The 144,179-nt window shown below is 37.6% G+C and overlaps 1 protein-coding gene across 1 annotated transcript; it reads left to right on the top strand.

Annotated features, from left to right (window-relative positions):
- The first annotated feature begins 131,732 nt into the window (after positions 1 to 131,732).
- On the top strand, positions 131,733 to 132,243 carry LOC110542766 (small ribosomal subunit protein uS17-like). Its single transcript, XM_021629280.2, has one exon. The coding sequence runs from the start codon at positions 131,752 to 131,754 to the stop codon at positions 132,226 to 132,228; it is 477 nt and encodes a 158-aa protein (XP_021484955.1). The 5' UTR covers positions 131,733 to 131,751; the 3' UTR covers positions 132,229 to 132,243.
- Positions 132,244 to 144,179: the final 11,936 nt, after the last annotated feature.

The following is a 144,179-nucleotide window of genomic DNA, read 5'->3' as shown; positions in this document are numbered from 1 at the left end:
GATAGACAAGTGTACTAAGGTAGACTCAAACATGACTGTCAAACCAAAACAAAACAAAATTAAACTAATCTAAACAAAAACTAACCAACCAAACAAAATCAATGAAATGATTCCTAATGATAGTCTATTTTACTCATAGATTGGAGCCTTCTCCAGGCATTATCAAAGAGGCTTGCTCTGTCATCAGATAAAAGTGGTGGAGAGACCCACAGGAAGAGATTATGGAGAAAGAAACTCTAAAATGGAGATCTCCATTTGGCTCTTCCCATCAGAGATGAGAGAACCATGTGGAGTATGGAGACGAAAGACTATAGGGGATGAAGGATACCAACAGAATATGGCCCACTGAACCAACTAAGAAGAGCTCACAAAGACGGAAATGGCAAACATTTAGCCTGCATGGTCTGCACCAGGTGCTCTGCATAGATGTTACAGCTGTTAGCTTGGTACTACTGGGGGACTCGTATCAGTGGGAGAGGGTATATATCTGAGTCTTTTGTCTGTTCTTGAGAGCCTTTTCCTCCCATTGGGTTACTTTGTCCAGCCTCTGCATGAGGGCTTTTGCTTTGTCTTATTTGTATCTTGTTTTGTCTTGTCTGGCTGTCATCTTTTGGAGACCTGCTCTTTTCTGAAGAAGAAATGGAAGAGGAGTGGAACTGGAGGGGAGGGGAGGCCAAGGGACTTAGGAGTGAAGGAAGGGGAAACTGTGGTTGAGATGTATTGTATGAGAGAAAAACCTATTTTCAGTAAAAGTAGTTATTTGTAAAATAAGTAAATAAAAAGCTTCTGTATGGAATAAATAAATATGAAGGGTAAGTATGTTTATTGTTTCTGCAAGTGTGTGTGGCTATTGACAGTCAAGAGAGGCCAGACTCTGTCAGAGTGAGAACTTTCTTCAAACATAGATAAAAGGCAATGCCCCTAGCACAGAAGCCAGATTTAAGAACTCTTCGCCACTTACACCACTGACATGGAAGGACAGGGAACCGAACAGCACGTATGTTCTTGTTTTCTTTTGGACCTTCATTTCTAAAAAGTTAAAGGTGGGCTATGTCAGTCCAATATATGTATTATACAACATTGATCTATCAAGAAGAAAAATACATCCAGTTGGGTTAGCTCCATGAGCTGCATTCATTGCTCTGGCAAGAAAGAAACAAACTGTAGGCCAGCTAAGAAATACACATATGTGATTGTACTCATTCTTTGTTTTAGTTAAATGTTCTCCATTTACTTGTTATGTTGTCATTTCATGGCATAGAAATGATTGGCCAACCTGCATTATGTTTACTTGCAAAACAGTCACTAGAAATTCACAAGGTAAGAATGAGATTTCCAAAAGAGACACACTATCTGCTTTTTGCTTTGTTTTGTTTAGTTTTTTGTTGTTGTTGTTGTTGTTGTTTTGTTTTGTTTTGGCTTTTTTTTTGTATGTTTCTTTTAACATTTTGGGTGAGTACTGCTGAATTTTGCTTAGGGCCTGGCAATTCATATAGCCAGCCAAGAATGCTTTAATTGTAATTATATCATAATCGGAGATTTCAGGTCCCCCTCCTCTCTGTTCTGTAATCTTAATTATTTGATCACTTTCTACTTTTGCTTTTCTCAGATGGGAAATCTGGCTCAGGAGGACTTTAGAAGAGAAGCATCCGGGTGCTTACACATTGTACTCAGAGAAGTGTCACTGCTGCTACAATGTTCATTCTTTCTCATTTTTTTCTGCTCTACCCAAGCATCTGAAACCATGCTGGGTGCACATTCAACCAAGGGAAGATTTTCAAACAACAAATGTTCAGATTCATTTATATCACAACACTACAGGAACCAGAAGAATACAAATATGATTCAGGAACCCTATTAAATGTATACCTATGTTGTTTATTAGTTGTGTGACATTTAAAAGAAATCACTGGCAATTTCTTTTTTAAAGATTTATTTTTAATTACATATGTATACACACACACATATATGTTTATGGCTCTGCTTGTATGTATGCACATGTGTGATGTCCCAGCAGAAGATAGAAGGCATCAGATTCCCTGGAGATGGAGTTACAGGTAGTTTTGAGCCAGAAGACAAGGGTATGTGAACTGATGAATTCAGGTCCTCTGTAGAAGCAGTATACATTCTTAATCTCTGAGCCATCTCTGTAACCTTTGACAGGAATCTTGCCTTAACCATAAAACATGTTCATGGAAGAGAAATGACAGGTGGGCAAATGGGGAGTTGCCTAATTTTGCCAAAATGTTGACATTTAGAATACATATTACAAAAGAAGGCTAGAAAGTAGATATAAGATTAAAATATTATTGGAGAAAATAATAGTTTCTCATCATTTTTTGTTTTATATCAAGAACATTTAACACCTTCATTACACAAGCAGGTTTTTATAACTATATAAAGTTTTAATCTTAATATCATAAGTATATTAAGGGGAATCCTTTTTCTGTTATCATGTACTAACCTTTATGACATCTGCAGAACATATCAAAAGTAATACTGCAGGGCTTCATGGGAATAAGCCTTTAAGCTTCCATGAGAACCCTAGTTTACTTAAGGTGTCATTCCCAACAGGAGTATTATTTGAGGTGAGAGTAAGTTATTTGGAAGTCTTCCCATTCATTGTAGATTGGAGAGATGCAAGAGCTCCAAGCATTGCCAGGAAAACACTGTTGATGCCTTACTGAACAACCAAGATAGGAAAAGAACTGCGGACTCAGTATTTCCCTGACACAACTGAACTTGACCCGGGCTTACTACAGATTTACCACTATAAATTTGACCATTGATGTTTTGTTCTTATGCACAGCCCTAATGGATTTATTTATTTTCCACATCTACGTAACATTTCTGTTTTTTTTTTTTTTCTGACTGCTTTCAGACATACTTGAGATGATTCACATACAACGGTAGAAAATAGCATAAATGGCACAGTGCTGCTTCCCAAGTGTACAGGAAGTTGTATTGGCAGAGAGAAGAGTGGTCCAAGGGACTACTTTTCTCTTGAACAAATGTCACTATTACTTAAATAGACCATGACCAGCACAGTACAATCAGGCAGACATAGTTTCCTGGTGACTGAGCCTTGTAATAAGGAGCAAAGTCCCTGCAGTCTTGTCCAAATTAACTAAACAAAGAAAGATTTCATCGACACTTTCTAATACAAGACCAAACGGACTTCCTGTAGCCCTTAGGGAGGGCTCTTACAGGCATAGCCCTGGCAGAAGCAAGTATCTTCCAATTGGAAACATGGGACCTCAGACCAAGCATTGGAATATGAATGCACCGAAGCTCAAAATAAACACTGTCTAGTGAATTCAGAGAGCTCACACCTCACTGCCTCTGCTCTCATCCTGTCCCACAACTTACTTTGTAACTTACACTTACATTTATGTATTATTTTCTGAAGAGGAATGGATTTGGAAATATGTGCCAAAGAAACATGTCAAATTTTCTGCCATGCTGACGTTAGATAAACCGTAGGATGCTTTAGTGTTTCACCTCTCTTAGCAAAAAAATTCGTATTAAAAAAATCTCACCTTGCTGTGATTTCAGACTTGTAACAATTAAATGATGTTCTCCACATGGAAATCTGGAGAGGACATAAGCTGTTCTAAAACACAAGGTCAGTCAATCAGCTGACTATAAGGAGTGTGCTTGCAAGTTTTAGGTTTAATTACCCCGATGCCTGATCTTCAAGAACTGAAAGTATTTGGTCAGCAATATGCTAACAGTTTTGTCACAGACATTTTGCAGAATGGTTTCATGATGCGTTCGCAGTTAATGGTCCTGTTGTTTCATTCGGAACTGTTGAAGAGTTCCCTGTGGCTCAAAGTCAACTTGCCTGATCTGAAACCTCTGCTTTTTCATTTGGCTGTGCCCAGTTCAACGCCCAATAAATGCACCAAAGTTGTCAAGAATGCTTTTTATGGGTTTAGCAAGTCCCTGCGTATTATTTTAGTTAAAAAAAAGAAGATAGATTTGCATCAAGAAGCAAGCATTTGACATGGAAAAAACCTCAAGTGTTGTCCTCTTGCATTGAACTGCTAGATTAAGCTGCAGAAACTGGAGATAAATAATGAATCGAATAAAGGTCAGGGGGCTTATGACAGTAGTTTGGTAATGACTAAATTTAGAGACTTTTTCTTTTACAGGAACATATGAGGTGGTAGTTGTTAGCTTTGTTAAACCTGGTTGCTTAGAAACCAGACTGATTAGAAGATAGCTGCTATCTACGTCTATAATTATTGTGATTACTATTACTGCCACAGCCCTTGATGGGAACTTGAAAATGGTATTATGGTGAAGTACTCCACAAACACACACCTATAAAAACTTATTACATATCCCTGTATAAAAGATTTATAATGTCCCTACCCTGCCCTTGGAAAAATGGGCTCATTTAAAGAATAATGCAATTATTCTCTTTCAGCTTACATTGTGGTTTTTCTTTCATGCCCATTATGAAATAGAATCAGAGGTTATTAACAAAAATGAGAAGAAGAAAACAAAAACCTTCTGAGTAGAGAATATCAGAAATCGATCCTCCTCAGGTCTCTCTCTTAATTGAGAATGTAGCAACTTTCAAAATCTCAATGTGAGAAATGCCAAGGCCATTTATTTTGCTTGTGATTGTATTAGTAAGTAATAAATGGCATGAAAATAGATTACATTTTTATTTATTTATGCTGAAGCTTAGGACAAATTCACTGAAATTGGCTCTGTGGGGATACAGTCTAGGTTGGTTTGAAGCAGGAGTTTAATCATTTCTGTTTTGTCCCTTAAACAAATGAAATCACAGCAAACAAAAAGAGTCCACCTGCACCATTTTGTTACGTGCACATTTGTGTGGAGATAATCCTTGCAACCAGGAGCCACAGGTATTGGTGGGCTCCTTACAATGGGACAGAAAGAAATCTATATTCACTGTGGAGAAAATGGAATGCAAAGCAGGTGCCTCCCTTCCCAGCTATTACAGCACGTGATGATGGCAGGGTGCCCCTCTAGCCCACTTGAGGTGCATGCCGGGGCTTCTCTAAGGCATTTGTCGAGAAGCTAGAGTAGCTTTTTTTCTGATGTTGATAAATCAGGTGAGTATAAACACACTAGCTCATCTCTACTGCCTTTGAAAAACTACCTGCGGTAATTCTGTGTGTGTGTGTGTGTGTGTGTGTTCATCTCTGCTTGTACCTGTGGAAACCAGGGGTTGACCTCAGGTTGATTTCTCAACCATTCTCCGCCTTTTCTTTTATACACATTGATACACATTGTCTTGAAGCTCACTCACTTGGGTAGGCTGGCTGGCAAGCAAACTGAGGATCCATTTGTCTCTGTCTCCACAGTGCTGGGACTGTAAGTGTGCACCACTAGGTCCAACTTGTTCTTTTAAACACTGATCCTGGGGAGTGAATGGGAATCTTCATGTTCTCAAGGCAAGGTCCTAACTGACCGAGTCATCCCCCTAGTCCTACCTTTTTCTTTTCTTTTTTTAGTTAAATAGAATTATTTTTATTAAAAATTAAAAAATAAAAAAGATTTATTTTATTGTTTTTAATTCTTTGTATGTGTGTGTCTGTCTTTTTTTTTTGTTTTTATTTTTTATGTTAATTACCTGACAACATGGGGCAGATTCCCTGAAAGTTACAAGGCCTTGTGTAGAGCTTTAGAGAAAGAATTATCTTATTTAATAGATGCCTATTGACTAATTAAGAATTACCTCATTTTTTTTTAATTTCATGGTCACACGTGATGGCAATTATATTTTACCTATACAATGGGATTTTAAGAAAAATCAATTAAAATATTTTGATGGACTCTGAAAATTTCCATAATTAAATGTTGTGTTTATTGTACTTGTGTAAAAACCATTAGTAAATATATCTGAGACAATCCTACCGATAGAGGGGGATTTGTGTGAAAATATTTTCGGCCTGATTCTATGCCTGTAGAAGGAGGCTGCCCTCTCCAGGTACAAGGTCAGCAGGTAACCTGTCATATTTTGCAGCTACATATTGGATTTCTCTGCTTTCCCATAGATCCTAGATATTTCCCTGCTGTCTCTCTCAAAACTTCTTGCCCTGATCATATAAAAGAGAATCTTTATTTTGCTTTTCTGAGGCATATTTGATTTTTTTCTTGATTATGAGCTGTAGTTGCTCTATGAAAACCTGGCAATAAAATTGAAGATTCCCAATATCTCTCCCTACTGTGGATTATGAAAATACAATTCCACCTAGATATACTTCAGTTCTCAGGAAAAAGGAATTGACCTCTCATTTTGGCCATTCTACTTTATGGTTAATTTACAACAGCAAGACTGCTGGCTGGAGTGCCTGAGCAGATAATGAAGAAAACGGGCATAGGAGCATATATAAAATGATTACAATTAAAATAATATGAAGTGAGTATGGGCATAGGAGCACAGCTCGGCACAAAGAAGTGTATGTTACCTTTGTAAGAATAAGTTTAGGAAGAAATATTCTTCTCCTCTGCTTCCGAAACAATAATGCTAAAGAAGGGTGTGCTGAAACAAACTGCAAACCTCAGAGGAATTTTCAGATTTCCTTGGTAAAAATGAAGAATTGTTTCTTTTTATTACATATACTTGTTTTGTGTGTGCTTGTGTGCGTGCATGCACGTGTATGTGCGTGTGTGTGTGTTTACCAATGACTGACAAGCCAGAGTAAAGGGTGTTAGAGACCTGGGAGGAAGCTTCCCAGCATGGATCTGGGAACTGAATTTGAATATTCTCAGAGAAGAATAGTCAAGCAGTCCTAACTGCTGGATCACTTTTAAATAGTTTCTTACAGTAAATCTTTATATTTAATTTCTAAGTTATGATAAGGTTTGAGCAGTAGAGAAAAATGTTACTTGCCACAAAGGAGTAAAGAACATGAAATGATCCTGATACCCCTGCAAAGATGGCCATCGGTGAGATACCCCTGCAAAGATGACCATCGGTGAGATACCCCTGCAAAGATGACCATCGGTGAGATACCCCTGCAAAGGTGACCATCGGTGAGATACCCCTGCAAAGGTGACCATCGGTGAGATACCCCTGCAAAGGTGACCATCGGTGAGCCATCTGAATTACTCCTTAATTTTTATGTTTATTTACCCAAATATCTGGAGAGATTCTGAAGAAAGTCTTCTTAAGCTAGTAGAAGAAAATTGGCAATAGAGATTGATTTATCATACCAAATTTACATTCTTAAAATATCATTTATTTCCTCCTTTTTAATATGCTTCTCAGTTTATGATTGATTTAGGTTCTCAGGCTGTAGTTTGTAAACTGTGTTGATTGTTTCAATATTAAGTTATTAGCATGAGTTAATTGGAATTCTAATTGCCAGAAAGGTGAACAATGAATTAATCACAAATTCCAGAAGTGACTTTAATTTGATATTGCCAATGATACCAACATGACAATGCCGCTTTCTTTTAGGTATTGTGTGTCTGTATAATTTCACTTTCCCTAAGGAATTTCAGATTATGATATGAAGTATTAATATGTCTCTGAATAACAGAGTTTATAATGGTGTTAATATATAGGGAACAGTCCCTGTTGGATCTGTCAATGTTGATAATCACATTTTCATTGCACAGAGCTTATTTTTCTAATTGTGGGAAAGTCTTTTTTGGTATTCCCTTCTGTAATGGGCCTCTTTATTATGCAAAACGTTTTATAGTGATTAGAAAAAATGTAATTTCTATATTTTTCACTTGTCTTAAAAATATCAAGTAAATTGTATCTACCTGTACAAATTTAAATTGTTAAAGATAACTGAACTGGGGACAGGGACTTGTCTCTGACCGGAACTGATTGGCCTGCTCTTTGATTACCTCCCCCTGAAGGGGGAGCAGCCTTACCAGGCCATAAAAGAAGACATTGCAGCCACTCCTGATGAGACCTGATAGATTAGGATCAGAGCAAAGGGGAGGAGGACCTCCCTTTTCAGTGGACTGGGAGAGGGACACAGGTGGGGAAGAGGGAGGGTGAGACTGAGAGGGAAGGAGGGACAGAGGTACAGGGGGGTACAAAGTGAATAAACTATAATTAACAAAAATAAAAAAATAAACATTTAATTTAAAAAAGATACCTGAACTGGAAATTTTTAATGAATAAAATGCTTGTAAAACTATTTTAAATAAATTATGAGATTTAGTGACAATATAGCTAATTTAGAGAGAAAATACAAGAAAAATAATAAAACTAAGAAAGATTGTAATTGTTGAAGTAGCTAATTTTGAAGACATTGCTTATTGTAGATATAAATGTACCTTATATTTATTAAATATGACATTGGACATCTCTATCTTTTGCTACCTTCGCTAAAGTAGGAAGCTACTTTAAAAATTAAAACTGTACCAATTCGCAAAGATTCCATCTTCAGTTTTAGTTGTTTCTGGAAAGTTCTAGGAAACAAAATAATAACCTAATCACTTTGTTTCTTTATTGAAATGTCACCTATTTCGATACTGAAGGCATTAGATCAATTTACTACATAAAATGTAAAAACTACCATGTTAATTACTTAACTTTTTACTTTTACTTTTATAAAAGATAAACTATTTTATTTTTGCTTTAAGGGAAAGGGAATAGATCTCAAAATGTTGAGCCAAATATAATCTGTGAGTTTTCTTTTTCTTTTTCTTTTTCCTGAGCATTTGCTCCTGTACCATGCAAATTTAAAGTAGCATATTTTCTACTTCTCTGGCACCAGTCTGATGATGTGATATTGATTCTACGAGTAACATAATGGCCACTACTCTGTGTTCTCTTCAACTTATATAGTATACAGTAAAATGATCACCCATAAGCTGACCTTGTGTGTATATAGGAAAAAGGATTAAATCTAAATTATAGTCACATGTCCCTAAGCAGAGCATTGACATAAATTTATATTTACTTATTCACTAAATCTTCACTAATTAAATGTTTTAATTTACCTTTCTTTTCTTAGTATCAAGAGAACCAGTAGAAATATTAAGGTGAGGATTATTCTTAATGGATAAAGAAGCAGCCAAATTATGAGCATCAAGCCGTTCTTGGGGGATCATGGACAGTCTGTGAGAATGGAGGTGAACCTCATATTGCAGGGTCCCTAGATTGATGTCAGTCACCCAGCTTAGAAAAAAGAATGCAGGGGAGGTGTGGTACACCAGTGGGTTGGTCCTAGCACGTGGGATTATAAGATCAGCCTCAGCACACACCAAATTTGGGCCAGCGTTAGCTGTGTGATGCTGTGTCACCATAATCACACTAAACCAACTCATCAAACAAACAAGATGTTCAGACTGGTAAAGGAGTAGTTTTTGTTAAGTGTTGAAAGAAGTCTTCTTAAATACTTATGATTGGAAAATCCTTTGAAGATTCTTGTCATCCTTTGAAGAATCAGTACATTTCAGATGTGAAATAGTGTACTCCACATTGAAAGCCCAAAGAAAATGGGTAAAAGCAAAGGACCATGGAATCAGAAACAGCAACAATCAGACAGACCCATACATCAACAAGCAATAAAGGTGTATAAGCCATAGCAGGACTCCTTTCCCTTTGAACCACATTATCTTTGAGCTGCCTCTGGACCTCATCTTCTATTCTAGAGGACAGCATTCTTTCCTTGGTAATTCTTGTAGTAAAGGCCCTCCCAGATCCACTCAGAATGCCATACATTAATTGTTTCCAGAGCCGACCATGGTACACTTCGCATGTGCTTTCAATCTCAGTACTTTCCCTAGGTCATTCTGCTATCCAGTGAACCATGGAGGGTAAAATTTCAGCATTTTTGATATCCAGTTTCTTGTTGACAGCATGAGATCCTACCACAAAGTGTCTGTGAAAATGCAACAGATAAAAACTATATGCACAATATGGATATTATTTTAAAAAAGAAAGGGCAGCATCAAAATTGCTTTAATTTTTGTTCATGAAGGGTAGATGTTTTTCTGTTTCCTGGGCATAAACGCTTTTCACACAGTATAAGCATTAGTCTGGTGTATAAATTAAAATATAATGCTAGTTAATATTATTGGTTCACAATACTAAGCATATACTTCACTCTGCCATATATTATACCTGCAAAGAGCAATGAGATTAGATTCATGTTTATAAAAAAATGTCATTGAGATGCAGAATATAGATTGTAGATTAAATTGAGATGAGTGAGGATAAACAAGAGTGAGGATAAACAGCTGAGACAATAGGGACATAGCTCCGTGAGTGGTAATTTGGAAACTATAAGGAGCCACAAGCTTTTGGAAGTTTAGATTGGTCAAAAGGTCTCAGATAAAGATGGTTGCCAGAGATTGCAATTGACCCCAAGCAATAGTCTTGGTGCAGCAACCACCGTGACTGAAGGAGCTTCTTGGGGATCATGGGTCGTTGGGCTCTTCTGTTAATTAAAAATGTCATTCTGTTTCAAGATGTGTTTTCAAGAAGTGAAAAATCTCTGCTTTCCTCCTTGATGGTTCACAACAATAATTAAAGCATCATGAGGAAACTTAGCGGAGTTTGACAACATGTTCTTGGGGAAGAACTTGAAAAGGACTTCAACATAATTATCTGAAGACTATTACAACAACATTATGATGCAGAAAACAGATCAAGAAGATTAGAAATGAAAGTATGTCCAGTGGCATGTTTTATTTTAAATAAAAAGGTATATTTTCACTTAAAAATTAGAGGGGAGGTGGGCTCCCCTTTTCTGAGAAATAGCAGAGGGGAAGAGGGGGGAAGAGAGAGGAAGGGTCCAACCTGGATGAAATGAGGGAGTGGGCTACAATTGAGATGTAAAGTGAATAAATTATAAAAAAAATAAAAAGAAAAGATTTAAAAATACATAAAAATTGCCATCAAATTTTAAAGTAAACAGAATGGGCTTCATTATAGCATTTTCACATGCACATAGCAGTATATCTCGTTCCAATTTGTCCCCCTCCCTGACCTCCTTCCGCTGTGCCCTTGCACCTCCTGACACTTCCTTTTCTGCCCCCAGTAGTTTCTATTCTTGCTTTCTTGTTGTTCCATTTCTCTCGTTATCCTGTTTCTTCCAATCTCTTCATTTCTCATGATTCCTCTTTCAAGTTACACAGCCCCCACACACATAAACACACACATGCTCATAAATTTAAATCTAAGTTCCATATGAGAGAAAACATACAAACTTCGTTTTTTTCTTATCCAACATTCTTAGCTTACAATATCAATTTTCATTACCATTAATTTTTTTGCAAATATTACTATTTCATTTTTCTTTATGACTCAATGAAATTCTGTTATGTTCATTTACATTGTATTTATCCATGTTTTACTTGATGGACACATGTCCTGGTTCAATTTTCAAGCTATTACAAATAGTACACCCATAAAAATGGATTTGCAAGTCTCTGTGGTTTGTCAGTTTTGTAGTTTGTAGCTATACTCAGGAATGCCATAGCTAGATTATATTTGTAAGCCTGGTCTTCGTTTCCAGTTTACACCCTCCCCTTCAGTGGGTAAGAATTCTGTTTTCTGTGCTTCCTCCCTAGTATTTCTGTTTTTTGTCTTCTTGACAAGAGCAGTTATTTGAAGTTTATAGTGGGATTTCTCTGGAACCCTCTCCCCAGGTGTTAAATAAAGACATGGAGACTTATTAATATTTATAAAATCTTAGGCTTATAGCTAGGCAGACTCTCAGGTAGCTCATATTAATTATAAACTAACCTGATTAGTACTCATCTATGTCTTGCTACATGGCCAGGTCTTTCTCTTTCTCTCTCTCTTTTGCTTGCTCACTCATTCCCTCTCTCTCTCTCTCTGCCTCAAATACATTTGTTTCTTTCTTCCCTGTGTCACTACTGACAATCCTCTTATATTTGATTCTTTTCCCAGATATCCATTTTCTGTATGGAAGTTCTACTTTGCCCTTTCTGTCTCAGCTATTGGTTTGTCAGATTTTTATTAAACGAATCAGCAAGTGAGGGAGGAGAGTGTTTAGAAAACGCAAGGCCATACAGAAGCTCCACAAGGAGAGCAATAGAACCAAAAACATCTGGGCACAGGGGTCTTTTCTGAGACTGATACTCCAACCAAGGAACATTCATGGAGATAATCTAGAACCCCTGCTCAGGTGTAGCCCATGGCAGTTCAGTGTCCAAGTGGGTTCCATAGTAATGGAACAGGGACTGTCTCTAACATGAACTCAGTGGCTGGCTCTTTCATTACCTGTCCTTGAGGTGGGAGCAGCCTTGCCAGACCACAGAGGAAGATAATGCAGTCAGTCCTGATGAGATCTGATAGGCAAGGGTCAGAGGGAAGGTAAGGAAGACCTCCCTATCAGTGGATTTGGAGAGGGGCATAGGAGGAAATGAGAGAAGGAGGTTGGGTTTGGGAGGGGATGAAGGATGGGCCTACAGCTGGGATACAAAGTGAATAAACTCTAATTAATAGAAAAATAATAATTTAATTTAAAAAGATATCAAAAAATAAAAAATAAAGAATAACAGTACAAATATATGGCTGGTCCTCAGCCTTCTGCTAGTATAGAATTAGCAGAGACACACCTCCCATAGTGTACAAACGATTACCCCAAGAGAGTTGGACAGAATCTGAAAGCAATTTTAATTTTAATTTTCCTGAAGACCAAAAATATTTGAAGAAACATCAGGTATTTACGGGCCATATGCGCTTCTTCCTGTCTATTTAGGTCATTAGTCCACTTATTGATTGGATGTTTTTTTAGATGTTTAATCCCTGGAGTTCTTTAAACATCCTAGAAATTCTTATTAACAAAGAGTTATAGTCACATTATTAACTGTTATAGCTCACAAAAGACTTGTCTGTAATTGGTGATTATTTACCAAACAACACAGCATGAAAAAAAAAGACAAAGATTAGCAACAAAAACAAAATGTTGTAGCAGTACAATTAGGGAAGTTCGGGACACATCTCTTAGAGCCTGTCAAATCCAACAGAATGCCAATGACTAATGCAACGTGGAGTACAGCTTAGACAGAGGGTTCTTATAAACACAGTGTTGTCAGAGCACAGTAAGTCTGGAGGGGAGGCAGGCGTTCTCTACAGCCATCCTGCTGCATGCAGACATGCCCGAACTGTCTCAAGAACACAGGTGACAGCGAATGTTTCTAAAACAATTCAAATAGGTACTTTTGAATAATCATTAATTTCCTCATAATTTATTTAATTATAACTTGATATAATTCTGCTTTGAATACTGTATCTAAACAGAAGGCTAGAAAACTACTGAAAATTGAATAATTAGTTATCCAGAAGGAACTGGCTTCAGAAACCAACTTTCTTTGTGACTCTGACTGTGAGAACACCACTGTTCTGTAGAAACCCAGTGGACGCTTCAGAATGAAGATAATTCGAACTATTTCCCTTTCTCCAACAGGATCAAAGCTTTTATGTCTCCTAAGTGAGACTTTCATGAGATCAAAGTAAACAGTATTAAAGCTTGTGATTTAGTGTAATTAATGTTAGCATATCAGGGCTTCCGTTATTCTCTATCTACCTGTCTGGGAATTAGCAGGGCAGAATGGAAGCCATGTCTACAGGACATGCATTCATGCACTTTGCAAATGGAAGGATAAAATCAGATCTTTTTTTCTGACAGAAAAAAATTATGGAATGAATGTCAGTTTTTCCAACTTTGGGATCCTATACTGCATTCATCTTCACAGATAAGATAATGTTTTCACAATGCCTCTGTATGATTCATATTTCAAAAGGTTTCAGAATTTTTCTGTTTGTTTTCTTTTTATTCCTTAACTGATGCATGCTCAGATCATTTTCATTGTCTGAAAACAAAGCAAATATGGTTCTATATTGCTTTGTTCTTAGCCAGTTTTGTACTTATTAACTGACGATTTGTCATTTACAGCTCATTCTTCAAGAAGTATAAAACTTCTCTACTTTTTTACTTCTTTGAAAAAGCTCTGCTTTGCTTTAACACTTCAAAGAAGTTTTCTTTTGGATGTTGAATTCTTGGTTTGCCACTGTTTGCTCTTAGTTTGGGAAAGGCATCTGGCTTCCATGGCTGCTTTTTGAGAAGGCATCAGGCAGGCTTGCTCATCCTTGTACTACATTGCTCTCCTTATGAGGCTAATAGATAACTTTATTTGCTGTTCTGTGCTGCTTCCTTGTGAAATCTTAACACTGCAACGTTTTAAGGAATTTTAAAGGTAAGTATCTTTCATTATTTCTAGAACAATTTCCTGTCCTGAAACTTTGATTGGCCATGTCAGACTGATTATGATGCTCACTCAGATATTTTGTAACACACTCAATATTTTATATCTTTTCTTTTCAAGTTAGTTTACTGTTTGAAAACCATTACTATCTCTTACACTCCCTGTTCACAGATGCAAAAAAAAATTAGATGATGAAAACATCCTGAAACCCATTCAACCACTGGACACACTCTATTCTAAATTTTAAATGTAGACAAGCATTGTACAGAATCTATACTAAGGTGTATAAAGAACTCTAAACTAATAATGGATATTATTAGTATTTCACAAACAGACACTCATAAACACAACAGGGATATGACATACTCCTGCTACAGAATGAGGATGTCCACTGTTTCTACTAAACTTGAACTTGGAAACACTGATGTAGAAAAATAAGCGAAAGGCATTCAGACTGTTCACACTGTATTTAATAGGATTGTTTATCTGAGTCCCTTGCTTTCTCCCTAAAGTAAATCGATGGCAAAGCTACTATAAATAAGCCTTCTGTGTTACCACCACCTTAGGAAATTTCTACCAAATTATGTTACATTCTCTTGCCATATTTTTGCATAGATTCTAAAGTATTGTTAATCATATCCAAAATATTCATACTCAAACATTGTGAAATTATGTATTTTCTAAAGTGTCCTTACTCCTTTGAGACAAGTTGACCATAATCTCATGTGTAAATTTTGTTATATTTGACTAACCGATGCTTAGTTTTGAATCGTGTGATTGTATTTATAAGAGATTGTGTTGTATCTTTTTCCCTTTTCTTGGAGACTTAACATCATTATGATGATAAAATAAGTATGAATTTTAGTGTTATTGGCATTTGTTCCAAATAATGTTTGACTGTTGGCAGTATCTTTTACACTGAAAGTTTTTTTCCAAGGCTCACCTCAACTCCTTGCCTCGATTGCACTCATTGTATGCAAGTTGTTCATCACTTAACACACACAGTTATGATGACTCAGAATACCTCCAGAGACTCAAAGGGACCCAAATGAAAACATTTGCCCAGTAGAAAATGTCTGTAGTTCCAAGAATATGAAAATGTAAAGTCATTCTTTAGGTGTACAGTCTTCGAAATTATCAAGAAAATGAAAGGCAATCAACTACCATGAAAGTCTTGCAGATTAGAGGAAACAATATCAGATTATGATTTATTATTATTATTATTATCACCACATTTTTAAAAATCCTTTAAACAGAAATGGGATCTGTGAGATCACTGGGCTGTACTTTAATTAGCCTTTGTAGCTTTTCTGATTGGAGCTCGTTGTCCCTCAAAAGAATGCCTTTGTCTCTGAAACATATGCAACGTCAAAATTCTGCCTGCCTGTGATATGCCTCATGCAAAAACCAGTTTAAAGAATGGAGACGGGAAGTGTCATATGGCTGCTGGCAAGGGTTCCTGCCACTAAGCCTGATGATCTGAGTTAGGTACCTAGAACCCACATGGTAGAGAGACTTAACTCCTACAAGTTGGCTTTTCATGTCTACATTGCAGCCACAGTGTTTGTGCATGCACTCACTCACACACACACACACACACACACACACACACACACAAATATGATAAGTAAACAAACAAACAAACAAAAAATAAACTCACCTACAAAAAAAAATAGAGTGGGAGATGGAGAGAAAGAGAACTACAGGGTCATACTGACAGGGCAGCAGCATGGAAACACTCAGGACAAGAATATGGCCATGATCACAGGGCAGGAAACTCCATATTCTTAATCAAAGAGTTCTGCATGTTTTTAACTTTTCTGTCAGGTGAAATGTTGTCTAGTAATTCATTGAAGTAATTTTTTTTTCATATTTTATAATCAGGAAGGGCATTCAGCAGCTTGCATTAAGATGTGAAGAAATGTTCTACAGGTATGTGATACAATATCCAGGAAAATAGTAACAGAAACTACGTTTTAAGAAAAACCTTGATGAACTGTATTTGTTGGCCTTAGATAACAGTTCTTTAATTAATCATTTTAAAGGGGTATTTAATCCATACTCCTCTGTAATATGGTTAGCTATTCCTAAGGCTTCTGAAAATATGTGTTTCTATCTAGTGGGAAGAGTTTCATAGGTGGGAATGGGAAATGGCGCAAGAGGCTCTGGGCATGTAGCCATACCCAAGCTGAAGGAACAGTCTTAAAGGGAAATAAATATATAGCTTCCAAACTTTCCAGAGACAACACTCCTACACACGAGGTGTTTTAAATGTTAGAACAAAAGAAAAAATAATGGAAAAAGAGACTCTCTTGAGCATGCTGGCGGATGCTCTCAAATTACAGGAAGACCCTGAGAGGGAATGGAAAATGTTCAATTCCTATGCAAATGAAGATGGTGTTGAAAAACAGCCACGCATCTTCAGAGTCCTTTTCTGGTTTCCTAGATCCCTACAACTGAAATTGCTTTTTTATGATATTTCATCTTTTATTCTTTATAATTTTTATAATTTAGGCTAATTATTTGGTTAATTAGAAAAGATGTGTATTTAAATCACGAAGCAAAATATTTGGCTTAGTAATTTTTGTAGAAGCAGATCTCTGTCTTTTAAAGAAATACACTCTTTTTTATATCCACACCATGAAAATACGCTTTATACATAAAATACCATGTGTATATTCACCTGCAAATAGCAGCGAACATAAACTATTAGGATCTTGATCCTGACACAAGCATTCAGTGGCTTCAATCTTATAGTCAATTTTGTTTTAATCCACTGGTAAACAAATCTCTAATGTAAGATTTCCATTTGTAGGCAGGAAATTGTAGGTAAGAAACATAATAGATAAATATAACGATCCAATGCCTTAGAGATTGGGGTATGGTTTAACATTATTACCTAACAATTTGGGTGAGTTATATCATCTCTCTTGACCTTCGCTTACCCAACCCTAGATAAAATACAGAACTTTATAGAGTTAAAGATTAAATAAGAGTTTATAAAACAGACTTTTTAGCATAAGACAAATTCAAATTTAATACCAATTTCATGAATGTCGGCTATTGGTAAAAGTATTATATGAAGAAAGTGGGGGCTTTATTATCCAAATTAAAATATAATAGTATTTTGAGGTAATTCATTTTGGTGCATGAATTATTATCTTATATTTTTAACGAGCAATTTCTGATTTTGTATAAGTGACTTTCAGCCTCCTAACCTGGGAGAAATCGAGTCACTTGTCATTGTTGGTGGGACTTCCTAACACAGCCAGTTATCAGTCAACAACAGAAACTCTCATGGAAATAATGATAATAATAATAAGAAGAATGCACGAACACACACACACATGAAGTAACACAAAACCCAATCTTCCCATCTTTCAAACTTTATACTTCAGTTGTGTGACGGTTTCCATGCTCCACTAGATTCATGTTCTCTCCACAGTATGCCAATATCTTGTTTTCATCTACACAATGGATCTTTTAGTGAAATTTGTCTCTTCTCCCTAGTTATGTTGCTGGAAAACCTCCCCTTTCCATAGTGTGATGTATGTCCACTTCTTCAGGGGACATTTCATTTTCTAGTCACTTAGAATCAAACTTGTTCTTTGAATATTCTTTGAAAGTATACTTGAGTCATCCCCCCTGTTCAGGAAGCTCAGCGAAGGGCATGTTTAAACTTTGTTGTGCCATGCACATTCATTGTATGGAAAGGAAAAGACAGCATGAGTCTTTAAATGTAGCTGCACTATAGCTCATAGTAAAACCACATCTTCATGTCTTAGGACATAATTCATGCAACTTTCTGATAGCGCCACAGGGCAAAGGAAGAAGACACAGTGTTGCTCATTGAGGTGTGTGAAGATTCGATTTATAAGTTTCCATCTCAATCAGCTTTGTATTTATCATTAATGCCTGCTTAAAAACTTTCGTTGTGCATTTGCATGAACATTACTTAGGCACCCTTTGCCTGCCATGCTCCTTAGATAGTACTTACAGGTAATAGCCTCAAAATCACACATGAGACAGAAAACCCAGAGTTTTATGTGGATCAGACCCTTGGCATGAACGTTATGACCATTGTTCATATACGTGCCAGTAGTCCTCATGAAGACATATTGCCCAACCTACTGCCAAGCACACTTTTCTTAGGAGAATATGAGTCTGAGAAAAGTTAGGTATTGAGCAAGGCCACACAATCTAGTGATGACTGGAAACTGTACATATTTTTTAATCCCAAGTATTATTTTTCTGGTCCTTTGATTTCCTTGTAAGCCTAAACCTAAAATATATCAATAAGATAAAAACAATATGCTGAAAAATTATTTTATTCCCTCAGCATGGACATTTAACACTGGAAGCATTAATATTTGGTAATCTTTGTGGATATTGGGTAACTTACAATATTTTCATGTTAAAACTTCTTTAGACCAACCTAACCCATGTCCAAAACTGTGAGTTTTAAATATAAATTGCTCACATTTTATAAAACTTCAAATTAAACATTTGATTTATTCAATCTCTCCGTAAATGGAAAGAAGTGGATTTGAAAAATCTACACCTGTCAATCAATCAGACACTTCAATTTGTCACTCAGGCAAGTTGAATGCTATAGTGATTGATGGTATGTGGTTTTAAATATAAAGCCATCGAACATTACATTCTCAGTGATCGGACAAACATTATAAAAGATAATTTACAAAAAATATTTTCTTAGTTCTCATTATTCTAAGGCCAACCTTAAAAAAAGACAAAAGGCAATTTGAGCAATTGCAAATGGAATAATGCCCAGAATTTTAGCCTTACCACACAATAATGAATGTTTTTGAGATTTTTCTAGGTCTTGAATATTAGCAAGTTTCTTTTGCCTAAATTGTTGCTAGATATATATTTATAGTAGCTCTTAAAATAATCCAACCAGTGCACACATTCTTGATTAATGTCATTAGAATCTGTTTTGTAAAACTGTGATTACACCATTTAAAAATAGGCATATGATATTCAGCTTACAGGGCACCATTAAACTATTATATGGTAATGTTGTAGAAATGTGTGACTCTGAAATTTCTGTAACATTTCCTAATTTATTTTATTGTCTATGAAAAGTTCTAGTGAACTTCTCAATCAATTGCATATACACATTTTACATGGAAAAAGAAAAAATTATGAGATTCTTTGGGGGGGAAATTCTAGTTCACCACATTAGATTTTATTTTATTATAATTAATTTCTAAGTGAGTTACTTTAAAGCTATTTACATATTGAACAAGTTCCACTCAATTGTACCGTCCACTTATAGCATCAGAACTTGCAAATTATTTTTATGCTGTGCCCAGATTAGAAGGTGGTTCATTTGATAACTAGAGATATTTGTAATGGTATTATCTACAAAGTAATACACCTGACTTGACACTGGAATACATCTGCAGCGACAATGACTGGCCCACTTTCAGCCTTAAATGCATATATCTCTCTTCCGCTGTTTTCCATATTCATTACAAATATAGTTTGGCTTCAACGTGGACTGTAAGGAATCAAAATTCAAACAAAATGAGTTCTTTAAAAGTTTTTGAGTATTCAAAAGTGATTTCCCGTACTCTGCCCAAGGTTTGGTTCTGAGTCTCAGCCTCTGCTTGACCCCACACTGACAGGTGGAGTCTTTCAGAGGCCCTCTGTCCTGTTACTTGTTTTCTCCTACTTCCAATGTCCATCCCATTTGTCTTCTAAATCAATTAATAGCTTATTCTCTCAGCAGTAGATCTGCATTCTAAACAATGGACAAAATTTATAAACTAAATAAGTTCTTATGAGAAGCAATGTTTCCACACTACAGAAAAAGAATAGATCTTAAAATAACTTGTAATCCCACCATTCCCCTCCTCTCATTTTCCCATACCCACCACAGAAGACATGAAATGTTAGGACTTGATGTATTCCTGGGGAAAAGCTGCGTTTGTAAATAAAGAGGGATCTGGATAGAAGGGTACATATAATTTGCCATCATTCATAAGCTGAGTACTGTGATTAAAATGAAAACATGTATTTGAGAACTGTAACCATTTGTGTGTGTGTTTGTGCACACGTGCATGTGTGTGTGTGTGTGAAATAGAAGTATTGGTGTATCACTTGCATGCACATATTAAGGAGTCATTACCACCAATAAAGAGGTGACTGTTAGTGAGTCTTCAGTCAGTTAATATTTTGCATAAGACTTCTGCTCATAGAAGCAGAAGAATAATCATTTAACTCTAGGTTTCATTAAATTCAGCAGCAGCATTTATGAAACTGTAGGTGAAGAAATCACCTCTCTGCAAAGTTTGTATGATTCTGTCAATGTGCTCCAACTCATATTTGTTTCCTCAATCAAAAGGAAGCCACCATAGTAGGTTGAGTAGCTATCACCTTGCAAAACACCAGTTGGTCCAGTTAACTATTTTATAGTGAGCCATATTGTGAAACACAATTACCAAAATGTTTTGAAAATGTTATTAAGAGTTCAAAGTGAGGTTCACAAAGCACCAGTGCTTCCGACTCAATTCATCGCATAGCCCAGAGTTGGGAAATGGCAGCTGAAATTCATTTCAGATGAATGCTTTGTTGGAAGACAGAGTGCATCTGGAGTATGAAGCACCTTCTTCCCTAAGAGCTGCCTTCCTCTAAGCAATGAGCTGATGCAAACCTCTGCTGCATCTCATCTTCACAATGCTGTTGGCTTGGAACAACAGGATCTACCCCCTGGACCTTCCCACCAGGAGAAGGGATCTTTTCTCCCCAGGTATGAGTTCACAGAGTTGGGCTAATCACAGCTTCTTTCCAGGTATCTCCCTATGGTTTCCTCACTGGCTCGCCCTCATGCCTATCATTTGGATCTTCTTAGCATCTGTTTCCCTAGAATTGGGAAAATGTTGCTTTTTCACTTCTATCACACATTCTTCATTCAGTATTCTGAAATAAATATGAATTGAGATCTGCTTTATTAGCTAGATCAACTTTAAGTTAAACTATTACTGTCATTATACAATCAGAGTAGTTGATTAAATTAATTAATTTGCTATGAATATTTAGATTAATGGCTCTGTGCCATTAATTATCTATACCAAAGTTGTTTCCTTCCCTTCCTTTTCTTCTCTTGACATTTGTCTTGTATTCACAGCATGACTGTTTCACTTGTGGGTGAATTTCCATCTTTACAAAAATGCATGTGGTGCATTTTAATGGATTTCAATTATCATTTTCTTTAGTGTTCCATATCTCTTTACTTATGAAGATGACATCTCCTCATGCTTACTCATTTTCTGGTGAATTTTCCACATCGATGTTTAGTATTCAGGATTTGGCATAGTAAAAGGAAGAAAAAAAAAACAGCTTGAAAAAATGAAGCAAATATCCCACAAGGTAGGTGTTTTGGAATGATCATACTGGGAATTAAAAACAAATATGATTGACATGCAAAGAAGTCCAATAGAAGAAGTGGAAAGAATGTAAGGACTGCTCATAATCATCTTAGTTGGCTTTCTGATATGTGAAAATATGCCTAAAATAATCTTCTAGAAAGAGAAAAGGTATAGACTCATAGTATCAGAGGCTTCAGTTCATGGCCTGGATGCTTTGGGAAATTCCATGAAGCCCTGCTCATGGGTGTGGTAGAGGAGGCTGCTCACACTTTTTGCAATTGAGTAGGAGGATGAAGCAGGGAGAAAGGTAAGGGAAAAGAGTAAGAAAGACAGAAAGAAAATAGAAAGAGGTTAAAAGCCCCACCCATAGAAGAATGTATGTAAGCATTGTTCAGATTTCTGCTTAATTTAAAATTTTATTTATTAATTCACTATACATACCAATTGTACCCAACTTTCTCCTCTCCTCCCAGTCTCTCCCTCCCTCTCTCTTCCTAGTTTTTCTCGCCCCCTCAGAAAATGGAAGTCTCCCTGCTAACCCACTCCAGCACATCAAGTCCCATCAGGACTGTGCACATTCTCTTCCACAGTGGCCTGGAAAGGCAGCACTGTAGATTTAGTTATCAAAATGCAGGCAACAAGTCCATATCAGAGACAGGGCTTGTTCTACTTATTAGGGAACACACATGAAGACCAATCTGCCCATTGGGTTCATATGTGTAAGGGCCTAGTTCCAGTCCATGTCTGGTCCTTAGTCTCCACAAGCCCCCTTGCCTGGGCCCAGGTTGGTTGTCTCTCTTGGTCTTCTTGTGGAATTCTTTTCCCTTCTGGGTCTTTCTCTCCTTCCCCCAACTCTTCCGCAATGCTCCCTGTGCTCAGCCTAATGTTTCCTTGAGTTTTAGCATCTGTCTTGATCAATTGTTGGGTGGAGTCTCTCAAAGGACAGCCATGCTAGGCTCCTGTCTGCAAGCATAGCACAGTGTCATTTTTATTGTAACAGGATTTTATTGTAACAGGTTGGCATTCTCCCATGGGCCAGGCAATGGTTGGACATTACCTCAATCTCTGCTCTATCTTTATCACTGCATATCTTGTAGACAGGGTTAATTTGGGGTCACAGTTTTTGTCGATGGGTTGGTGTTCCCCTCCCTCCACTAGGAGTTCTGTCTAGTAAGAGACTGGAGTTTCTGTCTCTGTGACCCCCATGACTAAGAGTCCCAGCTAAAGTCACCCTCATACTTTCCCAGGAGCCTACCCTGTCTTAGGTCTCCAGCTTGTCTTAGAAATGCCCCTGCCCAAGGTTTCTCTTCTCTCTGAAAGACCTCTGTTCTCCTTCCCCTGCTCTTCCCACATCCAAACACCATCCTCATCCTCATTTCCCTCTGCACTCTCTCTCCAGTCCTCTTCCCTCTCTTCAACCACTTCTACTGTTTCGTCTTTTTTCCATTCTGAAAGAGATTCAAGCATTCTCCCTTGGGCCCTCTTTGTTACTTAGCTTCTTTGGGTCTATGAATCCTGGTATGTTTATCCTGTGCTATATGGGTAATATCCTCTTATAAGTGAGTATATATGGTGCAATGTCTTTCTGGGTATGGGTTACCTCACTCTGAATGATCTTTCCTAGTTCCATCCATTTGCCTGCAAATTTCATGATGCCCGGGATTTTAATAGCTGAGTAGTATTTCACTGTGTAAATGTACCATATTTTTTATCCGTTCTTCTGTTTATTACACATAATTTCTGCTTGTTTTTACTTAGAGTGTGTATGTGCATGCATGTGTGCTGTGTGCATGTTGTGAGAGGAATAGAAAGAGAGAGAAAGGCAAGAGGGAGTGAAAGAGGAGAGACATTGTGTAGGAGGCACTGAAGCAACTTCGTGTACCTAATGTACTCAGATGACAGCTGGCTTAAAGCTGCCTCTTCTGTTCCTGTTTCCATACACCACTGCAGCTGGTGTCAGAGACTTGGGCAGATTCTCCTCTCTCAGGTTTCTTCTGGAGGAGTACTGGCACTACGGACAGATGTCCCTTCAACAGGCTTTTTACACAGATTTCTGGATCAGAGCTCAGGCAGACATGGTTGCGCAGCAATCGCTTTCCCTTCTGGCCCTATTTTGATTTCTCCCAAAAGCAGGGGAAACAAAACTCAAAAATATCAAAGTGAGGAATGACAAAATTCTCCAAACTTGAATTATGTATTCATGGAAATTACACTTTAACAAAAATTATTGCACTGCCTTGAAAGAAAAATAGCAATAACAATAAAAGATGAAAAGTGGTGTTAGAAGCTGACACCCCCCCCGAGTTCTGCCTTCACTATTGACTTTAATATGGGTTAAGTGGTAACAGCACCTCTATTCTCTGTACTGTTCAGACTTATTATCAGAGTTTTCATATTTGTATTTGTGTTTCTTAGGTAAAATGAGATTTATCTTCCTCTTGAGCAGACTGCTTTTCAAATCAACATACCACAAAGACCTTTTGAGAATAGGGTCTCTTGACTTGAAAAAAAAAAGTTTTCTGAAACTGACTGACCACAATGATATTGCAAACTTGTAACTGTGTTTCTGTTAAAAGCTGATGCAGAAGTTCTGCTTTTGTTAAGGGTTGCTTGCTTGCAAAAGATCTATATAAGAATTCCTCTGCTATGGTGTAGATGCTACCTCATTGTCCTACAAAGGGAGAATGTAAACCAGCCTGGTAATAAAGATAAAATTTTGCCTAGCAATATCTCAGTGTAACTCCTGGTTTTTGAACCAGAACAGAGTGGTTTCAAGCAGGAGCTAAAGGAGTACCTGGCAGGACTGGGGGAAAGAAAGGAAAGGGTATCAAATATGGCACATTTAAATAAAAACTGTAAATAAAAATAAACATAAGATTTTATAAAAGGAAACTGATAAAAACCAGAAAATCGAGTCATAAAAAAGAAATAGAGAGTGTCTTGAATAAATAAATGAAAGTGTTTGATCTATTAACTGACTGTTGGTCTGAAATAATAAAAGCAAAAATATATTGGGGAGTGACAGTGCATGGATAAGTGGAATCATTGACAGCATTGTCATAGAGGATGGGATGGAAAGCTTGGAACTCTATCAGAAGGCACTGGTGAGTAATGTGCATGTCAAAGCAGTATCAAGTAAGGTGTAAATGCATACTGTGCAATGCAGGAAAAGCACAAACTATTTAAAGAGAAATGTGTTTGATTTGCTAAGAATAAGAAATTAAATAATATAAAATCATCAATTTAAATTAGTGGCGGCAGAAAATGGAACAAGAGATTCATGCTGACACTTAATTTAAAAAGCTGGAGTAGCTTTATTGGTTTCAGGCAAAACTAACTTCATAGCAAGTAATATTATCAGAAATAATGAGGGGGATTTACTTAAATTTTAAAGAACTTAATTCTAATCAAAGATGAAACAAACTTTGACTTTCATGCATGCAACAATAGAATGTCAATATACATGAGGCAAAAATGGCCAGATCTAGAAGGAGGAATAAATTAGTCTGCTTCTGAAACTGGAGACTTCAGCATTTACCTCTCCAGTAATTGATAGACTGAACAGACAGGAAATCACTAAGACATTATTGCTGTGCAGTATTTTCAGTGTCTTTTAGGCCCTAGACCTCAGACAATATTAGTTGCATGACAGGGCAGTACTCACTCTATTTTGTTTGCTTCCATCTTCTATAGAGAACAGTAAAGTAAAAGACTGGGAAGGGGCCTCCTGAGCAAGCAGGAATTATAACAATGCACACCTAATGATATACAGTGCTGAAAACTGAGGAAGCAGCCTGGAAAATGTAAACGCATAGGCTACTGCAATTTGTTTTCCCTCAGTTTACCCTCTATTCACAGTGGAAGCAGGAAAGTGAAATAAGTTTGAATGTGGAACTTTTGTTTCTAATTCATAGTTTTGTTTTGTTTTTTTAACAAAACAGAAACAAACAGGGTAAGTAAACAACAAAAAAATTAAAAGTCTGTAAGCAAACTTGAACATCTATTTGAACTCTTTGTAGTCAGTATGAGAGCAGGTAAACTCAACTCACTACTTAATTCCGTGTTTAATCCCACATGTAGGTTTTTATTCTATTTTAAAAGCATTTTATTCTAAATATCTATGACACACGAATCAGTAAATTAGCAAGACCTAAAAAGCCCCCTACACTAAGCCTTGGTTCACCTGATCTTCAACATACAGCTAGAATTAATCCTCTATCTCAAGGAATTACTCAGTTGCTCCAGTATATACAAGGAGGATCAATTGTTTTACTTAGTTATCCCAGTTGTATGTCTTAAGAATTTATTGTGAAAACAGGCCTGAGAGTGTTGATTGCCAAAATTCAAAAGCAAAAATAGGTCTGCGTTTTTCATGTTTGAGTTGATTAGGTTTTCCTTTGTATGTAATAAAAAATGAAAAAAATAGAGATGTATAAATATGTATTGTTTATGCTTGTTTGAACTTAGGAAACAAAACACACACACACACACACACACACACACCTAAGCAATGAGGCCACAGACTGGTGGTATCTTTTTAAATCCATGAATGTAATGAGTGGATTGGAAACATGGCTTGTGCAAGGATAAATTGTTAAAGGTCTTTTAAAAATATAATAATATAGTCAGTTGTTGATAGAATGACACTGTGACTGGGGAATAGATACACACATGCTGTATGCTTTCGTCTCATGAATACTTGTGTGGTATTTTCTGCATAGTACTCTATTTAACATTGATACTCATAGTCAGTAGACATTTTCACTAATGTCTGACCATCATTAATATTTGATAGAAAAAAAACAGTTTAATATTTTTGAACTGTTGGGAAGTAGTTTTATGACTGCAGTAATAGCCATGAATGGAGTTATAAGAATAAGAATGAAAGTCTTCAGCTTTTATTCTAATCAGCTCTGCTCAGTAAGATCAGAATGATCACAAAGTGTAGGAAGCACAGCTTAGAGTAAGCATTAGAGAAACCAGGATTGTCAATCACATGGGTCTATTTTTTTTTCAATAGAAGGAAATGAATGGCACCTGATTACCTAGAATGGCAATGATAGTTGTCAAACAATCTGGTGATCCCTTGTTATTCTATTAGAAACCAGCATGCATTGGAATCCTGCAAATATCCTGAGCTTCATTTAAGCCCTAATTCTGAAACTGTTTTTCAGTGAACAGAACACATCCCTAAGAACCCCATTCACTTTGCATTCTCCACCAATAGAATCTACACTTGCTTCTAAAAGCTATCTATGCTTGTCACTGATCCTTCCTTTAAGCCCTAGCCCTCAGCTCTGTTTATCAGCCTGTAAAACTCATTCTTGTTGTAAAGGTCATAGGTGCTTTGCTACCTTCCTAAATAGTTTCTATGTAGCTATGCCTAAAGCTCTGTTGTGATCATTGTCACATGGAATATCTTCCAAGAATTTTACTCTGCTTTAATATGTAAGAAGAGTAAATCATGTTGTCAGACTGGAAGATTTTGAGTCAAGGGCTGCAAAGACAGTACTGACTAGAGTTTCATTCTTTACCTCCTGAGACTTGTCTCCCTGCAAGCTGCGAGGCTTGTGGAAGAAGGGAATTCCCCAACAACAAGATATCTTAGCATACTTGCTATGGGATGTAAAATAGCCAATATAGCCACAATAATTATGGGATGGAGAGATGGATAAGCAATTAAGAATCTAATTGTTCTTGCAGAAGACTCAGCACCCAAAATGGTGACTCAAAATCATCTATCACTCCAATTCTACCCTAATCTGACCTCTGTAGATATAAGGTAAATGGTGAACTTATATATGTGCAGGCAAAACACTCATCCACATAAAAATGTAAATAAATCTTAAAAGGTAAACTTGTGTCTTCAGTTAGGGTTCCAAGGTCAGAGTTGGCCTGCTTCTCCTCTCAAGAACTGCTTACCTGTGTATATGTATATGTATATGTATATGCATATGTATATATAGATATATACTGTTTGTAAAAAATATGAAAAAAATGTTATGAGTTGTGTATAGCATAACAAGGTAAATAAATCAGTCACACCAATAAAACATAGATGGCTTAAAGTTCAGGTCTCTTATTGGCATTATGTTCTTGGGGAATGTATACAATTTACCCTTGTTTCTTCAAATGCTGATTTCTCTACCCTACTATCTGGTTTCAATCAGGACATTTTATTGTGATGTTTAGTCTAAGCATAACCCATCTCAAGTTTATGCAAACATGCCACCATATGTTCTCTGTGTCGTCAATAAACAACCAACCAATGCTGAGCAATGGAGAGAATAGGGTGGGCATCCTGGTCCAGAAGGGAGAAGAAAGAAGTGAGTGGGAGAGGTTGGGAAGAGAGATCAGAGAGGAGAGGAATTGCAACCACCAGGAAAGATGAACTGTAACTAAGACATGACTAAAAGCAAGTATGATGTGGGAAATCTGAATGGGAGTAGCTATGCGGGCTTGGAGGTTTAGGATGGAGTAATCATTGCCCAGCATTGTGCTCTAGGTTAACTAAATACATCCTAGTCTCTGTGTGGTGATTAAGGTATACAGCTGGTTTAGGAATACCTTCTATTTAACTAAAAGATAAATCAATAGTAAATATTAATATTCAACAGCAGGTGTATATTCCTGAATAGATGGATTTGTGTTCTGCAGTGGTCCTCCACCTTTTAGATCAGGGTGCCAGTCTGCTTCTTAGAACTAAGGCTGGGTCCTGAGTCCAGCAAAAAGCAGAATGAGCCATAGGACCTTCCAAGAAATGCCAATCAAAGTGTGAAATATACTTGCTGATGAGAGGTCATCATCATACAGACGGCAAAGCCTTTCTTATACTCAAAGATGTGCAGTCAAGAACTATGCAAATGAATAATGATCTCTAATTTGACCGTGTGTAATCCTAAAAATAATGAGATAAACATTTCTTTATGTATGTCCTCCAATAACATCATTTTTATGTACTTTTAAATGCTTTGCCACAATCCCAAATGTAATTTGTTTAAGAAGATCCAAAGATTTACATGGAAACTCAAAACTTTCTGAATTCTCCTCCAAATTGTTATATTTTATTTGTTATTTTGATTCTAAAGTTTTCTGTTCTTGTCAACTGTTGTGCTATGATTGATACAATTGTGGATGAATTTTAATAACAAATAATGGAATTAAGCAGATGTAAGAACCATGGGAAGCCAAACACGAAGTTTAAAGTGCCAAGTGGCAGTAATTTTCTCTCTTGCTTTTCTTTTTTTTTCTTCTCTCAACATTTTTTTTTAATTTTATTTTTTTCTTATCAGTTACATTTTATTAACTCTGTATTCCAGCCGTGTCCCGATCCCTCATTCCCTCCCAGTTCTCTTCCTTTTCTTAACAGTCGCTATCTCTCTGCTATTTATAAAAAATTGAACATTGCAGTCAGGGAATCTTAAGTTAAATACAAACAACTTAACCAGTCGCTTTGAGAAAAGTACTTCTACTTTCTCAATCTCAGCCTTTCAATTAATATAGCCCAAATGTAACAGTTTGTACCTCATAGATGTGAATTAGAAATGAGATAATTCAGGCTTTGCTAGAGACGTTCTGGGCGTTCTCAAAGAGAAGATGCTTAGGAATATGCCTCAAGAATGTTAGAAGCAGCTCTGTGTTGAAAATAAAGAAAAAAAAGGACCTGTGTATAAAGCTACTATCAAGTATCAATATTCCAATAACATCATTACATTGATTCATAATAAGTAAATCAAGCCTAGTTCATAGAGATCTTGCCTGGAATGTAGGAAGCCCTTGGTTTGACCACTATGAACATATACTGTGAACAGAATGGTGGTATCTCTAAGGTCAGCATTCAGGGTCTGAAGGCCAGATGTTTAGAAGTTCAAAATTATTCTTTATTACATAGCAACTTTGAGGTAAACCTAGGGCTGTGTGAACTTCTTCCTCTTCCACATAATAAATAATGTTCAAAAGCAAAATTTAAAACAATATCATGAACTGTCAGTCCAGAGAACATCTTATGAAATAAAGATACTGTCTACATCAGAAAAGCCTTTTTGTGCTTTATCCAACTCAATAGCTTTTCCTTCCTTATGATCGCTGCCTTTCAGGATGCTAAACTTTCCTTTTTTTTACTTTCATGATGTCTTATTATGCACATATGCCTGAAAATGTTTAATTTTTCTGTTTGAAAACTCAAGAATGAAATCACACCACATTGTAGACTTTGCTTTTCCAGTAAGTGTTAACACTCCACAGGTAAATTCCTTAAGTATTAATTGTTTCAGATTACAACTTGAGAAGACGTTTGTAAAGCAGCAGATAGTAAACAATCTTGGGGATCTAGTCTCTGTCATAAATATTTTCTCTCTGATATAACAGAAAAAAAGAAATGAGATGTAAGGAATATTTATGTGGATGCACGTGAATATTTTTCAGGAAATATTCACTAAATAGGTGGTGGGCAACTTTTGACTGAAATACTGTAACCCTATGTTCTAATTTATCCAGTCTTCATCCGTCTAACTAGTCTATTATACAAGTATAGAGGGAGTTTCTTTTATTTTCTATTATTTCAGACATTGTGGATATATTCTTGTATTTTACTACAGTTGAATTAAGCTTCAGTTTTAAAATAATTAATGAAAAAGAGATAGCAAAACATCTACTATTTGTATTTCTTATTATTTTTTTCAAGGAAAAGTGATAAGAAGGCTGATACAGTCAAATACTTAGAAAAAAACAAATTAGTTAAAGAATTCACAAGAATGGATTGAATAAAAAATGTCATTACTTCTTATCTATCTATCTGTCTATTTGTCTGTCTGTGTCTATCTATCTATCTGGTGAAACTTGACAAGTTGATTTTAAGATTTATTTTAAATTTAATTTTATTTATATATTTATTTATTACAATTTATTCACTTTGTATCCCTGCTGCAGGTACTTCCGCAACTCCTTCCAATTCCATCCACCCTACCACTTCTCCCCCTATGCCCTTTCTCTAGTCCCCTAATAGGGGAGGACCTCCTCCCCTTCTATCTGACCCTAGCTTATCAGGTCTCATTAACACTGGCCACACCATCTCCCTCTGTGGCCTGGCAGGCTGCACTCCTCCAGGAGGAGGAGATCAAAGAGCTGGACACTGAGTCCATGTCAAAGACAGCTCCTGTTCCCCTTACTAGGGTACCAACTTGGAAACTGAGCAGCCAATGTGCTTCCTTTGAACAGGGATTCTGTGTCCTCTACATGCATGGTCCTTGGTTGGAGTATTGGTCCCTGCAGACCCCCTGGACCCAGGATTTTGGCTATGTTGTTCTTGTGGAGGTCCAGACTCTTCCAGGTCTTTCTATCTTCCCCTTCTTTCATAAGGATTCTGGAACTCTGGCCAAAGTTTCACTATGAGTCTCAAAATCTTTCTCAATACTCTGGTATCTGCTTTGATACCCTGCAGGGTAGAGTCTTTCAGAGGCCCTCTGTGGTAGGCTTCTGTCCTGTTCCCTGTTTTCTGCCTCTTCCAATATCCATCCCATTTGCCTGTCTGAGTGAGGCATCTTACACATTGATCATCTTACCCAGGGTCCTCCTTACTTAGCTTCTTTAGGTGTACAGATTTTAGCATGTTTATCCTATATTATATGGCTAATACTCACTTATATAAGTGAGTATATGGGATAGCTCACTCAGGATGAACTTTTCTAATTCCCACCATTTGCCTGCAAATTTCATGATTTCCTTGTTTTTAATTGCTGAGTAGTATTCCATTGTGTAAATGTACTTATTCCTTTGTTGAGGGACATCTACGTTGTTTCCAGATTCTGGCTATTACAAATAAAGTTGCTATGAACATAGATGAGCAAATGTCCAAAACATTTTAAAAGCAGAGCTAAACACAAGAATTTGTTGCTTGAGACTTAAGCTGACTAGTGGTGTGGGGACTTAGTATATCGCTGGCAATTTGCTTACAGACCCTTTGATAATACTCTTTAATACTTGAAATGCATGAGTTTGTTGTTTGTTTTTATGGTTTTTATTTTTGGCAATATATATCCTCTCTGTGCACAAGACTTCAGTGTTTTCTCTGTGAATCTTCTTCCTTTTTTTTTTTTTTTTTTTTTTTTTTTTTTTTGTTCATGCATCCTGTAGCTTAAAGAAAATTTTGTTGCTTTGGGTTGACATTCTGACTACTCCCTCAAAACTATGAGTCAAAGAGTTTTGGAATGAAATGTTTATGCCTATGTGTTTCTGGTTAGACTCTGAAAAGACTTATTTAAGAGGCTGACAATTTAATTAAATGTGAAGTACATATAAAAAATAACTCTAAGGCAAGTCTGATTACATCCTTTCCTTGATCTACTTATTAATTAATTAATTTAATGTCAAATTTGTCTATCTCTTAAAATATCACAATTAATTTTTAGTCATGTATTTCATCTTTTCATACATGCTAGAATATAATTAGAGGGATGCTTTCATTCTGAGTGTTTTTTGTTTTATGTTTTGGTTTTTGGTCTTTATTTTATGATATCCTGATGTTGTCCAAACCATTTCATGTTATACACAGCACAATTTCTTGCTATGTTCTTTCCATAAATTTGTAATTTTAATAAGTAATTATTTCATTTTTATTAAACAGAATTCTTGACAGAGGAATATCAAATGGCAGAAAAACACTTAAAGAAATGCTCATCCTCATTAGCCATCAGGGAAATGCAAATCAAAACGACCCTGAGATATCATCTTACACCCATCAGAATGGCCAAGATGAAAAACTCAAGCGATAACACATGCTGGAGAGGTTGTGGAGAAAGGGGAACCCTCCTCCACTGCTGGTGGGAATGTAAACTGGTACAACCTATCTGGAAAAGCTATCTGGCGCTTTCTAAGACAAATAGGAATAGTGCTTCCTCCTGACCCAGCTATACCACTGCTAGGTATATACCCAAAGTTTGTTCAAGTACACAAAAAGGACACTTGCTCAACCATGTTTATAGCAGCTCTATTTGTAATAGCCAGAACCTGGAAACAACCCAGATGTCCATCAACGGTGGAATGGGTACAGAAATTGTGGTATTTTTATACAATGGAATACTACTCAGCAATAAAAAAGGAGGAAATCATGAAATTTGCAGGCAAATGGTGGGATCTAGAAAAGATCATTCTGAGTGAAATATCCCAGAAGGAGAAAGACAAACATGGGATATACTCACTTATATAGACCTATAAGATATGATAAACATAATGAAATCTATACACCTAAAAAAGATAATCAATTGAGCGGACATGGGGTAAGATGATCAATCCTCGTTTAGAAAGACAGATGGGATGTGCATTGAACTTATGACAGGAGTCTACTGAGTGCATCTGAAAGACTCTAACTAGTTGTGTTTTCAAAGCAAAGACTCATGACCAAACCTTTGGCAGAGTACAGGGAATCATAAGAAAGAAGGGGAGTTAGTCTGATGGGGAAAGGATAGGAGCTCCACAAGGACCAAATATATCTGGGCACAGGGTCTTTTCTGAGGCTGACATTCAACCAAGGACCATGTATGGATATAACCTAGAACCTCCACTCAGATGTAGCCTGTGGTAGCTCAGTAACCAATTGGTTTCCCAAAGTGAGGGGAACAAGGACTATTTCTAACAGGAACTCAATGACGGGCTCTTTGGTCTCCCCACCCCCGAAGGGAGGAGCAGTCCTGTTAGGCCACAGAGGAGGGCTTTGCAGCCAGTCCTGAAGATACCTGATAAAACAGGATCAGATGAATGGGGAGGAGGTCCCCCCTATCAGTGGACTTGGAAAGGGGCACAGTGGAGATGAGGGAGGGAGGGAGGGACTGGGAGGGAATGAGGGATCGGGACATGGCTGGGATACAGAGTTAATAAAATGTAACTGATAAATAAAATAAAATAAAATAAAATAAATAAATAAAAAAGAAAGAATAAACTTTTAATTCCTGGATAGCTTTATCAGTTTTGTATAATTAAGAGTACATATTCATTAAGACAAACTAATATTTTATATAGGAGTTATTCACTTCAACATTAAAAAGTATCAAGAAATAACATATAGACAAAAATGAAATATCGTTGTCTAACACTATGTATTTTTTGGTATTTGGAAATACATACAGGCTTCCACACTTAAAAAATAAATAAATAAATTTTATTTTTATTTTTGCTACATTTTTAATGAATTTAAATTTTATTAAATTTTAATAATTATTAAAATTACACAGTAAGGCTCTAATTGTATGGTATATCTTTAGCTAAAAATTAATAGCATTGTAAAATATTAGTGTTTTTCTTATTCCTAAATTAAAATAATAGAATAATTTTTATTTAAACATATATTTTTAATTATCTTAATAATGCATTTTGGTTGTCATAGAAATGACAATATTCTAATTATATTTTATTACTATATACGTATAGGGTTTTTTTTCTAAATTTTTCTATCTAACAAAAGATGTTTATATCAGCAAGGACTTCTTGCTCCCTTTCTCTCACACTGACTGCTTCGATTCTGGCAATGCACAGAAGGTGATCCCAACAATGCTTAAACTGTTACTAAAGAATTTTAAATATTTTTTCCACATAATCTGGGCAGTTCATTTCTTTGTCTTAGTTGATTTCAGAATAAACAATATTTTTAAAATTCATTTTCAAGCCTGTCTAATAATGGGGATAGTTACAATCACACATTCTATGTTTATACTTTAATTTTGCCCTGGTGCATAACACTTATACACAGTAAAGCTTAAAAGAGTTACCCTTTCATATCTCCTCCCAAATTGTGAGATGGCCAAACTCAGTTGGGGAAATCTTCCACTTTGAGCCCTGTGAGCATCAGCTGAGATTAAAATGTTGAAGATCATTCCTTACATAAAAATGTTTACAGTTTAGTAGGATCGTTTCATAAAACATGCTGGCTCTTTACCCTAGAGCATCCTCTTGTGATGAGCTTGTGACTATTCCATTCGAAGTTTGGTGGAAAGGGGCAACTTGCGTCTTTTTAAGTCCTGGTTTCAGTAGTTCCTCCAAATCCCTTTCATCACATTCTACTTGTCTGAGCAAGCCAAAGGCAAGAACCAGAATGTCAAACTGTACCACTTAGTCTCTGGAGAAGTATGCAGCACAGGATGGGAAAGATTAACACGAGGTAAGTCCTTAGGCTCTATTGCCTGAGCAGAAAGAGTTTGTGGACAGAGGAACACACAAGGGATAGATTGTAAAGTGTCTATTTTAAAACCCAGTGGTCTTTACCAGGAAGCAAATAATCAGGATAGGATACTAAAAGAAATAAAGTCTACATGGAAGAAAGTAGTGTCTTTTCCCTGCTCTCAAGAAATTCTTTTAGCTTTTGGATGTAACTCTACTCATTATTTAAGTAGGCAATCTTGCTACTATATTATAAATTTTAATATTTTATCACTATATATGTATAGGGTTTTTTTCTAAATTTTTCTATCTAACAAAAGATCTTTATATCAGCAAGAATTTCTTGCTCCCTTTCAAATATATTGAGGAAGATAGGGATACAGGTTAACCAAGATTAGTATTTTGAAAATAATGTAAAATAATAAATGGTCAATATAATAATTAATCATTATTAATTAATCATCATGACAAATTTCAAGACAGAAGAGATAATTGATCATTTTCTGAGAAGGCACCAGATTGATCTCCAAAGTAGTTGTACAAGGTAACACTCTCACCAGCAATGGAGGCAGGGGGGTCCCCTTTCTCCATAAACTCTCCAGCATGTGTCATTCCTTGAGTTTTTTTATCTTAGATATTCTGATCTGTGTGAGGCAGAATCTCAGGATCTTATTACAAATAAATCTGCTATGATCATAGTTGGGCAAATGTCCTGGTTATATTTTTGAACATCTTTCAGATATATGCCCAGGAATGGGATAGCTGGATCTTGAGGTAGCATTATTTCTAATTTTCTGAGAAAGTACCAGACTGATTTCCAAAGTGGTTGTACTAGGTTACATTCCCACCAGAAATGGAGGAGGGTTCCCCTTTCTCCACATCCTCTCCAGCATGTGTTGTCACTTGAGTTTTTCATCTTAGTCATTCTTATGGGTATAAGGTAGAACCTCAGGGTCCTTTTGATTTGCATTTCCTTGATGACTAAGGCCATTGAGCATTTCTTTGTTTCTCTGCCATTGGATAATGTGGTACATTTACACATTGGAATATTACTCAGCAATTAAAAACATGGAAATCATGAAATTTGCATACAAATGGACTGAACTAGGAAAAAAAGTCATCATGAGTGAGGTAACCCAGAATCAGAAAGTTATACATGGCATGTACTTGCTTATAAGCAGATATTCACCATATTGTAGGATAAACAAACTAATATCTGTAGTCCTAAAGAAGCTAAACAACAAGGAGGACCCTAGGGAAGATGATTAATTCTCATTCAGAAGGGCAAACCGAATAGACATTGGAAGCAGGAGAAAATAGGAACAGGACAGGAGCCTACCACAGAGGGCCCCTGAAAGACTCTACACATAAGAGTATCGAAGCAGATGCTGAGACTCATAGCCAAGCTTTGGGCAAAGTACAGAAAATCTTATGAAAGAAGGAGAAGATAGAAAGACCTGGAGAGGACAGAAACTCCACAAAGAAACCTACAGAGCCAAAAATCTGAGCCCATGAGGGCCTGCAGAGACTGATGTATCAACTAAGAACCATGCAAAGGCCACAGAGAAAGAGTATCCAGATAGTCATGACAAGAACTGATAAGATACCGTCAGATAGTAGGGGAGGAGGACCTTCCCTATCTGTGGACTAGGGGAGGGGCATAGAGGAGGAAGAGGGAGGTAAGGGGAACTAGGTGGAGATGAAGAAGGGGGCTATAGCCTGGATACAAAGTGAATAAATTGTTAATAATAAGAATAAGAATAAATAAAATGACATTAGAGAGATCTTGTACTAGCAAATACTAGATCTTGTACTAACAACACACTTAAAAGCCCTACAACAAAGTGAAGCAAACATACCCAAGAGGAGTAGATGGCAGGATATGACAAGCAAACTAAACTAACTAAAAGATACATAGAGAATATCCAAAATAACAAAATCAGAAACTAATAGGGTGGTATACTAGTAGTCACTGAGGAAATCTAAAGAATCATGCATCACAAATTGAAAACATGTACTCCATAAAAGCAGAAAATCTATAAGATGCTATTCTTGCTAGACACCACTTATCAAAGTTAAATCAAGATCAGATTAACAATTTAAATAGATTTATACCCCTCCCAAAGCTGCAGTCATTAAAAGTCTCCCAACCTTCCAAATGCCCAGGAGCAGCCCTTTTTAGGTAGAATTCTAACAAAAGAAGAACTGATGCCAACACTCGTCAAACTATTCCACAATGTACAAACAAAAGGAACATTGTCAAATTCATTTTATAAGGCTACAGTCATGCTGGCACCCAAATTACACAGACTCAACAAGGAAAGAGGATTATAGACCAATATTCCTCATGAATGTTGATGTAAAATACTCAGTAAAATACTTGCAACCTGAATCCAAGAACATATCAAAAAGATTATCCAAAATGATCAAGTAGGGTTTATACCAGAGATGCAAGGAAGTTTTAACATACAAAAATTTATCAATATAATTTTTCATATAAACAAACTGAAAGGAAAAAGTCACATGATCATTTCATTAGATGTTAAAAAAGGCATTGACAAAATCTAACACCCCTTTAAAATAAAAGTCCTGGAGTGATAGGGATACAAGGGACATACCAAAACATAATAAAAGCTATTTACAGCAAGCCTGTAGACATTAAATTAAATGGAGAGAAATTTTAAGCAATTCCACTAAAATCAGGAACAAGACAAGGCTGTCCACTCTCTCCATATCTATAGTACCTGAAGTTATAGCTAGAACAAGGAGACAACTAAAAGATATCAAGGGGATACAAAGTGGAAAGGAAGTTGTCAATGTATCACTACTTGCAGATGATGTGATAGTATATATAAGCAACCCATAAAAACTCTACTGACTATTTCTACAGTTGATAAGTACCTTTAGCAAAATGCTTGGATAAAAGATTAACTAAAAATAAAAATAAAAAAATCAGTAAGTCTCCTATATACAAACAATAAAAGAAATCAGGAGAAAGATATCTTTCACAATAGTCTTAGATAATATTAAATATGTTTGGGTATCTCTAACAAAACAAGTGAAAGATCTATATAATAAGAACTTCAAATCTTTGAAGACCGGATGGAAGATAATATCAAAATATGAAAAAAATCTCCCATGATCATGGGTTAGTAGGATTAACATAGCAAAAATGGTCAACCTGTCAAAAATCAGCTTACAGATTCAATACAATCCCCATCAAAATTTCAATATAATTCTTTACAGACCTTGAAAGAAAAATATTAAACTTCATATGGAAAACCAAAAAAAGCAAAAACAAAACAAAACAATACAAACAAGCAAACAAAACCCAGGATAGCTCAAACAATCTCATACAATAGAAGCATTTCTGGAGATATCACCATCCCTGATTTTAAGCTGTACTACAGAGTTATAGTAATAAAAAAGTGCATGGTATTTGCATAAAAACAATATGTTTATTAATGTGATCAAATTGAAGACCCAGAATTAAATCTACACACATACAGTCACTTCATTTTTTTATTTGTTTGTTTCGTTTTTTTTTTTTTGTTTTGTTTTCTTAGGAAGAAGCTAGAATTAAACAATGACAAAAAGAAAGCATCCTCAACAAATACTGCTATTCTAACTGGATGTCTGCATGTAGAATTCAAATAAATCCATATCTATGATTCTGCACAAAACTGAAGTCCAGCTGGATCAAAGACTTCAACATAAAGCCAGATACACTGAATGTAATAGAAGAAAAATTGGGGAATAACCTTGAATGCATTACTTCATGAACAAAACACCAATAATGTAGGCCCTAAGATCAACAATAAATAAATGTGACCACATGAAACAGAAAAGCTTCTGGAAGGCAAAGGGCTCTGTCAATAGGACAAAATGGTAGTCCATAAAATGGAAAAAAATATTTTCATGAACTCCACATCTGACAGAAGGCTAATATCCAAAATATATAAGTCACTCAAGAAAGTAGATATCAACAAACCAAATAAGCCACATAAAAACTGGTGTGCAAAACAGAGGATTCTCTATAGAGGAATATCAAATGGCTGGGAAACATTTAAAGAAAGAGTCAACACCCTTCACCATCAGGAAGATGTAGATCAAAACTACTTTGAGATTCCATCTTGCACTGGTCAGATCAAATGGCTAAGATCAAAACCACAAGTGACAGTTCTTGCTGGTGAGGATGTGAAGCAAGGAGAAGACTCCTCCATTGCTTGTGGGGATGAAAATTTATACAGCCATTTTAAAAGTCAATATGGAAGTTTTTCAAAAAATTGGGAATCGCTCTACCTCAAGACCCAGCTATACCACACCAAAGCATACAGCCTAAGGATGCTACTTCCTACTAGAAGGACACTTGCTCAACCATAGAAGGGTAGTCATAATAGCCAGAAACTGCAGACAACCTAGATGTTTCCCAGTAGAAGAATGGCTAGTTGCAATGGAAATTCCATGAAATCTATGGTGGTGATACTAGCAGAGAATCATAGTAACTAGTAACAGGGGACACAGAGCCTGAACCAGCCATCTTCTGTAACCAGGTATAGCTCGAGTAGAGGGATTGGGACACCAACCCAGCCACAAAATCTTCATCCTGCAGTTGTTTTCTGCCACCAGAGCAAAGCAAAATCGTTATCAGAGAGATTCAATCCAGCAACTCATGGAACAGATGTAAAGACCCACAGCAAAGATTAGGCAGAGCTCAGAGGCTCCTGGGGCAGAGGAAGAGGAAAGATTGGAGGAGCCAGTGAGGTAAGAGACACCACAAGAACACAGGCCACCAAATCAACTAACTGGGACTCATAGAAATCAGGGAACCTGTAAGGTTCTGACCTAGAACCTCAGCATTTATGGTATGGCTCAGTAGCTTGGTGTTCTTGTGGGAAAGCTAATAGTGGGAATGGGTGCTGTGTCTGACACTTTTGCCTGCTTGCCCTCTTCCTCCTGTTGGGTTGCCTAGATCAGCCTTGATGTGATGATGTATGCTGTGCTTGGTCTTTTTGTAGCTTGTTATGCTGTGTTTGGTTGATGTCCCTGAGAGCCTTGCTCTTTTCTGAGGGGAGGCAGAGGGAAAGGGTAGACTGGGGAAAGAATCTGGAAGGAGAGGTGGCAGGAAAAACTGTAGTTGAGATGTAATATATGAGAGAAAAATAAAAGAAAGGGAAAAGAGAAAAGTAATCAGTCTGTATTAACACTATTAACAAAGCAAATCATCTGAAAAACATGCACTAAAATCTGTCAATACAACAAACAAACAAAAAACAAAAAAAAAATTGTACTTAGAGAATCAGTAGACTGGATCAGGGAATAAAGTAGAAACTATGTGTCCTACAGAGGAATGAAGAACATACATACATGCATTCACATTTCACATGCACACACAAACACACAGAGAGACAATTAGCAAGTGAGATACATTGTGAATAAAAAAAAAACGAAAATAACAGACATTAGAAGTGAAATAAAAATAAATGAAGTAAAAAAAGTAATGAATTGTTTAAAGCAAAAATTAATTATTTAATAAGATTAGTAAAACCTAAATATTTCCCACCAGACTTACCCAGGGAGAGAAGACAACCATTTGCAGCATCAGAAAAGAAAGAGGTGCATGCTGGTGCAGATACTACAGTTCTTACACACAAATGTGAGCCTCTGGCTTGGTGTGAGCATGTTAGGAACTTGAAATTGTCACTCCGTCCTGACAGTAAATAAATTCCCAAAGAATAGCTCTTCCTAGATAGCACATGGATGAGAAATCTCTGAGGAGATCACTGTCCCCCAACTTGTGGAGATAGTGAATAAACAGCATATACTTGCCAGAGTGGAAACCCTAGGGTAGAGAACTCTGTAGGTCCTAGTACTTAGGTAAGAAAATATAAAATAACAAATTTCTGTAGGTTTTGTACATGTAATGGAACTCCGAGGGGACCTAGTCACAGGGAGTCTCTCAGGGCTCCAAGTTCTGGGTTCAAGAGCTTCAGCAGGCCCTCATAGGACATCTTAGAGCAATCTTCTTTTAACTTGAGCCCCTCTCTCTCTGTCTCTCTCTCTTTAGTGCACTCATGAATATGTGTGTGTGTTGGAGAAGGCACTGACAAAGACAAGCAGAATTTGCAATTGTGCACTCATGTGTCTTCCAAAGAGTGGAAGCTAATCACATCAAAACGGAAATATTTCTCTCCTCCATCCAGCTGTCCTACGTTATTAGTAAAGTTGAAAACACAGATTAAGCTGTGACGATGTAAAGGAGACTAATATTTTCTTGTAGACAGGGGCAGATGAAATTGGTCAGACAGGAGGTATTGTGAAGGTTGGCAGAGAAACTTTCAGAGGTGACCTATGTGTTTACATTGATTATATTGTGTAGGTATGATAGAACTTACCCTGTTGCATTCTTTAAGTATTATTTTTGGTTTGCAATGCATAGCTTTTACTTAAACAAAGCTACTATTTAAATAAACATAAACATGATACACCAGAATTATTTAAAATAACTCAATGAGTCTTTTCCATTAGCATATTGACTCCTACAAAATTAATTTTGTTCTGCTGGACTTTAAATCAATATATGCATTCATGAATCTTCTACAGACTGCAAAGAATCCTGAGGATTTTAATACTTCTCTAAGTTTGATCTGGAAGTTACCTAAATATTTGACAAAAAATATTTTAAGCAATATAATTCAAATTACTTGTTATAGTCAAGTTCATAAGAGTTAACTCATTTCTAGCCCATAGTTCTTTGTAGATCCTTAGACAAACAAGAGAAAGTATGTTTTACAATAACAATGAAAGCTTGATTAACTTCTTATAATAACTAATACTATTCTGATTGAGGAAAGTTAAATTTTTACATTTCCTAAGAGTGTGATCAATGTTTATCTACAGGTTTCAGGACTGCAGCAGACACAGATGCAACCTAGGGAAATGTGAGTATGCCATTTGTTTGGAGATCTCCCCATGACACCGAACCAAGCAGTAGCACGAAGCCAATTAAGAAGTATGGAGAAAGAATCCTAGTCATATCTCACATCACCGTTTTACATATAACCAATCGGTATAGTAGTTAGTGATGTCTGCCCTAAAGATTTAAAATGCCATTTAAAGAATGAAGCAAATCGTGAATGTGCATTTTCTAACCATTTAACCTTGGAAAGAGAAAGCCCTAGTTGTCAGAGTTGAGTACTTGCTCACTCGGCTGGATTGAGTTTATGAATGGTAGAGAAGTAGGACTATAGTTAGTGATTAATGAATGTTCACTAAATTCTAAAATTAAACACAGAAGAAAGAGTATATGTGAAGATATTTAGTGACTACTTAAGCAAGGAACTATTTAGTTTTAATTAACCAAATGCATGATAAAGTCAATGAAAACCAACAAAGATTGTTCTGGAGAAATATGGACCCTCAACTTTCTGAGTCAATTACATAAAAGGTTAAAAAATAACCTTTTATCATAGCTCATTAATAACTCTAAAGCCAATTTATTCTTTTAACAAAGAAAAAGTCAAAATTTATTTCAGTATGGCTTTAGTATTTGCCACTGCAGGTTTATGAGTTTCCATTTGAAAATTATCTTGTAAGAAAAGCTGTAATATGGATGCAGAGAGTTTTTCTGAGTTTTTTTTTTAATTATTTCTTATTGCTTCTTTTTTAGAGTCAGCAAATAAAAGCTGAAGCACATGGAATTCCCTTTACTCGGATAATTTAAAACTTGCTCAAGTTCCTAGCTTTTCTAACTATTTTTAGATTTTCCTCTTTTAGAAGAGTTGGTAACATTTGGGAGTAAACTGTGACATTATAATAGTATAAGTATAGATTCTTTCTGTTCAGTAAAACCAGAGACACGGAGGGAGCCCCCATTTCCACTGGTACTGGGTATATGTTAAATATGATCTGTTAAAATGATTGTTAGAGTAAATGATAAATTCTTTAAATTCTTATTGTAAGCCTTCTCCTTGGTATTTGTACTCCTATACATATGCAAATGTATTGGTGGGCGGGAAAATTTGAGCTCCCCCCCCAATAGGAAACTGTTGTATTCTTTCTTACTGGCCTGGCTGCTTTGAATAGTAGGATTGTCAATAGCTGCCTATAATATCCTTATGCCAAACTGGTAAACACAACCATCACAGCTGATCTCTCAGGCTCCTGTTTGTACAGCTTCAGACAATGGTTGTTTCAAATAGTTTGTAACAGACTGTCTTGCTATCCCTATTCTCAGTGAACTCCTAATGATCATGCAGTCCTTTTCACTTATGCCATAGGGGCAGCATTTCCCTTGCTGATGTGCAGAGTATCTTCTGTGATGGGTGGTAGAAATAACGCTGTAATTGGTGCTGAACAAATTTTCATTATGTGTAATGTGTATGGTGATTGGTGCAAACATCTCTTCCCTGAGCATATAAGGAGGATGAAGGAGGGTGGGTTGTTCACATGAGAGACCATCTGATGAAAGGATTCTCTTTTGTGTCTATAGTTAGCAGCAGCACGTGCTGAGCTATTATCAGAAAGAAAGAAACACCAAAGGCTGCAGAGCGGTATGAACTGTGACACCAAGCATTGTTACCTCAAAGGTGATAAACCAGCAGCTGATGTCAGCTGAGGAAGAGAACAGTGCAACATGCAAGGGAGTCCAGAGCAGGGATGTAGGGGTGTTAAAAACAGAGCCACTGAGGCTGAAGTAGGATAGAATTCAAACATTCCTTGGGTGGCAGTTTGAATGAGCAATGTCCCGCATTAACAGAATTAGTTGAACACCTGCTCCCCAGTGGGTGGTGCTATTTAGGGAACCTTTAGGGTGTGGAGGAGTACATCACTGGGGTAGACTTTGAAGATGCACAGCCTTGCTCTACTTAAAGGAAGAAAACTGTGACCATCCAACTTCTTGCTCTTGCCATGCCATGGCTCCCCAGACAAAATGGTGTAGTGCTTTTCTTGGCTTTCTCCTTACCAAAATAATATTCATTTCAAAAAATGCATGCTAAGGTAGGACTACACTATCAGGAAAAGAGCTAACATAGCTAGCTCCACAGGAAAATGAGCTGCAACCTTTACAATTATCATCTTCTCTATGCTAGAATTACTTTTCCATGTTAATACCAGAAACTATAGGTTAACATGAAACTTCTCAAAATCAGAATCTTAGAATTATACTGTAGAAGGAACTTAAGTGAATATATGTCCCCAGATACTGGTTGGATGGTCTTTCCAGCTGATGCTGAAAGTATGCTACAATATGTGTTTGCTTCTTTTTCCTGAATTGCGGCTATTAAAGGACCCAGTAAGGAAAGCATTTTACATATTTGTCATTAACATATTTGTCATTAACATATTTGTCATTAATACCCCCGATGAAGCACTAAATCAATAGCATTCAAAGGCTTTAAATTAATGGCAGAGGAAAACCCCAATATCTCACTTAAAAAGAGGCAAAGAATGTTATACATTTGAAGGAAATAAAATGCCCCTGGCTAGTAATTGGGAAAGTTATTCTAAAATTGGAGAGATGCCAATCAAACTAAGTTGATACAATCTACATTTATACTAGTTAAAACAATTTTTTCTTTTGTTATAAAATATTAGAAATGTGGAGGAAAAATTATAAACTGCTATATATAGACATCTTGTAAAATACTTTGACATTACTTTGTAAGATAAGCATTACATATTGTATGGCTTTACAATCGATATCCTTAGGCATACTCAGGGGGAAATACTACATATAGATACCAGTGGTATAATGTACTAAGGTATTTATTAGCAATTCAGAGATAACTTCAATACAAAACCAAGAAAAATTACGCAATTAATAAAATGTGTTCAATAATAAATAAATTATTATTTAATTTAATAATAAAATAAATGAATTATATTGAACATATTGTTACGTTCAAAATAAATGAATTACAGTTCTGTAGGTGAAACTCTTACAGGCTCATAAAAACATGGTCCCTATGGTAACTGGTAATTGTTCTGAGAGATTAGAAGCTGAGTGTTATGTAAGGGAAAACAGCTATAAATGGATAATTTCCTGGAGAGAGTGGGTTAGTTCTCTTATGAATAAGTTAGGTCTTGAGGAACTGAAGTAGTTATTGTGAGAATCGGATACCATGAGGCAAGTAAACTCCATCTCTTTCCTGTGTGTATGTTTTTAATGTATACTTTCTTGTTCTGATGATTTTCTGTCTCTACCCATGACCTCTTAGCTCCAGTCTCTTTTGCTTTCAAGGCTGTTTTGTTCTTCTATTATCATTTTTACAGAGTCTGTTAGATGTAACACCAGTTTCCTTTCTCATTGCTGTGACAGAAACAATGAAAGCACAGAAGGGTGTATTTGACTTACAGAACTAGGTGCAGCCCATCATGTCAGGAAAGTCATGGCAATAGGAGCTTGAGGAAAATGGTCACATGGCATCTATACTTACAAAGCAGAGAGCAATGGGTGCCGGCGCTCAGCTGGCTTTCTTTTTTTGATTCATTCTAGGAACACAGCCTATGCGGTGTTGTCACTCATGCTCAGGATGAGACTTCACGCATGATTTATCCAAACCTAAAAGAACTCTCTCATTTGTTCTCTTAGAGATGAGAGAGTTCCCTGAGAAGTTTGTCTTTCCTGGATGGTTCTGGATCATGCCAAGTTGACAACATTAGTCATCCCAGATATATCTTGTTTATTTTTTTTTCTGTCATACAGATTTCTCAGAATTTGTACCCCAGTGTCTCAACCAGAGTACACGTTGTGGAGAGATGAAACAGATACATGAGTCACCGTCTCATACAGCGTTGCTAAACACCAGCAGCAAATATAGGCCACCCTAAAAAGCAGACCAAGTTACAAAGCAGCCCACAGGGTACATAGGAAATAATATAGAAAACATATGGCAGGTTGAAAAAGGCAAACTAAACTTCTCTAGATTGAAGAGAGTCATTTATAACTTAATATGCCCATAAGATTCTAGTCAGTAAATAAAGACTGGTAATCACTAAAGAAAAACTGGCCATAAGAGTTAAGACTAAATGTCAATGAAGGAGAAAGTGAACCACAGAATCCTAAAGAAATCAAATTCAAGGTATCTGGAGAGAAACAGGATATCAGGCCATCCTACTCCCTGTCAGTCTGACAATGAATTCATGGAGAGAGGGCAGAAAAATAGAAGACAAATACAAAGCTGAGCTTTCTTCAGACTGACCAAGTCTGACTGAGTCTAAATATTCTGCAAAACTTCAGGATGGACTCTCTCCAGGAACATTAGTGGGTCTTTGTGTTAAGTATTTTTTAAAATAAAAATTCACGCATGGTTCTTGGTTAGGCTATCAGTCTCTGCAGCACCCCTGTGGAGCGGACCTAAAACCCCAGCTCAGATGTAGCCCATAAACTCAATCTCCAAGTGGGTTCCCTAGTAAGGGGGCAAAGGCTGTCTCTAGCATGAACTCAGTGGCCTGCTCTCTGATTGCCTCCCTCTGGGAGGTGCAGCCTTGCCAGGCCAAATAGGAAGACAATGCAGCCAGTCCTGGTGAGACAGGATAGGCTAGGTCAGATAGAAGGGAAGGAGGATGTCCCTTCTATCTATGTCTATCAGTGGACTAGAGAAGGGCCATGGGAAATGAGGGAGGGAGGATGGGACTGGTAAGAGACAAGATAGGGGGCCTCAGAGAGGATACAAAATGAATAAATTGTAATAAATAATAATAAACAAAAAATTAAAAAAATAAAAAATTAAAATTCATATTACTCTATTTTATTCTAAGTAATTCATATGTGTTAATACAAAAAGAAATAAATGACACCCAAGTAATCATTATTAATATAAGGTTAATATTCAGATGGCAGATGCCTTTACTATATATTTATGCAGGTGGAATATAATACAGATGTTAAAATGATAGTTGATATGGAGGTAAACTATTATGGAACAAGATTTTGCCATATTGATTTTTTTTAAACTGTTTATTTTCTGATGCTTTGTAGCTTTTTTAATAGACCCCTTCTCTAGAGGCAAAAAATAGTGTAATAAATGAAATAAAAATAATTACTCATATTTTTTTTCATTTAAAAGGCATGTCCCCAATAATTTTCCTATTTATTTATTTATTTATTTATTTATTACAATTTATTCATTTGTATCCTGGCATTAGCCTCCTTTCTCATCTCCTCCCAGTCCTTTCAACCTTCCTACTTCTCCCATACCCTTTCCTAAGTCCACAGATAGGAGAGGACTCTCTTCAACTTCTATCTGACCCTAGCCTATCAGGTCTCATCAGGACTGGCTGCATTGTCTTCCTCTGTGGCCTGGCAGGCTGCACCTCCTACCAGGTGATCAAAGAGCCAGCAACTGAGTTCATGTCAGAGACAAACCCTGCTCCCCTTACTATGGATCACACTTGGAAACTGAACATCGTATGGGCTACATCTGAGCAGGTGGTCTAGGTTCTCTCTATTCATGGTCCTTGGCTAGAGTATTGGTCTCAGCATGGACCCCTAGGCCCAGGTTTTTGGCTGTTCGTCTTCCTGTGGAGCAGCTGTCCCCTCCAGGTCTTTCTATCTCCCCCTTCTTTCATAAGATTCCCTGCACTCTGCCCCAAAGTTTGACTAAGAGTCTCAGTATCTGCTTAGATACCCTGTTGGGGAGAGTCTTTCAGAGACCCTCTGTGGAATGCTCCTGTCCTGTTCCCTGTCTTCTTCTACTTTTGATGTCTATCCTGTCTGAGTGAGGTTTCAGCTTCTTGTGTAGTGTCCTCCCTGTTGTTTAGCTTCTTTAGGGCTATAGTTTTCAGTATGTTTATCCTATATTATATGGCTAATATCCACATATAAGTGAGTATATACAATGTGTGTCTTTCTGCTTCTGGGTTACCTCACTCAGGATGATTTTTTTAGTTCCCACTATTTGCTTGCAAATTTCATTATTTCCTTGTTTTTAACTGCTGTGTAGTATTCCATTGTGTAAATTTACAACAATTTCTGTATCCATTCCTCAACTAAGGGGCCTCTGGGTTGTTTCCAGTTTCTGGCTATGAGGAATAAAGCTGCAACAAACATGGTTGAGTAATGCCCTTGTATAGTTGAGCATCTTTCAGATATTTGCCCAGGAGTGGTAGAGCTGGATCTTTTTTTAATTATTCATTTTTTAAATAAATTACAGTTTATTCACTTTGTATTCTCGCTGTAGCCCCCTCCCTCGTCCCCCACTACCTACCCTCCCTCCATCATCTCCTCCCATGCTCCTCCCCCAGTCCACTTATACTGGAGGTCCTTCTCCCTGTCCCCCTGACCCTACCCTCTCAGGTCTCATCAAGACTGTCTGCATTGTCTTCTTGGTAAGGCTGCCTCTCCCCTCAGCAGGAGGTGATCAAAGAACCAGGTACTGAATTCACGTCAGAGACAGTCCCAGTTCCCCTTACTAAGGTACCCACTTGGAGATTGAGCTGCCATGGGCTACATCTGTGCGGGGGTCCTAGGTTATCTCCATGCATGGACCTTGGTTGGAGTATCAGTCTCAGATGAGACCCCTGTGCCCAGATATTTTGGTTCTGTTGCTCTCCTTCTGGAGCTCCTGTCCGCTCCTGTTCTTTCTATCTCCCCCTACTTTCACAAGATTCCCTGCACTCTGCCCAAAGTTTATCTATGTGTCTCAGCCATCTGCTTTGATACCTATTAGGTAGAATCTTTCAGAGGCCTTCTGTGGTAGGCTCCTGTCCTGTTCCCTGTTTTCTCTCTCTTCTGATGCCCATCCCATTTGCCTTTCTGAGTGAGGATCGGCCATTTTACCCAGTGTCCTCCTTTTTGCTTAACTTCTTTAGGTGTACAAATTTTAATATGTTTAACCTATATTATATATAATATCCACTTATAAGTAAGTATATAGAGTGTGGTTCTTTCTGCTTCTGGGATACCTCACTCAGGATGATCTTTTCTAGATCCCACAATTTGCCCTCAAATTTCATGATTTTCTTGTTTATAATTGCTGAGTAGTATTCCATTGTGTAAATGTAGCACAATTTCTGTATCCATTCCTCAGTTAAAGGGCATCTGAGTTGTTTCCAGGTTCTTGCTATTACAAATAAAGCTGATACAAATATGGTTGAGCAAATGTCCTTGTTGTGTACTTAAGCATATTTTGGATATATGCCTAGGTGTGCTATTGCTGGATCTTGAGGAAGTGCTATTCCTAATTGTCTGAGAAAGCACCAGATTGATTTCCAAAGTGGTTGTACAAGGTTACATTCCCACCAGCAGTGGAGGCATGTTCCCCTTTCTCCACATCTTCTCCAGTGTGCATCCTACCTTGAGTTTTTTATCTTAGCCATTCTGATGGGTGTGAGGTGTAATCTCAAGGTCATTTTGATTTGCATTTCTCAGATGACTAACGACATTGAACATTTCTTTAAGTGTTTCTCTGCCATTCAATGTTCCTCTATTGAGAATTCTCTGCGTAGCTCTGAACCTCATTTTCTTTTAATTGGATTGTTTAATTTGTTGGTGTTTAACTTCTAGAGTTCTTTTTATATTCTAGATATTAGCCCTCTGTCAAATGTCCGGTTTTTGAAGATCCTTTCCCAATCTATAGGCTGTTGTTTTGTTCTGATGACAGTGTCCTTTGCTTTACATTAGGTTTTCAATTTCAGTAGTACTCAGTTATTGATTGCTGATCTTAGAGACTGTGCTGTTGGTGTTTTATTCAGGAAGTTGTCTCCTGTGCCATTGAGGTCAAGGCTCTTCTCCATCTTTTTTTTCTAATAGATTTAGTGTGTCAGGTTTTATGTTGAGGTCTTTGATCCATTTGGACTTTACTTTTGTGCAAGGATATAAATATAAGTTTATTTGCATTTTTTTACATGTAGCACTACTGTGAAGACGAGAGTATCCTAGTTATTCTGATATTGTCACAAAAACAAAAAAATAATGAAAGTAAATGTTTCAAGACATATTACCTCTGTAGTTTTATGAAAAGCAGTATGAGGAATACGAAAAGCTTGAAGTCACTAAATACTTTCTTCTATTTTTCAGAACATCCATTTTAATATTAAAGAGGCTTTGAATGATATTTAATATACTTACATGTATTGTTTTTCACTCCCATATATTTCAATTTTCAAAATTATAGTACATTTTTACTGTCAAATTTTATAAATTTGTATCTGGCCCTTAAAATAATCCCTTCTTTCACTTTCTTTTTTTTTTTTTTTTTTTTCGATTGGTTCCATTTTCATGCTCAAAATGTGACTATGCTTATTTGATTATTTTTGAAAGACATCCCCATATATGGCAAATTCCTTGAAAGTTGGAGTATTTTAGAATGTCTGGTTTCTTACTTTAAAGGAACCAGGAATTGGCTGTTTAACAATCTCAAATCATAATTCTACTCCTTAATCCTTTGCAGATTTCAGTCATTTTTCCACCAGTCAGATCTTATTTTCTTCTTGGAAGCATGAGACATCTTTTAAAAATAAAACAAAATTACACATGCATGTAATATGAAAATTTAAATTTGTACTGTGAATCCACAAATTATTATATTCAACCTAAAAGTTAATATCATCCTATATCTCTTCCCTGTTCACTGAGGCCACACTGTAAGCCCTTTACATGTTTCTTCTCCTGTTTGACTCCCTAGATTTAAAATATTTTATTTTGTTATCTGCTGGTTTATATTGGGGAAATATATAGTAAAGTTCTTCTATAGAGGTTAACTACACCTTGTTGGGAGTCCATGTATTCCCTCCTGTGTTCATCTTAATAAATGTTCATGAGCTCTTCTTTTTGATTGAGACAATTTTAATAATCATCAGCTCCAGAAAGATGGCTTATTAAACAACTACAAGCCATGCAGCATCATTCCATTGTTTTTCATTGTGATATATATATATAGTGCATATATGTATAGAATTGTTCTTTTTTCTAAACGATTCTTTGTGTCATCTTGACTGTCCTTGACTCACTTTGTAGACCAGGCTAGCCTTGAACTCACTGAGATTCATCTGCCTCTGCCTCTTCTTGTGCTATATTTTTCCTGTTAATTAAGCCTGGTTTGACTCTCTTTCCTCAATTTTCAATATAGTTCACCAATCATCTCTTTACCTTGACTGATGTCTAGAAAGCCCAATGAAATGCATCCACTAGTTCCTGTTATCATATTCCTGTTTGTTAGTGATTCCAGTGCAAACTTATGATTCTAAATGTGCTCCATCTGCTTTTGTCTCTACTTGCCTAATGCCTGCTGTTTTATGATAATCCTTCACATTCCTGTCTCCTTTTTTTGTGAACCACTGTATTGAATCCTCTGTCTTCTATAGCATGGGTGTCTGTCTTCTTCAACTTCTTGTAACTGCATGAATCTGCCAGTTGCTTGTACTGATACTACATCAGAAGGATGTATGTTCTATACAAAAATGCCTTAATTCATCCTTGGTTGACAGTCTATGAGAAAATTCTCAGGTCAGTTTTCCATCATAATTCTAAGAAGATCACACTGATTAAAACTTACAACCACAGTGACAAAAGAGCAATATGGAATCTCATGTCCTGTTTGTGATTACTTCTTTTATCCTCCCTCTTTCTTAAAAGTATCAACACCTTTCATTTGATTCAATGACTCCTAATATATTATAACACTATTTGGATGTATATGGGATAGTTTAGAGAGAGAAAAGAAAATCAGAAAAGGATATAATTATGTTATAATCTAAAAAAAAATAAATAATTTTCAAGAAAGAGAAATAAGAGAGAGCACATTGGAAGACTGCTTATGTTCAAATCTACATGAGCGACTTCAGGTGTGCCAGAAGAAGGTATAGGAAATACATCTAGAGAAGCAGGTTCTGGTGAACAGCTGTTAAATCATCTTCCCATGTGGAACTTAGGATGTGATTCACTCAAGGAGGATATCGCAGGAGGCAGTGGAAAGACAGTCAGAATACTATGTCTCTTGACTGTCCATACTTTGAGCAGTAGGACTCAAATGTTCATTGCTCTTCACTTTTCAAATGGGAAGTGAGATTGTAGAAGGGATAGTCTCTAATGATAGAAACTGTTCAATAGTGGAAAACTGGGGAGGGAGAGATGGCTCAGTGGTTAAGAGCACTGGCTACTCTTTCAGAGGTCCTGAGTTCAATTCCCAGCAACCACATGGTGGCTCATAACATCCATAATGAGATTTGATGCCCTCTTCTGGCACGGAGGTGTATTTGCAGATAGAGCACTCAATATCCATTAAAACAAACAAACCAGTTGAAAGTGGAAAACAAAAACAAACTAACTCATCTCATGACAAAATAGGCCTGCAGTAAGTTTAAGTGAGTGACTTTTATTCTATATTTTTTGTGAAGAATGTGTGTCTGTAGAGCATACTGTTAAGGGAATAACATTTGGAAACATACATTTGCTTTGGAATCACTAATCGTGAGTAGTAAAAGCATGAGCCAGTGTAATAACTTCTTTGGGTTCTGTATCAGAGAGTACTAGCTTGTCTGTAGTGCTGCTATTAAAGTAGTGTAATGTAGACAACGTGATTAATATTGAAAGTAAAATTGAATATGTGCTTGCATACTAATGATTACAGCCAATATTTCCTCTGCTTGGAATTTTAATATTTCAGGTAAATATAGTTTCACAAAGCAATAATTTTATTTGTAAGTCATAATTATTTTGGCTAACTTTCCTTATTCCTGTAAAACTTAATACATTCTAAATATGATCCTTACTGGCACACCCTTTTCTTTCTTTCTTTCTTTCTTTCTAATGCATTGAGTTTCAGAGAGTTTGGTTTGGGAACTCTGTTAGGATCAATTGCTGACGTCTTCAAAAATAATGAGCTCTTGATTATAGAATTATTATTTTCATTGCTATCTAAATGTTTTCAGTTTTAAAGTTTAAAATATTTCACTTGCAGTGGAATAAACAGGAGTTGCCTGGTGATGAATGCTATACTACTAAGGTTTCAAAAACTTGCAATAAAATCGTTTATAAATTCAAGTGCAACTAAATGTTTAAGCTTGCTTTGTTTTTAAGTTGCAAATAATTTTTATATCTCAGGAATGATTTGAACATTCACTGTAAGGAAGTTCTTCTTGAGTAACATTAGAGTTGATGGATAAATGCTTTCAGCATGTAAAGATTCATCTACATTTCAAGGTTACGGCATTGCAGTCAATTTTAAGGATTTATCATTTCTAATGATGCTGAATTCAATGCAGATTCAACATCTTTTTATATTGAGGATATTTCCAAATCTTCTTTTGGTATGTTTTGCTTTTAAATATTTTTATATCTTAGATAGTGAGTAGTTCCAACATCTCTAACTACAACTTTTCATACTATGAAAAGTTTTATTTCAAATAAACCTTAAAAAGCCATACAACAATGAGTATTTCATGCAAAATCAAAATAATAATAATAATTTGTGCATTAATGTAGATGTTTGTTTCTTGCAGACAGGCTTAATTTCATATTTTGAATGCATTTTATCATTTTTTCCGTAAGTATTTTTTAATTATATGGGAGAGATTATACTCTAAACCTACTTTGAAAGTAACTCTAGATGCAATAAAGAAAATGTGAAGGCATGATGTCTTCCTGATTAATAAACTAATGTATGACTCTGCTTTCTAAATAAGTGTGAATTATTTTAAAATAGTCCCTTTATCTGACATAGTGAAATATTTTGAGAATTTAAGCACATAAAATAAGCTGTTTTATTTTATTTTATTTTTTTTTTGAGCCAAACTTTCTCTGTATAGCCCTGTAACCTCTGGCTGTACTGGAACTACTCTGTAGACTGGGCTGGCAGCAGACTCAGTGATCTGCCTGCCTCTGCCTTCTGAGTGCTGGGATTAAAATCCTGTGCTGCCACCACCACCACTATTACTTTGACAACAGAAAGCTACCAGTGGTTTTATCATAACTTAATCATTTATCAGAAGGGTCCAGGAAAGGATGAACCATAACTTGAGTACATAATAATCATTCTCATGTACACCATAAAATGCTGCTGTATTTTGGGTAAACCTTCCTATTATAAATACTGCAACATAAAATATTTAGCAATACATTCTTCCCTAGCCCAATTTATAAGAACAAGGTCTGTAAAGAACTCTGTTGGTAATTTGAGGGGAATTGCATTGAATCTGTAGATTCCTTTCATATAAAAAAAAAAAACAAAACAAAACAAAAACAGAATTGCTAGAACAGTAACAGATCTGGAGGTATCTCCATCCCTGATCTTACGCGGTATTATAGAGCAACAATAATCAAAACTGCTTGGTACTGGCATAGAAACAGAATGATGATCAATAGAATCAAATAGAAGACTCAGAAATAAACCCACACACATAACACATACTGGATTTATGACAAAGAAGCCAAATCAATACAATGGAAAAATAGCATATTCAACAAATAGTACTCATTTAATTGGATGTATACATGTACGAAAATGCAAATAGATCCATATTTATCACCCTGCACAAAATTAAAGTCTAAGTGGATGAAAGACCTCAACATAAAAGCAGACACACTAAACCTGTTAGAAGTAAAAGTGGGGAAGAACCTGGAATTCATTGGCATAGGAGACAACTTCCTGAACAAAACACCAACAGCACAGGCTCTAAGACCAATTCAGTAAATGGGACCTCATTAAACTGAGAAGCTTCTGTAAACCAAAGGACAAGGTTGTCACAACAAAACATCAACCTACAGATTGGGAAAGGATCTTCACCAACCCTATATCTGACAGAGGGCTAATATCCATAATACATAAGGAATTTAAGAAGTTAAACACCAATAAAACCAAGTAATCCAATTAAAAATGGGGCACAGGACTAAACAGAAAATTCTCAATAGAGGAATATCAAATAACAGAGAAACACTTAAAGAAATACTCAACATCCTTAGTCATCAGGGAAATGCAAATCAAAACAACCTGAGATTTCACCTTACACCGATCAGAATAGCTAAGATCAAAAACTTAGGAGCCAACCACTGAGGACCTCTGAAACTCTCTACTCAGCAGTGTATCAAAGCAGATACTGAAACTCATAACCAAACCTTTGGCAGAGTGCAGGGAATCATATGACAGAAGGGGAGTTAGTATGACATGGAGAGGACAGGAGCTACACAAGGACCAAATATATCTATGCACAGGGGTCTTATGTGAGACTGTATCTCCAACCAAGAACTATGTATGGATATAACCTAGAACCCCTGCTCAAATGTAGCCCATGGTAGATCAGTATTCAAGTGGGTACCCTAGTAAGAGGAATAGGGACTATTTCTGACATGAACTCAAGTGACAACACACGCTGAAGAGGTTGTGGAGAAAAGGAAACCCTCCTCCATTGCTGGTATGAATGTAACCTTGTACAACCACTTGAAATCAATCTGTCACTTTCTCAGAAAATTGGGGATAGAGCTACCTCAAGATCTATTTATATCACTCCTAGGCACATATCCAAAATATGTTCAACTATATAGCAAGGACATTTGCTCCACCATGTTTGTAGCAGCTTTATTCGTAATAGCCAGAACCCGGAAAGAACCCAGATGTCCCTCAAAGTAGGAATGGGCACAGAAATTGTGGTATATTTACACAATGGAATACTACTCAGTTATTACAAACAAGGGAATTATGAAATTTGCAGGCAAATGGTGGGAACTAGAAAAGATCATCTTGAGTGAGATACCCCAGAAGCAGAAGGACACAAATAGTATGGTATATACTCACTCATAAGTGGTTATTAGCCATATAATGTAGGATAAACATAATAAAATCTATACTCCTAAAGTAGCTAAGCAACAAGAAAGACCCTAGGGAAGATACTCAATCCTCATTCAGAAGAACAAATCCAACAGACATTGGAAGCAGGAGAATACAAGCAACAGGACAGGAGCCTACCACAGACAGCCTCTGAAAGACTGTTGATTGAGGTAACAAAGCAGAGGCTGAGACTCATAACCAAACTGTGGGCAAAATGTAGGTAATCTTATAAAAGAAAGGAGTGATAGAAAGACCTGGAGAAGACAGGAGCTGCAAAAGGAGACCAACAGAGAAAAAAGAAAAAGAAAACAAAACAGTTCTCTGGAGGCCCTGCAGAGACTAATATCCCAAGAACAATGCATGGACAGGACCTAAAACCCCAGCTCTGATGAAGCCCATAGGCTCAGTATCCAAGTGGGTTCCCTAATAAGGGGAGCAGGGACTTTCTCTGGTATGAACTCAGTGGCAGGCTCTCTGATCACCTCCCCTTTCTTGGAGCAGCCTTGCCAGGCCACAGAGGGACAAAATACAACCAGTCCTGATGAGACTTAATAGGCTAGGGCTAAATAGAGGGGGAGGAAGACCTCACCTATCAGTGTACTAGTGGAGGGGCATAGGGAGAGAAGAGGGAGGAAGTGTGGGACTGGGAGGAGACAAGGGAGGGGGACACAGCTGGGATACAAATTGAATAAATTATAATAAATGATAAAAAAGAACAAGGATTTTCTGAACAGGGCATTACATGTGTTTAAAAGAAGAAACAGATTATGTAGAAAGATTTCCATCTAATCTCCTAAAGATTCTGGGGCGAGTGGGGCTGGAGGGCTTATTTTGCTAAAATTAAGAGTACTGTATTTGATAGAAAATGTCCCAATCCCCAAATGAATAATACTGAATTCCAGAGTCAAAGAAGTCAGCTAGTGCTATTTCCAAATGAGGGTGTGGTATTTGGAGCTAGTTCATCTTGGTAGTTATGATAGGTAATTATATTTTTGAGCATTTGAGCAACTTGAATGCTTTTCCTTTCATTGTTGACATGCATTCTGTTTCAAGCATCTTTTTCAGGGTAAAATATTTGGGCACATTTTATTCTGGGAATTTCTATTTTTTTTTTAAAGCACTGAAACAGGCTGAGTGCCTCTTTTCTCAGAATACTCTGTATGTGAGCATGTTTGCCTGTATCACAAGCACAGTGCTGCAACCTTTTGTATATTGGATTTGAGTTTGAATTTATGTTCCTTTCTTTACAGTATTTTACTACCTTTAAGCTTTCATACTGTGATCCAATCTATAAAAGCTACCAATCTTTAGTCCATTATGGAATCTAGTGATAAATAAGATAAACAGATAAATAAATGCCTATCCAACATACTCAAGGCTGCATGATGCCACATCGTATTGATTGGTTTTGTCAGGTCATTTTAGTGTTTATGTTGTGAATTTGCCTCATCATGTCATTCCCTTGTTCACCCTCACACCACTGGTTGATGCTCAACCCAGACACCACTCTCATGGATTGATTCTGATCATGAGAGCCATTTTGAGGAGGCCATTGTTCCTGTAGGTCCTACAGCTTCAGTAGTTACTCTTTCCCACGTGGTTATGTCCTCTTATTGACTGAAGTGTCAAAGGTGCACACCGGTAGCTTTCCTCATCACAGAATACCTTTTTGCTTTTCTCACCCCCATAGTTGGTCTTTAATTCTTATGAGGATATGTTATGTATTTACCTGCAGCAGAAGTGTGAATCCAGCCATCTTTGCTCCTTGCATTTGGTGAAAACTGTCTTTAAGAGAGTATTTTGCCAGCCCCACCGAAGATGATTTCTCTTTAATGTATGTTTCCTATCTTTCTTTTTCTTGGTCTTCTCATTTGCCCTTTTGAAACATGCCAGTAATGTGAAAATCCCAGAACAGAAATCTGATCAAATCTCTTCTCTTTCATATACGCTCATTTTGATATTGAAAACATACAAGTGTACGCTATCATTCTGTGCATATTTCTGTAGACATCGCACTCAAGGGGCCCTGTTGTGCCACAATTAAATCACTTGTTTCAGGGCCTCCACTAGAAGGAAAAGGAGAATTTGGGAATGGGAGTGAGTCATGTAGTTTTTGCATTTTATCTCATATAATCTTTGCTCAGTATTGAGGGAAGTGTAATCATTATTCCTGTATTTTAAACTGGAGCATGTAAGATGACATAAGCATCTCAATGTCATGAAGGAGTGAGTGGATACAGTTAGGATAAAATCCTCATCTAAAGCCTGAATTTTCATGCCTATGCCTTTGAATATTAAATTCAGGATCTTGTTTCTGGAGCTTAGGTCTTATTCATCAGCCTGCTGCACAGTTCTCTTTTCAGACACATAGATGCCATTCAAAAACTTTCTAATACTGTTTTCTAACTGTCAAGGCTTGCTACATCAGAGCCGCTGAATTCAAGACAAGTTCAATATCATTTCCTTCAATAATTCCTCCTTCTGGGCTTGAGAGACAGACCAAGCAACACCTGTCCTCATCTGAACCCTGCGGATGTATTTTTCACCCAAGAAATTTCGGTTTTCAACCAAAGATCCATTCACATCACTCTGAAGGGGCATACAGTCATTGTGAAGGGCCCCAGGGGAACCCTGCGGAAGAACTTCAATCACGTCAATGTAGAGCTGAATCTTCTCAGAAAGGAAAAGAAGAGGCTCAGGGTTGACAAATGGTGGGGTAACAGAAAGGAACCGGCCACTGTCAGAACCCTCTGCAGTCTTGTTCAGAACATGATCAAAGGTGTTACACTGGACTTCCGCTACAAGATGAGATCTGTTTATGCTCACTTCCCCATCAACGTCGATCTTGTTTATTTTTCATCTAACCACCACCTAAAATACAATTCTTCTTTGTAATATGTCTGCACTTTGGTGACGTTTACCCAGCAACCTTTCTCCTTTCCACTCTAATACACCACAAAATGCCTGACAGGATTTTTCAACTCTGGAAACTAACGTAACTTACATCTACCTATTCTGTCTGTTAGGATTATTAATCCATTTTATCTTCCTCACAAGATTTATGATATATGTTTCTCTTTGCACTAAAAAAGGACTTTTTTATGGTGTCTGTGCTCCCAACTAGTCTGCTGTTGTCTCATGGTTGTTACAGGACCAAAGCCTGTCCAATATTTATTATATTTACTGATGCAGAGTCTCATTTATTTAGGGTGGCCTTGTATTCATTTTGTAGCTGAGAGCTTTAAATTTCTGATCTTCATATCTTCATCTTTAGTGGTAGAATCAAAGGGCCAATGGGGATCAAACAGAACTACCTAAAAGGCAACTTCTTCTCCCCATGGCTGGAATTATATGGGTGTGGCACCATTACCAATTGATTTTTTTTTTGTATAGTATGCTCTGATCACAGTTTCCCTACTACAAATCCTCCCAGATCCTACCCATCATTGCCCCTCTGCACATCCACCTCTCCCCAACTTCTCATTACTTTTTTCTTTCTTTCTTTAGAAAAACAAAACAAAACAAACAAAATAGGCAAGCAAAAAAAGCCAAAAAAGGAATTAACAAAAATAACAAAACACAAGAAACACAAACAAATAAAAGTAATAAAAACACAAGATCAGAATTCATAATATACAAGCAAAAACTAGGAAGACAAAAATTGCTCAAGCAAAGCAACAGGAGAGAAAGGATGTAATTGAGTGATAGGAATTGCACTGAAGTCCTCATGCTCGCACAGGAAGTGTTTAACACCCAAACCATCACTCCAGCCCGTATAAGAAGGTTAAATGCTTTGATCAGATTAAATAATTCCCCTTTGCCTTGACCTTACACAGTTATCATAAATTTGGAATTTATTAGTCAGTGATATGTCTACAGACAAAAATTTTAACATGGCAGCTAACAGCATGTCTTGTTTTCAGTAATGTGTTGTCCCTTTATCTTTTTTTCAGTAGGTAACTGCTGCACGTAAATAAGACTAGACAGAAACTTTGAGGACCTCACTGGTCGCAACCTTTGTCTTTGTCTTGGAAGGACTCCATATCTTCTTCAACATTGTTTTCATGTGGGATTAGAATAACCACAGCAGTCCCAACGAATTATTTTCTCCCTATGGTGACCAGACCATGAACTTGATATGTACTCTTTAGAGATGACAGTTTATGACTTTACACCAAGAAAAATAGTAAATTAAAATTTATAAAAACACCCCAAAAAACTCAGAAAGTTTCTGACTCTGCAAAGGGAACTCTCAGTTTTGGTTGAGGTTCACTTTCATGACATCACCGGTTATTAGAATTTTTAGCACACTGCATTTTCTTTACGGTTTGAATAGGTTCACTATGATTATGATGAACCACGGGCTAAGGACATGTTAAAACTCTTGTAGTTAAAATACTACTTCAATTCCTTTTCTGAAATGATTTCCACAACATCCCTTATTTTATTATTTTTGTTCTAATATATCTTGCCATCCTAGAGAATATTTCACCCCATTCATGTACTCTTTCCCAACATCATACATGGCATGTTTGGATTTGCTTAACTGTCAACTGTGGATTCATATTTATAGATAAGTTCTTTATAATGCAGTTTATCTGATGATGGCTTTTCATTTCTCTCCAGTCCTTGAACTCTGATGTACTGATAAGGAAATATTCTTTATAAATATTCAGACCAATGTGAGTGTCTAGTTGAAAGAATTTCCACCCTAGCAAATTATAGTTTTAACTAATTAATGACATGTATAATATGATGAATTATGAACTTAGGAAATCATTATTCGGTAAATGAATGCTTGTCAGTCCCACTGATGTAGATTAATATTCAAATATCATAATCGTACAACACAGGACAGCAGAACCATCTTCATGGATCTACAGAGAAGCAGGCTGATGATTCTGCCCATCAAAGCATACTGCCCAGAGCAAATGTAGAATATGCCTCCATTCAAAGGAGAGCAGACACCTTTGAAAGCTAGTGTAAATTAATTTATTGTGCAAAGTAGAGGATCTCATTACAGCATTGCCTCATGCACATATGGTGAGTTTTGTTCAAGTTCACTCTTCTATTATTTTCTCTTTGATCCCTTACTCATCTTGTTTTTTTTCACTCTCTACATTCTTCTTAATGCCCATGTTTATTTTCAAGTTTTTTCTTTTACGATTCCTAGATTTTACATCTGAGGCAAACATCTGTCCTAGTTGTCCTTTCATGGTTAGCTTATTTCTGTTAACATGGTTGTCTTCATTTCCATCCATTTTCTTAGAAACAACAAATTTCATCATCATAAATATGAGTATTAATCTCTAATCTATTAATGAGCATCTATGCTGATTCCATGAATTTGTTATTTTGAATAGAACCACGATTATTATTGTGTGCAGAAATTGTTATGGTAACCAAATTTTGATTATTTTGTATATTTTCAAAATGTAAATGGCTAAATAACATGAAAAAAATTTTAATTATTATGTCCAATTAGAAGTCTCTTCAAAATAACTAATTTGCATTGTAAAAGAAACAGTTTATAGATAGGAAAAGTTTTTGTCAGATACATCTGATAGGGGATTATTATCTAGAATATATAAAGAATTAAAACCAAATCAACAAACTAAAAGCAAACAAACAAAAAACCTAAGATATCAAAAAATTCAGCCAGGAAATGGGCCGTGGAAATAAGTAGATATTTGTCAAGTGAAGGACTAGTAGCACATAAATGCATTTAAGATTTTAGTCATTAAAGAAGCAGAACTCAAAATTATATTGTGACTCATTTCAGGTTGGCTGTCAATAACAAACTAAACAAAGCAAATGGCAGATAATATGCTTAGGTGGTGATGGGATTGTTTTCTGGTAGTGGAAATATAAATTAGACTGTTTACTATGGGATTCAGTATATTGACGTTTCTTAGAAAAAAAAACATACATATTTAGAAATCACTAAATATCTAAAAAGAGCACCAAATATTGATTTATTTTGAAATTCCAGTTTCTTTGAAAATAGAATTATACACAGCATCTTTGTAATAGGAAATTCTCATTCTTCCTTCATCTGTTTCCATGAAGTTTAGTTTATATAGAATATATTAAAGGTAGATAGATTAGGCTTTGTCTCTTTCTGGAAGGCTGTGTGCAGTCAATGTTTTCTGGAGAACAAAAGTCACCATCCCTGTTCTTAAGAACAGATCCATACCCACAAGTTGTGCAGGCTTCCCTGGTTAAAATCAATTGTTCACAAAGCAAAGGCAAAACATAAACAAAAGACATGATTGTGGTAGGGGGACTTGTATGAGGAGGCAGGGTTAGAGATAAGAGAGATAAGGTGAGAGATAAGAGCTGATGGCTTGATAAGTGTGGCCCACATGAATTACATACGTATAGGAGATTGTCAAAGAGTAAGTTAGTATGAAATATTTTTCTGCAAGCTTCTTAAATATGAATACATTTAGATGTAAAGAAATACATGACACCTACTCCTCACCAAAACATGTTTGTTAGTGACACTGTAATGATCCATTCTACACATGTTGATTAATATCAGTGATTGCCACAGATACCTGGCTGCATTGCCACCCACTGGTTCAGAAAACAGCCTATTGTGGCCAGGAGTAGGCCTGTTTTAACATATTGAAACATGAATTGAAAATACCCAGAGTCCAATTGGGTTACATAGTAATGTGAAGAGGGACTGCCTCTGACATAATCTGATTGGCCTGCTCTTTGATCACCTCCCCCTGGGGGGGAGCAGCCTTACCAGGCCATAGTAGAGGACAATGCAGCCACTTTTGATGTGAACTGATAGACTAAGATCAGAAAGGAGAGGAGAACCTCCTCTATCAGTGGACTTGGGGAGTGGCATGCATGCAGAGGAAGGAGGGAGGGTGGGATTGGGAGGGGAGGAGGGAGGGGCTTATGGGGGGATGCAGAATGAATAAAGTGTAATTGATGAAAAATTAAAAAAAAAAGGGAAAAAATAATTTAAGAACCTTAAATGACTTTCAAAAGTGGAGGAAAACATGGAGTTAGTCAATTTACATGGAGCACGTCTCGCCCCTGGGGGCAATGGTCTCCTGAACCTACTCAGACTTCAGACACCACCACTGGTAGTTCTAGAACTGATGCAGGATGTTCCAATGAGGGGGTTAAGGCTTCTCATAATATTTCCTATAAGCCCATACCTGTTTGTTTATATCCCCCATTTTTATTCATTATTAGCCAGATAGAGCCAAGTAATTGTGGTAATGATACTTGCTTTTTTGCTCAACGCTGGAATGCTAGTGAATTTAGGTATGCCCTGGTTACTCGCATGACTCGCTGGGTGCCTGTGCCCATTGATGCCCCTCACACTATGACTCTCTTCAGACAGAAAAGGGATCTTGGTGCCATTGTTACTGCCATCTCATTGGCGGGTGTTGGAGCTACCACTGCGGCATTAGCCATGAGTCATACTGTGCAGGCTGCTCAGACCCTGAATAATCTTTTAGCCAATGTAGCTCATGCCTTAGATGTACAAAAAAGAAGTAATGCTCAACTAAAAGGAGGCTTGATGGTGTTCAATCAGAGGATTGACCTCGTGCAGGAGCAATCTGATACCCTATGGCAAATCGCTCAACTTGGCTGTCAATGAAAGTATGCTGGACTTTGTGTCACTAGCATACAACATGAGAATATTTCCTGTGCTGCAAATCTGTCTAAACAATTGTCTAGCTATATTTTAGGTTATTGGACTGGAGAATTCGATACTACGATGGAGCAGCTGAGAGTGGCCATTGTCACGGTAAATTCTACCAGAGTGGACGCAGGACTAGCCACAGGATTATCATTATGGATTGCTGCAGCCATGAATCATCTGAAGGAATGGGCAGGCATGGGAGCGTTAGCAGGCCCTCTGGTGTTGGTCTCCTTGGTTTGCCTGTGGTGTATATGCAAGATTAGAGTCTCACAACAGCATAATGCAGCCATGACCATTCAGGCCTTTACAGCCATTGAAGCAGGACAGTCTCCCCAAGCATGGTTGGCTACCATAAAAAGCCAAAATGTTACGCTCAGGATGCGAGGCTGAGCACTGCGCTCAGGGCCAGCTGCTTTGGACCCAGAGAAGAGCATGTCTGATTGCATGCGGGTTGATGCCCCAGGTCCCGCCTCTGAGAAAAAGGTATCAGACGGGTCTGATGTTCTTTGGGTGGAAGACACCTAAATGAACATCAGTACAAAGTCCCAATTTATTTCTAATATCAGAGATCAGACCTCTACTCTTGCCTGATGCCTCTAAAACAAAAAGGGGGAACTGTAGAGAGCTGCGTAATGCCGCACCTTAAAGATGGAGCTGGTTTCCGCCTTCCACCTTCCCAATGGTGAGTGCTCTTTGTCACAAACAACTCCACATTTGGCTAAGGCTGAGGATCTGGCTTGCTTCCATGTATGTGGATCTATCTGCATTGCCCACGTGGCAGGCTGAGGTTGGCTACCCAGAGGCTATTTAAGCTGTGGGCTGGCTTTCCCCAGGGTCAGATGATTGTTCAAGGTTCCTGAATAAACTGCATTGAAAAAAAAAAAAGAAAGAGAAAATACCCTAGTTTAATAATTCTAGTACAAAACTAAAGTCCAAGTGGATGATGGATGAAAGACCTCAATATAAAACCAGACACACTAAACCTGTTAAAAGAAAAAGTGGGGAAGAGCCTGGAACACATTGGCACCAACAGCATAGACTCTAAGAGCAACAATCAATAAATGGGACCTCATGAAACTGAAAAGCTTCTGTAAGCAAAGGACACAGTCATCAGAACAAAACAACTACCTACAGATCAGGAAAGGATCCTCACCAACCCTATATCTGACAAAGGGCTAATATCCAGTATATATAAAGAACTAAAGAAGTTAAAAAGCAACAAATTAAGTAATCCAATTAAAAAAATGGGAAACAGAACTAAAGAAAGAATTCTCGATAGAGGGATATCGAATAGCGAATGGCAGAGAAACACTTAAAGAGATGCTCATCCTCATTAGCCATCAGGGAAATGCAAATCAAAATGACCCTGAGATTTCACCCATCTTACACCCATCGTAATGGCTAAGATCAAAACCTCAAGTGACAGCACATGCTGGAGAAGTTGTGGAGAAAGGGGAACCATCCTCCATTGCTGGTGGGAATGTAAACTTGTACACTAACTCTGGAAATCAATCTGGTGCTTTCTCAGACAATTAGGAATAGCGCTTCCTCAAGATCCAGCTATACCACTCCTAGGCATATATCCAAAAAAGCTCAAGTACATAATAAGGATATTTGCTCAACCATGTTTGTAGCAGCTTTATTTGTAATATCCAGAAGCTGGAAACAGTCCAAATGTCCCTCAACTGAAGAATGGATGCAGAAATTGTGCATCTACACAATGGAATATTACTCAGTAATGAAAAATAAGGAAATCATGAAACTTGCAGGGTAAATGGTGGGAACTGGAAAGGATGATCCTGAGTGAGCTATCCCAGAAACAGAAACACACACATAGTATATACTCACTCATATAGACATATAATATAGGATAAACCTACTAAAATCTGTACACTTAAAGAAACTTATCAAGAGGGAGGACTCTGGCTAAAATGCTCAATCCTCATCCAGAAAGGCAAAGAGGATGGACATCAGAAGAAGGAGAAACCAGGGAACAAGTTAGGAGCCTCCCACAGAGGGCCTCTGAAAGGCTCTGCCCTGCAGACTCTCCCTGCAGATGCTGAGACTTATGACCAAACTTTGGGCAGAATGCAGAGAATCTTATGAAAGAAATGGGGAATATTAAGATCAGAAAAGGACAGAAGCCCCACAGGAGAGCAACAGAACCAAAATATCTGAGCACAGGGGTCTTCCCTGAGATTGAATCTCCAACCAAGTAGCATGCACGGAGATAACCTTAGAACCCCTCCCTGCACAGATGCAGCCCATGACAGTTCAATTTTCCAAGTGGGTTCCATAGTAATGGGAATAGGGACTGTCTCTAACATGAACTGTTGGCCTGCTTTTTGTTCACTTCCCCCTGAGGGGGGAGCAGCCTCACCAGGCCACAGAGGAAGACAATGCAACCACTCCTGATAAGTCCTAACAGACTAGGATCAGAAGGAAGGAAAATAGGACCTCCCTTACCAGTGGACTTGGGGAGGGGCATGAGTGGAGAAGTAGGAGGAAGTGAGGGATTGTGAGGGGAGGAGGGAGGGAACTACAGGGGTGATTAAACATTAATTAATAAAAAATTTTAAATTAAAAAATAATCAATAAAAATAATAATTCTATTATCTAAAATAATACTTTTAAAAATACAGACAAAACCTATCTCTATAATTTAGATCAACCAGGTGGCAATGGTGAACAGCACTTCAGGGAACAGAAAACAAATCAGTGAGAAAGAGAAACTGGGACCAGCAGGTACAAGAACTGTCTTTTGGTCTGTCTCTCACTTTCTCTATAATTATGACATATTTCTTCTTGTAATATACAGGATTCTCATATCTCTGACAAAAGCTTAGAGAAAGTGCCAGCAACAATAAAACCTGCCATAATTTGAGCAAGAACTCTCATTGTCCTAGATTGGAGGGTAAAAGACAGGTTTCAGATGCCTATCTGATCTGTACTGTCTGTTGGGGAATGCTTGCTTCCTCTTCTCTTGTATTTCTTGGCTTATTTCTGGAATTTCTTGATGTACATGTCCAGAGGATTCCTGATGTACAGATTCTGAGTCAGATCACTGCTGTGCACAATCAGCCCACTTATATTTCTGAGCCATTTTTCTGCTCTAGGCAGTGGAAGTCACAGCATATCTTAGGAGATATTTTTTGTGAAGATTACAGATGACCCAAGAAATATCACTCTACAGAAGCTGTAATGCATAAAGGAAGCAACATTATTCATATGGGTAACTTGAAAGAAAAATTCTGATCATAGGAGATGAATAATGTGCTTTGTCTGTTTACAATAAAGTCACCGATTATCAAATGTGTTTGGTTTGAACAGCTACTGATGACTAATAAACAGCCACAAAAGTCAGCAGTATAAAAAAATATATTTTTCTGTGTTATGTCTCCACTTTGACTGCAGTTCAGCAGTTCAAGGCTGGGCTGAGCCTGAGGCTATGAAACAAGATAAAAATAGCTTTGCATATTCTGAGACAAGGAAGATATTAGAACAGGCTCTAATCTTAGAGATGACAAAGCACGTGTTGATAACCTCAACCATGATGACTTATTTAAATGTGACAATATTTTATAGAATCATGCAAGTCATATGGCCCATTTGCGAGTAAGAGCTTTGAAAACTGAAAGTTACTACAAAGTGTGTGTGCGTGTGTGTGTGTGTGTACATGCCTCCTAATAATGATCTAACATAAATTTATCTTTGCTATCCAACAATGTGCAACAATTTAACATACTTCCAATACCTCTTTTGAAACATTCATTTAATCTAATTTAATACCATATATGAGTATTGGTTAATAAAATCTGTTGCACTTTAAATGCAAACATCATTGAGGGTAACAGAGCCATGAAGACAGAATAATTGATGAAAAGAAAGTCCATTGTGCTTTAACAGACATCAAATTCTCACTGGGTTCTAAATTATAAATTATGCTATGACTATTACCCATTTTTGTAAGACAATGTGTATTGGTTACTTTTCCTTAGGAAAAGTGTATAGTTAGTTTTATTGTTTTGATTAAAGAATTCTAAATTTTATCAATACCTTCTTCAGGTTTGACATTGTTCCCATTATCTCTATAATAAATAAAAATTATAATTGTCCCATATTACATACCATATATGATATGTATTTTCCAATCTAGGTAATAAAAATTAAAACAAAATGTTTTTTCCATAGCATGTGTATATATATATGTGTGTGTGTGTGTGTGTGTGTGTGTGTGTGTGTGTCTGCACAGTAAAATAAAATAAGTACACATGAGTGAAAGGGCCATCAGAGGCCGGAGGAATCAATAAGGTCCTCTAGAGGTACAGTTACAGGCAGTTGTGAGCTGTCTGCCAAGGGTGATTGAAAAAACTTGAATCCTGTGCAATAAAATGATGTTCTTTTAACTGTTAAGCCATCTTTAAGCCTCAAGAAACTAGTTTAAATTAAGGTGCCACCAGAAAGATGTAATGAAGCTTAACATGCTCTTTTAGCTTCTAACATTAATCATATACATTCTGATTAACACTATTTTATGAAGGGTATATGTGGAAGTATTAAAGGGAAAATAAATTGATACCTGTAGTCATTTTATGATCTAATAATTGATAGAATCTTCATTTAGACAATTTTTTAATCTGTCATTTTGTGAAATATATTATTAGTCCTAGAAGAGCCAGGAATTAAAGCAAGCAAAACAGCAAATGAAATTACTTATTCTTAAGACATACTTGAAATAAAAACAGTAAGCTTGGTAAAAAAAAAATATATATATATATATATATATACATATTCTGCATGATTTACTTGCTTCAACTAACTTATTTCAAAACCTCAAAGTGATTCTTGTAGGAAAAAGTAAATAACGGATGAAGTTGTTTATATATGCAATTCTGAATGTATTATTTTAGGAAATGGAGAATGAAAGTTAAAGTTGATAATATTAAGATTGGAGATAAATGGCAAAGGACTCATTTTATTATTCCATTGGAAAATCATAGAGCTACTTTGAATGTACTTGATTCTTTTATGGAAATAAGTGCAATCTTTGTGAAATTGTGGCTGTTTAGGTGAGAAGTGTTTCTTTAGTTTTTCTTCATATTTTTTTAAACATTCTCTGAGGCTCCACTGTAAAAGAGAAATCAGAATCTAAGCATCTTCAAAGGTTTTCTCTATTCATTAAAACGAAAAACCATGAAAACAATCTAGTCTGAATCAAATAGTTCAAGAAATCGTAATTTCAATTGAGAAGACCATAAACACTTTATATTACTGGCCATTTGAATAAAGCTTCACCAGTGATAAAGGAAAAATGGTGCTTCTAAAGCTAAAAAGTAAATCAATCATACACAGAATATTATTTATTTCACATTTTCTGTCTTTGTTGGGATGTATCGCTTATAATTTAATGAAGCATAAAAAATATATTGTGAATCTGGTTTTGGAAAAAGTTCTCTCAGGAACTCTCAGACCCTAAGAGCAAGCACTTGAAAATGAGCCATTATCATGACACAACCACAGAACAAGATCATTCCAAAGATAACCTAAGGAGGCTAAGCAGCACTCCAGAGAATCCTTTTATGACTTAATGCTGTTTATATTCCATGTTAAAAATAATAGATGCACATAAAAATTCCCTCAGATAATTTGATCATGTATTATAATAACCCAATTATTAAGCTGAAGCTATTTTGCATAAAAACAAAATAATTTAGTGCAGTACTGCAGTACTGTTAACACACGCACACACTAAACCAGGGTCATGCCTGTCATTTCAGTGCTTGGGAGGCTAAAGCAGGAAGATAGCTATGATTTTGGCTACATAATGTGTGGAAGGGAAGTGTGTGCTACGGAGTGTTTTCCACAAGGGGTACAGCCTTCCACATATTGGGGTAACCAAGAGAAATAGCAATATGGTGAATGTACTGTGAGGCTCTCGGAGAGCTCTGGCCAACAATGAAAAAGTCCTTTTCGGGTCTGGTGTTGGGGATGATGTTGCGTGGTTTTAAGCTTTCTAATTTTTTGTTTGGTTTTGGTGTCTCGAGACAGGGTTTTTCTGTGCAGCCTTGGCTGTTCTGGACTCATTTTGAAAAACAGACTGATGGAAGGGGAGGAGGTCCCCCCCTATCAGTGGACTTGGAAAGGGACAGGGAGGAGATGAAGAAGGGAGGGTGGGCTTGGGAGGGAATGAAGGAGGGGGCTAGGGCTGGGATACAAATTAAATAACCTGTGATTAATATAAAAAATAAAAATTATTATAAAAAAAAAGAAAACCAGACTGTCTTGAACTCACAGAGAACCACCTGCCTCTGCCTCCCCAAGTGCTGGGATTACATGGGCATCTAGCATTAGCTTTCTAATTCCCTCCACAGTAGGAAATTGACACTAGGTACTAGGAACTAGGAACTTGGTAGTAGCTAACGACTCAATGCTAGTGCAGTGGTTATTACAGGAGAACCTATAATTCAATTTCCCGAACAGAGCAATCCCTAACAACAACCTATAAACATGTGTCCTCATGCTCATAAATAACTGAAGTATTTATTCAAGGAAAATTCACTTAGCAACAGATGGAGACTACTACAGAAATCCACAGGCAATAAAAAATGCAGATTTGGGACTCCAAGATGGCAGCGAGCAGAGCGCATGTTTTGGAGAGGCAGAAGACGTGAATCTCCGTAATTGGTGAGTGGAGAGTCAATCAAAGCTAGAATTTGGATTGTGGGGCTTTCTAAAGGAGAGGGGCCACCACAGAAGTGTGGAGTGCTAGTAGATTTAGATGGGGCGCGGACTTCACCAGGAAGGAAATAGGGCGCTTCCCTTGCCCGGGCCTCCCGCGGGGAAACCCGCACACAGCACCAGGCAGCTGAGCGCAAAGCTCACATCCAGGAGATCAAGGCAGCAGAAACAGTGCTCCGGGCCCCTTACAGCAGCGGTCTGCTGTAACCACCCTTTGAACACCCAACCCCTCCTGGGACACGTCCCACTCAGGGCCCTCCAGTCCCGAGGATCTATCCCTCCCCCATCCTGCTGACTTGATCCCGCGGCTTAGACGACAGCAGGAAGTGCAGCGCAGTGGAGCTCACGCCCCAAGCGGCCAGAGCGCAATAACCTTAGAAACCTCCTCACAGGAGGAGCGCAGGCCCAATCACAGAGCTCCAACCACTGAGCCTTAACCACAGAGACTCAGATCCACAATATAATTCTTCCTGGATACCAAAGCCTCAAAGCTCAGTGTCTGGGACCCAAGATGGGCAGAGGCAGGGAGGCAGGGCTCCAGACCCCGCAGCCGCAGCGGAGAGCAGTAATGGCCTGCTAAACGCCACCACTCAGAGGAGAACACACCCGACCTAGAGCCCTCTTGCTGAGCTCTTGACCCGCGGAACACACTCCCCACTACCACCACCACCCGGCTCTGCAGGAGTGCACGCACCGCCAAAACTCCACCCCGCCAGAGCGCACGCCCAATACAGTGCTAACCACAGAGACTCAGACCCACAGTACAACCCTTCCGAGGATCCCAAGCCTGCAAGTGGCAGCACAGACTACACAGGGTGGCCCAGCCAGTGACTGTATGGGCCATCCAACCCCTCAGTGGCAGAAAACCAGCTGAATAGACACTAAAGACCAGCAGACGGGTAAAATCAATACGCGCACGCATTCTTCAACAGCGCTTGCGATCCCTTAGCGCCGGCAACAACTTCAGTGCCTGCAAAGCACCCCTCTCACACACTGAAGGCCTCTTCATTCACCAACACCCTGTCCCTTAGGACACACCCACAAGCACACGCTCAAACACATGCTACCCCACATTTGCCCTTCTGCGCCTACGAACTTTCCTTCTACAGGTATAGCTGAATAACCAACGCACACACTGAAACCACTAGACCTCACTAGACCTTCATTTTCCTGAAGAATTCTCCAGATACCAGAGAAAAACCAGTCTGACCTGCAGAATCCAGGAACAGACAGTGAACACGACAGATAACCAAATAGCCAGAGGTCAGCGAAAGAACACAACCAATGCAAATCATGATATCATGGCTTCACCGGCAACCTCCAAAATTATTGGACACTCCAACTCAGCAGAAACAGAAAAATGAAATGATTTTAAAGCTATGATTATCCAGTTATTTGAGGCACATAAAGAGGAAACCAAAAAAATCTCTCAGAGAAATAGTCATAAAGATTCAAACAGTTAAAGAGAATACAAAAAAAAATCCCTAAACGATTTTGCTTCCCAAATAGAAACAAAGACAAACAAGGTAAACGAAGAAGCTCTTAAAGAAACACATGCAAATATAGCCAAACAATTGGAGGCAGAAGCAGAGGCACTAAGAGAGGAAACAAACAAAAAAATAGAGTCCATCTTGGAGACACAGGAATCCACACTCAAACAGATGAAGGAAATGTTGCAAGACATGAAAACAGAATTAGAATCAATAAAGAAAACACAAACTGAGAAAACCCTGGAACTGAAGAACTTAGAGAAAAGAGAAGGAATCTCAAAGGTAAGCATCTCTAATAGAATTCAAGAAATGGAAGAGAGAATCTCGGGTGCTGAAGATACACTCACAGAAATTGACACTTCTCTCAAAGCAAAAATAAAATCAGAAAAATCCCAAACACAAACCATCCAAGAAATCAAGGATGCCATGAAAAGGCAAAATATAAGAATAATAGGAATTGAAGAAGAAGAAGAGTCCAGGTTACAAGGTCCAGAAAATATTTTCAAGAAAATCATAGAAGAAAATTTTCCCAACCTAAAGAAAGAGATGTCCACAAACATACAAGAGGCCTACAGAACACCAAATAGACTAGACCAGAGAAGAAACTCCTCACGCCACATCATAGTCAAAACACTTAATCTACAGAACAAAGAAAAGATACTAAAAGCGGCAAGGGAAAAAGGCCAAGTAACATATAAAGGCAAACCTATCAGAATCACACCGGACTTCTCATCAGAAACTATGAAAGCCAAAAGAGCCTGGGGAGAGATCATGCGGGCCCTAAGGGACCACAGGTGCCAACCTAGACTACTTTACCCAGCAAAGCTTTCAATCAACATAGATGGAGAAAATAAAATATTCCATGACAAAACTAAATTTAAGCAATATTTGAACAGCAATCCAGCCCTACAGAAGATACTAGAAGGAAAATTCCAATCCAATGAAAACAAATACACCCAAGAAAACATAGGTTAAAGATAATTTCCAACAAAAGTCAAAAGCAAACAAGCAATGATTCACAGTAACATCGCCAACTCCACAATAATAGGAAATAACATTCAATGGTCATTATTATCTATCAACAGCAATGGACTCAACTCTCCAATAAAAAGACACAGACTAACAGAATGGGTGCGGAAACAGGAACCAACAGTCTGCTGCATCCAAGAAACACACCTACACAACAAAGATAAACATTACCTCAGAGTAAAAGGCTGGAAAACAGTTTTTCAAGCAAATGGACCCAAAAAACAAGCAGGAGTGGCTATCCTAATATCTAATAAAATAGATTTTCAACCAAAACTAATCAAAAAAGACATAGAGGGGCACTACATTTTCATCAAAGGAAAAATTCACCAAGAAGACATCACAAATCTAAACATCTATGCCCCAAATACAAGAGTACCCACATTCATAAATGAAACATTATTAAAGCTTAAACCACACATTGATGGTAATACCCTAATAGTGGGTGACTTCAACACCCCACTCTCACCAAGGGACAGATCAACTAGACAGAAACCAAATAGAAAATAAAAGCACTTACAGAGTCCCTAAATCAAATGGACCTAATAGACGTCTACAGATCTTTCCACCCAAACTCAAAAGAGTATACCTTCTTTTCAGCACCTCATGGAACCTTCTCCAAATTAGACCATATAGTTGGTCACAAAGCAAGCCTCAACAGATATAAAAAGATTTAGATAATCCCTTGTATTCTATCGGACCACCATGGACTGAGCTGGACATCAACAACAATGGAAACAACAAAAAGCCGACACGCACATGGAAACTGAACAACTTGTTACTCAACGACAGCTGGGTTAAGGAAGAAATAAAGAAAGAAATTAAAGACTTCTTAGAATTCAATGAAAATGAAGGTACAACATACCCAAATTTATGGGACACAATGAAAGCAGTGCTCAGAGGAAAATTTATAGCACTAAGTGCCTTCAAGAAGAAATTTATAACATCACATACAAGTAACTTAATGGCCCAACTGAAAACCCTAGAAAAAAAAGAAGCAGATACACCCAAGAGGAGCAGAAGGCTGGAAATAATCAAACTCAGGGCTGAAATCAATCAATTAGAAACAAATAAAACTATTCAAAGAATCAATGAAACAAAAGGCTGGTTCTTTGAGAAAATCAACAAGATAGACAAACCCTTAGCCAAGCTAACTAAAAAGCAGAGAGAATCTATCCAAATCAGCAAAATCAGAAATGAAAAGGGGGACATAACTACAGACACTGAAGAAATCCAAACAATCATTAGGTCATACTACAAAAGCCTATACGCCACAAAATTTGAAAATTTAAACAAAATGGACAATTTTCTTGATAGATTCCATCTACCAACATTAATTCAAGATCAGATAGAAAGACTGAATAGACCTATATCCCCCAAGGAAATTGAAGCCGTCATTAACAGCCTCCCCTCCAAAAAAAGCCCTGGGCCAGATGGTTTCAGTGCAGAATTTTACCAGACCTTCAAAGAAGTGCTAATACCAATTCTCCTCAAACTATTCCACAAAATAGAAACAGAAGGAACATTACCAAACTCATTCTATGAAGCGACAGTTACCTTGATACCCAAACCACACAAAGACCCAACAAAAAAAGAGAACTTCAGACCTATCTCTCTTATGAATATTGATGCAAAAATACTCAATAAAATACTTGCAAACCGAATCCAAGAACACATCAAAGATATCATCTATCATGACCAAGTAGGCTTCATCCCAGGCATGCAAGGGTGGTTCAACATACAGAAATCCATCAATGTAATCCACCAGATAAACAAACTGAAGGAGAAAAACCACATGATCATCTCCTTGGACGCCGAAAAAGCATTTGACAAAGTCCAACACCCATTCATGTTTAAAGTATTGGAGAGATCAGGGATACAAGGCACATACTTAAACATAGTAAAGGCAATATACAGTAAGCCTACAGCCAACATCAAACTCAATGGAGAGAAACTTAAATCAATCCCACTGAAATCAGGGACAAGACAAGGCTGCCCACTCTCTCCATATCTCTTCAACATAGTACTTGAAGTCTTAGCCAGAGCAATAAGACAACTAAAGGAGATCAAGGGGATACAAATTGGAAAGGAAGAGGTCAAAGTGTCACTATTCGCAGATGATATGATAGTATACATGAGTGACCCCAAAAATTCAACCAGAGAACTCCTTCAGCTGATAAACACCTTCAGCAAAGTGACTGGATACAAAATCAACTCAAAAAAATCAGAAGCCCTCCTGCATACCAAAGACAAAGGGGCTGAGAAAGAAATCAGGAAAAAACACCCTTCACAACAGCCACTAATAACATAAAGTACCTTGGGGTGACACTAACCAAGCAAGTGAAAGACCTGTTTGAGAAAAACTTCAAGTCTCTGAAGAAAGAAATTGAAGAAGATATCAGAAGATGGAAAGATCTCAGTGCTCATGGATTGGTAGGATTAACATTGTGAAAATGGCCATACTGCCAAAAGCAATCTACAGATTCAATGCAATTCCCATCAAAATACCAACTCAATTCTTTTCAGACCTTGAAAAAAAGATTCTCAGCTTCATATGGAGAAACAAAAAACCTAGAATCTCCAAAACAACCCTATACAACAACAGATCATCTGGAGGTATCTCCATTCCCGATCTCATGCTGTACTACAGAGCAATAGTAATAAAAACTGCATGGTATTGGCATCAAAACAGAAAGGAGGATCAATGGAACTGAATTGAAGACCCAGAAATAAACCCATGCACCTATGAATACTCAATTTTTGACAAAGCAGCCAAAACCATTCAATGAAAAAAAAAGATAGCATCTTCAACAGATGGTGCTGGTCTAATTGGATGTCTAATGAAAATAGATCCACATTTATCACCCTGCACAAAACTAAAGTCCAAGTGGATCAAAGAACTCAACATAAAACCAGACATGCTAAATCTGTTAGAAGAAAAAGTAGGGAACAGCCTAGAACTCATTGGCACAGGAGACAACTTCCTGAACAGAACTCCAACAGCACAGGCTTTAAGAGTAACAATCAATAAATGGGACCTCATGAAACTGAAAAGCTTCTGTAAAGCAAAAGACACCGTCATCAAAACAAACGACTGCCTACAGATTGGGAAAGAATCTTCACCAACCCTCTATCTGACAGAGGGCTAATATCCAGTATATATAAAGAACTAAAGAAGCTGAAAAGCAGCAAAACAAGTAATCCACTTAAAAAATGGGGAACGGAGCTAAACAGACAATTCTCTGTAGAGGAATATAGAATGGCAGAGAAACACTTAAAGAAATGCTCAATGTCATTAGCCATTAGGGAAATGCAAATCAAAACGACCCTAAGATTTCACCTTACACCCATCAGAATGGCCAAGATGAAAAACACAAATGACAACACATGTTGGAGAGGTTGTGGAGAAAGGGGAACCCTCCTCCACTGCTGGTGGGAATGTAATCTGGTACAACCACTTTGGAAGTCAATCTGGCGCTTTCTCAGACAATTAGGAATAGCGCTTCCTCAAGACCCAGCTATACCACTGCTAGGCATATACCCAAAATTTGCTCAAGTACACAATAAGGACATTTGCTCAACCATGTTTGTAACAGCTTTATTTGTAATAGCCAGAACCTGGAAACAACCCAGATGTCCATCAACGGAGGAATGGATACAGAAATTGTGGTATTTCTACACAATGAAATACTACTCAGCAATCAAAAAGGAGGAAATCATGAAATTTGAAGGCAAATGGTGGGATCTAGAAAAGATCATTCTGAGTGAAGTATCCCAGAAGGAGAAAGACAAACATGGAATATACTTGCTTATATAGACCTAAAAGATAGGGTAAACATAATGAAATCTATACACCTAAAGAAGATAATCAAGAAAGCAGACATGGGGTATGATGATCTATCCTCATTTAGAAAGACAAATGGGATATGCATTGAACGTATGACAGGAGTCTACCGCAGAAAGCATCTGAAAGACTCTACGTAGCAGTGCTCCAAAATAGATACTAAGACTCACAACCAAACCTTCTGCAGAGTGCAGGGAATCATATGAAAGAAGGGGAGTTTGATGTGGAAAGGATAGGAGCTCCACAAGGACCAAACGTATCTGGGCACAGGGTCTTTTCTGAGATGGACACTCAACCAAAGTCCATGAGAGGATAAAACCTAGAACCTCTGCTCGGATGTGACCCATGATAGCTCAGTAATCAATTGGTTTCCTATAGTAAGGGGAACAAGGACTATTTCTAACATGAACTCAATGACTGGCTCTTTGACCTCCCCACCTCCCAAGGGAGGAGCAGTACTGTTAGGCCACAGAGAAGGACTTTGCAGCCAGTCTGGAAAATACCTGACAAAAGCGAGTCATATGAAAGGGGAGGAGGTCCTCCCCTATTAGTGGACTTGGAAAGGGACAGGGAGGAGATGAGGGAGGGAGGGTGGGGTTGGGGAGGGAATGAGGGATACAGCTGGGATACAGAATTAACAAAATGTAACTAATGAGAAAAATAAAATTATGGAAAAAAATTAAAAAAAATTAAAAAAAATAAAAAAAGAAAAACACAATCTAGAACATATATAAAAAAAATGCAGATTTGTGGAGTCCAGTCCCAATGGAAATGTCTGCAAAACATTCCTGTCCGTAAGACTGAAGGAACTCTGCAGAAGAGGAGGAAGAAAGATTGCAAAAGCCACAGAATCAAGGAGTTTGCTGGGAGACTATGTCTCCTAGCAGTTTCAGAAGTGAAACATGTAAAATTTAATCAAGAAGACACTAATGAACACAGCTAAACAAAGATGGCATGGACATGTATAGGTATTTTATTTCATCAGATGAGGAAATGAGATAAGGGCCATTTCCAAGCCTTTCTAGCTCTTTGTGAACTCTAACTATCTGGTCCAACTCACCTGTTCTGGCCCAAACTGTTCTCCAAGCTTACTGATTCAAACTGGCTTCTCCTGGTTTCTGACTGAATTGTTCTGCCTAACCTCAAACTTGGTCTGGCATTATGTTTTAGAATCTTCTGGCCCCTTCTCATTCTCTGCCTCATTCTGTCTTCACCTGGGTCTACATTGTTCTCTCTGCAACCTGTATCTGTTGAAATGTCCTGGCAAAACAAACAAACAAACAAAAAACCAAAAAACATCTGAGTTAAAATCTCTCAGAAAAAAAAAAAAACATGTCTCTCTCTCTCTCTCTCTCTCTCTCTCTCTCTCTCTCTCTCTCTCTCTCAAGTAGTCTCTCCTTCCTGTCATGTTCTTGTAAGAACTAGGCATATCTTTTCTCTGATTCATTCTGTCAAATATTTCTCTGATTTGTCATTTTTTTCTCCCCCTCAATTAGACATCACTTTTAAATATGGCTACTTCTTCCTATAAGCTAACCTTACCTTTATTATTATGATTACTACCTTCAACATGGCATAGCAGTATTTCAGCAATGTCATACTGGAATCCAGAATCTACATCACAGCCAGTTCATATGGACTTGGAAGGTCATTGGATATGATCCCTTATCAGAGCAGCCATGTTGTTGGATTAAAATTTCTCTACAAACATGCTAAAGTGGAGTGGGAAAAGCTGATGAGGCCTCAATTAATGAATGGTGGAGTCAGTCTTCCCCAGAGAAGAGCTGTTATTTGGCTGTCTACTGCCAAATAATATACATACATATACATATGTGTGTGTGCTATGGAATAATAGTGACAAAAGAGGCTATGAATTTGAAGCAGAGTATGAAGGGGTATATGGGAAGTTTTAGAGGGAAAAAGGAGAAATGTTATAATTATATTATAATTTCAAAATTTTCTTTTCATTTTTTTTATTTTTAATAATTCATTCACTTTATATCCCAATTGATACCCCCTCTTTTGTCTCCTCCAGGTCCCACCCTCCCTCTCTTTTCACCTTCTAACCCTCCTCTAGACCACAGAAAGGGAGAGCCCTCCTTTCCTACCATCTGAACATAGCCTATCAAGTCTCATCCAGGACTGCTTGAGTCCTCTTCCTCTGTGGCCTGGCAAGTGCCCCCCCACCACCACCACAGGGAAGTGATCAAACAGCAGGTAACAAAGTCTATGTCAGAGATAACCTCTGCCCCCTTACTAGGGAATTCACATGAAGACTGAGCTGAATATTGGCTATATATGATCAGGGGGTCTAGGTCCTCTACATTCATGGTCCTTGGCCTGTGCAACAGTCTCTGCAGGCCCCCCTGGCCCAAGATTTGTTGGCTTTGTTGATCTCCTCGTGGCGCTCCTCTCTCATCCTAGCCCTTCTATCTCCAACTGTTCCCTAAGACTCCCTGCACTCTGCCCAAATTTTGGCTGTTAGTCTCAGCATCTGCTTTGCTCACATGCTGGGTGGAGTCTTTCAGAGGACATCTATATAATAGGCTCCCATCCCATTCTCTCTTTTCAGCCGCTTCTGGTGTCTATTCTATTTGCCCTTCTGAATGAGAATTAAGCTAAAATCTGTAAAACTAAAGAAGCTAACACAAGGGGGACCAAAACTGTTTTTTTTTTTAACAGGGAGGTGGGAAACAAAAGATCTTCCCTCTCTCATTCTCCTTTTCCTTTTCTCTATCTTCACTGATTTTTCTCCTTCCCACTAACATTTAGATAGTATGCCTTTCTCCTAACCTTGTTAAAAGTCCTGACTCATCCTACATTCTCATCAAGTTAAAATCCACCCCTTATTTTTCTCTCAATTTCTAACTTGACAGACATTCCTTGCTTTTTCTCTTCCCTCCTGCTGCACAATCATTCCATTTGTACGCTTCCCTGTCCCTCTTTAACCTGTAAACGAACAGGTTTGTTTTCATCACGTTCATTCACGAAAGAGCCTCGTAAAGAACATTAATTCACAAGGCCTCTCTGCTTTTTGTCCATTGATGAATGGCCTTTCAGTATTAGTTAAGAAAAGCTCACTACTGTATCAAACAGGCTTTCGAATACACTGAAGGAGAAATACTCACTGAATTCTCACTGCTCTAATGGACCCATGGGGAGCATAAGGGGATTTGACATGTTGAAAGTTGTTGTTCTGGCTTCAGAGCCATGCTAGGGCTCAGGTTAAGAGCAATACTGCTTCAATACTTCTTCAATAATTGCTTTTTTTTCCACAAATGGTCAACTCATCTTGAAGTTTCTTTTAGAAGGACAAACATAGAGAACCACAGGTGTATTCTCAGATGCAGGTATCATATAAATTCAATCTCATTTGGCTATTTAAAAATTAATTTCGCTGGTTTGATCAAGTGGGATTGGATAAATGTTTCTTCATTTGGTCCAAGAATAAGAAGCACAGGTCATAAAAAGACTCATGGAGTCTCTATCGTCTCTTAAACAATCTGTTTTTTGAGCTACTTGGTATTCATACTACATATATGTCTCTATTTATCTTGTTTGATTTTTCCTTTCAGTCTCTCAGAAACACATTGGATGATTAACCAGTGCATGAAACCTTGGGATACTAGGACCATTCCAGGATTATTTAATTCTGTGGCTTCAAATAACATGAAAGTCATATTTAAAGATGTTCCCAACTGCTGACTAAATATCTCTGCTATTGGTGATGTTAGGCTTCTGAAATCTAAATATCTACCCATCAGTATTCTCGATTTTCTCAATGTTGTACTTAGCACCTTCTGCAGTGTCCTCTGCTTTCAACAGACAAATGAGTTGTTGTCTTGTACTTTTCTAAATATCCAACAGATACTCCTTTTTTTCTGACTTGATTACTTTAACCACTCCTACATGTATAGTTCTCAAACAGCATGTACTGGATAGTCTTTTCCATCAAATCTGAATTGTTCATCCTCAGATAAAATATAAAATCTTTGATTTTTTAAATTTTATTTATTTATTTATTTTCTGTTTACCAAAGTTTTTTTTTAATTTTATTTTTTTCTTATCAGTTATATTTTATTAACTCTGTATCCCAGCCGGTGTCCCGCTCCCTCGTTCCTTCCCAGTCCCTTCCTCCCTCCCTCATCTCCACCGTGCCCCTTTCCAAGTCCACTGATAGGGGGGACCTCCTCCCCATTCATCTGATCCTGTTTTATCAGGTATCTTCAGGACTGGCTGCAAAGCCCTCCTCTGTGGCCTAACAGGACTGCTCCTCCCTTGGGGGGTGGAGAGGCCAAAGAGCCAGTCATTGAGTTCCTGTTAGAAATAGTCCTTGTTCCCCTCACTTTGGGAAACCAATTGGTTACTGAGCTACCACAGGCTACATCTGAGCGGAGGTTCTAGGTTATATCCACACATGGTCCTTGGTTGAATGTCAGTCTCAGAAAAGACCCTGTGCCCAGATATATTTGGTCCTTGTGGAGCTCCTATCCTTTCCACATCATACTAATTCCCCTTCTTTCTTATGATTTCCTGTACTCTGCCAAGGGTTTGGTCATGAGTCTTTGCTTTGAAAACACTGCTAGTTAGAGTCTTTCAGATGCGCTCAGTAGACTCCTGTCATACGTTCAATGCACATCCCATCTGTCTTTCTAAACGAGGATTGATCATCTTACCCCATGTCCACTCTCTTGATTATCTTTTTTAGGTGTGTAGATTTCATTATGTGTATCATATCTTATAGGTCTATATAAGTGAGTATATACCGTGTTTGTTTTTCTCTTTCTGGGATATACAACCACTCTGGAAATCTATCTGGCACTTTCTAAGACAATTAGGAATAGTGCTTCCTCAAGACCCAGCTATACCACTGCTAGGTATATACCCAAAGTTTGCTCAAGTACACAAAAGGGATACTTGCTCAACCATGTTTATAGCAGCTTTATTTGTAATAGCCAGAACCTGGAAATAACCCAGATGTCCATCAACGGAGGAATGGGTACAGAAATTGGGATATTTTTGCACAATAGAATACTACTCAGCAATCAAAAAGGAGGAAATCATAAAATTTGCAGGCAAATGGTGGGATCTAGAAAAGATCATTCTGAGTGAAATTTTATTTTTCTTATTAGTTACATTTTGTTAACTCTGTGTCCCAGCTGTATCCCGCTCCCTCATCCCCTTCCCAACTCCACACTCCCTCCCTGGTCTCCTCCCTGCCCCTTTCCAAGTCCACTGATAGGGGAGGAAGTCCTCCCCTATCATTTGACCCTGTTTTATCAGGTATCTTCAGGGCTGGCTGCAAAGTACTCCTCTGTGGCCTAACAGGACTGCTCCTCCTCTGGGGTGGGGTGGGGTCAAAGAGCCTGCCCTTGAGATCCTGTTAGAAATAGTCCTTGTTCCCCTTACTTTGGGAAACTACTTGGTTACTGATTTTTTTTAACTGTACTTTTTTTTAATCTACCACTGACCATATAGATATACAAATCACTCAGGGGAATAAGAAAATTGATTGAGTTAAGTGCCATGAATAAGGACAAACTTATTTTTAATTTAAAAATTAATAGTGATTATAATAAGGTACTACTGCTGCATCAATAGAGGACTTCTTGTGCATAAGGCAATGACTTGAGAGTGTCATATGAAAATAGTTCATAATTACCTCTACCGTTTGATTGCAAAATTTTCTCTTAGAAGTGCATCATTGCATAAATGCAATGATGTTAACCTACCAAAATTCATGCTGATAGAAATCTCTAGGGTTTTTGTATAATTTTGCCTCTATGAAAATAGCATGACCATGTAGAACATTCCCTTGAGCTAATTTGTCTAATATTAGAAACCTCATTGTTAATTGTTTTTGAAAACTGCCTTTTTGTATAGGTTTGTGTCAGTGGTAGTAAAGAGAGATGCCTAGAATGTGGTGGAGGCACAGTAAATAAATGTCATTTCATTATTTGATAGCTGACTATATTGATTATCAAAAAACAAGGAGGAAGATTGGAGAAATACTCCCTTGAGAACACTCAAAGAAACAAAGAAGTATTTGTTGGAAAAGGTAAGTGGACCTGGCATGATAATGGAAATAAAGGGATGGAGAAAGGAGGAAGAGGGGGAAACTAATACAAAGACAAGAGAAAAGTGAAAACTAACTATAATTTCATCTAGATTCAGTTTATACACGATGTTTAAACCAGGTGTTCTGGAAAGAGACTTTTTTTTTTCCCCTTTGGTTGTCTGAGCTGTTTTTGGTCTTCTGATAGGACTCTGTCACTCTGGGATTATATATTATGGTCTATAACCACCTTTATGCCATCTACATAGTAAACCTACAATGAAAAGTAATCTTCATAGAATCCATCAGATATTTTCCATCATCACTCAGATGCAAAACAAAACTAGGTATGTAAAAAATAATAACATGATGATGTCATCTTTGAATTTTCAGTCTAGTGATATTTTTATTCAGTATCTTCATGGATTTTCAAACCCAAGAAAACATTAATTAATCTGCTTTCCTTAGGTCTAGATTCTTAAAATTGCTTTGAACGGTTCAGTTATCTCATAAGGGGAAATGTGTTGTGATTTGGTGATTTTTTTACTTGTGTTGTAATTACTTATCATTGTTTCCCTATGGTTGGGCAAAAACATGATTTGAACATGGTGTTTGTAGTGGCACTTACGGCAGTGAGGTGAAGGATGGGGTTGACAATCTATTGTTCAGAAACAATAGTCTCCGTGGTGAAAAGATGTTGACGCGAAGAAAAATAAAAATCTCACTACGTACAGACAGCTGAATGATAGAAGCATGTCCAGGTGGTCTCTGAGCTTACACGCCTCACTGAGGTTACACACTTCATGTTAGTATTGCCAGAGCTGTGCCAGCATGGGAAGAAAGGCAGCTTTCAGTTCTGACACTGGACTTCAGACAACACCAAACTGAGTGTGTCTTCCATTGCTGCACCTCTTTCTAATGCCTCTTCTGTCTGGTTTTTATCTGTACTTCGTGGGTCAGTACCCTCACCTTGTCATTGTCCTGCCATCACTCAGCCTATGGCCCTGCTAAATCTAGTTAGTCATCAGATTTGTGAGCGTAAGTTATGTGGTAGGACAAATGCTAAACCCTTTAGAGACATTATTTTATTAAATCCTGGCAACAACCTAAAAAGGCTGACACTCTTATTTCTAAGGAAACTGGAGTTCAGAAAAAGCCACCTACTTTGTTCAAAATCCACAGACTTCAGGTAGAACTGAAATTCAAATGCTTTTGTTCTTAGAAGTCAGAGCTTTATTTAAAACTCAGTGAGGATTGAAGAATCTCAGATAAGGTTACTCTGAAATCATTGGAAGAGCATGACTATCAGAAAGAAAAGTAGGTCAAGATAGGTAATAGTGTGTGATCTATCATTAAGGACATATTCCAATGAATAGGACTGCACTAGGGTCAACTGTGAGGGAAGCAAAGTGTATGGTCAGCTATTTTCCTAATCTACTTACACTCCTACGACAGCTAACCACCTCATGCTGCCTGACACGTCTTATATCCTGATGAACACTCTAGAGAAACCTCATTTTTCCCTTACAGTGCAAGTGCCATTAACAGTTTAGACCTATCAGAAGAGTTTTTAGTTTTGAAGGAAATATTAAAAATCATAGATGTTAATGTAAATGAATTAATCTTAATAACTTCAAAGAGGATTTTGTCCCTGACTCTTTATTTATTTATTTATTTATTTATTTATTTATTTATTTTGTGCTGACAATACTTTTAATGATTCAGACATCTGGAAAACAACATTTCACAGTGACAGCACGAACTTTACTGATAAGCAATAACTCCCATGCTGTGTCCTGTGCATTAGAAGCACAATAGGAATAGCAAAGTGGTGCCCCTTAGTCCATGCCTTAAGAGCTCATTGAATTCCACTGAGACAAAGACTTTGGTATCTTCACAGGGCACTTATATTCTAATAAGACTTAAGTGAATCGCTAAGGAAAATAAGCCACAATCAAATCTTGGCCTTTTGAATTCCTAGTGTCTCCATGCCAGCTTAAAACTTGGATATTGTTTACAAATATTTGTTTTCTAATCATAGAATACATCTAACCGTTTAGATAACTGAAAAATGGGGAGACAGACATAATTTTCTTAGGCATCTTATATTACAGTGATACTACTTTTCTACTAGTCCAGTTTTTATATTTCATCCAACTCCAAATTTCTCTTTCACTTATTCCCCATTATCACATCATCAAATACCATAAAATAAGTACCAAGGATACTTTAAGATAAGCATAGTGCCAGTTGGCCATAATGGCACACAACTTTATCCCAGCACTTGGGAAGCGGAGGTCTTTGTGAGCTTGAGGCCAGCTTGGTGTCATCAGAAGAAGACAGAGCTACATAGTGAGACCTTGTCTTGAAAAAAAGAAAAAAAAAGAGAGAAGAAAAGAAAAAGAAAGGAACGATAAGCACTTCAGCTACACTTCTGCACTTTCTATCATTCCTATAACAGTCATATTACATTAAATAAACCCAGGAAGATTGATCCATATATTGGATCTCCATATATGGTTTTACTCTTTATGGTTTTATTTTTCACTTTCCTTAAGGCTTAGGTTTTGTCATACATAAAGCAGTGATAGAACTCAGCTCTCCTTGCGACTCCTAAGGAGTGCAGCACAGCACTCTTTATTCTTCAAGTCCAGGATACTCAGTAGTTCTAACTCTTGACTTAAACTTCATAAAATAGCTGAGGGAATTTAACTTTGTCACCGCATGAGCTGCTCCATAAGACATTGCTGTCATGAGAAATTGTAAACTGCATTCTATCTACATTACCATTACATGGTGCTTGATGTATATGACACCTTCTTTCCATACTTTGTAGCCATTCAGTAATGTTTGTGAAATTATGGCTCAAGAGTCGTATATGCCTTGTTTGCCAGTTTGTAGGTACGTTAGTAAGACAAGGCAGTGAAACATTGGAAAGTTAAATTAGGGAATTAAGTCAAGTGTCCCTGACTCTTATTATGACATATCGGTGGAAGTGCATTTAGGTCTCGGAAATTCTTTTGAATCTACAGGCTTTCTGAGCTGTATACTAGACTGCAGTCTATGCCGAGGCCCTCTTACCATTCCTTTTATGGAAAACATGCTTTTTGTTCCACTATATTTTATCTTTCATCATCATAGGTATCATATCATAATTGTTCATTTTTTAAAGATTCCTAGAACAACACCCTGGAAAGCATCCAAAGGATCAGAGACTCACACATTTCCATGTTCTTTAGGAAATACAAATCAAACAAACACAAATAGACACTTGGCAATGCTTTGATTCATTTTATATCTACCCGATGGAACAGCTGGGAGGTGGTTTTTATAAAACCAAAGTATTATTTTGCCTGTGTTTTTGTAACAATATGGGATCCAAGATATGTTTTCACTGTTGATATCTTAAGAAATTTCAATACAAGAATTTATTGAGATGTATGCTATGTGTGTAAGAACTAGAAATCAGTGAGACACATGACAAAGGAGCCCCAGTGAACTATGTCTAGGCAGGTGAAGACATTAGTGTGGATTCATATTTGTCATGATCATAATCAAGTTGTATCAATTTGTGAGAAAGCAGAGTTTTAAAAGAATGATTCAATATGTTTTAAATATAGATATGTGAACTATGTTTTTGCCAGTAATTGGGAAATTAATCTTTATCTGACTGAAAAAATTGTTTAATTCATAAGTTGAATTCCTGACAATGTTCTTTAAACAATGTTCTTTAAAAATATTCTGAAAGGAAAGGGGAGAGAAGTTGCCAGAAGTGGACATATGTAAGAGATGGGGATGAAGAGAAGGAGAAGGAAGGTTAACAAAAATAAATCATGTATGAAAATGACATAGTGAAATCTATTACCTGATAGGCTAATTCAAAAAACTTTAATTTACCAACCTGTAACAGCCCATAACCTGTCTCTGTCACTGTGTTATCATTAGGTAATGCATTAACAATCACTTGTAAGAAGAAGGAAGCAGAGAGCTCTACCCTGTGATTGGTTTCAGCCCTGTCCAGCTAGCAGCTCCCAGGAAGGGAGTTATCAGTTCCATGACAGTCAGTCACCCACTGTGTTGGTGCACTGCCAATATCACAAAATGCACAATGATCAGTGAGGCTGGGGCTGAGAAGAAAAACTGAGGTTCGCTTTTAAGATTTATGAGAAAGAAAAAAATAGATGGAGTAAAAAGAAACTTTTTGACAGCAAATGTTAGGCCCACTGGCAATGAATCTGATTCCTGCCTTGGTGAAAGAAGATAATTGGTTCAAGAAAAAAATGTGATTAGATTTTTGTCCCTCTAGAAATCACATAGGATTGAACTTCAGCAATTCGGCCTTTATAGGAGACATATACAAATTTGAGAGCGCCCACAGCCCTGGGCATTGTAGTCTATTCGTGAGCATGGAAAGGGGAGAAGCTCTGTCTGGATGGAGTCCAAGTTCACATTGCCATGGAAATAGCTCCTGCAATTAGCAGGGAGCAGAAAGGTCATGAAGAGTCAGAGAAAGAAAATGAGGTGACATGAGTAGGTCAGGAAAAAGTACAGAAAGATGGAGTACTGAGAAGAGCGGGGATCTGGGGCACAGGACTCTATCTCATCAAAGCAGTAAGGTGTTGGCGGGTTGGAAAACAGGCAGACAAGTGAGCAGAAGACTGGTGACAAGCCTGCCCCACCGCTTTCCGGGGAGAGACAGTGAGCTTTAAAACTTGAGCTTATCAGAGATGTTGTTCTGGGGCTGTGGCACTGGTTATTTTACAATGTTGGTGAATAAAAGGCATTAACTAGTCTGTTTTTGTTCATCCAGAAATACAGCTTGGAGATTAATAAGAGTTGAGATTTTTGGCAAATTAGTTATTGATCATATGCACATTGTGATCCATTGCAACGTTGTCTGTCTTCCTCAAGTGTCCGTTTGTCCTTGCCAGCAAATGTCTGAGAGCCAGAGAAAAAGTAAGTTTAACACTGGATCTGAAGCTGGTATGAGAGCGACATCATTAATTCAAATACTATGAGATGAAACCTTTCACCTCTAGTTTCTTTCAGGTTGTGGATTCTTTCCTAGAGCACTGGAACAAATCCTGCCAGCCTTCCTCACTCTGCCTCTAGACACTCAGGTTGACATTTTTTTTTTTCCATTCTTACTACTCAAAGCCAACTAGATGAGCAGGAGAACACTACTTTAATATTGCTTTCCCCCCTCAGAATTGTGTCATATATAATTTGACTACCATATACTCTTAGAGAGCTCACCATAAATATACTTAGAAATCACCCTAAAGTGAGCTTTCCTCACCATTTTAGTGACAGTGAACTACTAAAATCAAAGCTGAAGACAGAATCAGTTATGACTTCTGACAAAAATAAGATACCTTGAATGTAAGAGTAATCAAAACTTCATTTTTATAGCAATAGCATTTTATGTGTCTTATGCATGCATGTATGTACGTATGTATGTATGCACACATGTAAGTTCATGTGTATACACCAAAGGCTGCTCCTAGTATTATTTTTTCAGAACTTCCACTTTGGTTTGTTTGAGACAGGGTCTCTTTCTGGCCTGGAGTTCTATAACTAGGCTCATATGGGGGCCTATATGTTCTAGCAGCACGCCTGTCTCCATCTCCCTAGTTTTAACATTAGACTCTCATGCTACCACACCCAACATTTTTATGTGGATGCTGGATCTCAAACTCAGGTCCTCATGTTCTGCTCTAAGTAATGACAGACATTTCTCCAGATATTCATGAGCAGTTTACACTCTAATTTGTGGGCACCTTTTTTCAATGACTTGGCTTAATTTGAAAACGGGTCACTCACAGTCACTGTCAGATCCTAAGTTGTCTTTCAAGTCAATGATAAACAATGATTATGTGTGATACAGTGTAACCAATACTCAGAAGCTTAATCTGGATGCTTTCCCTTTATCAACTTGAGCCAGCCAATAGCAGCAGAAATCATGCAGCATCAAAAGTCAGATGTGTTTTTTCCTACCTTGAGATCTTGATCTCAAGCCTGGAATTATGAAACTTTCAGAGGAAACCAAGGCATGTGGGAAAGCTAGGGAATAATAGCATTCTAACAAACATCTCCTAGGTTTGTTTTGATTATGTCAACCCTAGGTCACTGTCACTGAACGGAATCTTTGTCAGATTCTTCACAAAGATCAGCAACAATGGTTTCTTCATTTGCTGGTTTTTGAACACTAACTCAGTCCCTGCCTTGTGCTTCTTGGAAGTCCATCATCACTCAGACTTTATCAAGGGTCACATTACCACAGATGGACATGCCTCTCTGAGAACACTTGAGATTATTTGTGTGTTCTCTCTGCCCACATCTATTCTTTGAAAAATAGTCTATATTTGATCTATGAGTGTGGAATGACTTTCATAATTTTAGCCCGTTACTCTAATCCTAAGCATTTCTTATATTCATTTCCCAAGTAGGAGTTACTCAGGACTTATACTTCTTGCTTCAAATATGACATCCCTATCTTCGAGTGAAATCCTCATGTTTCCATTAATGGGTGTAAAGTAAAAATGTACAGAGTTCTCCTTTGCTCTGGGCAGGGACATACTGAGTCCTGTGAGAAAGCATTGACTTTTAAAAGATTTATTTACATTTACTTTATATGATTGAGCAATTCCCTGCAGGTATGTATGTGAACCACATACATGCCTGGCATCGGTGGAGGCCAGAAGAACAGAAGACACCCTGAAGCTGAAGTTACAGGAGACTGTCATCATTCTGATATGGGTTCTGGGAATCAAACTCTGGTCCTCTGAAAAGGTAGCATGTGCTCTTAACTGATGAGCTATCTCTCTAGCCTCTAAGAAAACACTTGACTTCCAACATTTTTCTTAGTTTCAAGATATATTTTATTGGCTGGTAACCGTGTCTTCAGGTACTGTGTTTGTCTTAGTCCATTACTGTCAACATAAGAAATCATGTGTAACTATGTAATTTATTAAAAAAACAGAAATGTATTGTTTGTGGTACTAACAACTGGAAAACTTAAGATTAAGGTATCAGAATGTTATATATTCTGTGGGAGCACTTCTTTGTTACCAAGATGGGACTTTCCCACTGTCCCCTCATACTGAGAAAGGACATGGAAATGTATGATACTCTCTAACACAGCACAATAGATTAAAGGTATAAAATGGATGCAAGCATTTCAGAACCATCTGTAAAGACATTAATCTCAAGTGTAACGCATAATGCTCCTTATCTATGTATTCTCCAAAAGCCCTACCTCTGCATACCGTCAGCTTCAAATTCAAACCTCAACAAATGAGTTTAGGAGACAGACACACTCAGACTATAGCAATGGAAAAAAGTTGATTTCTGCTGCATCCATTTGCATACTTACTCTGGCATATCACTTTGAAAGATGGCAAAATTTATATAGGACTCAAGACAACAAAATATTTAACAATTATTACAAAAAAGATAGCAGAGAGACAAGGTACATGCTCTAAGCAATGGAAGCAATTGACCTGGACCAGCGGGACATTCTGTACTGACAGGTTCTGAGAAGGAAGGGCCAGAGGATCAACAATAAAGAAGACAGAATAGGTGGGATCAGGAGGTCTTGCATAAAGTGTCTTTATGCAAGTAAGCTTATTAAGAAGTACAGTATTCTAAATACTATTTATGGTAGAAAATTGAATAGTATCACCAAAAAGCCATCACATAGTGGGAAGAAGTCAACAGAAAGCTAATTAATCAATGTTTCCCAATAAGAACACAGAATAGCTCAAGAATTTTACAGACTGAGCACACGGGGGCTGTGGAACTGCTGACTCCAGTCTGATCAGGGGAAAATACCAGATCTACAGAAACCAAAACCTTAACTCTTGAGGCCCTGGGACCCAGTCTTAGGACAGATCTCGCCAAATCTACTTCTAAACAAGGACACAGAACTAGGTTTCTTTTGTCCTTTCATGAGGTCCTCTGAGAAAGCCTTGGGTAAGCCTTGCTCTCACCATGCAATCTCTTGTTTGCATGATTTGATAGTGGTTCTGTGTGGCAGAGCTTTTATTTAAAGAATAGGTGAGTAGCTCTTTCCTTGTCAGTGGGAAATGGTGGCAGTGTGAAATCAGTTTATCACAACCTGCGTCAAAGACATCGCATATCTGTTTCACTGACCATGGCTTAGAAGTTACAAAGCCTTCATCAAATAGATCAGGATATTTAGAATGTATATCTACATGTTGAAAATGCACACACACACACACACACACACACACACACACACACACACACATACTCTCACTGTTAAGTCACCTAAAGATTTTAAACCTTTTTAGATAACGGAAAGTATGACATCTCTCCTAAGATGCCATTTTTTTTTTTCTTTTCCGATAAAGAGGTTTTAAACTCAAGTTGCTAGTTCCTGTTACTCCTGTTGAGATGATTTTTCTGTGGCTAAATGCCCAGATCAAAGTGACTCAGAGTGATAAATACACAAATATATTGGATATTAGCTACCTGCTCACCCCTATAGTAGATTCTGAGATCATTTCACTGCTTTAAGTACAGCAATTTCTCTTCTATTTTCATTTCCCTTCAGAAAACCAAATAGCAACTTTTCTCATCTCCATTTCTTTCCACATGTAGAATGGATGCATCATAATATACTCTAATATCGTTTTCCTGGTATGAAGAGTATCAGTGTGAAATGATGAGAGGTCAGGTGGGTCTAAGAGATGCTCACCTCTACTCTGTAGTTTACAAGGACCTATTTGAATTAGGACCACCATATCCTGTTTGTTGTTGTTGTTGTGGTGGTGGTGGTAGTGGTGGTGGTGGTGGTGGTTTTGGCTCTTATAACCCAGTACCTGTAAGTTCAGAGCTAGAAGAACGAAGAGAGCATAAGAATATAGCTTGTCTGAATCTGATCCTGAGCATACTCTATTTCTTTAGTTGAACAAATAAAAAAAAATAACTCTCATTCCATTAGAAGTGAGTGAGGAGTAGAGAAGAAGGAGAGGAAAAAATAAAAAACAACATAGCTTTTCTTCCTGAGATCTGGAGAGAAAACACATTTTTATCTGTAATGTAATCTATATAATAAAATGATTATGTGACCTGCTATGGTCTGGAAATTAAATGCCCTTGAGAGGCTCAGAGATTCAGACATTAACAGCTTTTTCACTTTTTTTTGTATGTGTGTGTGTCAGGGGGGCATTATTAAAAGGTGGTGATTGGGAGATGGGACCCAATAGAAGCAGGTTAATATGCTCTGGGAGGGGACATTGGGACCTGGATTCCTCCTGTGTCTCTGCTTTCTGGCAGCCAAAAGGTAAATAAGCTCAAGCATTCATGGACTCTCAGTGTAAGGTACCTTCCCTGGCATAGGCCTAGGGCAATAGAGCTAAGCACCATGCACCAACACAAGCCTTTTTCTCTATTTACTTGATTAGGTGCAAGTACTTTATCACAGCAATATGAAGCCAACACATGGCCACAGTGGGAGCTTAAGTGTGTGTATGCTCATTTTCCATGTCATTTTTCAGTTTTAAGTTGTTCCTATTTCTGGTTTTTAATTTAGTTTCTTTTTTAATGTTTGGAAAAAAAAAAGGTTTCACTATGTAGCCTTGGCTGGCCTGGACTCACTCTGTAGATCAGGCTGGCCTCAATCCATAGAGTTATGCCTACCATTAACTCCTTTGTGATGGGATTAAAAGTGTGCTCCCATGCACCTGGCTAATTTTTGTTTTTAATGGAAAATACTTATACCCAGAAATTAAATATAACAAAATATAAATATAAAAAAGAAAGTATAAATTGCTTCTTAAATAGAAGTAATTTAAGTGACACAATCTTTGGTAAAATACACATAAAAAACAAAATCTATTTTACGGAAATGCAGAATTACAAAGCAATATTGCTATGAGTATGTGAAAACACTCTGCAGAGGTTTTAAATGCTGACAAGCTCATTTTTAGCTTCTCTGGTATCATAGAACATGTTCCAACATCTGAGTCACCTTTACAGAAAGCATTCTTTTTGGTACACCTGGCTTATTGAAGGTAATATCCCCAGGATTATTCATGCTCACTCACAGGCTACTGGTATAGGGCCCTAAAGTATTTTCATTCTTGTACAGACAGGAGACATTCTCAAAGTGAGGCCTGATAACTTATGGAATAGGAGAGATGAACTCCTTTTCTTTTTATTAAAGAAAGAGCAAAGTATAGGCTGGAAGCTAGGTCTTACATCAACACTGTTTGATTTGAAGTCTTATTAACAAGGCTATTTGTACCTTGTCTACCTAAATCTCCATTTACTTGAATTTCAGCAAATGCAGAGACTAAAAGCGAAACAAGACAATTAGCATTTCTGTTCACCCTCAATGGTAACTAAGTTCTCCCTCAAATTTTGGAGTTCTGTTCTGAAGCAGAAAGACTATTTTGGAGACTGCTTGAAATGATGCCGTGCACTCAGAACAAAGCTCCATGTACATTATTTCAGCACTTATTCAGTCCATGTTTTGAGGACAAAAAGCTGAACTCAAACATGTGAAAACTGGCTTCCAGTTTGAAAGGTTGTGTCTTACAGCATTTCCCTTTAATCTGAGGCTTCATTACATGAGCTTTACAATGACTTTGCAGTAGAAAGGAGAAATTAACTGCTTCATGTCAGAGCATGAAATTCTTTATCAGCACTTGCTTCATTGTCAAGAAATAAAGATCATAAGGCTGGGGAGATGGCAGAATGAATAAAATGTTTGGTTTGCATGAGGACTTGAACAAAACGCTAGATATGGCCTATGCTTGCAAGCAGAACAGGCAGATCCCAGGGCCTCAGTCAGTCAATGCAGCCAAAACATCAGCTCCATATTCAGCAAAGACACTGCGTAAATATATAAGGTGGAGAATGGAGGAAGGTATTGCCTTGTCAAACTCCGGCCTCTGCACAAGCTCACACTGGCAAGTACACCCCCTCAAAAAAGTGTACACACATCCATACCTCCCCACACACACCCAGAGAGAAAGAGAGAGACAGAAACAGAGAGTGAGCAGAAAGGTCCTAGAATTACTAGAAATGTAAAGAGAAGTGATGTGATAGCAACTACATACGTGTGATGGGGCTGGAGATGGTACAATCACTTGGCCATGATGAACTCATTTTGTTCCCATAGAGTATTGATGACGATCAGATATCATGCTGTGTTATTTACATATTATTTTTTATTCTTTAGGGAGTATTCTTCAGCTTACTATGGTGCTCCCTATTTAGCCTGAGGATACACACTTATACTCTTGTTGTTTTGTTTTGTTTCATTTTTCTTCTCTTTTTGACACACAGTTTCCTATAGCTCAGGCTAACCTCGCTGAAGATGACATTGAACTTTTGATCCTTCTGCCTCTACCTGCCTAGTTCTCGGGTTACTGGAATGCTTACTCTTCCTCATTCCTAGGCTACACTCTACCAACTGAGCTACAGAACAGCAAGATAATTCTTTCTTAACAGAGCAGAATGTCTTTCAAAAGTTCTTATACCTATGTCCACTTGCCATTCTGTCAGAATTCTTTCCTGATTGAGGAAGGTTCCAGAGATTTTTAATTGAATGTGAATAGACAGGTATCACATAAGTTGACTGCACACACATTTTCACATTCTTGACTTACTTAGGGTTTATCTAGATAATTCTCACGATCAAACATTTCTGCAGGTTTGGTGATTTTGGGGGGTGAGAGGTGGTACTAACTTAGTCTTTCAGATTGTTGCTATTTCTGCAGTGAGACCTAAGGATATAAAATTCTTTTCTTAGTTCTGTGTTTTAGATGGACAGAGAAGATTAGATAGGAGAATAAATGGGTAGGTGAGCCAAGACTACAGCTTGGAAATGGCATAGGTAGAATGAAGTCATATGGACATGGAAGATTGGACTGGTATACAAGACGCACATGCTGGCTCAAACTTGGAGTTTAGAAACAGATCTCGGGATAAAGGAGGGTATGCAGAAGGTTGATCAAATATATTCACCAGAATAGATCCTTGAGAAAGATGTGTATCATCCAGCTATGTGGAGAAGTTTTATGTGGCAAGAGAGGTCTTGAAGGTGAGTTGAAGGCAGGGAGAGTCCTGGTAAATGCTCACATGTTAGTAGAACCAAAGACATGGGTCTACAAACAAGGCTGGGGACTGTATGGCTAGAACTAGGAGTTTAAGAAGAATTCATAGAGAGCATGCAAAAGCCAGGAGAAAGGAAATCTCAAACTTCTAACTCTTGAAAGAAGAAAAGTAAACAAATTTAAACTATATTTTTAAAGAATCATAATTCATTTTTGTGCTCAACTCTTTTTTATTTTTTTATTTTATTATTTTTAAATTTATTACAATTTTTACTTTATTTATTTATTTTCATTAATTACAATTTATTCAGTTTGTATCCCAGCTGTAGCCCCCTCCCTTATTCACTCCCAATCTCACCCTCCCTCCCTCATCTCCTCCCATGCCCCTCTCCAAGTCCACTGACAAGGGAGGTCCTCCTGCCCTTCTATCTGACCCTAGCCTATCAGGTCTCATTAGGACTGGCTGTATTGTCTTCCTCTGTGGCCTGGTAAGGGCACTCCCCTCTCAGCAGGAGGTGATCAAAGAGGCAGCCACTGAGTTCATGTCAGAGACAGTTCCTGTTCCCCTTATAAGGGAGCCCACTTGGAGACTGACCTGCCATTGGATACATCTGTGTAAGGGTTCTGGGTTATCTCCATGCATGGTCCTTGGTAGGTAACAAAACTGTAATGTCATTGTTCAGAACTCTTATGTCAGAAAATTAATAAATCTTCTATGAATATTTTTGATATTTTGATAATAAAAACAGTGCCTATAAGTAAACAGTCATATTCCATATTTAACAGAACTTATATTTCACTAAGCATGAATAATATCCATGTAAATGAAATGCATGAGCATGATAATTTTAGAGAATAACTAATACTATAGCAAGGAGGGATTTGGAATATTTGGAAATAGGACCTCCTTTTGTTAAGGAAGGTTTGGCTCCATTCATAATATTTAAGTGAAATAATCAGAGATGAAAGGTAAGTCAGTTCATTCCAGTGACAGCCCCTGATCTCCTTACTAGGGAACACACTTATAGATTGAACTGCCCATAAGTTACATCTGAGCAGGAAGTCTAGATTCTTTCCAAACATGTCTTTGGTTGATCCATCAGTCTTTGCACAAGCCTCTGGGCTCAGATGTTTTGGCTCTGTTTGTCTCCTTGTGGAGTTCCTGGCCCCACCAGGTTTTTCTATCTTCCCCTTCTTCCATGAGATTCCCTACACTCTGCCCAAAGTTTGGCTATGAATCTGAGCATCTGCTTCAATACCCTGCTGAGTAGACTACTCTGTGGACGACTCCTGTCTTGTTCCCTTCACTTCTCCTAATTCCGGTGTTTATCCTGTTTGCCCTTCTGAATGAGCAACCCCTCCTCTCCTTCCAGTCCTGCCCCCTCCTCATCTCAGTATCCTCTTTTCATTCTCACCTCTTGTCCTCCTTAGAGAAGGGGAGTACCTTATGGGTACCAACCAGCCCTAGCTCATTAAGTCACTGCAGAACTAGGCACATTCTCTCCCACTGAGGGCAGACAAGCCAGCTCAGTCACAGGATTAGGAACCAAAGGTCTGAGTCAGAAAGGGCCCCCGCTTCAGTTTTTTGGGGAGCCACATGAAGACCATGCTGCACATCTGCTACTTATGTTTTGTGTACCTAGAACCAGTCCATGTATGCTTTTAGGTTGGCGGTTCAGTCTACGTGAAGCCCCATGGGTCCAGGTTAGTTGACTCTGTATGTCTTCTTGTGGTGTCTTTGACCATTCTCACCCCCTCAATCATTTCCCGAGTTCTTCTACAGGACTCCCCGAGCTCTGTCTAATGCTCGGATTTGGGTCTCTGACTCAGATTCCATCAGGTGCTGAGTGAAGCCTCTCAGAAAAGTTATGCTAGGCTCCTGTCCATAAGCATAGCAAAGTAACATTAATAGCATCAGGTATTGGTTCTTTCCCGTGGGATAGGTCTCAACTATCACCAGTCTTTCATTGGCTAGTTTCTCCATCTTTGTCCCTGTATATCTTGACAAGGTTGTTGAGAAAGAGGAATGCACTTTTGTTGCTGCTGAGAGTATAAATTTACAATAGATTGTATACCCGATCTAGCTGTTTCTCAGAAGTTTGGGAATAGTTCTACCTTGAGACCCAGATACACCACTCCTTGGCATATACACAAAAGATGCTCCACCAAACCACAAGTACAACTGCTCAACTATGTATATAGTGGCTTTTTTTTAATAGTCAGAAACTTGAAACAACATATATGTCCCTCAACCAAAGAATAAACAACAACCATGTGGCAGATGTACACAATGGAATACTGCTCAGCTGTTAAAATCAAGGACATTTTGAAATTTGCAGAAAAATGAATGGAACTAAACAAAAAATCATCCTAAGTAAGGTAACCCAAGCTTAAAAAATGCATGCATGGTATGTTCATACTTATAAGTGGATATTAGCCATAATCTACAGACCCAAAGAGTTTAAACAACAAGGAGAGCCAAAAGGAGGATCTCATTCAAAAAGGGAAATAAAATAGACATTAAAAGGAGATGGAAGGAGGAACTGGGTAAAAGAGGGAATGGGGAGAAAAATGTAAGTGGGGTTTAGGAGTAAGGAAAGCAGAGAGAAAGGGCAAGGTGGAAGAATGAAAATCAGAGGTAGGGGGCATCTCTGAGATTTGCCAGAAGCCTAGGATAGAGGGGACCCTAGGAAGTCTATGGGAGTCTTCTAGCTCAGACTCCTAGCAAAAGCAAATAATGAGCTTGAAATGGTCACCTCCTATAGCCAGGCAGAAATTCCAGAGGAGGGATAAGGACACCACCCACTCATAAAATCTTTGACCTAAATTTTGTCCTGCCTATAAGATGTGTTTTGACAATCCTTCTTTAACTATTAAAAAGTTAAGAAAAAAAAAAAAAACTAAAAACAAAAACAGAAGGAGCATTCCCAAACATCTTTTATTAATCTGGTATCACTCTAATACCAAAACCAGGTATAAACACAACACAAAAAGAAAACTATCAGCCAAAATCCCCCTTGTATGCTCAATAAGAAAACTTGCAAACAGAATATAGTTATACATCAAAAAGACTATAATGCCATGACCAAGATGGCTTTATTTCTGAAATGTAGATATGGTAACATACACAAGTCAATATATGAAATTGCTACATGAATGGACATAATGACAAAAATAGTATAATCATGTCAATAGATAACAGAAAGAGTCTTTGAGAAAATCCAAATTGATTTCATGTTAAAAGTCCAACAGAATATAGGGCTAGAGTGAACATACCTCAATATAATAACGGTATATGTCAACATCATTCTAAAGGGAGAAAAGCTTGAAGTAATCCCAATGAAGTGAGTAATAAGATATAAAAATCAACTAACCACACTTGTTTTTAATATATTGTTTGAAGTACAAGTTATAGCAATAAAAGAAGAAAAGGATATTAAAGGAGTACAAATAAGAAAGAGGACAAACTATCGTTATTTGCAGGTAACATGATACAATACATAAAATAGCTCAAAAATTCTACCAGAAAACTTCTAGAGGTGGTAACAATTCATGATTGTGCCAGGATATAGAATCAATTTCCATAACTCAATTGTTTTTCTATATTAACAAACAACATACAGAGAAAGTGATCACAGACATTTTCATTCACGATAGCCTCAGAGAAAATGTCTAAGAATAAAACTTAACAAGGTGGTGAAAAAAACCTCTACAATAAAAACTTTAAATCTTTGAAGAATGGATATAGCAAAACACTAGAAAATATAAATACAACCTATGCTCATTTATTAATAGAATTAATATTGCGAAAATGACTATTCTACCAAAAGCTATTTAAAGATTCAATGCAATCTCCATCAAAATATTATCAGTTTTTATAGAAATAGAAATAAAAAGCAAAACAAACACCTAACCTTAAATTCATATTGAACCACAAAGACTCTGGATAGTCAGAATAATCCCGAGAATAAAGAGCAATGCTGCAGGAAATAACATATTATATCTTAAGAGATATTACAGGGCCATAATAATAAAAACAACATGGTACTTCCACAAGCACAGACTCATAAATCAGTGGAACAAATCTGAAGATCTAAACATGAATACACATAACTTAAACTTCTTGTACTTTACAAAAATGTCATTAACATGAGCTGAAGAACAGAAACATATTCAGCAAATAGTTCTGGTAAACTAGGTATCCACATGCAGGAGAATGAAATTAGATCCTTATCACTCTACCTTTACAAAACTAACTCCAAATGGATCAGCCACATAAGCATGAAGCTGAAACACTGGAACTGCTAGGAGAAAACATAGGCAGTATTCTACATAAATGTAGGAAAGGTCTTTCTGAAGAGGACTGCATTTGTTTTGAAATTAAGACCAACAATTGACAAGTTAGACTTCATAAAATAAAAAGCTTCTGCAGAGCTGAAGAAGTAATTCAGTGAGTGAAGAGAAGCACCCATAATTAGAATGTTCTTGTCAGTTATACATCTAGCAGAGGACTATTAGCAATAATACATAAAGAATTTTAAAAAGAGAGACAAAAAGCCAACCCAATAACCCATTTAAACTTTTGGGCATGAGACTTGAACAGCAAGTTCTTAAAGGGGGGCAGGGACTAAAACATATTAGTGAATGCCTTAAAAATGTTTATGGTCCCTAGCAATTAGGGGTGTGAAAAATAAAACAAGTCTGAGATTTCATCTTTACTCAGTAATGACAACAATTGGTAGAATAATGGAAAACAAATGGAAGAACGGATGCAGAAAAAACACACACACACATACACACACACACATTCACTGTTGGTAAGACTGAAAACTGATGCAAACACTATGGTACTAGGGTGGAGAGTTTTCAAAAAGGTAAAGATAAATCCATTCTACCACCCAGCCATACCACCCATTGGCATTTGCCCAAAGTACTGGACATCATACTCAGCAGATACTTGCTTAGCCACGTTCATTACCATTGTATTCACAATAGCTAGGGAATAGAAAAAATCATAAATGCCCTTCAATTGACAAATGGATAATGCAAATCTATCTATCTATCTATCTATCTATCTATCTATCTATCTATCTATCTATCTATCTATCTATCTATCTATCTGTCTAGTTATATGTGATATATAGATATAGATAGAAATAATTACTATTGAGTTATAAAGAAAAATATAAATTTCAGGTAAATAGATAGAACTAGAAAACATTCTATTGAGTGAGGTAAACCAAACTCCAAAAGACAGTTTTTGAGTGCTCTGTCTCTTCAGATGTGAGTGCATAGCTTAAAGTAAATGCAGAATCTAGGAAAGCCAAAAAATTTGACTATTCCTAGGATGGTGATTTGAGACAAATAGAGATAGGAATAACAGGGCATAATTGATCTTCTTGAGGAACTGAGCATAACTTATTAGAGAGGGCAGAGGAAGTTAAGTATAGGAGGAAGGTTAGAAAAATAACATACGATGTCTGAAAATGTCACAAGAAATCATATTTTTTAACTATTAACCTAAAATTTAACTATTTACCTTAAAATAGCTACAGTAATAAAAGTAAGAAAGAATGTATAGCATGCAAGAAATCCTTTAGGGAGTTTCTTAGGGGTATTATGTCCTCTGATGAAGATTGTTGGGAAATTACAATAATCCAATATAAGCAAGGTGATAAATGACCCAGAGATACTTTAGGACTGAAGGCATGGGTGAACCCTTCACATAAAGAACTGAGACTTGCTGACATGCTTGCTGAATAAATATAAAATGGCATCTTAGTCAGTAGCCTAATACTGTGAAGAGATGACAAGATGAAGAGATGACGATGGCAACTCATATAATTTTTTTAAATTGGCGATTGCTTACAGTTTCAGAGGTTTAGCCCATTATAAGCAAGGTGGATAGCCTAATGGTAGGCAGGCAGACACGATGCTGGAGAAGTTGCTGAGAGTTCTAGGTCAATATTTACAGGCAGGAGGGAGCAAGAGAGGCACTCGGCCTGGCTTGGGCTTTGGAAACCTCAAAGCCCATCCCCAATCACAGCCTTTCTCCACCAAGGCCATACTTTATAATCTTTTCAAATAGCACCACTCCCGGAGCACTCACATATGAAATATGCTAGCCAATCTTATCCAAACAACCACATTACACTTCATGGCCCTATTGGGTTATAGCCATAGCATACTGGAAAAGGAATTCAAGCATCCAGTCCAACGTCAAAAGCCTGCATCACTTATCATAGTCTCAATATTGTTTAAAAGTCAAAAGTTCTTGTATTTATGATTCTGAACTTAGCCTTTAAAGGCTGAGCCATAGGCTGCTCAATTTCCAAGTGGGTTCCCTAGTAAGGAGTACAAGGACTATGTCTGACATAACTCAGTGGCTCGCTCTTTGATCATCTCCCCTGGCGGGCTGCAGTCTTGCCCAGCCACAGAGGAAGATGATGCATCCTGTCTTGATGAGACCTGATAGGCTAGGGTCAGCTAGAAGGTGAGAAGGTCCTCCCCTATCAGAGGAATAGGGAAAGGGGATAGAGGAAGAAGACAGAGGTTGGGGGGGCTGGAAGGAGACAAGGGAGAGGGCTGAAGCAGGAATACAAAGTAAATAAATACATAAATAAAAAAATTAAAAAAGTTAATAGCTCAAAGTTTCTTTGAGACTCATGGCAATCACGTCACTGTAAACCCTTGTAAAATAAAAAAGTAAATTATATACTTCAAACAAAAAAAATGGCATGGAATATACATTACTAATACAAAGGGTGTGGAGAACATACTGAGAAAATACTGGACCTAAACAAGACTGAAAACCAGGTAGGCAAACTAAACCCTAACTCCTTTAAATTTTGTTGACTACGGCCCACTTCTCTCTCTTACTTTCTGTACCTTGTTAGTCTCTTTCTTTGGCAAAGATGACTCTGGTATCTCTAACATCTTGGCATCTCCAGGGAAATATAAGCTGCACTTTAACACCCTTACACAATAGTCTCTCAATGCCTCCATGGAAGGATATCCCTGACATATGACTGGCCTCGGTGGCTTTCCTTAGTCCTGTAAGATTACATAACCCCTTTTCTTGTATCTTTGACTCCAAAGTCAGAACCACATGGCCAAAGTTGTCAGCTTATGCAGCTTGCTAAGGCTGGAACATGACCCCCTTGATCAATTACATCTGCATCAGCTGTTTTTGATGTTTTACTTCACTGCTTAGGTTTTTCTTTAATTCCTTTTCACTAGTTGGAAGCTTATCTAACTGGTGCCTGCATAATGTGGAAAATCATTAATAAACCAGGCCCTGATCTTTTCTTCTTCTGTTAACCTATTATAGGGAACACTACATAAGTCTATAGGTACATATTGGAAGCAGATAGCATTCTAATCGCAGTAAACACCATAAACATTTGGATAACTTCTTCATATAATTTTTTGGTGCCTTTAAGACTTGCTCAGACTCAAACATGTATATTCGACTTTTATTTGATAATAGATTGCTGCTGTGAAAGATCAGTTTTATGACTTGGTGGGTTTATTACCATTCAGCTGTGCATGACGGGCAGCTCCATTGTCATGGTAACTTGGTGGTCCATTGTCAAATGTTCAGTTTCCATTAAAACCCAATACCAGGCAAAGTGCTATATTTCAGAGGGAGAACAGTTGTCTGTAGATGATGGTAGAGCCTTGCTACAACATTATAAGTTCAGTAACTCTAGAAAACCCTGATTAGTATGGATTGGTAGTAGAGGAATGTAGCTGTAATTATGAGCTATGGCCATGTAACCAGTTATAGAAATAAGGAATATAATTGACATGGTTTCATCTTATTTGTGAAGAATATGCTTGTTTATGCATTAAGTAGATATTTATGGCATTATTTAATTGCTTAAGATAATATTAGATTTGAATTTTAGTGTTGGTAATCTATATTATCATATTTAAGTTATTGGACCCTCAAAACCACTCCAAAATTTTTCTATAGAAGCTGTTTGGGCTGCCTGAAATTCATACTTTTAGTTTTAGAGAAATTTATTTAGACCAAATATTACATTGGAGATGTAATATTTGGTCTTTTACTTTTCTCTACTTTTACTATGCTTTGGTGGGGTTGCTATTTGCTATGGCCCTGTTTTTTGTTTCTTGGAATAAGGATGTTTGCTTGGCATGACAATATGTTGAGTGTGTCCAGCTTAATTTTGATTTTCATAGGAGCTTCTAATTAGGAGGTCTGAGATTTTTAAATATTGATATTTTTACAAGATTTTGAGGTATCTGTCTTAGAAAAGATCCCTGTGCCCAGATTTTTTGGATATTATGCTCTCCTTGTGGAGCTCCTATCCCCTCCAGGTCTTTCATATCCCCCTTCTTTCATAAGATTCCCTGCACTCTCCCCAAAGTTTGGCTATGAGTCTCAGCATCTGGTTTGATACCCTACTGGGTAGAGTCTTTCAGGGGCCCTCTGTGGTAGGCTTCTGTCCTGTTCCCTATTTTCTACCTCTTCCAATGTCTACCCTGTTTGCCTTTCTGAATGAGGATTGATCATCATACCCAGGGTCCTCCTTCTTGCTTAACTTCTTCAGGTGTACAAATTTTAGTATATTTATCCTATATTATATGTCTAATATCCACTTATAAGTGAGTACAACCATGTGTGTTTTTTGCTTCTGGGTTACCTCACTCAGGATGATCTTCTCTAGTTCCTACCATTTGCCTGCAAATTTCATGACACCCACCCTGTTTTAAATGGCTGAGTAATATTCCATTGTGTAAATGCACCACAATTTTTGTATCCATTCCTCAACTGGGGGACATCTGGCTTGTTTCTAAAATGTGGGTATTACAAATAAAGCTGCTACAAATATGGCTGAGCAAATGTCCTTGATGTATACTTGAACATATTTTGGATATATGTCCAGGAGTGGTAGAGATGGATTCTGAGGTAGCACCATTCCTAATTTTCTGAGAAAGAACCAGGTTGATTTCCAAAGCAGCTATACAAGTTTACATTCCCACCAGCAATGGAGGAGGGTTCTTCTCTTTCTACATCCTCTCCAGCATGTATTGTCCCTTAAGTTTCTGATCTTAGCCATTCTGATTGGTATAAGGTAAAATCCTAGGGCTGTTTTGATTTGCATTTCCCTGATGACCAAGGACGTTGAACATCTCTTCAAGTGTTTCTCTGCCATTTGTTATTGCTCTATTGAGGGGTCTTTCTGAGACTGATACTCCAACCAAGGACCATGCATGGAGATCATCTAGAACCCCTAGAACTCCTGCACAGATGTAGCCCATGGCAGCTCAGTCTCCAAGTGGGTTCCCTAGTAAGGGGAACAGGGGCTTTCTCTGACATGAGCTCAGTGGCTGGCTCTTGGATCACCTCCCCTGAAGGGGGAACAACATTACCAGGCTACAGAGGAAGTTAATGCAGCCAGTCCTGATGAGACCTGATAGGCTAGGTTCAGATGGAAGGGGAGGAGGACCTCCCCTATCAGTGGATGTAGGGAGGGGCAAGGGAGATTGGGGGTGGGATTGTGATCGGGCTACAGCTGTGATACAAAATGAATAAATTGTAATTAATAAAAAATAAAAATGATTTTGAGGGAGCTTTGAATGTAGATTATATTTATAGTTTGAAATAAACATAAAAATAGGGGTTCTGAAAGTATGCATGTCCCTTTCTTTTTCTTATGAATTTTAATTGTATTTTTCTCAACTGAATTTCAGATCCTGGCCATTAGTTAATATCTACCAGCAATTATAGCAAAGGTCAAGGTCAGAAATACACACACACACACACATTCATTTGGAAGATGAATAATAAATATTTCATTGTAGAGTATTTAGCCTCCATCATCATTACTCAATTACGTTATTCAACAACTATACAACTATAATTTTATTAATTATAGTTATGCAACTATAATTAATAAAAAATATATTGGAAGTAAGGCCATGTTTCAACAAAGCTTTACTTGCAAATATTAGATTGTTGACCCAATTTGTCCTATAGGTTCTAGTGTGTTAACATGCCCATTAGACCATTTCAACAGTAGTAGTGAAGTTGCCTGTGAACACCTCTTGTTGATAATATTTGGAAAAAGAATAAACTTCTCCACAATTCTTACCTAATGCTCAGAGTTTTCAGCAAAATGAACACTTCCAAGATACTTAGTTCCTAGACACTAAGACTGTGGTGATTTGTTATCCATCTATAAGCAAGTTGTACAAATTGCAAATGTAAGTTATAAATTCCATGCTGGATGAAAATTTACATCTGAAACATTTCCATACATTCATTTTATAAGAACTTGCCAAATGCTTTGAGCAACTTATAGATCATCATATTTCAGTAAAAAAAAAAAAATGTTTTAAATCTCATTATCTAGTCCTGACTACCCTGAAAGTTATATCAATGCTGGTACCAGTTTCTGTCTTTGTCACTGTTCTATAGCTGTGAAGTGGTACTATGACCACGGCAACTGTTATAAGAAAAAAACATTTAATTGGTGGCTTTCTTACAGTTTCAGAATATTTGGTCCATTATCTTCATGGCAGGAAACATGACAGCATGCAGGCAGGTTCTGGAGTAGTAGCTGAAAGGTACATCCTGATTCACAGCACAGAGGCTAACTCTGGGCTTGACATGGGCTTTTGAAATTTCAAAGCCCACCCCCAGCGCCACACAGTCTCTAATAAGGTCTTACCTCCTCATTTCTTCAGTCATTTCATATGATGGCTAAGCAGTCGAATATATGGTCCTATGAGTGGTGTTTTTATAGAACAACTCCATTATGATTCTCCCACCTCAGATGCCAATGTTTTGGGATTACAGGTGTGATCACTTTGCCAATGATTGAATTGAATTGAATGATTTTTTTATATTATTATCACATATGCATTAAACATGGCTACATAGAAATTGTAAATGATGATTTGTAGCCTCAACTACTTGCCCTAAAAATAAAACATTTTGAAGTGTCCAAAGCAAAGTAATGCTAAGTCAATTTGACTATTGTGAGTTTTATTGTTTTCCACAAAACCTGTCAGTATAAATATATTTCCTTTAGGAAAATAGAAAAAATATTCGCTTTTATAGTCCAATATAGAAAAATTGAAATAGTTGTCTAGGGATTTCATACCTCAGAGGTGTCTTTTAGATGAAATATGTATGTATTAAATACATATTTACTTACATGTATATATATAAAATATATCTATCATTTCTTAGGCTTGTAAATAGACATATTTTATCCTACTGCACATGTAAAGAAACATAAAACATTAGTAGTTTTATGTGATTTTTCAAAAGTGTAACTTTATTGTTTATATAGAAGAGAAGCCAGGCATGATGGGCATACATCTATAATGCCAACACTAGATAGACTGAGATAGCAGTGTTTTTTGACATTAGCCTTGGCTACCTAGTGATTCCCAATCTAGCTTGAGCTACATAGCAAAACCCTGTCTTAAAATATAAAATATAGAGAGGGGGCGGAGCCAAGATGGCGACTAGCACACACAGTTTCTGAGCGGTGGGATACCTGATCTTCTGAGTTGGAGAATGGAAGGACCCCCAACCCAGGAAAACCACAGCGAGGCTTTCTGAACACCAGAGAACATCGCAGGAGGTGAAAACTTTGGCCTCCGGTCACCCGGAGACTTGCTTGGGGAAGGAGAGAAATGATCCTTTGTTCTTGCTGCACTCCCTTCCCCTAGACCTCCTTCCTCCTCGGCACAGCAGCACAGCAGCACAGCGGACTCATTTTTCTCAGCGCAGACCTAACTGCCTGGGGTATACAGCCGCTGAGACGGAGCCCCAAGCACTTTAGCAGCAGACAAAAGCCAGCAGTACGTGCCCCGGAGTCTCAGATTCTCGCAGCGGCTGCACCATCCTCCCAGGGCGCGAATCTGCTAGACACCATACTAGCTCCACAGGATCGCCAACACTGACGGTACAGCCCGCCCAATCCCACAGTGACAGAGAATACGCTACATACTCACCAAAACCAGGCAGAAACGTCATACAACCTGGACACACCAGGCGCTGGGCCTCCCAAGCTTGGAGAGCACAACAAAGAGATCCCAGGACTTCCCAGAAAGCATTGGGACTAGCAACCCAGTCTCCAGTTACAGCGGGATGTGGCAGCGGAGCAGCACTGAACTGGCGGGGCACCACAGCCCTCCAGTTTAAGACTAACCAGGGCCAAACCAGAGAACAGAGAGCCTGGTTACCCCATCCCTGCTGAAGTGACCACCCTGAAATCTCCAGCTGCAGCAAGACCTCAGAACCTGGCAGTGACAGCAGCACAGAACTGGCAGAACACATCAAAGAAGCAGGGCCAAACCAGAGAGCAGAGAGCCCCAGATACCAAGATCTCTGCCAAGAGACCTGCCTGTAAGTGAGTGCACCCTTGAGAATCTGCAGTTCCCCAGATCCTGGGTCCTTCTAAATCAGAAGCCAGGCATCAAACCCCCCTCCCACCCACATACCCACTTTGGGAAACAGAGGGGCACTAGGGACATTGAAGTTCCTGCCCTGTGGGCCTGATTGAGGAGCTAAGACAGTTAATGCCAGAAATTGCGCTGCGATCATCATTAGCGCCTGAGACATATACAGTGCAGAGCCCCTCCCACACACTCAAGGGTTCAACATTAGCCATCACTCTGTCCCTCGAGAAATTCATCCACGCACACTTACACATACAGACACACACGCACGCGCGCACACACGCTTGCATTTGCCCCGTTTGCGCCTGCTTACTTTCCTCCCACAGGTACAGCTAGTCCTCAGAACACGCTGAGAGTGCTCAGCTTCCTGAAGAACTCTCCAGACACCAGAGAGAGACAGCACCAGTCTGATCTGCAGAATCCAAAAACAAACAAGGAAGGTTTCAGATAAGCCAAAGGCCAGAGCTAGGCGAAAGAACACTTCCAACATAAATCAGGACATCATGACTTCACCAGCAAACCCCCAAATCGATGGATACACCAATTCAGCAGAAGCACAGGAAAATGATTTTAAAGCCATGCTTGCCCAATTATTTGAGGCTCATAAGGAGGAAATGAACAAGTCTTTCAAAGAGATGACCAGTCAATTGGAGGCAAAGAAAGAAGAAATAGACAATATCCTTAAAGAAACACAGACAAACATAGCCAAACAAATAGATACACAAGTAGAGGAAAAATTAGTGGCATATAAGAAGGAAATGAAAAAAGAAATAGAGGCCATCGTAGAGAGACAGGAATCCAAATTCAAACACATGAAAGAAATGGTGCAAGGCATGAAAACAGAATTAGAATCAATAAAGAAAACACAAAATGAGAAAACCCTTGAGCTGGAGAACTTGGAGAAAAGATCAGGAACCACAAAAGTAAGCATCACCAACAGAATACAAGAGATGGAAGAGAGAATCTCTGGAGCTGAAGACACACTTGCAGAAATGGATACTTCTCTCAAAGAAAAAGTAAAATCAGAAAAGTTCCAATCACAAAATATCCAAGAAATCAAGGATGCTATGAAAAGACAAAATCTAAGAATAAAGGAATTCATGAAAAGGAATACTCCAGACTCCAAGGTCCAGAAAATATTTTCAAGAAAATCATAGAAGAAAATTTTCCCAACTTAAAGAAAGAGATGTCCATAAATATACAAGAGGCCTACAGAACTCCAAATAGACTAGACCAGAAAAGAAACACATCACGTCACATCATAGCCAAAACATTAAATCTACAGAACAAAGAAAAGATATTAAAAGCAGCAAGGGAAAAAGGCCAAGTAACATATGAAGGTAGACCTATCAGAATCACACCGGACTTCTCATCAGAAACTATGAAAGCCAGAAGGGCCTGGGCAAGTATCATGGAGACTCTAAGAGATCACAAATGTCAACCCAGACTACTATACCCTGCAAAGCTTTCAATCAACATAGATGGAGAAAACAAAATATTCCATGACAAAACTAAATTTACACAATATCTACACAGCAAACCATCCCTACAGAAGATACTAGAAGGAAAACTCCAATCCAATGAAAACAAATTCACCCAAGAAAACAGGGCATACAGATAATGTCCCAACAAAAATGAAAAGAAAATAAGCAATGAAACAGGGTTAGATCATCGACTCCATTACAAAAGGAACTAACATGCATTGGTCACTATTATCTATCAATATCAATGGACTCAACTCACCAATAAAAAGACACAGGCTAACAGAATGGTTAAGGAAACAGGATCCAACATTCTGTTGCATCCAAGAAACACACCTATGCAACAAAGACAAACACTACCTCAGAGTAAAGGACTGGAAAACTGTTTTTCAAGCAAATGGTTGCAGAAAACAAGCTGGAGTAGCCATCCTAATATCTAATAAAATAGACTTTCAACCCAAGTTAATCAAAAGAGATAAGGAGGGCCACTATATTCTCATCAAAGGAAAAATCCACCAAGAGGACATCACAATCTTGAATATCTATGCCCCAAATACAAGAGCACCGACATTCGTAAATGAAACATTATTAAAGCTTAAATCATACATTGATCCTAATACCTTAATAGTGGGAGACTTCAACACTCCACTCTCACCAAGGGACAGATCAACTAGATAGACACCAAATAGGGAAATAAAAGCACTCACAGAATCCCTAAATCAAATGGACCTAATAGACGTCTACAGATCATTTCACCCAAACTCAAAAGAGTACACCTTCTTTTCAGCACCACATGGAACCTTTTCCAAAATAGACCATATAGTGGGCAACAAAGCAAGCCTCAACAGATACAAAAGGATTGAAATAATCCCTTGTATACTATCTGACCACCATGGACTAAAGCTCGACCTCAACAACAACAGAAACAACAAAAAGCCGACACGCACATGGAAACTGAACAACTTACTACTCAATGACAGCTGGGTTAAGGAAGAAATAAAGAAAGAAATTAAAGACTTCCTAGAATTCAATGAAAAGGAAGGCACAACATACCCAAATTTATGGGACACATTGAAAGCAGTGCTCAGAGGAAAATTTATAGCACTAAATGCCTGCAAGAAGAAATTCGTAACATCACATACAAACAACTTAATGGCCCAACTGAAAACCCTAGAAAAAAAAGAAGCAGATACACCCAAGAGGAGCAGACGGCTGGAAATAATCAAACTAAGGACTGAAATCAATCAACTAGAAACAAATAAAACTATCCAAAGAATCAATGAAACAAAAAGCTGGTTCTTTGAGAAAATCAACAAGATAGACAAACCCTTAGCCAAACTAACTAAAAAGCAGAGAGAAACTATCCAGATCAGCAAAATCAGAAATGAAAATGGGGACATAACCACAGACATTGAGGAAATCCAAACAATTATTAGGTCATACTACAAAAGCCTATATGCCACAAAATTTGAGAATCTAAATGAAATGGATAATTTTCTTGAAAGATTCCATCTACCAAAACTAAGTCAAGATCAGGTAGAAAGACTGAATAGCCCTATATCTCCCAAGGAAATCGAAGCAATCATTAACAGTCTCCCCTCCAAAAAGAGCCCTGGACATGATGGCTTCAGCGCAGAATTGTACAAGACCTTCAAAGAAGTGCTAACTCCAATTCTCCTCAAGCTATTCCACAAAATAGAAACAGAAGGAACACTACCAAACTCATTCTATGAAGCCACAGTCACCTTAATACCTAAACCACACAAAGACCCAACAAAAAAGAGAACTTCAGGCCTATCTCTCTTATGAACATTGACGCAAAAATACTCAATAAAATACTTGCAAACCGAATCCAAGGACACATCAAAGATATCATCCACCATGACCAAGTAGGCTTCATCCCAGGCATGCAAGGGTGGTTCAACATACAGAAATCCATCAATGTAATCCACCACATAAACAAACTGAAGGAGAAAAACCACATGATCATCTCCTTGGACGCCGAAAAAACATTTGACAAAGTCCAACACCCATTCATGTTTAAAGTATTGGAGAGATCAGGGATACAAGGCACATACCTAAACATAGTAAAGGCAATATATAGCAAGCCTATAGCTAACATCAAACTCAATGGAGAGAAACTTAAATCAATCCCACTGAAATCAGGGACAAGACAAGGCTGTCCATTGTCCCCATATCTCTTCAACATAGTACTTGAAGTCCTAGCCAGAGCAATAAGACAACTAAAGGATATCAAGGGGATACAAATCGGAAAGGAAGAGGTCAAAGTGTCACTATTTGCAGGTGATATGATAGTATACATGAGCGACCCCAAAAATTCAACCAGAGAACTCCTTCAGCAAAGTGGCAGGATACAAAATCAACTCAAAAAAATCAGAAGCCCTCCTATATACCAAAGACAAAAAGGCTGAGAAAGAAATTAGGGAAACAACACCCTTCACAATAGCCACTAATAACATAAAGTACCTTGGTGTGACTCTAACCAAGCAAGTGAAAGACCTGTTTGAGAAAAACTTCAATTCTCGGAAGAAAGAAATTGAAGAAGATATCAGAAGATGGAAAGATCTCAGTGCTCATGGATTGGTAGGATTAACATTGTGAAAATGGCCATACTGCCAAAAGCAATCTACAGATTCAATGCAATTCCCATCAAAATACCAACTCAATTCTTTTCAGACCTTGAAAAAAAGATTCTCAGCTTCATATGGAGAAACAAAAAACCCAGAATCTCCAAAACGATCCTGTACGACAACAGATCATCTGGAGGTATCTCCATTCCTGATCTCAAGCTGTACTACAGGGCAACAGTAATAAAAACTGCATGGTTATTGGCATAGAAACAGAAAGGAGGATCAATGGAACCTCATAGAAGACCCAGAAATAAATCCACACACCTATGAATACTCGATATTCGACAAAGAAGCCAATTCCATTCAATGGAAAAAAGACAGCATCTTCAACAAGTGGTGCTGGACCAACTGGATGTCTACATGCAGAAAAATGAAAATAGATCCATATTCCTCACCCTGCACAAAACTAAAGTCAAAGTGGATCAAGGACCTCAACATAAACCCAGATATCCTAAATCAATTGGAAAAAAGTGGGGAACAGCCTAGAACTCATTGGCACAGGAGACAACTTCCTGAACAGAACACCAACAGCACAGGCTCTAAGAGCAACAATCAATAAATGGGACCTCATGAAACTGAAAAGTTTCTGTAAAGCAAAGGATACCGTCATCAAAACAAAACGACTGCCTACAGATTGGGAAAGAATCTTCACTAACCCTTTATCTGACAGAGGACTAATATCCAGTATATACAAAGAACTAAAGAAGCTGAAAAGCAGCAATCCAAGTAATCCAATTAAAAAATGGGGAACAGAGCTAAACAGAGAATTCTCGACAGAGGAATATCGAATGGCAGAAAAACACTTAAAGAAATGCTCATCCTCATTAGCCATCAGGGAAATGCAAATCAAAACGACCCTGAGATATCACCTTACATCCATCAGAATGGCCAAGATGAAAAACTCAAGCGATAACACATGCTGGAGAGGTTGTGGAGAAAGGGGAACCCTCCTCCACTGCTGGTGGGAATGTAAACTGGTACAACCACTCTGGAAAGCTATCTGGCACTTTCTAAGACAAATAGGAATAGTGCTTCCTCCAGACCCAGCTATACCACTGCTAGGCATATACCCAAAGTTTGTTCAAGTACACAAAAAGGACACTTGCTCAACCATGTTTATAGCAGCTCTATTTGTAATAGCCAGAACCTGGAAACAACCCAGATGTCCATCAACGGTGGAATGGGTACAGAAATTGTGGTATTTTTATACAATGGAATACTACTCAGCAATCAAAAAGGAGGAAATCATGAAATTTGCAGGCAAATGGTGGGATCTAGAAAAGATCATTCTGAGTGAAATATCCCAGAAGGAGAAAGACAAACACGGTATATACTCACTTATATAGACCTATAAGATATGATAAACATAATGAAATCTATACACCTAAAAAAGATAATCAATTGAGCGGACATGGGGTAAGATGATCAATCCTCATTTAGAAAGACAGATGGGATGTGCATTGAACGTATGACAGGAGTCTACTGAGCGCATCTGAAAGACTCTAACTGGCAGTGTTTTCAAAGCAAAGACTCATGACCAAACCTTTGGCAGAGTACAGGGAATCATAAGAAAGAAGGGGAGTTAGTCTGATGGGGAAAGGATAGGAGCTCCACAAGGACCAAATATATCTGGGCACAGGGTCTTTTCTGAGACTGACATTCAACCAAGGACCATGTGTGGATATAACCTAGAACCTCTGCTCAGATGTAGCCTGTGGTAGCTCAGTAACCAATCGGTTTCCCACAGTGAGGGGAACAAGGACTATTTCTAACAGGAACTCAATGACTGGCTCTTTGGCCTCTCCACCCCCCCAAGGGAGGAGCAGTCCTGTTAGGCCACAGAGGAGGGCTTTGCAGCCAGTCCTGAAGATACCTGATAAAACAGGATCAGATGAATGGGGAGGAGGTCCCCCCTATCAGTGGACTTGGAAAGGGGCACGGTGGAGATGAGGGAGGGAGGGAGGGAGGGACTGGGAGGGAATGAGGGATCGGGACACGGCTGGGATACAGAGTTAATAAAATGTAACTGATAAAAAAAATAAAACAAAACAAAACAAACAAACAAACAAAATATAAAATATAAAAAAATAAAAGTATAACTATAAACACAAATGCCAAAAAATGACAATAATCTAAAACAAAAATGAAACAAGAGAGATAGTGTGGAGCATATGGCTCAGGCGTTAAAGAGAAGGATGGACTTGTTTGTGAAGAGCACAAGTTTTGATCCCAGCACCCAATTTAGACAGCACACAACAGCTGTAATTCCATTCTGCAGAGCCAATGTTCTTCTCATACCTCCTTGGAAACTGGCACACAAAATGGACACAAACACACACACACACACACACACACACACACACACACACACACGAATAAAATAAACCTACAAAATGAGATAAAAAGATTATTCATGTGTATATTTTATTCAATAAATTAGCATGATGTAAGAAAGACTGACAGTTGAATACTTGTCTATGGCACAGAGTGCCTCAGAATTGCTTTAATATGATCATCACTTGAACTTCAACTGAATTTCAGAGTTACTGTTCAGTTTTCAGTCTGTGAGGATATTATAAATCATTTGCTGTGTCAGTGTGTTCCATACAGATATATTGTCTTCAGCCATTTATGTCATGAATGGGAAAGACACATCGGTGTAAATCTTTTTTTTCCTTCTTTTTGGTGTGAATCTTACAGAGATATTTTCCTCATTCGTAATGTTACATATTAATGGTAGTATATCCAGACGTTCAAATCTTTTGCTTTGAAAGTTATTGGCATCCACTTTGGTTTTGTAAACTAAGAGCAAACAATTAGGAAAAAAAATTCTGACCTGAAAGCACACCAGAAGAATCACATATTTCTTGGCCATAAAAAAAGAGGTGTGAAAATAAAAAATGATAATATTTTAAAATATAGTGCATTCTTCTTTTCTGTGAAATTAACAGGAAACATAACACAACATCAAATATAAAATACTTAGTATTACAGCACCCATATATGCATCTAAACATTGCACAAACATTTCCGTACCTTCATAAGGGGCTGTGAGTTTCTCATTTCTTTGAAGGAAATTTCCAGCAAGATAAGAAATTGCATCAAAGTAACTTGATATTCCCCTTTTAGTACAGGCCAAATATGTGTTAAACAGGAGGTCAAACAAAACCACTTGAGATCTCACCTCTTTCAGTTTTCTTCAAGTGTCACCTTCATGGCTGTCTGTTCTGATGCTTGAGGTTTCTATTTAATGGGAAATGTGCTAACACAATATCAGATCCTCCAAAGAGCTCTTCCTAACCTCATCCTGCTGCTGCTGTTTTTGTTTCTGGTGTACTGGCAGCTGTCTCTACTTCCATGATAGCTTATAAAACCAGCTTGGTAAGCATATTCATGTTCATATTCATATTCTTACCGTAAGAAAAAAAGTTGCTAATATCAGGAGATGTGGCAGAGTTTAGATGGAAGTAAACAGAAAAACTGATAAGTCAAAACAAAACAACTATTGCACTGGGCTTCCGAGGAGCAGGAGGTATCTCTTTCATGATGGAAGATCACATCCTTTCCTGTGTGTGCGTGTGCGTGTATGTGTGTGTGCGAGTGTGTTATTTAGTCTGTATCTGTTCTGTAATACCTACAGGTAAAGGTTTAATTACTGATCTCATTTCTTGACCTGTGAGTTACGTAGGGGTAGTTTTTTCTTTCTCTTTCTTATAGAAACTTACTTCTCCAAAAGATATCTTCATACCAACAAGGTCTGACCTCTTCTTCTTTGTCTATGTTCTATTTTAATATTCTTATTCCTTTAGGAAGTACTAACAATAGTCACTGAATCATTCAAGCCATATTAGGAGGGTTGGGATGCAACCCATTTGGTAGGGTACCCTGGGTTTGATCACCAGCACAACAAAGAAGACAAGTGGTGGTATTTACTGTAATCTCAGGAAGTGGAAGAATGAAGATCAGAAGTTCAAGGTCTTCCCAGACTGCATAACTAGTTGGAAGCCAGCCCAGGATATATGAGACCATGACTTGGAAAAAAAAAAAGATAAAGTAGAACAAAACAATCTACCTGCCTTAGTTACAGTTACAAATGCTGTGATGAAACACCACGATCAAAGCAAGTTGGCAAGGAATGGGTTTATTGTACTTATACTTCCAATCCACTGTTCATCATCAAAGGATATCAGGGCAGGAACTAAAATGGAGCGGGAACCCAGAGGCAGAAGCTGATGCTGAGAGCACGGAGGAGTCCTTCTTACTGCCTTGTTCCTCATGGCCTACTTAGTTTGCTTTTTATAGCATGCAGGATGACCAGCCACCAGGAGTGACACCCACATCAATCACTAATTAAGAAATGCCCTATGGTCTTGCCTGCCTTTAGCATGCTCTTAGGGAGGCGTTTTCTCAACTGAAGTTCCCCCCTCTCAGATGACTTTAGCTTCTGTTGGGACCTATCAACAAACTTGTATCACGTTGACATAAAATGAACCAGGATGCTACCCTTGGATTTTATATCATATTCTTTTCCACAGTGATTATGTCACTGAAACCCACATAGGTATGTGTGTATCATATGAGAACCAAGAACAGCAGAGGAGTATTTGAAATCATTTAGAAGAGTTTAAGGCGAAAGGTAGATTAAAAGCAAAGCATAGCAAAACAAAACTTTCTCTCATTTTATTTGATTAAATTTTCATTTGATGATTTCATTTATCCATTCTGATTACTTCAAATTCTGCCTTCTTATCTCCATCCCATTCCTATAATCCATATTCCCTATGCTTTTCTTCTCCATGTTCAGGCCTTCTGTTTTATTTTGTGAACCACCGAGTTCAACCAGGGTCATCTTTGTGACCCTGGGTATGATTTATCTAACAGTCTCTGTGAGCTCACTAGAGTGGCACATTAATATATTTGGGAGTCGGTTCTCAAGCCATTACATTTGGTAGCAATTTGGTATGCAGCCACATATAACTAGTATATAGTGTTTTTAACGCAGACCAAGTAAGTCATGCTGGAGCAGAGCAGTGCAGAGGGCAGGCTAGAATGCTTCATCATTCACTCTCTGTCTAGGCTTTTGGTGTCTTCCTTCACAAACTGAAAAAGCACTGAGAATTTAGATCTTCCCCACACCCCCACACAAACTTTCTTTCCTGTTCCCTACCGTCAGCCCCAAACAAATCATGCTATGTCATGACATAATTTGATATATTAACCCAAGTGATATACAGATGCAAATTTGAGTTCATTACTCGATGACTAATGAAAATACTCCTCAAATATTCTCAGTATGTGAGGACAAGACTACTCCCCTGAACTTGGCAGAGAAGATATCAGAATTATTAATTCCTAACTTTAGATGTGGCACAGACTTCCTAGCATCTGAAGGAAGTCACATGTTTGTTTCTCAAGCTGTTGGAACTCAAGGATGCCAGCACGTGCCATGGTTGCTGGATATGGAGCTGCAGTACCTAGTGGATGGCCTGCTAGGCTGCCATCTTGCTTTGTCCAGTTTTTCCTTGCTCTCCTCCTCCCTTTGAGGTCAGAATGTTCACTCTGTGTCACTGCATAGTGTAGGTTTGTCACATTGTTTGTGACTATAAAGAGCCCCTGTGAGTTTTGGCTGAGACTTTTGAAACTATGAGGACTAATGGAATCGTAATGGATAAGTAATGCCATGAATCTGCAGAGCCTGTGGCAAAGCCTTATGGGGTTGCTGCTAAATGTCCTCTATAGGATCATATGTTTTAATACTGGTCCTCAGTGGCAAAGCTTTTTTGGGGAAAAGGCAAAAGATTTATATGATCTAAGGAGAAGCAGAATATTTGGTACTGCTTTTGGAATCGTGCATTGCTTGAGAAATGTGACCTAGCTGGTAGAGGTGGCTCATTGAAAGGAGACCTTCAGAAACAGTTCTGGTTCAGGCCTGAGCTCTCAGCTTTCCATCTGAGCAGCTAATTCTTCTGCAATTCCAATCATCATGCCTTTTTGCTATGACGGACTGTTTCCTAGGAAACCATGGCAGAAAGGAAACCATTCTCTCATAAGTCATTTCTATCGGGAATTTTGTCAGTACAATGAGAAGAGTAACTGAAACCCACAGCTCACCAGTAATTGTACAAGTCTGAAGGGTTGATGGCCAGTAAGAGAGACAATAAAACGAACTAAACTCAGTCTAAAGTGTTGGTTAAAAATGAATGAAGACTATTAGCATGATAGTATTTCTTTCTCATCATCTTTCTTAAGTATGTTTCTTTTCTCTATTCCTCTTTATATCTCTGAGTGATGGTTTTAATAACTACTTTAAGCCTAGCTCATTTCTCCTATAAACTCGCTTTGGAATTTGTTTATACTTCCTCCTTGACTTAAGTAACATCTTATAACTAGATTTTTCAAATTCTAAAATATATAAATGTTTTGTTTTCCTGCACAGCATTAACACTAATAGTACATATTTATATGCATATTAATACAACAGTATTTATTATTTCTAATTTTCTTACAGTCATTTGCTCTTTCCGTAACTGGAAATAAAATTTAAGTTGTCATTTAAAGTTTAATTCTTTGCAAATTTTGATGATATTATAACTAATTTTTAGAATAGCTCTGCAAATTATTTACTATTACCAACAGAAGTTTCTTTTTTTTAGGATAATTGGAATAATACACAAATAGTCTCTCCTTGTAACATAAAATTACTTCTTTAAATAAAATATAATTTGGGATGGTATTTTTTTTTTCAAATGAGTATAGCAAAATCTTTTTGGGTACAAGCAGAGTTGGAAGGAATATTTAAATTTTGTGTGCACTGCAATAAGATTCTGAAAGTCTTACAGATTAAATAAATTGCTCACAGGACAGAAACAAAGCCCAAATCAGTGCATTTTGCCTCTACATCTCCTTCCCTGCAGACTATATATTCTCCTGTCTTTCTTTCTAATTAATCACTTTCATATTTTCTTCAGGTCCTCCTTTCTTCTTGCCTTTGACTTTTGAAAACTTTCGTTGACCTAAAGGACAACATTGAAAAAAAGATACAAATAAGGGTTGTGGCAGATACTTACAGATCTTTTCTGGTAAGCCTGGCCACTTTTCTAAACTTAAAGAAAAAAAGAAAAGACTTCCTCTTTATTCTCCTTCTATCATCTTTTGGGTACTGGCTAAAACTCTAAGCTTGATCTGACATTCTGGGCATTATCAGTTTCTCTCTCTCTCTCTCTCTCTCTCTCTCTCTCTCTCTCTCTCTCTCAACCTCATACTCTCTCTATGAAGAACTCCTTCCTCCCATATTCTGTTCCTTCATGGTTGCTGGCCCTATTGCAGCATACTTCGGCCCTAACTCAAAAGGCATGATTTTCTCTGCTCCTTATTTCTATAACTTCTTCATAGCAGCTGCTGATATTACAGCTTCCCTGCCCTGAAATGGTCTTGGAGTTTCATACACATACACACAAGAGGGAAAGGGGGAGGAGAAGAGAGAGAAGAAGAGGAGAGAGGAAGGGAGAAAAGAAGGAAAGAGAGAAGGGGTAATGGAGAGAGAAAGAAGCATAATATCTCCAATTACAAAAACTCATCCCATTTTTTGCTTCTGTGAGGGCAGGAGACAGTGGTAATGACAGATAATTCTAGAACAGAAATGAGGTGAAGGTTAGATAAGTGAAACTAAACTTTTGCTCAACAAAAATGTCATTTTCTGTTTTGTTTTGGATTCCAAAGGGCTCATGCTCTTGCTTTATAAAAACTGTCTTACCCCAATGCTGGGTTCTGAAAAATACTTATGAAGGCCTTAAATGCAGCCTTTTGCCAGTGAGTAAGTCTTAGAATTTTAATAAGCTTAAGCTCCTGCAATCCAGAAGATAACAGTCTCCAGGATTGCTGGGCATTCACAACTCCATGGTATCGTGTTTTTGTGGCCACACAGATCCTGTAGGAATTGCTTATGGAATGACCCAGCTTCACAGATGACAAATCTGAGAGGTGTTTTGGGGAGCAAGCACAATGTTGAAATTCTTGCTGGAGCCATAACCTTTGGAGTGGGAAGGCAGCTGATCTCGAAGGACGAAAGCAACTGACTGAAAGCTACATCAGTACAGGGCCAATAATCACCAGGGAAAAGAAATGTCCCAGCAAGGTGGCAGCCGAGCAGTACTCGATGCATGCCAGAGCCATGACTCCATTCTGAGTTTCTGGTTGTCTAGAGGAAAGATTTGCTTCAACATATTATGTGGTGCAGTCACAATGAGGGTCATTCTGGTGCTGAGAGAAATGATGATAGAGTAATTAACTCCACATGCTGAGGCTGACTGTGCCTCAGTCAAGTGAAATGATGAGGTGCCCAGTCCTAAAGGCTTTACTTACTCAAATTCTTTATGATCAACACAATGAAAAATATCATTTTTTGCGATAGGGCATTGCTGAAACTCTATACAGGAAATGAATTTTTTGTGCATTGGATCACTTATGAATTCTGTGAATTTTTTTTTGTCCCAGGAGTGTAAGAAAACTGCTCTTTTTATACTACTAAGTGATGCAGTGTGTAGCCTAAACAGATGGAAACAGCTTGACTTTAGCATAAGCGTTAGAATATGCAGTTTAAGAGTAGAAACCTACAAGGTGCTACGAACAGCAAATCTATCATGAAATGACCAAGTTTGCATGGATTCATTCTTTTACAATAACTTTTTCATAAAATTAATATGTAATGTCAAACACCTGCACCTCATGAATACAAAACACAATTAAACTAATATATGGTATAGAATACTCATCAAATATTAGATAACTTAAAATAATTTTTACTTATGTGATGTCTTTGTGTGTCTGAGTGTATTCTCGTTGATGTAGCGCCAGCCAAGAACCACAGATGAGGCCGCATACTATGAGGTGGGAGTGATGGGCAGTTGTGAACCAGTTGACATGGGTCTGAGGAACAGAGCTCGGTGCTCTAGAAGAGCAATATGCTTTTTTGTCACCGAGCTGTCTTTTCATCCCAAGGTAATGGTTTTATAGACGTGATTTTTTTTTCTGCTTCTAAACAAAAATCTCCTTAACAAAGACCAAGCATGCCCTATTGGACATGAAGTGCTTTGCAAGTGGAAACCAGGAATGTTTTAGTATAATGTATATTGATATACTATCAGTCCATAAAATACAATCCTGATAAAAGATGCTGAATGACTATTTTTTTAACATCTGAAATTTTGCTTTGTTTAATGTTATAATTCTCATTTGCATGTCATCCTCATCTTATTAAATAACATCCAAGAAAGACAAGCTCATCATTTAATGCAGTTTTAGTATACTCTTATTGACAACATAGATGTTTTACAAAATGAATATCCATCAGGAGAGTTGGTCAGTGTCAAATAGAATGGGAGATACAGCCTCTGGGATTGTTTCTTAGACTTTCCACTCAGTTGACACCAGGATTCTTGGCTTTGCTTCAAGAAATAAAAACAGGATTAATCAGTATGAAGCAGTGGAGGTCTTTATTAACTATAATTTTCTTTTTTTTCCCATAGATTTAATGTGGACATTGGAAGATACGCACAGATATTGCATTTTGGTGGATTATGAAATTAAGTTGTTTAGGGTTTCTAAGGTAATCTTTACAGAAGATTTTTAGTAAATAAGATCATAGATGATTTCTGATGAACACTGTACAGGACTGAGTACTATTAAAATAACTATATCAAGGGGAAATGCAAGAATCTTTACTACAAAGCCATAGAGTTATGATCATACTTTGATTATAAATGTTTCTAACATCATTTAGAAGGATCTCAGGATGTTCCAGTGACACTTTTTGAAAAGGAGTAAAGTTAAGTGCAAAGGTCATACAACCTTAGACCCCGTGACCCATGACTACTTTTACTTTCTTATGTGACATATTTCTAGGAAAGGGGGATGTTGTTGACATGCAGGTAGGCCTTTACAGTGAATTTTATTAGCTGTGTTTAAATCAGACAGATTCTTTTCCTTCTTATGTAACTTTAACTCTTCTGTCCTGCTCTGTTGCCTTACAAAGTTTTAGAGTTTGCAGACAAGTTTGGGACCAATTCCTGGCTGTTCACTGCCACTTTATAGTCTTTATGTTTGCTCCCTTGTATAACTTTTGTGTGTACATTGGCTCATTCTCTCACCAGTTCTGTCTTCAATCCCTATTGCTGAGATTTCCACTAAGGTTTATGAATGTAAGCAAGAGGTAAAAAACAAAATGAAAAATAATTGAGGATATTAATATTTTGCTAGGATAATCAACTAGGTTATTTACTACTAAATGTCATTAAAATAAGAAATGATTTCAAATGTAGGTAATATCTCCCTTAGAAGGTTTTCATCTTAGTCTAAAGCACCAATTTCAACAGTACATTTTATTAGAATATTATTTTGGATACAATTAATAATTTTGAAAGGTCAAAAGCCTTGTTTCAACCTATAACAGGAGAATATTTTAATCATTGAATTTTAGTGTTATTTCAGAAATCCATTGAAGTTAATTGTGTTATTAGAAGTACTAGAACATTGTGTGAGTGTTCTAATTTACAAATTAACAGCACATTGTCATAAAAATTGTCAACAGTCAATAATTACACTTTTTATTTACTTGTACATCTCATTTCATGTCCACAACTGTTAACTCATCTTTAAAAATAGTTAAATTTCAGTACAATAAGTTGAGAAAAATAGTAGTCCTTACTGAATACTTCTAGGTTCTTTAATGAGTACTCCAAAGAGGGAGAAAAGAAGTGTCTTATGCTAAGGGGGGGGGCTCCAAGATGGAGGAGAACAGTGTGCAATGTTTCTGAAGGGCAGAAGATCCAAAACTTCAAAACTGGTGAGTGGATGGGCAGCTGAATCTGGAGCATTGACTTTGAGGCTTCCTGGGCTAGAGGGGATCACCTGTGAGCTGGAACAAATTGGATCCAGCCCCCCACCCCTATGGACATCTTCAGAGTCTGACAGTAGCAAACTATCAACACCCAACACATATGACTGTACCTTCCCTGGCTCCAGCGACATGGCTGGGAGTACATAACCTCATGTACAGGATACAGGGCTTCCTTACTCTAAAGGCCAAACTGGGGACCCAAATCTGAGAGCAGAAAACTGTGGGCTCTCTGAGCTTACCACATATACCTGCAAGTGTTTCACAGGCCCTCTGTGCTTTGCATGCCTGCCTGCCAGTGAGTATGACCAGGCCCTCTGCACTTTAGACACAGACCTGTGAGTGAGTTCAAGTTCCCTCAGTGTTTTCCACACCCACATGCCAGTGAGTGCTTCTGCAAGAGAGTAGGTATGGTCCCCACATCAGGGTCCCTCTACACTAACAGCCAGACATCAGAACCCCCCCCACACACACACACATCCTTGATGTATAAGGATCTCTTGCAATAAAGGGTTCTCTGGGACAGGATTTTCAACATTGAAGCCCTTGTTCTGTAGGTTTACCCATGGAGTGTAGGCAAACAGTTCCTGGAACCAAGATGTACTGCTCAGGCGCATCTAAATGATTAGAGCACAATACCTAGAAAGGCCTGTGGGCCACTGAGCCATTCAGAGCACCTGCAAATGCGCACTGCACCCTCAAACTGAACCTGTAGTACAACCTGCACTTGCTTGTTCTCCTCCCTCACACATCCTTCCAGGCTGGCACAAATCCAGGAACACTCCTGTGCTTGCATACTTGCAACCTTGCTCCCTTAGCTGCATCTGAAACACTAACATCCACTTTCACACTGGTGGACTTCTCTCATCTTCCTGAAGAATACTCCAGACTCCAGAGACAGATGAAGCCAGTCTGCAGTACACTCTGCAGGAACAAACAACAAAGGCTCCTTGACTGTCAAATGGCTAGAGGCAGGCATAAGAACACATCCAACAAAAATCAGGACATCATGGCTTCACCAGCAAGCCCCAAAATCAGTGGATATTTTAACTCATCGGAAACACATGAAATGATTTTAAAGCTATGTTTATTGAGTTATTAGAGGCACATAAAGAGGAAACAAATAAAAAAATAAAACAGATGCCATCCCATCAAAATAGGAATCCACATTCAAATAGATGAAGGAAATGGTGCAAGACATGAAAACAGAACTAGAATCAATAAAGAAAACACAGAGAAAACCCTGGAGCTGAAGATACAATTGCAGAAATTGATAACTCAAAGAAAAAAAATTGCAAAAGTCTCCAACACAAAATATCCAAGAAATAAAGGAAGCTATGAAAAGACTAAATGTAAGAATAATAGAAATAGACAAAAAAGATTCCAGTCTTTAAGGTCCAGAAAACATTTTCAAGAATATCATAGAAGAAAAATTTCCCAACATAAAGGAAGAGATGTCCTTAAACATATAAGAGGCCTATGGAATACCAAATAGACTAGACCAGAAAAGTCACATAATAGTCAAAACACTAAATCTATAGAACAAAGAAAAAATATTAAAAACAGCAAGGGAAAAAAGGCCAAGAAAAATACAAAGGTAGACCTATCAGAATCACACCACACATCTCAAAAGAAACCATGAAAGTGAGAAAGGCCTGGACAGATGTCATGTAGACTCTAAGAGAACACAGATGCCAACCTAGACTACTATATCCAGCAAAGCTTTCACTCAACATACATGGAGAAGATAAAATATTCCATGACAAAACTAAACATAAACATATACACAGCAAACCAGCCCTACAGAAGATACTAGAAGGAAAACTCCAATCTAACAAAATCAACCACAGGGGGAAAAAAAAAACCAGAGGACATAGATAACCTCATAACAAAAAATAAAAAGAAAACAAGCACACAAACACACTATCACCACCAACTCCACAATAAAAGGAGCTAACATCCATTGGACAATATTATCTATCAACATCAATGGACTCAGCTCTCCAATAAAAAGACACAGACTAACAGAATGGTTGGAGAAACAGGATCCAACATTCTGCTGCATCCAAGAAACACAACTCTGCAACAATGACAGACACTACCTCAGAGTAAAGGGCTGGATAAAGGTTTTTCAAGCAAATGGACAATGAAAACAATCTGGAGTAGCCATCCTTATATCTATAAGATAGACTTTCAACCAAAATTAATCAAAAAAATGAGGAGAGACACTTCATTCCCATCAAAGGAAAAATCCACCATAAGGACATCACAATTCTGAACATCTATGGCCCAAATAAAATAGCACCTGCATTCATAAATGAAACATTATTAAAGCTCAAATCACACATAGGTCCCAACACCTTAATAGTGGGAGACTTCAACCCTCCACTCTCACCAAGGGAAAGATCATCTAGAGAGAAGCTAAATAGGGAAATAATGACACTTATAGTGGTCCTAAATCAAATGGACCAAATAGATGTCTACAGAACCTTGCACCGAAAATCTAAATAGTATGCCCTCCTCTCAGCACCTTATGGAACTTTCTCAGAAATTGACCATATAGTTGGTCACAAAGCAAGCCTCAGCAGATATAAGAACAAAATAATCCCTTGTATCCTATCAAACCACCATGGCCTAAAACTAGACCTCAACAACAACAGAAATAACAAAAAGTCTACACATGCATGAAAATTTAAAAACTCTCTAGTCCATGACAGCTGGATCAGGGAAGAAATTAAAAGAAAAAAAAAAAGAAAAAGAAATTAGAGACTTTTTAAAATTCAATGAAAATGAAGGCACAACTTACCCAAATTTATGAGACACAATGAAAGCAGTGCTAAGAGGAAAATTCATAGTCCTAAGTGCCTTCAGAAAAAACATTGAAATATCTCATACAAGCAACTTAATGGTTAGCTGAAAGCTTTGGAAAAAAAAGAAGCAGACATACCCAAGAAGAGTAGGCAATTGGAAATAATCAAACTCAGAGCTTAAATCAATGAATTAGAAATAAATAAAACAATTCAAAAAAATCAATGAAACCAGGATCTGGTTCTTTGAGAATATCAACAAGATAGACAAACCCTTCACCAAACTAACTAAAAGGCAGAGAAAAAAAAATCCAAATGGTCAAAATCAGAAATGAAAAGGAGGACATAACAAGAGACACTGAGGAAATTCAAACAATCACTAGGTCTTCCTTCAAAAGCCTATATGCCACAAAATTTGAAAATCTAAAGGAAATGGACAGTTTTCTTGATAGATTTTATTTGCCAAAGTTAAACCAAGAGTAGGTAAAGGTCCTATATCTCTCAAAAAAAGAGAGTCAACAAAACTCTCCCATCCAAAATAAGCCCAGGGCCTAATGGTTTCAGTGCAGATTTCTACCATATCTTCAAAGAAGAGCTGATGCCAATGCTCTTCAAATTATTCTACAAAATGGAAAAAGAAGGATCAATACCAAACTCATTCTATGAGGTCACAGTAACCTATATCTAAATCACACAAACACCCAACAAAAAAGGCAAATTTCAGACCTATTTCTCATATGAACACTGACACAAAAATACTCAATAAAATACTTCTGACCAAATCCAAGAACACATGAACTATATCATCCACTATGACCAAGTAGGCTTCATCCCAGGGTGGTTCTATATGTGGAAATCCATCAATGTAATCCACCACATAAACAAATAGAAAGAAAAAAATAGATATGTTCACCTTCTTAGATTCTGAAAAAGCATTTGACAATATCCAACACCCATTCATGTTTAAAGTTTTGGAGAGATCAGGGATTAAAGGCACATATCTAATCATAGTAAAGGTAATATACAGCAAGCCTATAGCCAACATCAAATTAAATGTAGAGAGACTTAAATCAATCCCACTGAAATCAGGGACAAGACAAGGCTGCCCAATCTCTCTGTATCTCATCAACATAGTACTTGAAGTCCTAGTTAGATCAATAAGATAACACATTGGAAAATAAGAATTCAAAGTATCACTATTCACAGATGAAATCATAGTATACATGAGTGACACCAAAAGTTCAACCAGAGAAATCCTTCAGCTGATAAATGCCTTCAGCAAAATGGCTGGATACAAAATTAACTCAAAAAAAAATCTGTAGCCCTCCTGTATACAAAAGACAAAGGGTTGAAAATAAAATTAAGGAAACAATACCGTTTACAATATCCACAATTAACATAAAGTAACTTGGTGTGACTCTAACCAAGCATGTGAAAAACCTGTATAAAAACAAACAAACAAACAAACAAACAAACTTCAAGTCTCTGAAGAAAGAAATTGAATAAAATATTAAAAGATGGAAAGATCGCCTATGCTAATGGATCGGTAGGATTAACATAGTGAAAATGGCTATCATACCAAAAGCAATCTACAGATCCAATGCAATTCCCATCAAAATACCAACACAATTCTTTACAGACCTTGAAAGAACAATTCTCAATTTCATATGGGAAAAAAAAAGAAAAAAGAAAAAAACAGATTTGTTAAAACAACCTCTACAATAACAGATCTTCTGGAGGTATCTCCATCCCTGATCTCAAGCTGTATTTCAGAGCAATAGTAATAAAAAACTGCATGGTACTGACATAGAAACACACTGGTGGATCATTGGAATCCGATAAAAGACCCAGAAATAAACCTACTGATACTTAGTTTTTTACAAAGAAGCCAGAACCAAACAATAGAAAAAAGATAGCATCTTCAACGAATGGTGCTGGTCTAACTGGATGTCTACATGTAGGAAAATACAAATAGATCCATATTTATCAACAGGAAGATGCAAATCAAAACAACCCTGAAATTTCAGAATGGCTAAGATCAAAAACTCAAGTGACCGCACTGTTGGAAAGGATGTGGAGAAAGGGGAACCCTCCTCCATTGCTGGTGGGAATGTAAACTTTTACAACCACTTTTGAAATCAGTCTGGTGCTCTCTCAGACAATTAGGAATAGTGTTACTTCAACATCCATCTATTCTACTCCTAGGCACATATCCAAAATATGCTCAACTATACAACTATACAATTTCCCCAGTCACATTCATAGCAGTTCTATATGTAATAGCTAGAAGCTGGAAACACCTAGATCTCCCTGAACAGAGGAATGGATAGAGAAATTGTGGTACACTTACACAATGGAATACTACTCAGCCATCAAAAACAAGGAAATCATGAAATTTTCAGGCAAATGGTGGGAATGAGAAAAAATCATCTTGAGTGAGGTAACCAAGAAGCAGAAAGACACACATGGTATATACTCACTCATAAATGGTTGTTATGATAAATGTATTAAAATCTATGCTCCTAAAGAAGTTAAACAACAAGGAAGACTCTAGGGAAGATGGTCACTCCTCATTCAGAAGGACAAATGCAATAGACATTAGAATCAGAAAAAGACAGACAACAGGACAGGAGCCTACCACAGACAGCCTCTCAATGACTCTACTGATGGAGGTATCCAAGTAGCAGCTAAGACTCATAGCCAAACTTTTGGCAGAGTGCAGGGAATCTTTGGAATAAGGGGGGGATAGGAAGACTGGATGGTACAGGATCTCCAAAAGGAGATGAACAATGCCATGAAAACTGCTCCCTGGGGTCCCTAAAGAGAATGATAACCCAACCAAGGACAATGCAGGGAGAAGACTTAAAACACCAGCTCAGATGTAGTCCATAGATTAAGTCTCCAAGTAGGATCCCTAGAAAGGGGAACAGGGATTTTCTCTGCCATGAACTCAATGGCAGGTTCTCCAATCACCTCCCCCCTCGAGGGTACAGCCTTGTTAGTCTATAGAGGAAGACAATGCAACCAGTCTTGATGAGACCTGATAGGCCAGGGTCAAATATAAGGGGAGGAGGACCGCCTTTATCAATGGACTAGGGGAGGGGCATAAAAAGAGAAGAGGGAAGGAGGGTATGTTTGGGAGGGGACCAGAGCTGGGATACAAATTGGATAAATTATAATAAATGATAATAATAATAATAAAAGAAAAAAGAAAAAATCATGTCACAATGGAAAAAAAGATATTGAATAGATTATGGAGATCTTTCCTAGGAATCCTCAAATTGCACTGATAAAATTATAAACACACAGATACATTTGGTGTATTTGCATCAAATTTATATAATGTACAAAGTCTAGAATTCATTGTGGTTGAGCTCTCTTTTTAGTTTCCTTACATAATCGTGTATAATAGTCAACTAAAAATGCTCCTCATCTTCAAGACAGAAATCATCACATTTTTTCCTGCCTACAACAAAGTCTACTGAGTTCATCTCTGTGCTGAAAACTCTAAGCATCACCAGTTTGTTCAGTGCCATCAGAAGTGAACTTGTCTGTTTTTCTAGGCAAAAATTAAAAAATAATTTAATGTAGAAACAAACAAAGAGAGAAATATGGTATCTCTGGTAATAATGTCATCTTTTATACCTGTAAAATAAGATCCCAGTGAGAGAAAAGTAGTTTTGTGTCTACTGTTTGCACTTTGAACCAGTAGTTTGCCAGAATATTAAAATCATAGCAATATATTTCATAATGTTCCTTTTACAAGAATGATTATCATTATGAGACCCAGTAGAAATTGCAATACTTCCTTTGCAACACAAAAAATAGCCTCACTCCACTGAAGAGCAGCCTGATACAATTAGATAAGGCTGAACACACCTAAGCATAGAGTGTCTGAGTTGTCTTCCAGGAGATGTTTTGAGGTCTTTTCATTAGTGCTGCCTATGATTTGGAACTTGCTGTTCAAGATAGAAATGAACAGAGAATGACAGATTATCTGGCTGAGATCACAAGCTCAAAAATACCCCAACGGAGAACATAGCCCTGCCCTAATGACCCATGCTTGTCATTCAAAACATCCTTTTCCAGTCTTCTTTTCTGACAATTCTCCCACAAATAATGGGAGCAGCCAACTTCAACATCACTTTCTAGTTTTTCACACAGTAGCTATGTAACAAAGCTGTTTCTTTCTGCAAATTCATGGTGCAGTCTACTGACAGCTACATGCATCGGAAGTGAGCTGTCTTCTTTACATTTTTGGCAGCCCTTGTTACCTTTAGTCTTGTTAATCATATACATTCCTACTGGAGTGAGGTGATTTATGATGGTTGTTTTGATTTACATTTTCTTCATTGATCAGTGACATTAAACATTTTTCTCATACCTTTTTTTCTCTTTTGTATCTCTTCTCTTGAGAATCTTCTGTTTAAAGATATTGTTGGTTTCACATTATATTATTTCTTTTGCTATTTTTGAACTGCTGATATTTTTCATATACTTTGGATGTTACCCTCTTATAAAATGAGAGCCATTATGAAAAGTAATGTAAAATTTCCTTCAGAAAATTAAAATAGACCTACCACTGATTCTTAAAAAAAAAAAAAGACATGAACCCTCACTCACCAACTCTATTCAGATAAAGGATTCATATAAATCTTCTCATGTCACTTGTATTCTTGATAAAAAAATGATATTCAATTAGATAAATAGTATTTTTTGATTTTTATTTTATTTTATTTTTAATTACACTTTATTTTTAATTTGTATCCCCCCTCTAGTTCCCTCCCTCCTCCCCTCCCAAACCCTTCCTTCCTCCCCTTTCTCCATGCATTCCCCTCCCCAAGTCCACTGGTAGGGGAGGGTTTCTTTTTCTTCTTTCTGATCCTAGTCTCTTAGGTCTCATCAGGAGTGGCTGTATTGTCTTCCTCCGTGGCCTCGTAAGGCTGCTCCCCCCTCAGGGGGAGGTGATCAAAGAGCAGGCCAATCAGTTCATGTCAGAAGCAGTCCCTGTTCCCATTACTATGGAACCCACTTGGACACTGAATTGTCATGGGCTACATCTGTGCAGGGGTTCTAGGTTATCTCCCTGTATGGTACTTGGTTGGAGTATGAGTCTCAGGAAGGACCCCTGTGTTCAAATTTTTTGGTTCTGTTGCTCTCCTTGTGGACCTCCTGTCCTCTCCAGATCTTACCATTTCCCAATTCTTTCATAAGATTTCCTGCATTCTGCTCAAAGGTTGTCCATAAGTCTCAGCATCTGCTTTGATAGTCTGCAGGGCAGAGCCTTTCAGAGGCCCTCTGTGGGAGGCTTCTAACTTGTTTCCTGTTTTCTCACCATGTTCGTAGCAGCTTTATTTGTAATAGCCAGAAGCTGGAAACAACCCAGATGCTCCTCAACTGAAGAATGGCTACAGAATTGTGGTACATCTACACAATGAAAAACAAAAAAATCATGAAATTTGCAGGTAAATGGTGGGATCTGGAAAGGATCATCCTGAGTGAGCTATCCCAGAAGCAGAAAGACACACACGGTATATACTCACTCATATAGACACGTAATATAGGATAATCCTACCACAATCTGTACACCTAAAGAAACTAATCTGGCTAAAATGCTCAATCTCCATTGCGAAAGGCAAATAGGATGGATATAAGAAGAACAAATAGTATTTATGCCTGAATATGATTTGTGATACTCAGAGTTAGGGACATATGAGTGGGTAAGAATAAAAACAAGGACAATATAATAGTTAGTTGAGGCTGAGCTCTAATTAAGCCAAGCATCTTGCACATAGAACAAAGCCTTCACACATACAAAAAAAATCATGTATCCATAATATAAGTGGCCTTAGTTGAGACTCAAAAATAGACAAGGTACTGTCTTAATATAACTTTGGGCTTGTGATTTAAAACATCCATAATACTGTTATATTTTTAGATGATTGTGTTAAATGATTTTTACAGTCAAATGATAAAATAGATCCGTATATGAGGTCTTAACAATTGTAATCTGTCTTAAATAAATATTCTTTCATTTTACTTCATAATTTTTGATTATGTGAAAATTTCTCTCCATATATTGTTCTCATTATTTGAAAATGTGTCAGGTCTCAAATGCTAACTAAATCTTTAGCAACAGCCAGAGGGAAACTGGTTTAAAAATACTTTTCATGTGAATTTCGTATCTTTTCATATATCTGTGCATTCATATACAGAATGGCCTTTCCAAAGACAAAATCAAAACAAAACCATAGAATCTTCATTTCCACATGGACGCTTCAACCTCATCAAACCAAGGGGGTGAAGGCTGATGCCTGTACTACCTCAGCCTTATAGGCTGGAAATGTTGATGATTTAAAATTGAGCACCATTTTAGCGGTCTGGAGGCCTGTTACTTTTAACTTCTGCTAACCTATTTCTGACAGTTCACAAAATAGTTTTTTTTATATAGCTATATATTTTTAGTAACAAATTATATCAATTTCTTCTTTAATGATTGCCACTAGCTACATCTGGAATGGGCTACTATATCAACACCTTCTAGGGCAATTGCTTCTCCTGGAGTATTCAAAGAAAATGTGTTGCCTAGACTCACACATTGCTTTTCATTGGTCCCTATGTTCTATATTATAGACCTATATTTCATTTTACTGCTCTCCCTACAGAGTAAATCCAATCTTATAAAGTTGTAGCATAATACAAAATTAATAGTATGATGTGGGTTTTTTTTTCTGGATTCAGGGGAAAAAATTGGATAACACCACTCTATCACCCAGTATCTACCGTATATGTCTTTAAGCAGATTTTTTTTTTCTTATCTAGAATGTCTTTTTAATAAATCACAATCATGAAGTTTCTGTTATATGTTCAAAATGTATGTTTTGTAATAAGGTACAGTAAAAATAACATAAATTAATTTGTTCAAGAGCTTATAATGTGCTGTGTCATATTAAGAACTAGTTTACCAATACTTGGTAGCCTATTATCTACCCAACTAATTCTAGGGGTAAAGATAATTTGATTTGAAAAGTCCTTAATAGCCCTTTCTAGCAGGCTGCCGGGAAGATGGCGGACATTCAGACTGAGCGTGCTTACCAAAAGCAGCCTACAATCTTTCAAAACAAGAAGCATGTTTTCCTGGGAGAAACCGGCAAGGAAAAACTCCCTCGGTACTACAAGAACATCGGTCTAGGCTTCAAGACTCTCAAGGAGGCCATCGAGGGCACCTACATAGACAAGAAATGCCCCTTCACTGGTAATGTCTCCATCCGAGGCAGGATCCTGTCTGGTGTGGTGACCAAGATGAAGATGCAGAGGACCATTGTCATCCGCCAGGACTATGTCCACCACATCCGGAAGTACAATCACTTTGAGAAGCGCCACAAGAACATGTCTGTGCACCTGTCTGCCTGCTTCAGGGATGTGCAGATCGGTGACATTGTCACCGTGGGAGAGTGCAGGCCTTTGAGCAAGACGGTGAGATTCAACGTCCTCAAGGTCACCAAGGCTGCTGCCACCAAGAAGCAGTTTCAGAAGTTCTGAGGAGACTCTGGCCTACTCATTTAGAACAAATAAAGTTATTTTCCATCTTAAAAAAACAAAAGAAGGAAAGAAAGAAAGAAAAGTCCTTAATAAAACCTAAGAAAAGTATTTCATTCAGAAATGCTTCATTTAGAAAAGTATTGCATTCATGACAAAGCTTTGCTTAAATGCATAAGAACTGAAGTTTTAAGTCTATCCATCCCTGGTTGACTGTAGTCTGCCTTAAGTTTCCATTGTTCATTCAGTCAACATCCAGCATAAGCTACTGTATTAACAGCTTCCCACTCAATCTCTTTTGCATTGAAAATATAAAGCTTAGGTTAGCGTGAACTTTTCCCTCATAAATACCCCTGGCTTGCTGTGGCATTTACGTAGCAGCAGTAGACCACTATCCAGTGACACATTCTATCCTACTGACATTATCACTCAAAGACAGTCAATTTTATTTTTGAGGAGGTCCTAAAGGGCCACAGACAAGTTACAATCAATCACGCAGCCACGATTACCTGCTGAGCCACATTATTCTCGTAAAGAAAATGAAAAGAAAATACAAATGTTCTAATGCATATGTAAAGGTCATATTTGAGTCCTAAGGAACTATAGACTTACAATATATATGCACATTGACAATATTTTTATTTAATCCACTTCTGCTTTCCTCCTCATATCTGTAAATACCAAATGGGTTTAAAAGCTTTGTGGCTGTAGAATTGAGTCATGAAGGGTGTTGTGAGAAAGAGTGCAGAGATTTTGTGTACCAAACAATACATGAGTGGAAGTGAGTGGGAAGCTTTGAAATTAGTCAAGTAATGCTAGATACAGGCTGGACTGAGTTTTATATAGCAGTTAAAGTTTTCAGAAATGCAGACTGGAGCAAGTATCAGAGATCAAGGGGTAAATGAAATCGCTGTCCAAATCATATCAATCTGACACCTAATAAAAGGTAAGTGAACAAGCCAGGGCTGCGCATCACTAGGTCTTACCAAGCTTCTTGAAGAAGGCTAACTTCCAGTTTCTCCAAGAACACCTTCCCTGGGAATTGTGTTTCTGCAGAAGATGTTGGTCCCATTCAAAGCCTTTCTATCACCATCTCCCTATTGTAAAGGAGGAGAAAATTCTCAGAGTCAATTCAAGTCTTTCAGACAAATTTAGATTACCTTCCTGTCTCCTGATAGTTTATGTTTTGTAGGTTAGATTGTGCCTTTCTACTCTGTGGGTGTCATGTGGTAACAGAAGTTGGATATAACAAGAATGAATAATGACAACTCATAATCTTCCATGATTGAGAAAGAGAATCAGAGATTTAGTCAATCTTCTAATACAGCTCCACATACCTTGGATATTTCACTAGTAAGAAAATCAACTTAAAAAAAAAATAAAAATAATGAGCCATGTCGAAATTCATTAATATGTTAACTGATCCCATTGGCCAGGAGGTTTGTGGGCAAATCACAGGCCTTTCTATCTTATCAAAGGACCTTGTCATGTGGGTGACATTACTCAACACTGAGCATAAGCCTAGCTAATAAGGTACTTAGAAAAGACTGTTTTTAGTGGAACTCAATTATAAAAAAATATTTTCTGGAAAATTGATATCTTTCTATTTGTAATATGATAATAACCAAGCTATCAGGCTTGGTTAGCTGTTTATGGAAATTGAATTATCTCAACACCTTTCCATTATTATCCACATAATTAAAGAGCTCAAACTATCCAGCCATATCCATATCCGGTTATATTCCATATTCCATACTAAGCTGAACAGTTTTTTACATCTATCAGAACACCCTCTTTTAATTCTTCCCAAGAGCCCTAGAGTAGCCATTGATTTGGGGAGTTGCTGGTGAAGCCATGATTCCTGATTTTTGTTGGATGTGTTCTTTTGCCGTCCTCTGGCCATTTGAATATCTGTAACCTTCACTGTTTGTTCTTGGATTCTGCAGTTCAGTCATTCTCTGGTGTCTGGAGAAATCTTCAAGAAGATGAGAGAGGACCAGTGGTTTCAGCGTGTGCGTTGGTGTATCAGCTGTACGTGTGGAAGGAAAGTCAGAGGGCAAAGAAGGATAAATGCGAGCAAGCATATGCACAATCCCAGGAGCAGATAGACACACATTGTATGTACTCACTTATAAGTGGGTATTAGATAGGATAAACATAGTAAGATCTGTACACCTAAAGAAGATAAAGAAGAAAGAGGACTCAGGTTAAGATGATCAATCCTCACTTAGAAAGACAAATGAGATGGACATTGGGAGTAGGAGAAAAGAAGTAACAGGACAGGAGCCTACCGCAGAGGGCCTCTGAAAGACTCTACCTAGCAATGTATCAAAGCAGATTCTGAGACTCATAACCAAACCTTCAGCAGAGTGCAGGGAATCATATGAAAGAAGGGGGAGTTAGTATGACCTGGAGAGGACAGGAGCTCCACAAGGACCAAATATATCAGGGCACAGGGGTCTTTTATGAGACTGTTTCTCCAACCAAGGACCATATATGGGTATAACCTAGAACCCCTGCTCGTACATAGCCCATGGTAGCTCAGTATCCAAGTGGGTACCCTAGTAAGGGGAACAAGGACTATTTCTGACATAAGCTCAGTGGTGGGCTCTTTGACCTTCCCCTTCCCCCCAGGGAAGAGCAGCCTTGCTAACCCACAGAGGAGGACATTACAGCCAGTCCTGAAGATACCTGATAAGCTAGGGTCAGATGGAAGGGGAGGAGGTCCTCCCTGATCAGTGGACTTGGAAAGGGGCAGGGAGATGAGGGAGGGAGGAATTGGGAGGGAATAAAGGAGGGGCTATGGCTGGGATACAAAGTAAGTAACCTGTGATTAATATAAAAAAATAAAAATTATAAAAAAAAGAGCCCTAGAAATCTCTAAGAATCTACCAACACTTTCTGGGACTGGCATTATTCATCAATTTTAAACAATAATAGCATAATAGTATGATTTTAAAATGTCTTTCAGAATGCCTACTCTTTTATGATTTAAAAAATGAGTAATAAGAAGACTCTGTAGTTCTTTTGGAATTTGTTTAAATTTTTGTAGTTTAGTTTCTTAACATATAAAATGGGGCACACTAGACAAAAATAGAATGCTGGCTAAGACAGAGACTCATTCTAGGTCTCCAGATTTAAGCCATGGTTCTGCCACTTGCTAGGCATGCATTATTGAGTTATACCCCTGTGCGTAAGATGGGGCTAAAATAGACTTTATTGCAAAAAGATGTTCTGGAAACAAAATCTGTTAATGTATGGAAAACCTTTACAAACTAGCGACTAACCCACGGGATTACTGTGTTATGTGGATGTGTCATAATTACACTTCATGCCAATATATTCCTAAGCCAAAATTTGTTAATTTCCAGAACACGTTGTGTATGTTATTTTCCTTGGAAACTTGAAAAAATTAAGTAGAGGTTATTAAAAATAAAATGGCTAATATATTCAGGAATTTATAATTAACAGTTTTTACAAAATACTGACCACAAATATATGTCACTTCGAATCATTATATCCCCATAACTTGGCCCTGATGAATATCTTTGTTGAAAATTTTATTCTCTTTCCTCTTACCATTCACTCTCTATGACAGAAATATTTGGTGATAATGGGTTCTTTGTAGTTTTGTTTATCATTCCTGTGAGGAATGATTCTGGAACATCTCTGACCCAATCATATTGGCGTCCTCCTGACCTTAGTTGAGAGTCATTGCTTGTCCCATTTGTTTTTGTTGTCAATATGATCTGAAGAGAAAGAGGAATTGCCTCAATTAGACTATCCAATGAACATGCATATGAACCTTTTTTATTGCTAATTGATGCATTATGTCTCAGTTCATTAAGAGTGGTACCATGCCTGGTCAGGTGGGCTTGGAATATATAAGAAAGCTATCTGGACTTGAGCCTGAAAGCAGGCCAGGAAATAGTGTTCTGTAGTCTGGCTTTAGTTTCTGCCTTCAGTTTCCTGTCTTCTCTTTCCTCAGTGATGGACTGTAACCTGTAAAGCTGAAATAAATTCTTTTCTCTTCCAAGTTGCATTGGGTCATGGTGTTTACCTCGACACAGAAAAGCAAACTAACACAGAAATTGGTACTAGAAAGCTGGTATTGCTGTGATGGAGCTGACTAAGTGGCTTTTATATCTGAAACTGTTTGTGAGAGAAAGTTGGAAGATTTTGGAGCTCTGGGCTGCGAGAGACGTTGAGTCCTCAGAGCTTAATGAGCCACTGTTGTGAGATCCCAGAATATAAGTGGATCCCATATACCAGATAGAGGTGTTCATACTGTGATTAAATTTTTCCCTGTTCTCATCATATCTGTTCTTTGATTCTTTCCTTTTAGAATAAGAAAATGTATGACTACTTTGGGTTTTTTTCTGTCTGTCTGTTTACAGGACCCTACATGTAGGAGATTTGGACTCGTAAAGAGAGCTTGTACTTTTAAAGTGTTCAAACTCTTTAACACTGGGGGTGGGGGTTAAATTCAGACTGTGTTTTGTACTGTGATGTTAATATTAACTGTATATTTTACAACATCTTACAATTAACCTAAATAGTAACAATAAAATAAAGACTATGACTTAAAGTGATATGCTTCTATGACAAAATTAAAGCTGGAGTGATGTGTCCTGTTCAATTTGTCGTCAACTGGATACAACTGAGAAAAAAAATCTTAATGAAGAATACTCTCAACTGTCTGTGAGGCATTTCCTTGATTGCTAATTGATACAGGAGGGCCCAACTGGCATAAGGGCCTAAGCTGTATAAGAAAGGCAATTGAACACAAGCCTAGGTACAAGCCAGGAAGCAACATTCCTCTGTAGTTCCTGCTTCAGTGTCTGCTCCAGATTGCTGGTCTGAGCTAATGCCGTGACTTCCCTTGCAGATTGACTATAACATGTAAGGCAAAAGAGATAAGTTCCTTCCTCTAGTTGCCTTGGATCAATCGTTTATCACAGCAACACATCAAACTCAGACTTAAAATAAAATCCTCTGGACTTAAAATCAAGTGAATCATAATGTGCCAAACTATTTCATAATCTCTTTTAGTTTAATAGAAATAGTAAAAATAAAATTACAATAAATCAGTCCTCTCAATTTTGCAACATTTTTGAGAGAAGGTAGAGAAGAAGTTATTCATTTATTACATTATCGGATTGGTTTGTGTGACAGCTAAGCATCTTGTAGCTGACAGCATAAACTCTCACCAAACATGAGCACTACATCTTGTAATAATGCTCATTGATTAATTTTCAGTTTCACCATTCAGAAACTTTGTCCTGTCTAACAAGCTATTTTAACACCTCAAGTCTCTTTTTCCTTACTATTGCATTCATTTTTGAACAACTGGTCAACATTAATCACTCAACAGTTGTTGACAGGGCAGGTGCAGAAAGTTCAAGAGTACAGTTAGCTTTAGGAACACAATTTCAAATACATTGACTCTTCTTGAAAATACGAGACACTTGCTTGGATGATGGGGAAAGAAAAAAAGGAATTGCCTTAAGTGTATGATATGTTGCCTATTTCTGCAAACAGTGACAGGTGAGTCTGAAATGCTAAAAAGAGTGTTGACATCCAGAGTGAAACTCACAAACATGAGTATAAGACGCATAATCTAGACAGAAGAAACAATAATACATACATTCCAAAACAATTAAGCACATTATTTAGAAAAAGCCAGCAATTAGCATAACTAAAATACAGACTTTGCAACTGGGAATGGTAAGGATGACAAGAACCTAGACATGAATTGGTTAAACCAAGACAGAGATCTTGGAATACATCCCAAACTCTGGCAGTTATTGACATAATTAGATCTGAATTTTATAGTATAAGTTGTACTGCAATAATGATATTGAGGGGAAAGGATATAGATAGAGGCAGCTATTGAAAAAATTTTATTCATGTCAGAAATGAGTAATTGATGGCTTCTTTTGACAAGATACTGATGGAAGTGAATGAATGACTACAAGGAAAATATTAAGAGAATAGGATTTAAGGAGCACAGACATCAGTGGGGATGGCAGCTCTCTGGAATTAAATCTATATAAAAGTTGGGGTTACTACTAAGCAGAAATCTTAGGGGAAAAGAACAGGTTGTATGTTACAAAAGAATATACATATTTGTGAAAGTTATGAACAAAAAGTATTCAAGCTCTAGGAGAAAAGATGTTCAATACAATTAAAGTGTCCAGGTGAAAAAGAAACAAGAAGCTTCCGGGATGGGAATGTGCATTGGGCGAATCTCAGAAGATGGACGGAAATTGATGAATGGAAGAAGATAAGGTCAGTCCTGGAAATACATTTTAAGGAATGAGAAGAAACTACAGCAGATAGGAAGAACAGCATCATAGGTCCAAGGAGAAGAAAGATTATCTGGAAAGTTAGAGTGTGCTATTTTACACTACAATCCAAACATAGAAATGGTATGATCTCAAGATGTTTGGGGCTGACTCTATACCAATAAACAATTCATTCTGCTTGGACACTGTTTGTCTGATAATTTGTCTGATAATCTGGAGTTATCTATCTGGAAATAGCTTCAATCCTGCAGATTGATGGTTCAGTTTCAACACTGACCCCTCGATTCCACTTGAGACATAGTCATGAGTGTGTGTGTGTGTGTGTGTGTTTCCTTCAGAACTGGCCAGCTGGCTATATACTGGATTTCCTCTTACTCCTCTTCTGGTTCATTTAATATGCTTGAGTTTCACATAGGAGTTAGGCAAACACATTTCTTGGTTTATAGTGAAGGAATTTCAAAAGATACAATTATAGAGAAGCATAGAGCAAGGTATTCGAAAGAGAGGCACAGACCTTCCATGCAGTTTCCACAGAGATACTCATGGTTCAGGTCTCTGGAAAAATTCCAAGTCCAGTTATTGTTAATATTGTTGTTATTATTATTATTATTATTATTAAGCATTACATAGGCATGCTTGTTAATGCATTGGATGTATGCATTGAGAAACTTCTTGGCCTTGCTATGTAACATTCACTTGAGGGGGTTGTGCACCCTCATAAAGTGGGAAAAGCTTATGACTCACTATTATACAAGATATGTCAAAAATACTTTTATGGCAAATTGGTCTCAGCAACGATTATACTAGTGAAATGTTATTACGAAGACAGATGAAGAATATATCGGGTGAGGATGTAAAAGCAATCTACTAAGAACTTTAAAGTGAAGAAAAGCAAGAACGTGAAAAATGTACCAGGCTGTGTGAGTCAGTTAAAATAAAAACAGACAGAAGTCATTCAAGGTTCCAATGGCAAATGAAAAACAAAAACAAAAAACAGGGATTTGGTTGCTCATGAAACTATAAGATGAAGAAATATTAATTATAATAGCTCTGTAAAGAGGAAATAAACAGGGAAGAGGAATAAGGAATATTTAAAACTGAGTGATTCACATATGATATGAAAACAATTGTGACAAGAATGATGGTTGTCTGATAAAACACATACAGAGGATGATTTAGAGATTATTTTCTATGTTATTTATCTTTAGCTCTGTGGAGTAAAAATCTGTGCTGCTTGCTGTATGGCAGAAATTGGCCAATATTCTTTCCAAAATAGTCAAGAAATTATAGCATTGTAAACTTCCAGGATGGTGAATATGGTCAATAGAGTACAATTGAAGGATGGAGAATTTACAAATGAGTTCACTGTCAAGAGAGTGATCAATCTACTGGATAGTGAAACTCAGGGTCCTGAGAAAAATAAATGAAATAGTTGATATTAATTTTTTTAAAAGACCAGGGATAAAAATCAAGTTGAATAAGTTAAAGCTTACAAACCTGCAGTCAGAATGCTTACATTAAAATTTTTTGATTTCTGATTTCTGAGCTTTAAATTAAATAAGTACATGTGTGCTGCCATTATTGTTATTATCATTTACAATTTATTCCCTTTGTATCCCACTTGTAACCCTTTCCCTCATCACTTCCTGGGCCCACCCCCTTCCACTTCTTCCCCTATCCATCTCCCCTAGTCCACTGATAGGGGAAGTCTTCTTCCCCTGTCTGGCCCTAGTCTATCAGGTCCCATCAAGACTGACTGGATTCTTTTCTTCTGTGGGTTGGCTACGGAGAAGTGATCAAGGAGCAGGCAACTGAGTTCATGTCAGAGACTGTATCTTCTCCTCTTACTAGGGAACCCACATGGTGACTGAACTGTCTATGAGCTACATTTGAGCAGGGGGTTTAGGTTCTCTCTATGCATGGTCTTTGATTGATGCATCAGTCTCCGCAGTTCCCCTTGGGCCCAGAATTTTTGGCTTTGTTGGTCTCCTTGTGAGGCTCCTGTCCCCTGAAGGCTTTTCTGTATCCTTCTTCCTCCATAAGACTCCCTGTGTTCTGTCCAAAGTGTGGCTGTGAGTCTCTGCATCTGCTTTGATCTTCTATTGGGTGGAGTCTCTTAGAGAACATCTGTGATAGCCTTCCATCCTGTCCCCTCTCTTCTACCACTTCCGGTGTCTAATCTGTTTGCCCTTCTGAAAGAAAATTAAGCATCTTCTCTAGGGTCTTCCTTGTTCTTTAGCTTCTTTAGGTCTGTAGATTTTAGTATGTTTATCCTATATTATATTGCTAATATCCACTTATAAATGAGTATATACCATGTGTGTCTTTTTGTTTCTAGGTTACCTCATTCAGGGTGATCTTCTTCTAGTTCCATCTATTTGCCTGCAAACTTCATGATTTACTTGTTTTTAACAGCTGAGTAGTATTCCATTGTGTAAATGTTGCTACATTAAAAAAAATAGTCTATGGTATGAAATAGTGCTTTAGTTTGCCAAGTTAAAAACATGGTGCTGGAACATGGTTGTGTTAGAACTTTGCAAGAGATTACTACTTAACATGATTTCAAGTCTAAGAGAAACAGCATGAGGCCAGGCAAACCCTTATAGCACTCTCATTTATCTCTTCTAAAGTCATCGATGTTTTTTACTTTAAACAGCATTATCTCATTGAAAAGAAATAAAATATGAAGTCCTAATTTTATTCACCAGGAAATCTTTGAGAGTTCAGCTTTTGCATAGTTTTTCTACCTAATCAAGACATGCCAATTAGTGAGGCTCCCCCAGCAAATCAACAAATACAAATACATATTCAGAGTTCTAGGTTCATTTGAAATATACAAGGTAGAATGGGAATATATATATATATATATATATATATATATATATATATCTTGAACAAATAAAAGCATTTGTTGACAAAAATATAAAAATAAATAAATAAATGCTAAAAATAAAGAGGAAACAGGCGCTCAAATATAAATACATTTTTATTATGTCCTATGTGTTAATAATGCACTCAAATGAAGACAGTAGAACAATTTTAGAAAACTTGATTCATGCTATTTATATAATTTTGAAACTTATTTTAAAGGAAGATTTTTTACTAAAATAGAGCTATTGTACAAAATTATTGTTTCATTATGTATTTTTTTTGTTTTTATGCATATATATATATATATATATCATGTACTTTGATCATATTTATCTCCAGGATCCCCAATTGTCCCTCCTACTCCTTCCCATTAATCCTTTTGCTTTTTGTACATATTCCCCCTGGTGCTTTCATGATTTGATTTGATAGCTATTTATTCGAAGTTTGAGAGAAAAACATAGACATTTGTCTTTCTGATTTGGACTGTTTTACTTTACAGATTAGTTTTTAGCTACAGAAAGGAACAATTTTACCAACTGTTCATCTGACAGGGGATTAATATCCAGAATATACAACCATCTTAAAGATTTTTTTCCAAAATATTCCCCAAATGATCTAGCCAATAATTGAACAATTTTTGAAAATAACAAAACAAATGGCCAATAAGTATTTTCTTTTTTTTCAAAACAAACAAACAAACAAACAAAAGCTCAACATTCTATTACATTTCTAATTAGTCTCTGTCAGAATACCTGTTATCAAACAAACAAACAATAGCAAAAACTGCCAAGAATTCTGGTTCAGAGGCGGGGGAACAGGGAAGAAAAGTCATACAATGTTAAGTAGAATATAAATTCATGCAGACACTATATAAATCATTATAAAGTTTCTTAAAAACAAACAAAAGAAGACAATAAAACCACCAAGTATGGAACTATTTTATAAGCTAGCTGGATAATTATCTGAACGTATCTAATTCAACACACAGCAGAGACACTCCTTTGTTCTCAAGTTTTACAGAACTGGTGAATGTAAAAACTTTTTTCTAAACCTAGGCATCAATGGTTTTGTATATATTTTCCATTAATATGTCTATCTGTTGCCTATTTATTTGTCTATCAATCTACATGTTGGAGAACTCAGGAGAAATTTACTACTGTACTTAGGATGGCAATCATTTTTATTAGTTAAACAAAGTCAACATCAGTGCTCTTTTCCAAAGCTACTGAAGAGAAGAGTGAATACTGCAAGCTGTGACAGAACCATGCCGTCTTCTTTCTTCTGCAGAGTGAAAGCCTATCATTACTAACTGATTTCAAACTGTGGTTTCAGGTGCTGGTGTTCGAGCTAATTTGTTTTCAGAAGAAAATAATATTCTAATCATTGTTATGGAGTTTTATGTTTGCTGTAATTGCATTCTTTCCTTGATCAGGGAGAAAGATTAATTCAAAACTTGTTGTAACTGCATTTCATTAAACTGTAACGGAATTTCATTGGGTTAAATTTGGTAATTTTCCAATCTAAGTGTGTTTTAGTCTGATGCCAAGACTAATTCAATTGCTTCTTCTCTAGATTCATAGGTTTCATAAAAAGTTCATTTTATGTTAGCTTGGGGCTTTTCTGCCGACTGAGGATTATAGCATTTGTCACAAAGCTCTGCAGATTTGTTATAAGAAAAAAAAAAGATTTGTAAATTTTACAATTGAAATGACTATATTTAGAACACTTAATAATGGCACTTAGGAGACAAGAGTGTTTGTACATTATTATGCTAATTAGCCAATTTGCTGTTGCTTTCTCTTAATTGCGGAAGGTGGCTTTAGTGCAGAACTCTGTAGCATGATTTATAGGACATTAAGACCTTCACTTTTATGGGCGCTTTCCACGGAAGTAGGACATTTTCTTCTGCTCAAACGCTGTCACAGCACAGAAGGCACAACTAACTACATTTTTTATTTATTGGCTAGCAGTTTTGCACAACAGATAGAGCAGAGAGGGGAACCTGTTCCAATATGTCGTCGCTGATGGCAAAAAGTTTACCTATAGTATCATCGTCATTCTGGTCACAACACTGAGAAAGCCCCGAATTTTAATAACTGTCTTGCTCAGTGAATTATAGCTCTGCAATGTAGCAGCTGTGATTAGCTAGCTTTGGCTACCCTGTCTTTTCAGTGTTCTAATAATGCTACTCCGTGTAGGCCTGTGGGCAGCTTGGATGCTGTACCAAGTGGTAAGTGTAATGATGAAGTGCTGTGTTTTATTTATTGCCTCCATTTGTGGAAGGAGCTTGTTTTGTGTTGGAATGGAGGGAAGGTTCAGGTACCTCTAAATGATTTCCATCTTTGTCCTCTGGGTATGGTTCTTAGTTCACTGCACACTCTATTTCTATTTATTTATTTATTTATCTATTTATCTATCTATTTATTTATTTATTTGTTTGTTTGTTTTACATCTCAAGTGTGCCCCCTCCCTCCTCTCCTCCCAGTTCTCCCCTGTCTCCTTCCCCTCTCCCTTTTCCCCCAGAAAAGGAGAGCCCCCTCTCCTCATATCAACCTTCCCCAGGACATCAAGTCACATCAGGAATGAGCATATCTTCATCCCCTGAGTCCAGGCAAGGCAGCCCCGCCAGGGGAAAGTTATCCAAAAGGAGGCAATATAGTCCATGTTAGAAAAAGCAACCCCCCTCCACTCTCCAGGCAACCCAAATGAAGAGTAAGTAGCCCATCAGCTACATGTGTACAGGGGGCCTAGGTCCAGACCATTCATGATCCTTAG

This window comes from Meriones unguiculatus, chromosome 2 (genome assembly GCF_030254825.1).
Source record: "Meriones unguiculatus strain TT.TT164.6M chromosome 2, Bangor_MerUng_6.1, whole genome shotgun sequence".
Classification (NCBI taxonomy): domain Eukaryota; kingdom Metazoa; phylum Chordata; class Mammalia; order Rodentia; family Muridae; genus Meriones; species Meriones unguiculatus.
Note: the sequence above shows the minus strand (reverse complement) of the source record. Positions and strands in the feature narration are given on the sequence as shown.

Excerpts from the sequence above, each read along its gene's own strand:
- LOC110542766 (XM_021629280.2), top strand. The coding sequence starts at position 131,752 with ATGGCGGACATTCAGACTGAGCGTGCTTACCAAAAGCAGCCTACAATC.